The sequence below is a fragment of the Micrasema longulum genome, unplaced genomic scaffold (assembly GCF_059751315.1).
Source record: "Micrasema longulum isolate JH-2025_06_02 unplaced genomic scaffold, ASM5975131v1 h1tg001665l, whole genome shotgun sequence".
Lineage (NCBI taxonomy): Eukaryota > Metazoa > Arthropoda > Insecta > Trichoptera > Brachycentridae > Micrasema > Micrasema longulum.
Genome location: NW_028278844.1, coordinates 1 through 121,191, shown reverse-complemented (window position 1 = coordinate 121,191; position 121,191 = coordinate 1). Strand labels below are relative to the sequence as shown.

At 34.6% G+C, this 121,191-nt stretch overlaps 3 protein-coding genes across 6 annotated transcripts; 1 reads left to right on the top strand and 2 right to left on the bottom strand.

Moving 5' to 3' along the window:
• Positions 1-507: 507 nt before the first annotated feature.
• Positions 508-5,476, bottom strand: LOC148274378 (uncharacterized). Its single transcript, XM_088237174.1, has 2 exons — positions 5,103-5,476; positions 508-2,083 (listed from the first exon to the last, which is right to left on the bottom strand). Exons 1-2 carry the CDS (start codon positions 5,276-5,278, stop codon positions 805-807), a joined length of 1,455 nt encoding a protein of 484 aa, XP_088093300.1. The 5' UTR covers positions 5,279-5,476; the 3' UTR covers positions 508-804.
• A 1,448-nt stretch (positions 5,477-6,924) lies between these two features.
• Pi4KIIIalpha (phosphatidylinositol 4-kinase III alpha) lies at positions 6,925-87,977 on the top strand. 4 transcript variants are annotated; one of them, XR_015824305.1, is made up of 39 exons: positions 6,925-7,213; positions 7,366-7,576; positions 19,977-20,701; positions 20,792-20,905; positions 21,565-21,742; positions 27,124-27,224; positions 29,468-29,618; positions 32,619-32,826; positions 33,939-34,049; positions 37,502-37,681; positions 39,009-39,216; positions 40,835-40,946; positions 43,298-43,571; positions 45,975-46,076; positions 47,732-47,933; positions 48,320-48,457; positions 48,670-48,774; positions 49,851-50,042; positions 51,273-51,459; positions 52,665-52,761; positions 53,679-53,782; positions 55,781-55,913; positions 56,993-57,067; positions 59,129-59,358; positions 61,379-61,509; positions 65,156-65,305; positions 66,905-67,086; positions 69,855-69,984; positions 70,952-71,200; positions 73,059-73,179; positions 73,517-73,707; positions 74,224-74,290; positions 75,652-75,776; positions 76,569-76,757; positions 78,712-78,834; positions 78,971-79,094; positions 82,311-82,470; positions 84,003-87,065; positions 87,173-87,977. XR_015824305.1 is itself a non-coding variant. In XM_088237172.1 (38 exons), the coding sequence occupies exons 1-38, from the start codon at positions 7,124-7,126 to the stop codon at positions 84,226-84,228; spliced, it is 6,327 nt and encodes a 2,108-aa protein (XP_088093298.1). In that variant the 5' UTR covers positions 6,925-7,123; the 3' UTR covers positions 84,229-87,977. The 4 variants fall into 4 exon arrangements, 3 of the variants coding, with proteins under 3 accessions (XP_088093298.1, XP_088093297.1, XP_088093296.1); XM_088237172.1 differs by having other exon boundaries at positions 32,688-32,826; positions 84,003-87,977; XM_088237171.1 differs by having other exon boundaries at positions 71,021-71,200; positions 84,003-87,977.
• A 944-nt stretch (positions 87,978-88,921) lies between these two features.
• LOC148274376 (alpha-tocopherol transfer protein-like) lies at positions 88,922-109,868 on the bottom strand. The gene is made up of 7 exons (XM_088237173.1): positions 109,665-109,868; positions 105,614-105,738; positions 101,964-102,120; positions 94,934-95,078; positions 92,387-92,494; positions 90,993-91,209; positions 88,922-89,205 (listed from the first exon to the last, which is right to left on the bottom strand). Exons 2-7 carry the CDS (start codon positions 105,732-105,734, stop codon positions 89,054-89,056), a joined length of 900 nt encoding a protein of 299 aa, XP_088093299.1. The 5' UTR covers positions 105,735-105,738; positions 109,665-109,868; the 3' UTR covers positions 88,922-89,053.
• Positions 109,869-121,191: the final 11,323 nt, after the last annotated feature.

The window sequence follows — 121,191 nt, the reverse complement described above, 5'->3', positions numbered from 1 at the left end:
ATCAATCTTGTAATTCAAAAGTCCCCGTGAATAGGTAAAAATAGAAAAACATTATATGTATTTATACAGTCCTAGCTTCATCTGTTACATATATTTAGAAAACATACCTGTGTTCAGTTTTTTTTAAAATAACATATCAAATTTTCACAGCATCCTCGATAAACCTAGTTTTTTAGAGGCACAAAAAAACCAATATTTTAACTTTGATAAATTAACTAATATATATTTGCTCTTTTTATATAAAAATACTCTCTTAATAAATAAAATATATTATACGAGTTTTACAATAACCTAAAAATACATTAAAATTAAAGGAATCTCTTTAGATTTTAGAAGTATTAAAGACAGAAAATAAATAATTGATTGAATTCCAAAGGCGATTTCACTAAACATTGCAAGATGTCACAAATATAGATGGCTGGGGTCTCATCTATCTATTGTCAGCCATTTTGACTATTCTTTTAGTGACAAAATTGTGTGTTATGATTCAAGGTTCTTCTTCTTATCTTTCTTCTACCTGAAAACATCGCAGCAATTCTTACTTTGTCGGCAGCTGCCCTGAACAAGGACCGAGTGCTGCGATGGAACCAGTCACGCAAGTTCTTTAGCCAGAGCGCGCCTTCTATCTGCACTGTGTTTTCCTTCAATTCTTCCTTCCTTCTTCCATGTAGAATGACTTGCAAAATGATATTCTCACCACATGCCTAAAGTACTAAAGTTTCATTTTCCTTATGGTCTTCAGTATAGGTCTCCGACGGATGAAAAAAGAAAAAGAAGTACTGAAGATTCAAGATTAATAAATAATCAATAATTGCTATCTAACTTAAGATCAAAGTTGTTTTGTTTAATGTAATTCTGAAGAGATCCGTCAAAATCAACGTAATTAACTACAAAATTGTTCAACAATTGACAGCGATCGATGATATGCTTGATCACATTATTTGAAACCATCAGCGTACAGTCCAGCCACAGGAAGACGAGATGCTGCAACAATCCTCGATTCACAAGACGCATCAGAGTGTCATTGACCGAGATCTTCGTTTGGTACTTGACCGAGAGTCTGGATATGCAGTGGGCGTGAGTCAAAAAGAACATGAGTATATTTTCGATCACAAAATGGTCGCACCCGAGCGTCAGGCTCTTCAGTTCACTGAACATCGGTCCGGAGCTGCTTCTGAAGTTCACAGGCACGATCAAACAGTTGGACTGCGTTATTATCCGTAATTTCGCAATGTTCGGACAGCATTTTCCGACGATTAGTATCGATTCGAACGTGAGCGAAGTGTCTATTTCTAGGATTGAAAAGTTTGTGATATGAGCACCTTTGAGCCGTAGGAGTTCTTGCATGTTGTTGGAGAATCCGAAAAATGATAAATCGAGCCTATTTAAACGAATGTCACTATGAGCTAATTGTTCTAAGATTTCTTCTTTGTTGTATCCGGATAAATGTGTTAGACTGAGATCTCTCAAGCAGGGGCAGAGCGTTAGAAGCTTCTGCACGCTGTCTAAATATACAAAATGACAGTTTATTTTCTTAAGGGGTAACGGTCCATACTCATCGTCGCCCGATACGAGCGTAGAACCGATATCGCACGACTCCACTCGGAGTTCTTCAAGCGACGGAAGTTGGCTCACAACTCTTCTTATCCCAGCCTGTGAGATACATCTGCCGACGCGCACGCTCAGCCGTTCGTTTCGCGGGGGATCTATTGCGAGGATCCTGAGGTGTTTCAGACTCAGCAGATGCGTCAGCCCAGCGTCAGATACATTTCTGATCAGCACCGAGGCGTTGAAGGGTGATTTCCTCAAATCGACTCGCGATACGGCGTTGATTTCTTCCAGGTTCAAGCAGTTTTGGCCGATGACTTGGAGGATCTCGTCTGTGCATATCAGTTTGAGGTCGAGGACGACCAGCTTGGTGAGGGTCGGGAGGAGGTCTATCCAGAAGTAGTGGGGGATGCTGTTGTCCATGTCGGACTTGAGGAAGCAGGTGATGTTGGGGTGTGTCATGACGGACAGTTGTATGCGCGGGTCGGAGCGGAGAGAATGGAATCTACGCTGCGCACATAACACATCGAATATTCTAGAAAAAACAAGTTCAGTAATTAGAAAATTATTATATTTAATAGTATCATTATTTAACCGTAAAAAGCAATCTAGCCTTCACATATATTATTCTTATCTATTTTAAATCCAACGTAAGCTATTTTTTCTTAATGCGGAGACATTTCTAGCTTCTCTAAGACTTTCTGACAACTCATTGAAAAAGTATTTTGCGTTAGAGTTGCTTCTCGGTGAAAACCAAATGCCGCCTATATAACGCCTGCATAACACCTATTCTAGATGTTTCTTTTTAAAAACAAATTTAAAGGAGTAACCTGCTAAGTCTCTATTTTGGAGCTTGTCACCCGGTGGGATAGAGGGGATATGGAAGGAGGCAATGAAAAATACACCACAACACCCAGACCAATTGAGAAAAAAATATTTCTTGGATTTTTTCCTTGCAACTGGCGGGAATCGAACCCGCGACGCCAGTTTCACAGTTAGCCGTCTAACCAACTCCGCTAAAGCGCTTGTCTATTTGTAAATAGAACCAGCGATATGTGTAATTATCAATTCGCTGTCCCAGTTCCACACGGAAACAAGTCCGAAATTGCCATATTTGAGTTGGACATTGATTCAAGTCGAAAAGCCGATATTCTTTCAATCCCACTCGGAAAAAACTAAATAAAGGCTATATTCTCTTTATAAAGACTATATATTTGTTTGTGGAATTTTCCTTTCGTTTAAACTTACACATTCCACACAGAAACAATTCGACATGTTTCTGTGTGGAAATTAAAATGGTGAGTGATAAATGTATCTTTGTTCTATTCCATAGAGCAACAAGTCCGAAATAATAATATTCACTTCTTCTTCGACGTTGACGATCACTTGGCAGAAAGCTTCCCTATCCTGAGCAGTGCGAAACAGCTCCTCCACAGTTCTAATCCTGGTCCATGCTCGGATATTTCGAAGCCAGGAAAGCTGATTTCTTCCGACCCCTCTACGTCCCCCGATCTTCCCCTTCGTGACAAGCTGAAGTATGGCATATTTATCACCTCTCAACACATGGCCAAAATATGAAATCTTATGGAGCTTAATAGTGGTGAATAGTTCTCTATTAGTATTGGCTCTACGTAATACTTCATTGTTGGTTATCATATCAGTCCAAGATATTCTTAACATTCTACGGTGGATCCACATTTCAAATGCTTCAAGGCGGTTTATAATATTTACTTTTAGAGTCCACGCCTCTACACCATACAGTAAGATAGACCATATATAACATTTGACCATTCGTTGTCTCAGCTTAAGGTTTATATTATCGTCACAAAGAAGATTTTTTATTTTGTTAAATCCTGTTCGGGCTGCTTCTATTCTGCATTTTATCTCAATGTCGGGGTCTAGATTTTCTGTGATGATACTGCCTAAGTACCTAAACTGTTTCACTCTCTCAATATTGATAATTTTAAGTTGCAGATTTACATTTAGATGACTCTCTCGGCTAAAAACCATACGTTTAGTTTTGTTTCCATTAATATTTAAACCAAAACGTTCACAAAATATTAACTTATTTTATTTAAATGTTTTTAATGAATTTGATCATTATTTTTAATGGTATTTGTTACAAGTACGTTCATTGACAATTTGACATTAATTTATTAATATTTAATTTTTTTACAATGGGAGGTGCTCTCTTATTATTTGAATGTGTACAAATTAATACTTGGAGACAAGTTAATTACTGGATTATACTCATGCTGGTCTAATAACAACATAATTAAATTTAAAATGTAGCGTCAAATTTCAAAAATGTATTTACTGTGAAACAATTGTACTGCTCATTAGTAAGGAGTAGACTTGAATACAACTCTTCGGTCTGGTCTCCCTACTATGAAATTCATTCACACGCTATCGAAAGGGTGCAAAATAAATTCTTGCGTTTTATAAATTATAAATTAAAAATACCTGTAGAATCCTTAAATTATGATTTCCTTAGAAATGAAATTACTTGAATTATCTGATCGTAGAGTTATGGCTGATTTGTTATTCTTATTTAAAATAATGAAATCGATAACGTACAGCCCTGCTCTGCTTGAACTTATTCAAATTCGAATACCTGGTAGGTGCTCTAGAAGTAAGGAATTATTTTTTTGCAACAATTCACCGACCAGCTCCGAAATGCTCTCACCTATACCCAGTACCCAGGATACATAGGTATGGAAATTAATTAGAACAAATATTCGATATTTTCAATACAAATTCTGTTCAAGAATTAAAACGAATTCTCACTCGTTATTTATTATAAAAATAACGGATTTATTTTTAAATATATTATTAATTTAACTTTGTTTCCTGGAATACATGATTTTCTATTTCTTTATTTAACATGTTAGACATAATTTAAATTGTACATTGGTGGATTTATTGCCAAATGGCAACTTCTTCTACTTCTTCTTCTTCTTCTTCGTCGCGCGTCGAGGAAAACATTGTTATATTAAAGTTCATTTGAGATCCAGTGCCAGAAATTGAAGAACATTCAGATTATACTAAAGATAGGTATCCACTCCATGTACCTATTCCTTTCTCAAATATTTCCCAATTCACAAAACTAAATGAAATTCGATTTTCATTTACAGTCCGCCTTTCCGTTTTGATGATGATTTCACTAAATAATGATGATGATGATTTCACTAAATAAAGGTATTATTTAGTTAATTTAAGTTTTTATTTTATTTTTTATTTTATTGCTCAAAAAACTTGAATTTAAAAAAAAATCTAATGTATTTTTTTTAAAAATTATTATCTAGTTATTCTCAAGTTTACTGTGTTATATTTATATTTAAATATTTAATAGTTAAAAGAAGCCTCTAATTGGACTTTATGATATGTATTTATAATATAATTGTATCTTATAAATTTATAAATGTCTATTGGCTTTCCAATTAAATAAAATAAATGAAAAAAACGTTTAATTTGTAGAACGTATCTAAGGAGAGTGAAAGGAGGGAGGTTCTAGAATAAATAACATGATTATTGAAATATTGTTTTTGATTTACCTGGCTGGAAGCATAGAAAACAAATAACTCCTAAGGTTAAGTATTTTCTCTTGACAAAGAGGCAGTTCAAACTCGAGACACTCATCGAAAATATTATGACAGGCAGTGTTTATAGTGACGATGGTGGCTTTGACAGCTATGTCGAACAATAAACTCGGCTGTTTTCTCGGAGGCATTGTCGAAACTGGGTCAGTTTGTGCAAGTAACAACGTAATGTCTCATAATTATCTGCAATTACACGTCCGTTGTTAGTTTTAAGCTGCTATTAATTATAAATCTTTGTAACACGTAACTGATTTACAAACACGAATGACATTTGGGAATATTATTATTTTCGATTGTTATTTTTAATGTCACGACAGTATTGCCACACTACAAAATTAGACACATGATCGATAGAGGTGGCTCGGACAGGGCATATCAAACATAAAAATTAAATGGGCATTTTGAGATACGGATAACTTGCACGTCGGCATTTTCGTATAAATACGTATAGCTTATATAGTTCTATTTTAGTAATATTATTCATCAAAAGCACTCTATAAAGTGATTCTGTTTATGTTTTATTTATTTATTTATTCAAATCTAAATTTTTGCAACAGAGAGGGAAAACATTTTTGAGAAGAGAATGTGGAACTCTAGGCATTAACATGTCTTATGACCTATCGTTGGCTGGTTTTAGTGGCCACTTATCATACTGCGTAAAATTTTGCCTATGCTTAAAGTTTAAACATCATTTCCTCCGAAATGAAAGAGCTGAAACCTTTATCACGTTTCTCAAAAACGTTTTCCCTCTTAGGAAAAAAATCCAGAACTAGATAAACATACTTGAATACAGGCGTGGTGAGTGAGGAGGTGACGGGGCGAGTGTATTTTTTTCATTTGCGAGTAGATCATATGGCGCGACGTGCGTTATTTGTTCACTTTCACACCACTCCATGTTACTAATAGTCATTATTAGTAATTATTTGTTCATTATACATCATGGCACCATATGATATAAAATTTGGGAATATTATGAGATTCGTGATTTGTGGTGGATATAATAAACTGGCTGTGTGTTTGCTGTGATAACAAGATCTTACGATTTATTATTTATGAGGAAAAACGCAAAAGTTTTTTACCAAAAATGCTGAAAAAAATATTTAATTCATCACAACCTACCACTGATAGATTTTAAGTATCTTACTAACTATTTCTGACTAACAGATACACTTTTGACAGATATGTGTGATTTTTTTCATGAGTTGATATTCGGCCGAATACCGAATATTTTAAAAAAGCAGCTAAATGGGCCGAATACCGAATAATAGCTTAACATTCGTGGTATCTCTATTCTGAATACCTTTTAATCTTATATTAGCATTACGTACTTTTTTGATTTTAATATGTTCAATCGTTTTTCCTTTTCACATCTCTGAAATAAATATATTTAAAAAAAATAAAATATTTATTCATTTAATAAAGCCGTTATTTTATAATAATAAAAAATGAGTACCTAAACATGAAAAGTCTTTTGCACAAATCCTTTTTTTCAAATTACCAGAGTACATAACGATAAATTAATAATCTTAAAAATACATTTTTGGCATTATTGAGTTTTTCATTTTTAGAATGCTTGAGAACATCTGAGATATATATGATTTTTTTACCTGGCAACAGAACAGCTGACTTTTCATTAAAGGCTACATCCATCGGCAAATATCAATTGAAATACAAATTACGCAAAATAAACCCTTATTCTGAAGGCTTAAGAGCTTATATCGGTGTTTGGATTTAAAGTATTAAATAATAATTATTATAACATCAGCTCGTAATTCGCTATAACTTTTGCGAATATCTAATGAACGGAGTTAAACATTCGATAACATAACAAATGTTTTCGTAGTTTTATAAGATAGCATATAATATTTTTGTCTTCTCGTTTTGAAACTCTGTTGTGGTTGTGTTTATAGCCGTGAGTAATATATTTCGCCTGCCAAAAGAATAGACAGAGAGCCGAACTGAAATGGAATAAAATCATGGCCGGTGATCAAACGTCATTTTTTAAAAAAACAGTTCAACATTTAGCCAGATCATTGGCCAATATCAAACCGACACCATGGGAAAAGGTAACAAGATTGAAATTCGTTGTTTTCTTTGATAACATAGGCTAATTTTGACTCTGTAAACGACTGTTCACGCATCGTTTTCTCCCGTCAAAAATGAATCATCAATGTATTTAGCGGAGATTTGAGGTTTTAAGTGGTTCGTTTTGGTTTAGATAAATACGCTGTTTTTGCTGTGTCCCGACGTGAAGGGGAATGTCGTGGTGACTCCGAGGTCCCAGGAAGCGACGTTCGCCCTCGGCATATATTTTCTTCAGAGTGGACTGCAGCACAGAGACCGCCTCCTTCCTTACTTCCTAAAGCTCCTGGGCAGCCTTCCCACAGCACACTGGGAAGAGCCGACGTGCGCCATCATCACAACTGACCGTGAGTATTAAAAAAATATTGTTTTTATTTATTTTTTTTTTTAAATTTAATTGGAAAGCCAACAGACATTTATAAGATACAATTATATTATAAATACATATCATAAAGTCCAATTAGAAGCTTCCATATAATTTTGTTATTGTAAATGTTGTCACATAAAAATTATACATTTATCAACCTCTTTAATTAAATGTTGCTTTTTAACATTTAAATTATATTTAAGTTTTTTATTTAAAAATTAAGAAAATATGTTTTTTTTCAATGTATTTTCTACAGTACTTAAAGTTCTTTTGTTAAGTAACTTGAAAACCTTATTTTATAATTTTCTTCACCATGTTATAGTACTGTTGGTTTAACTTAAGCTGCCTCGTTCAGAAAACTCAATTATTAATGAATTAATTATTTTGTATAAAAATATTAAGTCTGTTATTGTCCTGCGATCCTACATACAGAAGTTTGGGAAAGGTTCATTCTAGCAAAGTGTTTGTTCAATCTGTAGTGCCCTGGGCAGGCTCTAGTGATAACCATCAACTTTTTAAGTAGGTTCTACTAATTTTTCTGTTTTTTTTTCTGCGTATCTCTTGTATTTCTTGTCAAAGTACAGTTTTTCGTAATGTTTGATTAATAAACTCAATAAACTATCCGTTTTTATACTCGTATCTAAGGTGAATTATAATTAAATATGTACATATTAAATTAGAATTTTTTGTGCATCTTTGAAAAAAATTTAATATTTTAGTTACAGATTAGTGCGCTGTAAAATTAGCGTACAAAAACCAACAGCAATTTACAAAACACTCACATCAAGGCCATGGAGCAAATTAAATTTAGAAAATTTTAACTTTGAACTTTTGACATCGTTGGTCGGTCCAAATATTGACCGCCGCTCAAACGACGTTGATCAATTGGTTAGGTTGTATAATGAGGTACTATCTAACCTGATAGACAAACATGCACCACTTACTACGAAAACTATTCGAAAAAGGAAATCTGATGCATGGTTTGACGAAAATTGTCGACGCAAAAAAAAATAGTTAAGAAGACGTCTTGAACGTAAATACAGAAATACACTGTCAACTTCAGACCGATCAATATGGTTAGAAATGCAAGCCTCTTACAGGACATTTATAAAAGGAACAAAATCAAGTTTCTGGGGCACGAAAATCACTAAACAGAGAAAGTCTCCAAAACATGATATGACTGAACTTAGAGATTACAAAAATATGTCTCGCTGTGGCATTCAAAATAGGCTGTATGCGAGTCATTTTATTCATTGGTAGACCTGCGTAGATACCATTACAATAATCGACTCTAGACACTACAAACGCATTTATTAATTGACGGGCGGCATCAACTGGCAAATTTTTGCGTATGCATTTAATCTGTCTCAGCTGGTAAAAGCATGAACTTATCGTTCTACTAATTTGAGCGTCAAGAGAAAGGTCAGAATGAAGGAAGACTCCCAGTAGTTTAACGGTGGGTAAAGCGGTACTCCTTGCATCGGGTAGTGCCGTATCCTGAATCAAATTCTGTCGTCTGGTTGAAGCCATCCATAGTTGTTCCGTTTTAGATGGGTTAAGTGTTAGTCTATTTTCAGTCATCCAGTTTCCTATTTTCTCGATGCATCTATTAATCAAATTAACAAGCATATTTCTCTCGCTCGGCTTACGATAAAAATAAATCTGTGAACCATCCGCATAGCAGTAAGACCACAATCCACATTCTTTGATAATATTCTCTATATCTTTAGTGTACAGGAGAGAGAGGAGTGGTCCGAGTACTGATCCTTGGGGTACTCCAGTAGACACCTATCATACCAATCTCTATCATAATATTGTCCTTATGAAATGCATTGAACAGTTTTGAAGCTATTTAATTGAATTAATTTTTATCGTGTAAAAGAAAAGTTTTATTGTAACCAATTTCCTATAGCACTGAACATCCTCATTTGGGAGTTATTTCCTCCCGTGGCGCCTTTTTAAAATTAAGATTTTTCTACGGCGCCCTGCCTCAAGTAATAATATAAATAATCATGTGAGAAATTAACAAATTACAACAGAGATGGAGAACATTAGAGAAGGGAATATAGACGTCTAAGCATTTACAGGGCTTATGACCTGTTGTTGGCTGGTTTAAGTGGCCACTTAACACACTGTAACATTCACCATTTTTTAATATATTGAGATTTTCTATTGACATTTCTTGGTGGAACTGCATTTTAATTATAATAATAAAAATACATATATATTATATAAAATCATGATTTACAACCCCTGCTTGCACTTGTATATAACATAGATTTTTTTTTAGTCTATTACCAGTCTGATAATGTCGGTCACAACGAAACCTGGTCACTGGTAAAAATTTATAAATAAAAGTGGAATAAAACCATAACCATATTTTTAATTATTATAATTCACCATTTTGCCTACGTTTGAACATCCATATTTCTTCAATTCTACCATCTGTTGATTTTAGTGGAGTTAAAGAGCTGAAACCTTTATTGTTGCCAAGAGATTCATCTGATTGAATTATTTCACATACTAGGCAACGCCTGAAAACAATTTAAAAAATTTTAAACTTCTTCTTGGGCCAGTTAGTTTTATTACAATATTTTGAGATTGTCCAAATGTCTGAAGACAAAAGACTGGATTTCAGCCTCTAGGGATTGACAAATTACAACAGAGATGGATTTTGGAGATGGGAATATAGAAGTTTAGGCATTTACAGGGCTTATGACCTGTCGCTGGCTGGTTTAAGAAATTAATTGAAAATATGCGCCATTGAACAAATTCGTATATTTATTTGTTATTCAGAAAAGATATTAAATAGTTTTTGTCATATGTGCTCTATTTTAACAATTTAAAATAAATAATATTGTTTAAAAAAATATTTTGGTGTGCTGATTGTTGATCCAAAGTATGTAATTAATCTCCTTATTTTCACATACATAGCATTGAGTAATTTCCTCTACAGGCATCTTCAATGTCCGTTCCAGCATCCAAACCTGAAACATAAAAGTATTTACCTCGTTCACAAATGCGGTCGCTTAGAGGAATGTGTAGGAAATCAATGTGTGACAGGGTTACGAATGATGAAATCGGGCAATAGTGCAAATCTGGGATAGGTGTAATTGATAAGATTAAGAAAGGGTCGCTAATGTGGTTTAGTCATGTAGAATTTATGGATGATGAAAGAATGGTAAAGCAGATATATATATATGGCGAGAATGAATGGTAACGTAGGACTTGGACGACCAAGAAAGACGTGGCACGATCAGATAAATCAAAATCTCAAGTCTGGTCATGTCAAAAGCAGACACGAGCGAAGGGCATGTATGACGAGATGTATGAATGAAGAAGCTAGGAATGTTGTCGCGATAGATGCGTGTGGCGGTCCATCCTCTTTGCGTACCCCTACGGGGAAACGATACAATGGTAGTAGTAGTAAAAATACTTTGTAGAAAAAAGCAAATAATGGCATTCTTATGATTTACTAAAATATTTACATTTTGGAACTGTTTTCTGTTAGTCTTTACCTTTCAAGACCTGAATCAATGAGTAAGTTCTCGAGCCCTTATAGGGCACTGCAAATCGACCCCCAATAGGCCCTGAACGCTACTGTGGGTTGCCTAAATGTGCTCTCCGTAATGAGCTTAGCTCATGGGCCAGGAAGCAGAGTGTAATGCTCTAGCAAAAGGTACCTGGACAGCACCATGCGAAGAAACTGATAAAAGGGTACTCGCAAAGTTTTGCTTGAATGAACCTTTCCCAAACTTCTAGATGTAGGTTCTGCAGTGCAGATGAGGAAATGCCTATACACATTCTATGTGAATGTGATGCTTTACATCATAAAAGGAGCCTCATCCTCCCGGGACTACCGGTTAAACCCGAGGATGTTAAAGACCTTGCCCCTACCTAATAGCCTGATACTCTACAGATCTGGGCTTAGAGGGGGAGATTTAGCGAAATGTAAACTCTCGCCTTCTACACAGTAGCCAGGCTGTTTATAGAGCCGGGCTCGGAGGGCGAGAAGTATTCATGGGGGCCCGTCACAATATACCTTTACAGGTCGCAGTGACGTCAGGAGCTTGCGTAGCACTGACCCCCACCACTAAGATTAAGAGAAAGTTACGGGAAATTGGATATAAAAAATGTTTTCTTACTCGCAATAAAAATTAGAGCATTTAATTGTACGGCCAAGCTTTTTTTATGTACCACAAAAACATATTTTAATATTTGAGTTCTCATCACAAAATCTCAAAAAAACAGGTTACGCGGTATTGCAGTATCACCGACTATTTGTCCTGCCAGGAATACGGGCATTATCCAAGAGTTGAATAATCTGCATTTCATTTTGACGGAGTTTGCTGTAATATTTATTATTTTTGTCTCCGCTCACCGTGAGTTCTCACGAGCCTCCCCCCGCCATTGCGTCTGCGCCCCCGCCCGCCCCGCCGCCAATACCAAAGCTCATTCCGCCCGTGACTGCAGAAGCTGCACCAGCGTCCCCTGGAAATGGAAACAGTATAAAAAATTAATCATAAACAGTCGGATACAACAAATTCAAACTACAGTAAAACCCCGTATTTACGTTTTCCTAGGGAGCAACAAAAAATTTGCAAAAATTGAAATTACATAAAAATATATTTATTGTACTAGACAATACTAAATATACTGCAGAAAAAATTAAAAAGTGCCATAATTGGGGATTATTAATATTTACCCAAGATTTAATTAAAAATATTTTGTATTTTTTCAATCAATACTATGTGCTTTTTTTATTAATTAAAAAAAACATGTTTAAATAATTTTACGTAGGTACTTAACCTTAAGAACACGAAATTCAAAATTTGAATTTGCATAAAATACAAACAATGGTTTTTCCCCTAAATATTGCGAAATTTTATTTACATGGTATCACTTTTTTTAGTATGGTAACACATAATTTCAACTGTCATTTACATCGTGGCAAAAGTGTTTCACACTTTTATGATAACTGTTTAAATATCTTCTTTTCACATTATATTTATACCTTCAAATAATATTTCTATTACCAAATTTTTAAACTTTCCGCATCGTAATTTATTGATGCAATGATTTAATTCTTCCCTTACATGCGTCAGCTGCATGACACAATTTAGTAAAATGTCAAAATTAGACACTTTAACAAAATGGTCAATTACATTACAATTACTGCACCTACTTTGAATTTAGTCTGAGACAATAATTTACACATTTCGTTATTTGTCTCGATTTTATTCTCCATTCACGCGGTGGCGTGCGGCGCGCGGCTCGACGTCTTTTGACAGATTGAATGAGTTTCGAAAAAAATTCAACGTAAAACTGGGGTTATGAAAAACACAAAAACATTATTTGGGGGGATATTTGAATAAGAATGTTTGGTAAAATTGAGGAACGTAAAAACAAGGTTCTACTATATATTTTGTTGAAACAAAAGTGTGTATAATCTTATTGAGAAATCAAAGATACATTAAGAAATAAATATTAGGTATCTCGATATTATTTGCACAAAAATACAAAAGTTCCAAACATTTCAATGTCACTATATTCGAGTCAGCGGCTTAATTGATTAAAATTTACCATTTTTTGTGGGAAGAGTCAGACTTTATCGCAATATTTCGAATGTCAAAAAAGTGAAGAACTATTAATTATTTGAATTTTTAATTGTTAATTATTTTTCAAAACACGGGACTTGATCATCAGCGGGCGTGGTGTAAAATAAATCTAAATCATCACTGTATTGAAATGCTGTTTATTTATTTTTAAATAGAGCTAGATTGAGCACAGCTAACTCTTTCTGTGCATTTAAGGCTGCCATAGTTGCCCGAAAAATGTCATTTTTTTGCTCTATTTCTAGAGTAAAAAGTTCTTCATTTTGTTTTAGCTTTTGCTCTTTTAATTTTTTATCCAGTTCAAAAAGGACGATGTCCCTTTTGTTCTTTTCTTCTCCGAATGCGCAGTGTTGCTTCGCCCTTTCGCACACACTGAAAATTGGAACGAAATTAAAACGTTTGTGCCCAAAGACGCGTCGCGGGGCATGTGTATTGCTACATGTAAATAAACAAGTACGTGCTTGGGCAAAAATCCCAACAGTTTTTAGGGTGAAACTTGAACCTTTACAGTGGCAACATTCTTAACTTTAACTTAACTAAAATAATGTTGGTGCAACGGAATTTTTCAGTTACCAGATTTCGAGCCTTAACTAAGTTTAAATATTTAACTTTAAACTAAATTTATACCAACTTTGATGCAACCGGCCCTTAGCAGACTAGCTAAAAGCTTGCTTAATATGCAGGTTATGTGCAGTTCTGTATGTAGACACATAATAAATGTACTGTGTATGGTCAACTATAGTTGTATTATATATTATAACTAGCTGACCCGACAGACATTGTCCTGCCCGAACGTTGGCTTGCCTTGGAAAAATACTTTTTATTGATAAGTAGGTACCTAGGTACTTGTTTGTGATTAAATTCCAAAACTAAAAATTTTTAATATTCAAATATTAAATTCAAGTAGGTACTTGTTTATGGTTGAATTACAAAACATAAAATAAATAATTTTTCAAATATGGTATTCTTTTTGCAAACGTCAAACTCCAGTCTTCTCACCAACAGAGGGGTGTACTTATGTGAGAATACGATTTTTAAAAATGTATTGAATTTAATATTATTTTAGTATTACCAAAAATCCAGTAAAAATAAATGAATGGATAGAAATTATAATGAATTTAAGGGAAGAATCTGATTGAGATCCACAAAAAACAAATGCTGTTTGTAAACATTTAAAAACAAACTTTTTTTATACACAAAAAAAACAAAATCTTTCCATTTTTTTGTTAACGCATTTTCCTCGAATGCAACCCTGGTAGATCGATGAATAAAACATTTATGCTCCTAACTTCTTTTTTCCATATTCAATTGAAGATTTTAATATATACGAACATGCACAGCGCAAAGATCTATATTTCTCTGAAAACCGTACGTAAATCGGTTAAGCCGCTTAGAAGGAGTACGGTGACATCACACGCACAGAGGAATTATATATATATATATAAAGATTGTATCTTATAAATTTATAAATGTCTGTTGGCTTTCCAATGAAATAAAATAAAATAAATAAAAATAAGTAAGGGGGTTAAATTATGAAGATAGCGATGCGCCCTGAATAAGCAAATGAAAGCTAATACAGATAGATTTGCATTATTTGTGTGTGACAGATGGGTCCTATAGGCCTCTGATAAGAATAATTATATTGATTACCTTGTCCTCCTGATTTTCCCTTTCCCCCTCCCCCCGCCCCTGCTCCGGCGCCCAAGTTCATACCAGCTGTAAAATAAATAATTAAAACCTAAGTAAAAAGACGGGATGTTTGTGGAAGCAGTCAGATGATTTATATAGCATCATTTTTGTGAAAATCACCCCAAGTGTGCTGCAGCCACAGAGTGCATGGATGATAAAAATTCTAGTTCCGCAATTATGATCAATTTCAACAGTAGAAAGGAGCTATGTCACAACACGTCTTGCAGTTGCAGAGCGTATAGACAATAAGAAATCTAGCCCCTATTTACAAAATAAAAAAAATCAAACCATTATTATATATTCTCCGTAGGGGTAGGTATAGAGGATAGAACGCCGTATCACTCTGTCTTTGCATACAGACCTCATATGCATCTCATTTCTAGCAGCGACTACTATTCTAACTTTTGGCATGTCCATCTTCAAGCATTTGTTGGATTTGGTCTTGCCATGTCTTTCTCGGTCTTCCTCGTTTTCTGCATCCATCGACATTCACATTCTCACAGCAAAAATATAATGTTGCAATTTTCGTTCATAAAATAATTAAGGGATTTATTTTATCTAATGATAAATATACAGACTTTATTTTGGACGTTATATGTATATATGGTTGGATAATTTATATAGCGCCATTTTTGTGAAAATCACCTCAAGGGCGCTGTACAATTAATAAATATCCCAGCACGTCTTGCAGCTACAGAGCGCATGGACAGTTGGGAGTCTAGTTCCTCGTTTTTAATTAAGATCAATTAAAAATTATGACAGATAGGAGCTAGATTACAGGACGTCTTTCAGCTACAGAGCGCATAGACAGTTAAAAAATTGACAAATAAATTTAGTGTGTTATTAATATATAAAAATAATATGAATAGTAAAAAGGAGTATGATTACAACACGTCTTGCTGCTCCTAAGCGCATAAACGATTGGAATTCTAGACCCCATTTACAAAATTTTGGTATTTTAAAAAATATATGAAAGCTAGATAACCAATCATTGTGTAGCTAATCAAATATTGCACAGAAATGGAATCACTTTTGTAAAACGCCTTTGCGGTATTATATTAGAAAAATTACGCTTTTTAAGTTATCCATAATAATAAGTTGTATACGTTTACCTCCAGCTCCAGCCCCTGCGTTACCATTTCCGTTCCCTCCTTGAGCACTGCTCTGTAAAGATAAAATTAAATATTTACAAAAATAAATAGTAAAATTAAATGTTTTCGTCGATTATGCTAAATTAAATATGCACTTTACAAGCACAAAGCTTTCTCAGAGTAGTGGAAATAAGAACCCTGGCTTCATCGCAAGCAGAACTCTTAGAGATCAGATCGAAAATGAGACAGTAAGGTCTGTGTCTGCGGTGTTGAAGACACAGTGAGGTGGGGAAGAGCGAAGACCCTTAAGCCCGCCAGACACCCGCAGCTGTTATAGAGTCCCGGAAGACTGTCAGCAGCGCATAGAGAAAAGTTATTATAAATATTCCTAAGGAACACAGACTCTATACAGATTAAGGAGGGGGGAGGAGGTTGTATGGACAGAGGCCAACACGTCGTCCCCACCCCTCAGGATCCCCTCAATGCCTCTGTTTTTTTTATTATTCAAAAATATATATTTACACAAACAATCTACATAAATAAACGTATACAAATAGACAAAAAACGATGACTTAAAATTAAAGTAACACAGCAAACATAACTCACACAACAAACAAAATTAAAAACATGAATATTTACAATGGGAGAACAGCCTCGAATAAAGAAAGACTCCCTGGGTGATCAGAGGCAGAGGATCCGAATACCACCCAATTTACCAATTTACGTGCGTATTTTTGCAAAATTATGAGCTTTTCCTTGGGTATGTTATAGCTCTTAAAATGTCAAGTTTTATCTAATGTCTTAGGCGTAGTATTTAGATGGGTAGGTTCAGAATTATTACATATATATTTTGCTCAACTGTTCCCCCTTTTCTAGAATATGCCTCCTAGAATAGTGGTCTGGTCTCCATTCTATGTCAATCGCATAAATCACATTGAATCAGTCCAACATCGCTTGCTTCGAAAAATAGCGTGGATGCTCAGACTAGAGAGAGATAATTATTCTTATGCTGAAATAGAGTCAATGTTAAATATTTCTAGTCTACAAAAACGTAGAACTAATATTGACTCCATATATATGTTCGGCATACTAAATGGTATAATCGATGTTCCATCATTACTGGGACAAGTAAAATTCAATATTCCGACTCGTAGATTGAGAAACAATGAAGTACTGTTCATCGATCAGCATAGAACAAACTATGGCCTAAATTCTCCAATGACCCGTCTTTGTCGTATTGTTAGCTCAAGACAAGATCTGGACTTCTTTGGTTTAAGTTTACAACGATTTAAACGAGCACTAAATAAATAGTCCAGATCTTGTCTCGATGTCCCTTATGTTTGTCAATGCTTCATTCTTTTTTTTAAAAATGTTTTAAACTATTCTTTTATTGTAATATTTAAACCTTATAAATTGTATACATGGACAATGCCCGTTAATAAATAAATAAATAATAATGTGTTCTTACCTCACAGAGAAGAGAAATAGCTAAAATAGCAAAAAATAGCACTTTATACATTCCACTTGAATTTTTTTGGATTAAAATGTTACAAACACTCTGTTCGTTTTTTCATTTGGTTTTTATACAAGTATAGTCTCTTTGTACTGCAGCTCAAAACTGTAATGTTACAAGTCCAACATTTAATTTAATTTTAATTTATTTCAACAGAGAGGGAAAACATTTTCGAGAAGGGAATATAGAAGTCTAGGCATCTACATCTACTTATGACCTGTCATTGGCTGGTTTTTTAAATTTATTATTTTTATTTTTTTTATTTTTTTTACAATAAATATAATAATAAAACAGAGTATTAAAAAAATAAAGCATAATTACATATCAATGAAGTACATATTAATAGAAAAATAGTAAACAAAAAATCCCACAAGGGCATGGCCTGTTCGTGGGTATACAAGAAAATGTTAATGAATTTTTGCTCCTATAATAAATAATGGACAGTTATAATATTTTTGTATAACATAAGAAAGAAAAAATAAAATATTCTGTAAAAGATAATATGGTATTTTTTATATTTTTTGTAGTAATTAAAAAAGGAAATAAAAAATATTTTAAAAAATCACAAAAATATTCCTTATTATTAAAGGGCAGCAAAATAAATCATAGAAAAAAAGAGTTCATATCTTTAGTTTGAATCGGGATAGTGCATGTTTTTTAAAAGAAGGAAAATTTTGAAAGTTTGGAATCGATGAAATATTATCAGTAAAAAAAGAATTAAACATTTTTGGGCCTATAAAATATGCATGTCTCTGTGCGAGCCTCGTTTTACAATGTGGTATTCCTAACACACAATTCCTTCTTTGACTTGATCTATTTGAATTACTTGTAAATAAATTTTGGTTGTTAAACATATGTTTTAAACATTGAAAACAATATATTTGTCTTAGATCTAAAAGTTAAGCTTCTTGGAACAATTGGAAAGAGGGAAAAGTGCGATTTTTGTGAAGCATTATTTTTAGTATAAATTTATGAACACTTCGTTTGGTTCCTAACAGTCATCATCATCATCATCAGCCGTCTCTTGTCCAATGTTGAACATAGGCCTCCCCCTTTAGTCTCCATATTTCCCTATCCTGAGCCAACCGCATCCAACCACTTCCTGCAACTCGTCTTATGTCATCAGACCGACTTGTCTGAGGCCTGCCGACACTTCTTCTACCCGTTCTGGGTCGCCATTCCAGGACTTTTTTGGTCCATCTAGAGTCTGTGATTCTGGCTATATGACCAGCCCAGCTCCATTTCTGGTTGGCAGCCCTATGGACCACATCGGCGATCTTTGTTCTCGCTCTAATCCATGTATTGGTTTTTCTGTCTCTCAGCGAAATACCCAGCATTCTCCTTTCCATGGCTCTCTGTGTCACTGATAATTTGTGTAAATTTTTTTTCGTGAACACAAAAGTTTCACAGCCATATGTCAGTACAGGGAGAACAGTAATTCTAAGTAAGTCCTAACAGTATTCGATCCTAACTGGACGTAGAACACTTACATTAGAGCCCAGAAAATAATGATTATTATTTCATAGTGCACGGAGTAATTAATGCCTTAATTTTCTCTGATGATCGTTAACAGCATCAGTTGAATGATTACATTTCCTGCACTTAATTTCCCGTGTATTGTAATTCTTTCTATGTATTCCATGATTATGCGTTTATTTAATTAGTTCATGTCATGAAATGATGTAAAATTGTTAATGAGTTGTATGACTAAAGTGCACACCAAATGTTGCAACTATAGAAAATTGTAATTCATGAAAAAACAATATTATTCTCTCGTATTTTATTATTTATTATATTTATTTATTATGTATACGGCTCAAGCCAATTAACAGTTACACAAAGAAACATAAATACAAGAAACTGAACAAAAAGAACAAAACTATGTAGCAAAGACAAACAAGGGCAATACAATATATTCATTGACCTACTACTCGGTTAAAGTGTACAATCTTCTTCCATTATCCATAAGGACAATTAGTAAGTTCTCAAAATATAAAATTGCTATTAAGAAATGGATAGTGGAGGTGGGTTGCGCACGGATCGATGAGTGGATCAAGCCAAATATGTAAAATGTATGCATTGTTTATGAATTTTGAAAAATTGGTTATGTTTTTTTATGAATATTTTTGTTTTTTATGCGAATATGTCTTCTTGTCCATACTGATCATCGTGATTCCGGATGTGACAGGGTTTAGAAAACATCCTGTATATGCATGAAAAACAATATGTTTATAAAAAAAAAGTGATTGGCATATTAAAATTAAATAATAACTTTAAAAATCATCTTTTTCATCTGTATTCCGGTTCCTCACGACTGAGGATCATGGTCTCCAAAGGTCGAAAGATGCACCAAACTTCTATATAAAATTATATTTCAAATAATTGTTATTGATTTAGTACACTGTTACTTCCTCCACCCTGCTGATGGTTGAGGATTATACGCCATATTTAATCTCGGTAAAATTTTTCCAGGTATTCCGGCTGCCGAGAAGTTCAGCTTCTGTCTCAACACTCTTCTGTCGGACATCGCAACCCGCCATGCGGATCTCCGCGACGAGATAATCACCGCGCAGGTCGACCTCATGAACAACCTGACCAAGCACATCACCGAGTGCCACGACAGCAAGGAGAACGCCCTCTCCAAACTGCAACTCTGCAAATGCACCATTCCCGTCCTCGTCGGGCTGGCGCGCTCCATGGGGAGGTTCTGCACCAACAACCCTCCGCTGCTCTGCAGAATATTCCCGGAGCCCGATCCGCCGGTCCGAGTGAAGACGAATCAACCGATCCAAGATCCCCTCAACAAGAAGCGGAGCTTCAGTCAGTTCAGATCGATCATCCCGCGTTCACTTTCCGGCAATTTGAACCCAGCCGCGATAGAAACGCTCAGCGTTACCTCTCAAGACGTCACCGACGGACTGACGAACACGAATTCGCTCAAGCGCGGATACTTGCAGAACCACAATTCCGTCCCGTATGATCCCACCGTTTATTTCTTCACGAAGTACGGGTCCAGTTTTAACCAGTTTCCGAATATGCGGTTCGCGATGGAGTCTCCCGAGAAGAGAGCCAATCTGCAGTTTCCACTCGGCCATCTTCAAACGATTCTGGCCATCGCCAAAAAGCTGCTAGTTAAAGATTTGTTGAACTATCTAGACGAAGAAGCTGAAGATATTTTTGCATCAGGACAGATTCAGGTATGCTTTATTCACTTTTTAAAAAAATATTTATTTGTAAGTAGCGTCCCAGCCCAATGTTTAAACATACTGATTTTAAATCTTTTCCAGATTTTCCCATACAGATCATTTTCCGAGACTATGAACTTGGCCATGGTAACCCTCATGAGAGAGCTGCTGCAGAGCCAGAAGGATCTACCTGTTCCATTTACTAAAGACGTTCAGGTAACTAACTTTTTCATCAGTAAGATTTTGAGTCTTCCCAAATTTTATAATTTTATTTTTAAGCGAGCAGTGTAAACCTGACACTTTTCCCAAACAATCTAGCCCATTTTATTTTATTTTGTTAATATAAACGGCAAATCTGCCTTATACAAACATTTATAATAATTATTATTCTTATGCTGAAATAGAGTCAATGTTAAATATTTCTAGTCTACAAAAACGTAGAACTAATATTGACTCCATATATATGTTCGGCATACTAAATGGTATAATCGATGTTCCATCATTACTGGGACAAGTAAAATTCAATATTCCGACTTGTAGATTGAGAAACAATGAAGTACTGTTCATCGATCAGCTCCACAAGTGTATAGCAGTTGATTCAATATTAGTTTGGGTAAATGAGACAATCCATTTTACTTCTACCTGGCTCCACTATCCATTTTGTTATAGCCTTTTTGAACATTTTCTCGTAACTAATTGTTTTAATATATAGTGGAAGTAGGTTATAGATTTTAATTGAATAATACTCAAAATCCCTTTGTCCGAAAGTGGTATTAGTTTGTATTTGTTCTCACCGTTCCTGCAGCATTGTGAGACTGGGAGTTTCGGGAATCGTCCTAAATCAGTCTGTTTACGTTTCGAACGTGTTTTCGCAGGAGTTCGTCAAGTGTCTGTTTCTCAACGGGCAGACGGAGCTTCAGAGCCGCCACCACGACGCCTCGGAGAGGGAGGACAGAGAGAGCAACTACGCCACCGTGAACAAGTTTAAAGTCAACGTAATGGCCAATTCCGCCTGTGTCGACCTTCTCGTGTGGGCCATCGGGGACGAGACAGGTACTGTCTTGAAGTATTATAATAAAATGAATATTTTACTAGTTAGGAGTGAATAAGGTTCGAATCGCTTTTTCTACAGGTTGCATATAGACGGTTCTTGAAAGGGATGAAAATATAACTAAATGCGAGATCAGTGTGAACGGAGATATTCTGAATCAGGTAGAAGAATTTGTGTATCTGGAAAGTATGTTTACTAGGGATGGAAAGGAGGGAGAGTGCCGGGAACAGGGTGAACGGTGCACTGAAATCTACTTTGGCAAACAAATGTTTACCGCGGGAGGCTAAACTAGCAGTTCACAACGGAGTTCTAGTGCCAACTCTAATGTATGGGAGCGAAGTATGGAATTGGAAAAATGATGATGAAAGTAGGTTGAATGCTGTCGAAATGCGATCCCTCAGGCGAATGTGTGGTAAAACGATGTATGATAGGTGCACAAATGTGAGATACTAGATCCGTGAAGTGTGTAAGGCTGAGACATGCACTATCGACAGAATCAAGAAAGGGGTGCTGCGTTGGTTTGGACACGTAGAGCGAATGGACAGCGAAAGAACGGCTAAAAGGATCTATGATGCGAATGTTGATGGATGCAGAAAACGAGGAAACCGAGAAAGACATGGCACGATCAAGTCCATCAAATACTTGAAGATGGACATGTCAAAAGTAGGAATAATCAGCGTGCGTGCGTGAAAAGATGTATGAATGTAGAGGAAGCAGGTCTTTATGCCAAGATAGAGTCATATGGCGTTCTATCCTTTCTGCCTACACCTACAGGGAAACGGCGTGATGGTTTGTTGTTTTTGTTGTTGCATATAGATTCGGGTTTTCTCCTTGCGCAGTCGTTGATGTCACCGGTGTTGAATTTTATTCATATTTATTGTTATATCACGTCAAAAAGGTTCAAATTCAATGTAGTTATGCGGAAAGCACAGACCACAATTTTGAAAATAACGAGATGTTGATGTTATCGGGTGCAGTATGCCCTGTAAATGCCTAGACTTCCATATTCCCTTCTCGAAAATGTTTTCCCTCTCTGTTGCAACAAATTTAGAGTTAAATACAGTAAAACCTCGTTTTTACGTTCCTCGATTCTACGTTTTCCCGCTTTTTACACCGAAATATTTAGGTCTTATTTTGTTTCCATACATTCTCATTCAAATATTCCCCCCAATTAACGTTTTTCATAACCCCGGTTTTACTTTGAATTTTTTTAAAAACTCATTTTTTCTGTCAAAAGACACCGAGCCGCGCTCCGCCGCGTGAATGGAGAATAAAATCGAGGTAAATAAAAAAATGTGTAAATTATTGTCTCAAATTAAATTCAAAGTAGGTGAAGTGTAATTGACTATTTTGTTTAAGTGTCTAATTTTGACATTTTACTAAATAGTGACATGCAGTTGACGCATGTTTAGGAAGAATAAAGTCTTCACATCAATAAATTACGATGCAGACAGTTTATAAATTCGGCGATAGAAATATTATTTGAAGTTATAAACATAATGTGAAAAGAATATAGTTTAAACAGTTATTATAAAAGTGTGAAACTGTTTTGCCGCGATGTAAATGACAGTTGAAATTTTGTGGTGCCATACTAAAAAAGGTGATGCCATATAAATATAATTTCCCAATATTTAGGGAAAAAATCGTTGTATGCATTTTGTGCAAATTCAAATGTTTATTTTTGTGTTTTTATGGTTGATTACCTACGTAAAATTATTTTGAATTGTTTTTTTTTTAATTCAATAAAAAATAACACATTTATTTATTTCGACGGCTTACGCCTTTGACAAAGTAGATAATAATATTGAAAAAACAATTATAATGAAACAAAACACCTGAACACAGTATAGAAAATATAGATACATGAAATTAAATGGAACTGGAGTGTGGAGTGGGTAAGGGGGGGCTTAAGATAATATGCATAGACAACTCTCCTTATATTTCTATCTGTGGCCTGTGGCATTATCAACATTAAAATTAATGCATTACTCGTGAACTTCTGTGACAATATTTATTACCAACTTACGAAACGATCGTTTTCAAAAGACCTTATTTTCCAAATGAAAATATTCATTATAAGGGCTTATATAAACACTAGGAGAATCTTTAAAAAATATTTTATTTGTAGAGTAGGTTAAATCTGATTTTCCTCCCGAGCGATAATACCCTATTAGGTGATTCTCTGAAACAGAAATTCCCGGCAGTTAATTCTTATGGAATGTTTATATTTTAATGGAGAATAAACGTGTGTTGCCTGATCGTTTTGCCTATTGATAAAAATATTAATTTGGTTTTATTTTCCAGTGGACGAGAGTTATGATGTTTTGGATTTGGCCCAAGTGCTAATGTACGAAATAGGTGAACTTCTCTTCTGTCACTTGTGTGGCCCCGAATATTGTTCACTTCTACAGACACTGCATCATCACACAATTTAAGGCCGCGTAGAGTCAAACTATCTCTCTCAATGAGTTTTTTTCTGGGCTATTATTCTGCGTCGTTTGCACTGTTTTCCGACGTTTCGGCTCGCATCAATTAATTATTATAAATCCATTTAATATATTTTTATCGGTATTCGTAGTATGTGACGTTTCCCTATTTGCCAAATGTTTAAAAGCATTAGGAGTGGTTCAAAAGCGAGACATTGGGTGCCGTACGAATTGAAGCCGAGAGACAACAAAAATATGGAGAATTTAAGTCCTTATTAGTTATTTTTTTAGATAGTTTGGCTCTATTTTAACAAACTGTTTTAATCCTTTATTTTAATTCCATGCCTGCGATTTGCCCTCATTTTATCGATTGCAATATCGTGGCCGTTCGGGCAAAAAACACTAACCCTGAAAATGTCAATTTTGAGTTAAATATGCCATTCGAAGCGTAAAATATGTTCTTTAAAAGTCAAAGGTCACCAAGGCAGCTTAGTTTGAAAAAAGTTGCGTTAATTCAAATTATTTGTTTTTTTACCATACGTGTCTTAATATGGAGGGTATTAGAAGCAAACTTAGTTGCTGAGATATTTGCAAAAAACTTTGAAAAAGGAATTGTGAGATTTGTAATTATGCTTCACCAACTCAAAGGAGAATGCTAAGTTTGCGGTGTCAAGTAGTATAATTGAAATCTGTTTCTCTGTTTTTCGCAAGATTTAGAGACGGTTTTGAATTACGCTATTATTTAGGTAGGTAGGTTTTTATGTATACTTTATTTTCCGTTTATGGTGAAGATTCCTAAGTTTGTCTCTAATATATCAAAACATAAACAAAGAAAAAACATGCTCAAAAATATTTTTTTACATAAAAAATATTTTTTAATACGGTTTGTAATCATTATTTATAATATTTTCTTCTTTATAGCTTGCATTGTCCAGTTTTTTTTTTTTTTTTATCAGTATGGGCAAGAAGACATATTAGCATATTTAAACAAATGTTTAGAACAAAGAAAATTTTTAAATATAAATATTTTTTTAAAAAGGTTGCATACTTCTGCAGGGGAGAAGCGAAAGGGAGCGCGGCTGTCGGCGTATGAGACTCCCGCCCCCCCCTCTCCTGCAGAAATAAGTAACCATTTGCTTTTTTCATTCTAAAAATGTATTTTGATGTGCCAATATGTCTTCTTGCTCATACTGATCATCGTGGTTTCGGATGTGACAGGGTTTTATGAACATCCAGTATATACGGCCTAAGCCAATTACAATAGTTACATGAGGAAACATATGCCCAAGAAACGGAACAAAAATAATATTAAACTATGTAGCAAAAACAAACAACGACAGTAAAATAATGGTATAAAATATATTCATCTTCCTGCCAATCCATCTTCATCCCGCACTGTGTTAATGGCGAAGAGATCTACGAAAAGCCGGAAGATCTACCCCAGAGAATTCCAAGTTATGTGACGAATTGACTAATTACACATTCTGGACATTGGGGCATAAAAACCAATGTTGCTCTTAGAAGATTTGATAAATAGCAGATTTGGACTTCCGGTGACACGGTTGGGAACATGAAAAGAAATTGTTGCAACAGAGATGGGAGATCATTTATTACCATAAACAAGCAAGTCACTTAACCAAATCTGCACCTCCTTGCCTCATTAAAAACCACACAGATATTTTTTAATGTATTTATTGTGTATGCAGATAATTGGTAGAATTCCATATTTAATTTGGTAATGTATCCAAAATAAAACAAGTTTATTGGATTGTAATTCTACTTTATTTTTTATAAAATATACAAAGGGTATATTGTGATGCGTTTCGTCTTGTTAGGACATTTTCAAACAAACTAACTTAAATATTTACAAAGTTTCCTTATATACTAAAAATAATTGCTATTTTATGTTTGTGGATTTCTATACAAGCCAAAATAAGTGGAGTAATTAAAATTCAATTAGGGTATACTGAGTATATTAGAGGAATATTTTGGTTATATTGGGGAAAAACCTTCCATTATTTAGAAACATTTGTAAGGGTATGACTTTAAAATTAATGTAATAATTATAAAAATATTGATTTCATTTATACAGGTTTATTTTGAAAATTATTGTTGAAATTCTACATTGGTGTTGAAAATGTCCTAACAAGACGAAACGCGTCACAATATACCCTTTGTATATTTTATAAAAAATAAAGTAGAATTACAATCCAATAAACTTGTTTTATTTTGGATACATTACCAAATTTTTTAATGTATCAGACCGACCAATGGAATTTACTAAAGAGACAGGAATGAATTATGTTGTGTATGTATTCTCCGTTTTCCTATATATTTCTGAGACGTAGACAATGCGTGCCTACGAGAGGAAGAGGATCGATGCATTCGAGATGTGGTGTTGGAGAAGGCTGCTGCGTGTGCCTCGAACAGCCAGAAGGACGAATGCATCGATACTGGAAGAGCTCCATATTACAACTCGTCTGTCAGTGGTGTGTCTGAGGAAGATATTATCTTTCTTTGGACATATTGCTAGGCGAGAGCCAGACAATCTAGAAAAAGCAATAATGCCTGGCCGAGTTGAAGGCAGGAGAAGCCGGGGTAGAACCCTGTATAGATGGACTCACTAAATTAAAGAGGCTACGGGGCTACAATTTGATGCGTCAGTTCGTCGGCTGAGGACAGACTGGACTGGAACAGACTGATCAGAAGTGTTCACGGTGGTCACGATCCTCAGCATTGACGGATCGACTTGGAAGAAGACATAAAACACAAAAATCAGATTTTTTCTCAGTCTCCAAACTTTCGAATTGCGATTTCTCAAAATTGTGTTTTTTTGGGTTAGTGATCTTTGCCTGAACGGCGACGAGCATATCGCATTTATCCCCGCATTTGTCGAGTGTCAAATATCAGCCTGTCGACGTGCGCTGCTGTGTTATTGATTGTTTTTTGTTTTTCAGGAGCGGATTCCCTCTGCGGACGGCTTAATGAGAAGTTGACTTCTACTCACAATCATAAGCTAGTTTTGGCTCATATGCCATTGCTTATGGTCTGCCTGGAGGTACGATCTTGTTTTATGATTTTTTTTAACGCAATGCACACATGCTTGTAGAACACAAACAAAAACAAACAGCAAGATCGGGCAAAAAGCACATTAAAGTACAATTCTTAAGCTTCAAAATCATGTATTTATTTTTCAACATAGTCACCGTTCAGTCCAACACATTTCTCCTGACAAGGAATTAACTAGTGTTATCAGCTTAAAAGTACCTGTTCGGAATACTTGGCAGCTAATGTTATTTTTTGAATCTCCTGGCAGTCATAATTATTATTACAATTCACCAATACCTAGACTACACCGACCAGCGGCCAGCGGCTAGGTAACGAGTATGGTGAAGTTGATATATTTCGTCTGTCTTTATATAAATATAGGTTAAGTATTCAAAAGGTTATACATTAATTTGTATAAAATTTCTTAATATTGTTCTTTATATACTTTTTTTTTTTCTCATGTATCTCTATAATAATGTATAAACTTATGTGTATGTATATGTATGTGCATGTATGTGTATGTATATATATGTACATGCATGTATGTATATGTGTGTGTGTGTATGTATGCATATGTATGTGTATGTATGGGTGTATGTTTTCACATGTAAATTTTTTATGTACCCACATACCTATGTTGGTACATTTCCTTATTTTTACTTATTATTGTATCTTTTAGTTTTTCTTATGTTATCTTAATTTTAACTAAATTTACATGTTTCACTGCTGCACTTGAATGTAATTTCTAATATATGTAAAAGCCCGTAGGGCATGTAAATTAATAAATAAATAAGTATCAAGTATTTTTCATTCGGTCACTGAAAAATTCTTCCTACTTTTCTCGAATCCCGGACTTGACAGCTGCCTTCGCCTCATCCTCCGAAGTGTAATGATTACCCTCGAGGTTTCTCTCGAGTAGAAGAAAACAATAAAAATCGCAAGGCGCAAGATAAGGAAGTAAGGGGGATGTTTCAAGCTTCAGGTTTCGCAGAGCCTCTTTTTTTGCGCGTGAGGTGTGTGGACGAGCGTTGTCATGTTGCAAGGTTGGTGCCGGTTTAGGATTCTCCGGTTCAGCCGACACCAGACGATAGTAATCGCCGCGATTCTAATAGCAGACACATTTTTACACATTCTTTTATTATATTTCCGTGTATGCGAGCAGCCTATTGTGTGTGCGAAATTGTTTCCGAGTTAGTTTTCGTTTTGTTTTAAGAAAAACAAAAAGGTTTGATTATATTTTTTATTTTACTATCATTTAAATTGAAAGAATATTAAAATATTTGTAGTTTATGCTATTATTCCGCAAGAAAGGAAGCAACAATCAAAGCAAATGAAATTGGTTGCTTTTTTTAAAAAAAGTGTGAGAATTTAATTTAGTACTGACGAACTAGTGAGTTAGTATTTATTATAAAAAAATCATTATTTATATCAAGAGATTATTATTTATTTTGTAAACTAATTTAAACTGTATTTATTAAATATATATAACTGTATTTATTAAGATAAAGATATTGAAAGGAGGGTGAGTGCCGGGAACAGGGTGAACGGTGCACTAAAGTCTACTTTGGTAAACAAATGTTTATCGCAGGAGGCTAAACTAGCAGTTCACAACGGAGTTCTAGTTCCAACTCTAATGTATGGGAGCGAAGTATGGAATTGGAAAAATAATTATGAAAGTAGGTTGAATGCTGTCGAAATGCGATCCCTCAGGCGAATGTGTGGTAAAACGATGTATGATAGGTGCACAAATGTGAGATACTAGATCCGTGAAGTGTGTAAGGCTGAGACATGCACTATCGACAGAATCAAGAAAGGGGTGCTGCGTTGGTTTGGACATGTAGAGCGAATGGACAGCGAAAGAATGACTAAAAGGATCTACGACGCGAACGTTGATGGATGCAGAAAACGAGGAAGACCGAGAAAGACATGGCACGATCAAGTCCATCAAATACTTGAAGATGGACATGTCAAAAGTAGGAATAATCGGCGTGCGTGCATAAGAAGATGTATGAATGTAGAGGAAGCGAGGTCTGTATGCCAAGATAGAGTGTTATGGCGTTCTATCCTCTCTGCCTACCCCTACGGGGAAACGGCGTGATGGTTTGTTGTTGTTGTTGTATTAAATAAACATGGTAGATTGTTCTTAGAATTTTGACACGGAACCTAATCTTCCATTATATTTGAGTCCATTTTACGCCGATTTATTTGAAACGACGTTTACCTGTATAATAAATACAATATCTACTGTCGCAGGGTCTCGGAAAGCTGGCGGTGAAGTTCCCCAACATAGCGGGCACGTCCATCAACTGCCTCCGGGAGTTCCTGGTCAAGCCGTCCCCCATCCTCGTGAAGCTGCACAAGCTCGCCACGGATCGCGGGCCCAAGGACAAGATCAAAGTCACACGTCAGTCCGTCCTTGCTAACGACCTAACCCGAGGGTGGCGGAATCCTAGCGATCGATTGCCTAACCACATTAACACTTTGCCATTCTGACGTATAATAAATAGTGACCGTAACTGAAAATGAATTTTGGCTTCTGTTCTAGTTTTGGCCGCAACCGAAACCTGAACTTATTTAAATAATTTTAAAGTCATTTCAAAACTCCCAAAATTAGGCGTTTTTATTTTTAGACCTTTTGAGGTCATCAAAATAAAATACGCAGTGAAATAAAAGGCATATATTTCATCATCATCATTCTCTTTCCGCACCTAATGGTGCATAGGGCACTGAATTGGTACACCAATCGCGAATTTCTCAATCATTTTTTTTACGTGAAGATAAGATGATCAGTCTTACGCTTCAGGTGCCAGTGCAGCTACTATGAAATATTCTAGTGTGAAAACACTTTTTTCAAATTAATGTTTCGTATCAACCATGTTGGGAATCGAAACCAAGACCTCTTGGACGGCAGGCAAATGCGCTGATCACTACACCACAGGCCGAAAAGGGAGTCTGTTGTCAAACAAAACAAAATGGCCACCAGCAGAGGGAAGTTGTCGCTAACCATCAACGCTTCCGTTCTATGAAACATAGCGATAGGGCTTTTCTATAGCTTGGCGCATTATTCGCATAATATTAGTCTCAAGTTCTCTTCCCTCTTTTCTCGGTTAGTTCTGCCGATTGGTCCAGTGACGTCGTCCAAAGTAATTGATTTATTAAAATATTTTTAAATATTTCTTTTCTGCACTTTCAAGAAACTTTGACGTATAATTTAATGTAATTTTTCCGTCCGATTTCACGTAGGGCGTAAGTTCCTCATAGATTATAAAGTATTTGTGACATATCGATCGTCCAGTTCATTGGTCAGGCGAGTCCAAGAACATGAGATTTGTAGGATTTTGCTGGATGTTGTTTGATGAAGGAGCTCCTAGACCAGTTGGAGGTGATGAAACAAAGGAATGTTTGGATGAATATGGGGGAGACTTATGCCCAGCAGCTGCCGGAATGGCTGCTCGAATTTTTTAAAATTTCAGATCAAGTCGAATTACACTGTGAACAAATATTTGAGCTATCATTTCTCATTATCACTCATGTCTCTAAGCTTGTAATTTGAAGATTTCGGACCAATGAACTGGACGGTCGATATGCATCAAGTGTGAAGTGAGTTCCTGTCTGTTTGCTCGTTGCACTGCCTAAAAATGCTCCACGACCACTGGGAATCTCTATCAATTGTAAAAATATCTATTTTGACTAACACGTTTCTTGTAGTTCTGGTTATGGGCTAATCATAAATCGAGTTCTGCTCTAATAATTCAAATTGATCTAAGCTTTGACGAAAGAAATCATATTTGACTAAACCTTACCTAACCACTTCAATCGGTGCTGGCTTGTACTTAATGGAAACACTAATTATTGTTAATTCAATTTATTTTATTACAATTGATATCTATTTGCAGTGTTGCCACCATGATCGGTTCTCCGTGAGTTATGCAGTAATAATCAAAAAAAAAAAAAAAAACAAGTTTGAAATTAAACTTTCTGGAACCTGCCTATTAGTTAGCCAATCGTAAACGCCCGCAGTCACTATATAGTGCAACTTAATGTTATTTGATAATTGAAACTATATAATAATAATAATATTTGGCTGATTTATATAGCGCCATTTTTGTAAAAAATCGCCTCAAGGGCGCTTTACAATTGTATACCTAAACTTACATTCTAACTAAACTAAAGTGATATATTATATTTCCAGATTTGAAATTGAGGGTATGATAGTCTAAAGAAGGGGGATTTTAGTTGGGATCTGAACTGACTGGGACTGTCGATGATTCGTAAGTTTGAAGGCAATCGGTTCCGGGCAGAGGGGCCGGCGGCGGCTAAAGCACGATCTCCAAATCTAGTGTTTGGGGAGTGCCGGATTTCGACAAGTTTTCCTCTTCCTGAATCAAATGCTGACCTAAGAGTAGATTTTCTTTGACGTGTATTTTCCCTAATACAAAAGTACGATAGGTATTTTGGAGCCATTTCATGAAGGGATTTGAACACTGTCCAGCAAAGCTTGTATTTTATTCTCTCTGGGCTTTTTAACCAGTGCAAATCTCGAAGATGTTGTGAGATGTGAGAATATTTTTTTACTCCCGTAATAAGCCTCGCCGCTGCATTGAAAACAGATTGAAGTTTATTTGTTTGATATTTTGGGAGATTTGCGTATATTCCATTACAGTAATCTAGACGCAAAACGATATAAGCATTTACAAGAGCTTTAATACTTAACCTCAATATCAAATACATAGATGGCGCTCCAAACGCGCTAGCGAAAGCTTTCCTTGTTTCATGACATATATACAAAAACCAAAAATGTCACCGATATGGATATTCGCTAATAAGCGGAATGGGGAATGTTGTAGTATCTACATAAAAGTGGCCACTTGAACCCAACCTATGACAGGTCATAAGCCCTGTAAACGCTCGAATATCCATAATCTTGAAACAAAAATTCTACCCATCTCTGTAGTGATATAAATAAAACATTTACAAGAGCTTTATATTAGGTCTATAACTTAAAAACTCGTAAAACGTAAAATACTCATCGATCACAGTAAATAAATTGTGCTAAAGTACATGCCGTGTTGATAAACCAAGTATCTCAGTGCTCGGACTGAGGCGGGCGAGGGGGGCGCGCGGCGTATCAGACTTTTTTGATTTTTTTGTTCTTATTTTATTTTCAAAAATTGTATTCGTTCTAAAAATTTATTTTAATGTGCCAATATGTCTTCTTGCTCATACTGATCATCGTGGTTTCGGACGTGACAGGGTTTAGTGAACACCCTGTACAGTCATTCGTTTGTGAATTATGACAGCAATACTTAATTTTGGAATAGATTTTCTGTACTATTGAATATTACGTGCATAACTCGCGGGTCCTCTGACACGGGGGGTGTTTGACCAGTGCTTTACTCGGCAGTGCAAGGCAGAGAGCTGGATTTAGAGAGCGATATTGGCTCGGTAGACATAGCGTCTTGTGGTTGTTCAGCATTCGAGAAGCTGCGGGACGCGGCCATCGAGAACCTCTGCACGGCGCTGGAGGCCGCGCAGTCCCTCGACCCCCTGCCCGTGGTGGAGCTCGTCTCTTCCGTCAGCAACCGGCTCTTCACGGCCGAGACCAGCGACAGGTATGCATCTTCCTCTCTTCCTCGATTGGACCCGGTTGATCTTATTTGTCTGGGATATTTTTGTCGCCGACAATATCTCCTACCATATAAATGCTGTCTTCTCTACCAATGGCTGTAACCGTCATTTCCTAAATGAGAGACCCGATTTTGAAGGCAATAGCCGGCTTTATCGCAATAGAAAACGCTGAGTTCCTTTAGCAGTTGTTGCTCTATATTTCTAGTGGACCTTGACTCCCACAGGTTTAACTAAATGTGTCTCATGTTCGCTATAAACGGTTCTAATTGGAGCATGTGGATATCACCAGGCACCTCCGAAAAACCCTGTCGGTAGCCAACACTCGCCTCTTCCCACGTCCCTTAGTTCCCCGGAATGAAGCTGTATACAAACCTACAGTACATTCACGGAAGCTGGACCGCTATGCCCGTGCAAACCACGAGCCCACTGCGTGATATCGCATGATTGGCCCATTTCAAACCACGGCAAAAAACTACACAGCCTGATAACAATTATTTATTTATTTAATGGCTGGCAAACGCAATAACCAGTACATCATGAGACCGACTGATCTCCAGTCGATTTTCTTTTGCAGGATTTTTACCTGAGAGTACTCGCTAAATTTCAATAGTGATTTTGATAGAATTATCTTTAAAACATCTTTTGTTAAGTTTTACCATAATTTTTTAATCGGATTGTTGTCTCGTGGCTAGTGTTGCGGACTCACGGATCAGAGGTCCAAAGTTCGAACTCCACTCTACAACAAATTGATTTCCATTTTCTAATGGTGAGTTATTTACTTGTTGAAAATGGTCACTAAAATTGAAATATTTGAGTAAATTATAAGAACGCTTATATTTCTTCTTTTAAAAAAAAAAAAAAATATTAACCGAGGCGTTTTTATTGATATTTTTACTAAAATCTTAACTATGGAGTTTTATAAAAAAAAAATAAAAATAAAAATACTATCAACTTACTGTTCCCTTTAGATTAAGATGATATGTTTGAAATAGGCTATTCTGTCGGGTATCACGCGGTTGGGTTGTTTATTTGGAAAATCTCGTAATAATGAACAGACTACCAGATTTCTTGTCATTGATTTCTCATCTGCTTTCAGTTCGTCTAGCCTCATCAGCACCAATATTGTGATAATGTTGGGACATGTGGCCGTCGCCCTGAAGGACATTCCAAAGGCTACGGACACTATTCTCCTCTTCTTTCAACAGAGGTAATTCTAATACTAAATATTAATATATCATCACTAACCCACTTTTTAGTGTCTATGGATTTCGAGATGTACACGTCTTGAAACACCCACTAGAGTTTTTTTTAATTTTTATATGGCAGTTACCGTATTTTACGAACCGTAAGACACACTATTTTACTCTGAAAATTCAACCAAAAATAGAGGTGTGCCTCTTATGGTCCGATGCGTCTTATCGTCTGCAAAATAAGGTATTTATTTTTTGCCTTGCTTTTTATGAATTACTTGACGTTGTCCTGCCCGAATGTTGGCTAGCTTGCTATTAGCTGGTTTGACAAACGTTTTTTCATAAATGAGGACACACATTATTTATTTTGGACTTTTTTAAGATTTTTATATATTCGAAATAAGGGTTACTTTTTCGTTTTATCTCCTCATGTTATTGGTTAAGAGTTCTCTTCATGCTCAAATCTAAATTGTGCAAAAATCACTGCTCTAGTTCCATCGTCCAGGGAGAAAATACGGGAATACGTGTTAATGAAGAAAATTCATTGCGTGATTTACCCTGGGCCCTCTAAAATTATGACACTCAACCCATGCCCAACGCGAATTTAGTCATTCTTTAATCGCCAGTCGTGTATTGACGTGAGCTTTACATTTAATTCGAAACCAAAATAAATGAAAAGTTAAACGCCTGATGTTCGGATAAAAGGAAAAAGACTTTAGTGTAAGAATCCGTTTTTCAAAAATGTGTAGGGTCCATAGTCCATAGTCGATGACACACACATGTTAAATTAGTTCACCTGAAGTAGACTAATGACCGACGATGCAATGTCATCATTTTCAATCGAATCCTATACATTCGTAAAATACAACTCTGAGTATTTCACATGAAATCGGAGGGCATCGCCCTGCAGTACATTCACATCATCCCTACTATGAAGAAATGAACTACAAAGGAATATGGTCTATAAAGAGACCACAGGGCGCAGCTAACATCAGTCACCTCGTTCAGCCTGCCCAACAAAGTCAGTCAGTCAGTCAGTTCAGTTCACGTCATACCAGCTCGACGACATCACTCAGTTCCAGCATGTAGTTCAAGTGCAGTTTCTTCAACTCCTTGTCGACGTTACACTTGTCCGACATAATTCATTATTTATTCACCGTGTAATAAATAAACATCAAACAGCAACCTCGTGTCTTCTCTGTCAATCTCTAACTGGGGTAGGAACTCCAACCAAACACCCAACTACTAAATCCTACGAATGTATCAAATGTCAGTTAAAATCATTTAAGCAATACTAAAAATCCATTAAAAATAAGTTAATATGTAGAAATGAATCAATTCAGTATCCATTAAAAGTAATTTATGTTTGTAAATGTTAAAATACAAACTTTTTTAAGATACAAAAAAAACAACATTCTCCGAATTTTTTGGAATATGCATTTTAATCGAATACAGCCCCGCAAGTTTGATGAAAAACACATATTAGCTCCTAACTTATTTTCTGATGAACATATTGAAGATATTCATATTTGCAAACCTAATTCACATAAATTAAATTATTTTGTGAAAAATCGCATGAAAATTGGTCCAGTAGTTATTGAGTCTGTAAAGGACAAACATACATACATTCATTTATATATATTTTTTATTTATTTTATTTATTGGGGATATCAACAGTAATGCATGTAACAAAAATACAACAAGTAAAATATACAGAGAATAAAACCAATGACAGATATCCACAGAAATACATCAAATACACGTACAATACATACTAGTGTGTTTGTGTGAGTGTAAGTGAGTGAGAGGGTGGGTGTTATATTGGAATAAGGGTGGACATGTGTGTAAATATTCCACAAGTGTCAAGTGTCGAAAATATAAATATATTTAAAATATTAAGAATTAGAGATTAAATATAGTAAAATAAAATAAAATAAGACTTCATTATTGAAACTAAGTATAAGACAAAAAAGTATGTTTTAAGACGCGCATTTTAAATGTTATTTTTTTACAATCAAATGGACCAATAAGGGGAAAGTTCGAATTATATTCACTAGCAAAACGTATAAGTGGAGAGTTCTGGGCATAGTTCGTACGAACTGCTGGCAGATGAAATAGAGAGCTCGACGTGTGACGGGTGCGGTAGCCGGGGACATTTAATGATAACTCCGACAAAAGAGCCGGACTATCAAGGCGTCCACTGAGTATGTCATGAAGCACCCCCATGTCCAACAGTAGACGGCGATCTTCTAAAGTAAGCAAGTGGTGTTTTTTGCAGGAAGACATATAATTGAGACTAATTTTTCTTTATGTGTGACATATTGTGGAGACCAAACAGAAGAGGCACACTCGAGCAAACTGCGAACATGAGCAAAGTAGACCATTTTAATACACGCGATATCTTTAAATACCTGACATGTACGAAGTACAAACCAAAGGTTTCTATGTGCACGGGTCAGTATGTCATCGAAATGATTCTCAAATGTAAGTTTGCTATCAAGAATAACACCCAGGTCGCGTACGGTATCAACTCTCTGAACAGGTTGGTTTTCTAATATATAATGATATGGGATGGGATGTCGACCTCGCGAAAAAGAAATAAGCAAACACTTTGATACGTTGACGTTAACGTTAATACGATTTATATATATATATAGATTCTTATTTTTATTTATTCATATTACATTAAAATATTAACGTATCCCTACTACGACGCCAAGAGCCCTGTGTTGAGTTGGGATACAACATAATGGAAAGTGGAAGCATGCATATTGTTAAAGAATAACAAAAATAACCATTATTATATAAACATCTGGACAATACACTTAATAGTATATAAATCTTGCAATACCTCGCAGCAGTCTCCTGCAATGGTCTCTTCCCTTAAGCCTTGTTTACACGTGGACAATACAATATTGTTTTGTCCCAAGACTCGACCATTGTCCACGTGTAAACAGCAATTTGAAGGACAAGACTTTGTCTCTGGACATCGCCTCCGAGATAGACGGGTAGGCCGGGAGCAAATTTTCCTCCGCGGAACAATGATTACCCCCACCACCGCGCGCAGGACTCGACCATTGTCCACGTGTAAATTGTAGGACAAAATCATGTCTTGGGACATCGCCACCGAGATAGAAAGACGAGCTATTAGACAAAATCTAAACTTGTGCACTTCTCCTGAAAATGGCTTTCGTTTTGGAGAACTTGATATGTTGATCCGGGACATTGATCACTTTTGGGGCCACAAAAGAGTAATTTCTCTGAGCGAAAGTCGTACGTGTTTTTGGTATTAAATAATTTAAGAAACAGGAAAACCTTGTATGAGAATTGTGCAAGGATCTGTTCGAGTAACCGCATGTTTTCCTATGTTTGGGCTCCTCTCTAGGTTACGCATTATTACTCTGAGATTTTGACTAATAAATAAAATATAGTCAAAACCACGTGTGATGTAAAATGTCTGTTTTTCTAGATTCTGTCGAGTGCCCGCTTTGGACACGCTCATAGTGGACCAGCTGGGCTGCATGATAATCTCGCAGTGCGACGGAACGGTGTACGATGAGATCATGAAGATGTTTACCGTCATAACTGTGGAGGCTGGTAGCGCTGCCTACGGGACCGGTGGGGCCATAGATGACAGGAAACAGTACAGGTTTGTTCTCAGTCATAAAGAGAAACGACCGATAAAGCGAGTTATCATTTTATTTTGGATCCAGTACAACATATTCTACAAGTTTAGCAATATTTTATATATTTATGTATGCGCCCGATGCGTATTTTTAAGGACATATTTATACATAGAAAATTATTATAAAGAAAGTAGAAAGACACAATGGTATATAGTAGACTCGGTGGGAGTGGAAGCGGGAGAGAGGTGTTAATAATTGAATTTGATTCAGTGATCGTTTGAAAGAAGACAACTTGTTATCAAAGAAATCAAGACTGGTATGTTTGTTGGCAGACCTAAGAATTCTGGGCATAGGGAAATGAAAACCATTGTTAGTTCTATGGTTATCAGTATGAAAGCGTAAGTATATTGCCCATAACGACGAGAGCAACGTCCTGCAGTACATTAACCTCGTTCTTACCATGGAGATATGAAGAACAAAGGAACGTAAGCCCCGTAAATGCCTAAACTTCTATATAATGTAAAAATATTTTTTAAAAGTATTATGTTAAGTGTCCTCGGCACTAGTAACCCCAGTGAGGTCACTTTATTTTTATTATTAATCATAGTTTGTAATGGAAAAAATATGAATAAATGAAAGGAAATACCCTTCTCAAAATGTCTTCCTTCTCTGTTGCAACAAATTTAAATTTAAATAACTGTAGGGAGGAAATCCAGCCTGTCTGCAAACACTTGGACACACTCAAAACATTGTCTACATTAATATTATATCTTTTTTTTTTAAAGCCAATCAAAAGGCTTAAGTAAGCCCTAATAGATTGGCATTAATGAGTAATACTTAATCTAAAGTGTCTTAAAATCAACTTAAATTTACAAAATGTATAATTAACAAAAGGTATAAATATGGCATAATCTAGGCGGAAATGCCAAGTGTGACATCGCGAGTCAGGAGAGACAACACCGCTTGCTTCTTAAATGCCTGCCCTTGCTGTAGGAACACATCGACAGTACCGTTTAGTGAGATTTCGTACACTGTTCTGAGGATCCTTGGCAGAAGGAAAAAGAATCCGATGTTAGTTTTATAATTTCCCACAGCAAAGACAGGATTGCTATGCAAGTTACGGCGAGATACATTAAGGTTTATCCGAGCAAGGATATCATGGGCATCTATACAGTTGGATATTAATTTGTGCAAGAATAACAAATCATGATCATACTACGGGCTCGTGCCAGAGTATAGACCTGTGTATATTTATTATATAATCATATCTTGTTCCCTCACCATCTGTACGCCAGGATTTGTTCCGGTCTCTGATCGCTGCATTTTGTCTAATAGCCTCCTTCATTCCAGGCACGTGGCGGGCGCTGTCATCAACGCGCTGGCCAACATCGCGGCCAACGTCCCCGGGGAGCTGGGCATGACGGAGCTGCTGGGCCGCCTCCTGGAGCTGTTCGTCCAGCTCGGGCTGGAGGGGAAGCGCGCCTCGGAGCGCGCGCCCAACGCCCTCAAGGCCTCCAGCAGCGCCGGCAATCTGGGCGTGCTCATCCCGGTCATAGCCGTGAGTGGAGACATTGCTTATGGTATCATTATCAACGTTCGCGCATTGTCAAACCTTGTTTTATTGTTGACATTATATCGTATTCACTGCATTTTGTGGTTACCTACCGCACTCGTATTGTATGGGACTCGTCGCACATTATTCATTCAGTGTGTATCAGTTAAATTTTTTAAAAAAAGCTTTTTTTTAGAATACGGTTTTGAAATTTAACATACTTTTAAATAATACAATTTATAACATTTCTTGATTTAAATTTTAACAAAAAGGTTTTAAACTTTTTACCAAGCTCTTGTACCATTTTTAATGTAATTACAAGTTTTAAACAATAATTTTTTCATACTTACGCACCCACACACACGCACCCTCTCCCTCATTCATTTCCACACGCAAATGTACCCTCTCCCTCATTCATTCACACATACACACATTCACATACACATAAATACAAACGTCATACACATACAATTACGTAAACTCTAACTAGTTTTTGTAGACTAGAAATATTAAACATTGACTCTATTTCAGCATAAGAATAATTATCTCTCTCTAGTCCGAGCATCCACGCTACTTTTCGAAGCGAGCGATGTTGGACTGATTCAATGTGATTTATGCAATTGACATAGAATGGAGACTAGACCACTATTCTAGGAGGCATATTCTAGAAGAGGGCGAACAGTTGAGCAATAAAGAGTTTTGATTGTACTGACATTAGTAAAATCAGAGGATATTCTGTTAATGAAGCCAAGTAATTTTAGTGATTTATTTACTGTATGTCGTCATAATAGTGCCGCGGTCCGCGCGCCACCGCGTGTGTCACGCGAAAGTAGAATAAAAACAGGTAAACAACTAATAAAGGATAAATTATTTTCTTAACCTAAATTCAAAGCAGGTGCAGTGTAATTGACCTTTTTGGTTAAGTGTCTTCCTTTAGGGTTAGTTTTAGTTTTCATTTGAACAAAAACGTCATATTGACTTATAAAAATCATGATACGCAGTTGACAAACGTTTAGGAACAATAAAGTTTTAATATCAATAAATTCCGATGTCTAAAATGTAACAATAGAAATATTTAAAAATTATAAAAAAGATGGTTTGAAAAGTTGTCATAAAAGTGTGAAACAATTTTGCAGCGATCTATATGACAGTTGTTTTTAGTGATACCATAGAAAAAAAAGTGATACCGTATGAATAAAATTTCCCAACATTTAGGGCAAAAAATATTGTACGTTATTTTATGCAATTATTTTTTTTTATTTGTTATTTTTTTATTCACACATAAAATAATTTTAACATGCTGTTTTAAAATAAAATAAAAAAACAGATGACGTAATATTGTTTAAAAACATACAAAATATAAAAATATTTTTAGTGAAATCATTGAAAATAGTGAAAAAAATATGAACAATCTTCGATTATTACCGTTTTTAAAACTTTTCTGGAAGTATATGTACACTATAATGAGTGTAGAAAATTAATTTTATTTTTATGTAAATCCTATTTTTTCCATGCATTTTTCATTTCCTCACTTTAGCGTTTTCCTCAGTTTTCTTGCTCCCTTGAAAAACGTTAAAAGGTCGTACTATAATTCTAATTATTTATATGTGAAATTATATTTCAGGTCCTAGTGAGGCGTCTGCCGGCTATCCGGAACCCCAAACCCCGCCTTCACAAGCTCTTCAAAGATTTCTGGCTCTACTGCGTTGTTATGGGCTTTACTGCAGCAGAATCAGGTAAGGCTACTACTACTACTATCACGTCATTTCTCCGTAGGGGTAGGCAGAGAGAATGGACCGCCGCACACGTCTATTCTGGCATACATTCCTAGCTTCTTCCACATTCATACATCTTGTCATACATGCCCTTCGGTTCTGTCTGCTTTCGACATGACCAGACTTAAGATTTTGGTTTATCTGATCATGCCGCGTCTTCCTCGGTCGTCCTCGTCTCACGTTGCCGTTCATTTTCGCCATATATACATGTTTTACCATTCTTTAGTCGTCCATTCGTTCTACGTGACCGAACCGTCTCAGAGACCCTTCCTTAATCTTATCAATTATACTTGACTCAGATTTACACTCTCGCCTGATTTCATCATTCTATATTCTATTCATCTATCAGCTATTTATATATTCGAAATAAGGGTTACTTTTTCGTTTTATCTCCTCATGTGATTGGTTAAAAGTCCTCTTCGTGCTCAAATCAAAATTGTGCAAAAATCACTGCTCTAGTGCCATAATCCAGGGAGAAAATACGGGAATACGTGTTAATGAAGAAAATTCATAGCGTGATTTACCTTGGGCCCTCTAAAATTATGACACTCAACCCATGCCCAACGCGAATTTAGTCATTCTTTAATCGCCAGTCGTGTTTTGACGTGAGCTTGACATTTGATGCGAAACCAAATAATAATTAATAGTCAGTATGGTATTTAAAAAGTAATTGAAAAATAATAATTATTATTTTATATCAATATAGTTCGCTAGAGTAGAACATGTTTCGGAAGAATCACGGTATTCAAATTCCCCCTCCACTGCCGAGTTGACGTTTGCTCATTCTGATCGTTGTTGCGTTTTGAAGTCTACATATCATTACAAATTACGACGTAAAGGTTTACAAACATGGTAGTAGAATTGTCATCATTGGCATATTTCAGATTGAATTTGTTGCAACAAAGAGGGAAAACATTTTTGAGAAGGGAATATGGAAGTCTAGACATTTACAGGGCTTATGACCTGTGATTTTACTATTTATTTATTCGTACAAATACGTATTTATTACAAAAAAGAATATTGTGTCATTAACTCTATGGGGCCATGAGCCCTACGTTCATTTTTTTTATTTTTTATTTATTTACAATTTTAAAAGCCCTGTAAATGCCTAGACTTCCATATTCACTTCTCGAAAATGTTTTCCCTCTCTGTTGAAATAAATTTAAATATGAATAACTCCCCAGGGAGGAAATCCAGCCAGTCTGCAGGCATTATTTTTATGATTTATTTGGTTCACAAACAATGAAAAATGATATTTAAAATACAGAAATATTCAAAAAATTAAAAAAGACACTCAACTTCCTGATCTGGAAATCTGATGGCGCCAGGTCAGGGCTGTATGGAGGATGAGGCAAGGCCACCCATCCAATTGCCATAATTATTGTGCATAATAAACTCATTGTGGGTCTGAACAGCTGTAAAAATCTAAGAAGTTGGCAGTTTAAAAATATTTCCAGTGTTTATTTTTATTATTTTTTTTTATTTATTTTATTTATTTTTGCACCACAACAGGCCAGGAGGCCCAATTACAGTGGTGAATTACATCACAGAACACCCAGGCTTGAGAAAATACACATTTTAATTTTTGTGTTCTCACCGGGAATCGAACCCGGAACCTTTCGTGTGTGAGTCAAGCGTCTTGACCACTACACCACGGAGGCCGCCATTTTACACTTTTATGATAACTGTTTAAACTATCTTCTCTCCATACTATTTTATTTATTTTATTTTATTTTATTAACATAAACGGCAAATCTGCCTTTTACAAACATTTATAATACTAACATATTTGGCTTAAATTTTTTTTTTTTTTTTTAAAAGATGAATTTCCTTATACCCAAGATTTAAAAAAAAAAATTAAATAAAAAATTATACAAGATTTATTTAAAAAAATTAACCTAAAAATTATACAGCATATTCAGTAGAAAGTTTAAATAATAAAACATTCTACAGTAAAACAACAAGAAAATCATAAGTACTGATTCACACAGCTAGGCAAAGTGAACAAAAAACTGTATATATTATGAAATGCATGAATAAATCAATATAATTACAATAATTACAATAAAACAATACAATAACAGTTTTGCCGAGTAAACTCTTAGTATAAAGATATTGGCCGTCAAGTCGACACACCTTTTGTTAATGGAACATGTGTTGGAGTCTGGTGGTCCAATCCTTGTGGGTAGACGACAGTTTATCAGGGACAGTAATATGTCCTGTAAATCTTTAATCGATTGGAGTCGACTCCGGCAAAATTCACTACACGGTGCCTCTGTCCTCATCCTTTTCACCGTCGACGCGTTTCGCAGGACTATGGCCCGCAGAGTGGTACGGGGGCGTGAAGGAGATCGCCGTCAAGTCGCCGTACCTCGTGTCGCAGACGCCGTCGCGCTCGGAGATGCGCGAGCTGCAGTACACGTCGGCCGTGCGCAACGACTCGGTCTCGCTCACCGAGCTGCAGGAGCTGAAGACGCAGATCCTCAACCTGCTGGAGCACCCGCCGGACGTGGTCGCGTACGTGGGCAAGCTGAGCTTCGCGCAGTGCACCTACCTGCTCAGCGTCTACTGGCTGGAGACCTTGAGGTGAGACTCTGCCTCTATTATTTAATTTTTTGAAGTATTAATGTTACGAATGTGAAATGCTGTGCTAATGGTAATATCTTCTATGTAAGTTCAATACTGCGGACCAACTACTGCTTTACAAAATTATTTTATTTTATTTATTTATTTAAATCTTAAAGTAGGGCACACATATCATACATATTGTTATGTGTGTTCTAATAATAACATTGCAAATATATTTAATTTATAAATTGTTTATCACATATGTCTTGACCATTATTTTAAATTTTGATATGTTTTTTTCTTCACAAATATTTTTTTCCATTTCGTAATACTTTTTAATTGCTTTAAATAAAATTGAATTTTGTGACTTTGCCTTTTTCCTAAATGGAAGTCTAATTTTGTTCTTTCCTCTAGTATTGTGATCGTGTTCATGCTGGTTCCGATCAATTTTTTCCAAAATTCTGTTTTTTTATTAGAGTTTATAATTTTATGAACAAATATCATTGTATTGTAAAATATTCTTTGTTTATATGTTAATAATTTCATTTCATTTACCATCGACTTTACCCTCGTATATCTGTTTTTTTCAAAATGATTCTAAAGGCTTTATTTTCTAATACAGTTAGTTTATCTATGTTTTCTTTGTTTGATAAAAATAAAATGCTACTACAGTAGTTAACGTGTGGTTCAATAATTGCTTTGTAAATAGTTTTGCAGGAGTCCTTATCAATAAATCTTCTGATCCTTCCCAAAATTGATATTTTTTTTGCAATCTTATTTATTACCATCTAATGACAGGAATGGTCGACTGTACAGAGCTGCTTGGTTTAATAACAATACATGTGCCAGCCAGGATTTGTAGACGGTACCACCTGTTTCATGTACCAATAAGTAAAACACCGTATGTTAAAAATGCTTTCTTTCGTAGGACTTTTTCAATGTACAATACAAAATTTAAAAATATAGATTATACAAACATCACTCTGTCAGATTTAAAATTTACACTAAAAATGTATTATGTAACTTAGTAGACATTATAATAATAAATATGTACATCTCCCCTCCCCTCCTTATCCTCTCTTCAAGCATTTTTATCCTTATCCCGCCCAATTTACAGTAACTTAATTTTCTTAAAATTAATATTTAAAAAATCTTTGATTAATGAGTACATGAAAATAACATTTTTATATGTATAAATTGTATGTATTTATTTGATATGTAATATATTTTCTTTACTAACTTTGTATACTATGTGGAAATCTGTTATTAGTTCTGAGTTTATACACTATATCTGTTTGTTTACTAAAAATATGTATGTAGAACTGTTGATTTCCCTAATAAAATAAAATAAAAATAACCATTTGTCAAAATGTTTAGGAGAGTTTAAAACCTCGCAATTCTGAAAAAGTCAATTTAAATGCAGTTTATTTATATTAAAAAATCTTTTTTTACTATCGTATGCGAAAATCGTATAAGAAAAGCGATTTATTTATGAATGTTGATAAATCGAAAATGCTGGTTTTTGAAAGGGATGAAAATATAACTAAATGTGAGATCAGTGTGAACGGACATATTCTGAATCATGTAGAAGAATTTTTGTATCTGGGAAGTATGTTTACTAAGGATCGAAAGACCGCGAAAGATATTGAAAGGAGGGTGAGTGCCGGAAACAGGGTGAACGGTGCACTGAAATCTACTTTGGCAAACAAATGTTTATTATCCCAGGAGGCTAAACTAGCAGTTCACAATGTAGTTCTAGTGCCAACTCTAATGTATGGGAGCGAAGTATGGAATTGGAAAAATGACGATGAAAGTAGGTTAAATGCTGCCGAAATGCGATCCCTCAGGCAAATGTGTGGTAAAACGATGTATGATAGATGCACAAATGTCGAGATCCGTGACCTGTGTAAGGCTGAGACATGCATTATTGACAGAATCAAGAAAGGGGTGCTGCGTTGGTTTGGACATGTAGAGCGAATGGACAGCGAAAGAACGGCTAAAAGGATCTACGATGCGAATGTTGATGGATGCAAAAAACGAGGAAGACCGAGAAAGGCATGACATGATCAAGTCCATCAAATACTCGAAGATGGACATGTCAAGAGTAGGAAACGGCGTGATCGGGTTGCCGACCGCTGATCCAGAAGAACCCAAATACTTAACTTCATTGACGAATTTTCTGTAAGATTAACATATTACAACAGAGATGTTCAAATATGGGCAGAACGGTGAATGTTACACAGTGTGTAAAGTGGCAACTTAAACCAGCCAATTACAGGTCATAAGCCCTGTAGATGCCTAGACTTCTATATTACCTTCTCTTAAATGTTCTTCATCTCTGTTGTTAATGTTTTCTGCAAGAGTTGAATGTAAAGTTGAAGTCAAAATGTTCTAGAAGTGTATTATAATTTCCGTTTGCAGGGTGTCCAACTCTCCCGAGCCGAGTTTGCAGCCGATACTGGAATACTTGAGCGATTCTGCTCTTCAGAAAGACAAATTGGGAATGTGGCAGTGCATTTGCAGGTAATCTCACCATATAAATGCTTGAGCAATATTTTCCTTTACTGTCCGAAATGAAGCCCCAAATCATAGAATTAAGAATAGTCCAGACATCGAACAGAAGGCGACTAAACTACTCTTAAAGGAGAAGTTTTACATTTTGACCATTAGTTTTTTAGTAGACGTCGCTCAGTACGCAGCTCCCAATTTGAATTCAACCATGCCGTGTTGTGTCGTTTTAAAGTGTAGATATACTGCAGGGATAAAAAAAAAGCCGGATGGGATCACATTTCATGTGTAGGTAGCAAATGCATATGTAAGTAGCAAATGCATGTGTAAGTAGCAAATGCATTACTTAAAAATGTAATTATTTTATCAAAGTCAGATTATCAAAGAAAACAAAATGGACAATTTTTTAGTGTTGCCAGGGTAGTCAATTTTCTCATCATAAAAATATCCGCTCTATGTTAAATAAAATTTGTTTTATTTTTAAGTTCAATGTTCATTAATTCAATTGCTCTTATGAAATGACCCTTTCCTTATCTACTCTGTTGTGTCGATCAATGTTTCCGCGTGTACAATAAAATTTTAGAGAACCTAAAAAATATATATAGCTATCTTACATTTGTGTTATGATTGTATTTTTTGCGATCTGGCAACATTACGCGGCGGCTTCACGCATGCGCGCGGCGAGAGTGGGCAAAGTGGGGGGGTTTTTGGACATAATCTGATGTATTTGAATATGATTCTACGCACCTTCCGGACTATTCTTAATTCTATGCCTCAAACAAAGCTTTATAATTAATAAATATTAGTATTTAACCACTTACCGACTTCTTACGTCTACCGGTTTCGTCAGGACACTCACTACACCAACATGTTAATACTAAAATGCACTTTCACTTTGACCGTCACCGTAGTATACATAGTATTTACGAAAAAATATATAAATAAATAATCTTTTCAATATAGCCCACTTTTTTTATTTAAAAATTAATCAATCGTGTAACGTTCAACCACGTAGCCCTCCCCTTCATAACCCCCCCCCCCCCACACATTCTGCGACATATCACTAAATATTATTAACCTATTTTTAGTACATGTTCGGACATGGTGGTGTCTGCATTCACTTTAACTCTGCATGTAATAATATTTGGGTAAATAATAAGAACACAAATATATAATTTAAAAATAAAAAGGGTGTATTCACACTAGAATATTTCGTAGCCCCTGGACTGGGACCTGAAGCGTAAGACTGATCATCTTATCTTCATGCAACAAAAATGATCAAGATGCGCTGCGATTGGTGTACTAATGCAGTGCCCTATGCACCATCAGGTGCGGAAGAGAATGATGATGAATATTGTGTTGTGTAATTCACAAATTAGATGAATTCTGTGGTCAAATTTAGAAAAATTAGAACATGTTTTATTTTTTAACAAATATTTAGACCAAGATTTGCGCGCGCATCCCCACTTGTGATACTGTTAACTGTCAACTTCGACTGTCAATGTGTATTTGCTATTGCTTTTGTCACTTTATTTATCCTCTGTCTTGTTTGTTTCACGGCACTTTTTTCAAAGACGATATAGGATTTTGAACCGTTTGCGGGGGGTATATTTTAGCACAGTCTTGTAAAAGTAATTATATACTGTTAACATTATACATTTTCATTCCAGCGTCGGAGACCGGGTGTTCCAGAAGTTTCTGGACGTGATGTCCAACAAGCCAAAGGACGAGGCTCGCGAGAGGGAGCTCGAGGCGCACGCGCAACTCCTGCTGGTCAGCTTCAACCACATCCACAAGCAGATACGCCGAGTGGCCGACAAGTACCTGGCGGGCCTCGTAGACCGCTTCCCGCACTTGCTATGGAACTGTCGGGTGAGTCATTTTCGTGAAATTCACCTCAGCCGAGCTATACAAGGTTGTCTCTCTCCCCTGGCAGCTACTCTCTGTAACTCCCTGACGCTACCCACTAGCCCTGATTTCTGATGACACACTTGGCAATCCTCTCTGTGGCCGCCCAGCTACGGATCCTTGCCTCTTGACGATGTTTGCCAACTCTTCCCTGTCAGTATTTTGGCCTTTCTCTAATCTTTGAAAAAATTGGATGTTTCTACAACCAATAAATGTCCAAGGTTTGTAGATTTGTTCAAACATACATCGTAGTATTACAGTGATACTAAATTAAATGGCAATTTTCGCAAAAGTGTTTCCTTTTCTAGTATTTCAAGATGTCCCTGGCATGTAATCCTCTGTTCTTTCAGGTCCTGTGGGCGATGCTGGATATCCTCCAGGTGCTCTCCTTCAGCCTGCAGCTGGACGCCAACCAGGAGACTCCGGTGCTGCGGGTCCCCTCCACCGACCTGACGCTGCAGCTTCACGACACCCTGGAAGCCAGAGAGGTAACTATCCACAAGTGTTTGGCCAGTATTGTAACAACACTCACCGGCCAAAAGCCGTAACATGCTAATGAAAGAATTCGAAGACTTCTTTATTACCGTCTCTAAAATGTCTTCATCTCTGTTGTAATACGTTTATATTAACAGCTTTCGATTGACTATGTTTCAAAAGGGTTTTATGTCCAAAAATGAAATGTAACATGGCATTTTTTCAGAGTATTGTGAAAGATTTTGCCGACCGGTGCCAAGGCATAGTACAGGAAGCCATGAAGTGGGCGCCCCAGTCGACTCGCTCGCATCTACAGGAGTATCTCAATCAGGTGAATTCTAGGTTCATTCGTATTGTTGTCGGACTGTCAACTCGAGACAAGATCTGGACTTTTGTGGTGTAAGTCTTTCTAGATTTAAACAATCACCAAGATAGACCAGATCTTGTCTCGAGGTAGTAAATAATAATATTTCATTTTTTGTCCTAGCTTTTTTAATTTTAATTTTATTTTAATTGTGCCGTATGTATTATAAGGATATTTGTTTGCTATTTTTTTTTAACCTTAAATAAATATCAATCTAGAATACAGTTCTGTGTGAACGGAGTTAGTGTTCCACCACAGGGTTGGAATTCTAAACTGTAACGTACGCGTTACCACGATTTGCACTGGTCTGCCGCAGTCGGACTTTTATATTACAAAAAATGGCACTATATATTTTATCCATAATAATATAACATTTGAAATAACTGTTCTTGAATGAGCTGAAAAAATCCGTAAATAAATAAATAAAATAAAATAAATAAAACAAATAAAATAAATTATATACATAATATCAATGAAAGAAATAAAAATAAATAATATAAATAAATAAATAACAAAATAAACAAAATAAATTAAATAAACTAAATAAACAAAACACATAAAATAAACAAAATACCTTAATGGAAAAAAACAAAATAAACTAAATAAACAAAAAAAACTAAAAAAACAAAACAAAATAATCGAAAAAAAACTAAAACAAAATAAAGTCAATAAATGAAAGAAATTAAATGAACTAAATAAACTAAATAAAAAAAGTTATTAATATAAATATACTAAATAAAATAAAATTAATGGAATTAATAAACTTAAATAAATAAAATAAACAAAATGAAATAAATTTATTAAATAAATAAGGTGAATGTTACTGTTTGAAATGGCTACTCAAACCAGTCAATTAGACGGGTTGTGGAGGTCCCATGCGTAGTGTTGTGTATTCCGGATCAAAAGGTCTAAGGTTCGAATCCCACAGAGGCCCTGTAGATACCTAGGCTTCTGTATTCCCATCTCAAAAAAGTTTTCCCTCTCTGTTGCAATAAATTTAAACATTTTATGAATTAGTTTGTTTATTGGCCATGCGTTTCCAGGTGCCGAACTCCACCCTCTGGCACCACGCCGGGCTGGCCCTCGCCACGGACTCCCTCCTGCAGGCGGCGGGCCTGAACCAGCTCAGCGCGCCCCTGTCCGTGACGGCCCTGGACAAGCGGCCGCGCTGCGTGAAGAGCGACAGCTCCCGGTTCGTCAGCGTACTCAGCGTGAGGAGCCGATACGCCGGAGAGGTTGGTCCACTGTTCTCCCTTGTGTCACTTAGACTGATCACCAAAACTGAATATTTAGCATATGTTCAAACCTTTGTAGACTAATAATTTTTAACCCCAGCAAAGTTTCTAAGGAGACCAATGTCTCAACAGACACGAAATGATTATTTACGAATGTGAAAATCCATAGTCCTTAAAATTTAGCTTGATTAAAATGATGAACTGAATGTCAATAGTGATGGGAAATTACTGATCACTAATCATGTACCGATCAAATCGATTTTATCAGTTTTTTCATGCAAACATGAAACTCTGTTTCCGAAAATTGATATAAAAACGCAAAAACAAGCCTATTATAGTGTGTTTAAGACAATTATTCACCAAAAAATAAGACATTTATACTTTTTTCGTGAACATTATCAAACAAACTATTTTTTTATTCGATCAAATTACATCGATCAATTTGTCCCATCTCTAACGTTTTTCAAAATGATATAACTTTGTAAGAATGTCGTTAATAATTAGGTTTATTTTATATTCAAATTCGTTGCAACAGAGGGAAAACATTTTTGAGAAGGGAATATGTGAGTCTAGACATTTACAGGGCTTATGACCTGTCATTATGGTTAAGTGGCCACTTTACACACTGTGTAACATTCACCATTCTGTCTATGTTTAAGCATCCACATTTCCTCAACTCTTCCATCTGTTGACTTTTATGAAGTAAAGGAGCTGAAACCTTTATTATGTGGGTGAGATTCATCAGGCTGAACCAAATCACCCACTAGGCGATGCCTGAAAACAATTTTTAAATTTTTGTACTTTTTATTTTACCAGGTAGTTAATTAAACAATGTTTGAGTATGTCCAAATGCTTGTAGACTGGCTGGATATCCTCCCTAGGGAGTTGTTCATATTTGTTAAAAAGCTTTTTTTTTTTAGTTTTAAAGCTGATTTTATATATTTTTGTTGATTTATATGTCAAGCATTGTATTAAAAAAAATAATTAACATACCAAATACGAATGATATTTCGTGTGTCAATATAAATCACTCCTTAGACGTTACTACAAAGTTATGTCATCAGTTTTTCTGACAACTGTCATTCTAATCATGCTATATTTTAAGGACTATAGGCTGTGCTTATGAGCTGGCATTGGCTGAATATTTATTGTCTTTTGTATTCATTACATGTAGAAAATTTGACTCTAAAGTAAGCAAGCTATGTTTCTCTCATTGATCGACGGTCACAGGTTGCGGGCATGATCGACGACACCCCGGAGGGGGACCGCGGCCGCGTGGCGGAGCGCGTGGCGAGCGGCGTGTGGGCGGCGTGCCGGCGCGGGGGCGGTGAGGCGGCGCACCGGCGCGCGCTGTGGCGCGCCACGGCGCTGCTCATCACCACGCCGGGCCTGCACCGCAACCTGCTGCACGCCGTCGGTGAGTACATGCGGAACACAAAAATTTAAATTAGATTTTTCTCAAGCCCGGGTGTTCTGTGATGTAATTCACCACTGTAATTGGGCCTCCTGGCCTGTTGTGGTGCGAAAATAAATAAATAAAATAAAGTAAGAAATAGTAATTATTTGTGTTAATTAACATATTTCAACAGAGATAAAGAACATTTAAGAGAACGTAATATACCCCCACATTACATCACATACAAATAATATAATCACTAGATCCTCAACACATAAACAACTTAAACAAATACAAACTAATACCACTTTCGGACAAAGAAATTTTGAGTATTATTCAATTAAAATCTATAACCTACTTCCACTATCTATTAAAGCTATTAGTATTGAGAAAATGTTTAAAAAGGCTATAAAAAAATGGATAGTGGAGCTAGGTAGAAGTAAAATGGATTGTCTCATTCGCCCATACCAATGCTGAATCAACTGCTCCACAACTGTATAGCTTATGTTAGGTTTTTGTTGTTTTCATTGTGTGTTTTGTAATATAAATAATATAGATGTACACAAATACCTTGTTTTTAAAACTGTCTGAATATTTGTTAATTATGTTTGTTTTTTAAGTTAGTCTTCTTTGTTTATTCTCAAATGTAATTTAAAAAAACTAAATTTTTAAGTGTCCTCGGCACGGGAAACCCCAGTGAGGTCACATTATTTTTATTATTAATTATAGTTTGTAAGCAAAAAATATGAATAAATAAAGGTCTAGGCATCTACAGGGCTTATGACCTGTCAATGGCTGGTTTAAGTGACCACTTTAGACTTTTATATTACCTTCTCTTAAATGTTCTTTATCTCTGTTGTAATATGTTAATATAAACAGTTCCCCAGGGAGTTGAATCCAGTCCTTGTCTACAAAAATTTGGACAAACTCATAATATTGTTGAATTATTTGTTTGTTTTTCTGTAAATATAATTACTGTAAAACATTATTATGGATAGTCAAATATAATGGTAAGCTACATATAATTGCTTCTGTACACGGTTCGTCCCTGGTGTACAGTGATGTTGGCTTGCGCACGGGTTTTGTCTTTTAATAAAAAAATTAATAATAACCTCTGAACTTCCTCATAGACAGTTAAACCACCCATTTTTGCTCCCATTCTCAACCTTTCACTCTCTGTCTCCATTGTGATATATTTACCTGCAATGGTTCGGTTTACCTTTCAGCTTGGTCCCAAGTGGAGTTGTTCACAGAAGTGGCAATGAACACGACCCTGGACTGCTGGCAATGGCTCATCACGGGGAGACCAGACCTTGAACTGAGGTAATACCACTTCAATGAAAACATGTGCAACTGTCTATCTTGTTTATTTATGTGAAATGTACATTCAAAATGTCTACCTTAAAACAGGTTGTACCTAGTCAGGCAGACTAGACATAACCCAGAGAAATCTATTGCCTAAGTATGTATGTAGTAGATAAAGTAATTGAAACTGGTCGTTAGAAAATAAAGATTATGTGATTAAAATAAGTAAGTAGCAAATGCATTACTTAAAAATTTAATTATTTTTCCATCTGTCAGATTATCAAAGAAAACAAAATTGACATTTTGTTAGTGTTACTAGGGTAGTCTAATTTTTTGCGCTACTTTGCTCCTCTAATGAGAGAACTAATGAAAATTGGACCTCTCGGATTAAACAACACCGTGGTGGACATTTGACCGACATTTTCTTTATTTAACATGGCATATCCGTTTTCTGTAAAATTAAAATAGTTTATTTTTTAAGTTCAAAGCTCATTAATTAAATTACTCTTATTAAATGACCCTTTAATTATCTACTCTGTTGTGTCAATCAATGTTTCCGCGTGCACAATAACATTTTAGAGAAATTAACAAATCGCTCTTTTTAAAAAAATATAATTATCTTACATTCGTGTGATGATTATATCTTTTGCGATCTGGCAACATTACGCGGCGACTTCAAGCACGCGCGCGGCGAAAGTGGGGCAAAGTGGGGGGATTTTTGGACGCAGTCCGATGTATTCAAATATGATTCTACGCTCCTTCTGGACTATTCTTAATTCTATGGTGATTAAGAACAATATTGTTTTATATTTATTTTATTACATAAACCGAGGCTGTAAACCCATTCAATAAAATGGTGGCCAAAGTTGTGTACCTGTAAAAAAATGCAAAAGAAAGCGGAAGCCATTATTATAAAAGTAATAATGAAATTTCAGATTTCTGCACGAGATGTTCGCCGCTTGGCAGTACACTGTGGACAAGAAGATGGGTCTATTTTCCGTACAGCCGGAGGAAACCAGTCCTCTCGCCGCTTACGAAGGTACTGCATCGGCCTGTAAATGCCCAGACCTCCGTATTCCCTTCTCAAAATGTTTCCCTCTCCGTTGCAACAAATTTAGGGCTTTTAACTTATTTGAATGGGCGTTCAAGCTATAACAGATACTCGGTCGGTAAATCCATTCATTGCAGATATTCAGAGTAAAATAAGGCATCTAAAAATAAGAGGGAGGAATGAGCAAGAGCCGCAACTTGTAAAAGAACGGCACCTTTCTTCTCAGAATTTCCCCTTAGCTTTGCTAAACGCTGTATCAAACAAAATACGCAGCAGCGTTGGGAGGATCATTACCGCGCTTCTTCTGCAGGTAAAATCACTAAAATGTTTTTCCCAACGCTGGCTGATGCGGCAAACTTCCGTCATCATCACCAAAGTACTTTCGAAACGACCCAAATTTTTACCGGATACGGAGCTATGGGAAGTTTTCCATATAGATTTAAATTAAGGAATGATGACTATTGTCCATGCGATGATATTTCTTCACAGAGTATCGAACATCTGTTATTTCAGTGCCAATTTTTCAGTTTACAATGCCAATTATTGAACCACACGTTAACTACTGTAGTAGCATTTTATTTTTATCAAAAAAAGAAAACATAGATAAACTAACTGTATTACAAAATAAAGCCTTTAGAATCATTTTGAAAAAAAACAGATATACGAGGGTAAAGTCGATGGTAAATGAAATGAAATTATTAACATATAAACAAAGAATATTTTACAATACAATGATATTTGTTCATAAAATTATAAACTCTAATAAAAAAACAGAATTTTGGAAAAAAATTGATCGGAACCAGCATGAACACAATCACAATACTAGAGAAAAGAACAAAATTAGACTTCCATTTAGGAAAAAGGCAAAGTCACAAAATTCAATTTTATTTAAAGCAATTAAAAAGTATTACGAAATGAAAAAAAATATTTATGAAGAAAAAAACATATCAAAATTTAAAATAATGGTCAAGACATATGTGATAAACAATTTATAAATTAAATATATTTGTAATGTTATTATTAGAACACACATAACAATATGTATGATATGTGTGCCCTATTTTAAGATTTAAATAAATAAATAAATAATCTTGAACCAGAATGCAGGAAAGATGGAATATCCTTAACAGATATCCACACTGTAGTTAAAAGTAGTTAACTTTGCAACAATGGTGATTGGACTCATAAAGGTAATAAACCAAAATCAGTGATCAAACATCCCATTTCCAAAACAATGGGCCGTACTCAGGTCGAGAATTGCCAAATGGATATTAATTTGCATTGTAAATATTTTTATATTTGTACCTGTGTATTTATTATTGCAGGGTTATTCCAATTAATTTTTTTATAATTTGCCTATAATTTTTTTATAAAACTAAATATACATGTTTGTTAATATATTACAACAGAGATGAAGAACATTTAAGAGAAGGTAATATGGAAGTCTAGGCATCTGCAGGGCTTATGACATGTCAATGGCTGGTTTAAGTGGCCACTTTACACACTGTGTAACATTCACCATTCTGCCTATATTTGAACATTTATATTCCTTCAATTCTTTCATCTGTTGATGTTTGTGAAGTTAAAGAGCTGAAACCTTTATTTATGCTGTTGAGATTCATCTAATTGAATTATTTCACCTACATACTAGGCAACGCCTGAAAATATTATTTTTTCAATTTCTATACTTCTTCATGGACCAGGTAATTTATCAACAATATTTTGAGTTTGTCCAAATTTTTGTAGATAAGGACTGAATTCAACTCCCTGGGGAGCTATTTATATTAACATACTACAACAGAGATGAACAACAGAGTTCGTAATTAATGAGTATCTTATAAGTTTCTATCAAGTCCCCTCTCTTCTGTCGTTCTTCCAATGATTTAAGTCCTAGGACTTTTATTTTACCGTGAATAACTGTAGTGAAAAATCTTTGTCAGACCTGCGTAGATGCCGTTACAATAATGGTCTTATCATTTTTTGAAGGTTGCAAGTTGGAGCCTATGTCTCCGTTCGTGGCTCCCCACGGAGTGTGGGTGGGCTTCCTGTGCCAGTTGGCGGACACCGCCAAGTATAGCAGCCAGGAGAAGGTGGACATGCTGGCCACGCTCATCCACAGGTGAGCCACTTTAATCCTCATATTTGTATCAAAGTAACCGACTTCATATCGTACCGGATTACCGTCTCTTTAGATATTTTTTTTAAATTTATTTTCTTAAGTTAGTTAATATTACATTGTATATTAACTAATATATTTACAATTATAACAAATACTTATTAAATATTTCTTACATAACTACATTATTACAATAAACATAACATTTTTTTTTTAAATCCGTAAGTTTTCTTTCATTCTTCATACTTTCAGGCATCTCATCATACAGTTTTAACCCTTTATACATTAAGCTATTTTGTGATTTTGTTTTTTTCTTAAGTGGTAGTCTTATCCTATTTCTATTTCTTGTCCTATATTTATGTACATTTCTATTTAATATAATTTCACTTATAAAATACTTTGGCATGAGATTATTAAACACTTTATATATAAATACAAATACATTATACAATAGTCTTTTCTTTATTCCTATCCAGTTCAATTGTTTTCTCATTTTTTCAACACTATTATATTTGCTTTTTTTCAGTATAATTCTCATTGCTCTATTTTGTAGTATTTCAAACTTGTTTATGTCTCCCTCGTTAGCTAAATATAATATAGTAGAGCAATAGTCCCAATGAGGGGCAATTATTGTTTTGTATATAAGTTCTGCACTCTTTTTATTTATTTTTTTTCGAATTCTTCCTAGGAAGAAAATCTTTTTTGAAATTTTCTTATGTATATATTCAAAGTGTGATGTTAAATTTAATCTGGAGTCAAGAATAATTCCTAAGTATTTCATTTCATCAACCCTTTCAATAATTTTACCATCAATATTTACATTCATTGTTATGCCATGTGCTTTATTACCTATTTCCATATATTTTGTATATGCTCGAAACTATTATGAAAAGCCAGTTATTTGGTAGTTATTTTGCGAATCACAGTACGTTTCTGTCTTAATTTTTTTTTCTTAAATTTTAAATGCGATTTGGCCAATCAGAGATTTAAATAATCGGAGTTTGGATATTTGGTGTTCTACTGTACTTAAATTTAAACCTAATATTTAGAGTAAAATGATATATTCGTAATATTTATTTCAGGTCCTTGCCAATGTCTGTGGGCTCCAGAGATAGTCCTCAAAATCGCCATGTAGATGCTGTCGGAGTAAGATTCAGGTGCGTCCCGCCTATTTATTTTTATTTTTTTATTTATTTATTCATATTTTTCGCTTACAAACTATAAATTAATAATAAAAATAATGTGACCTCACTGGGGTTTCCCGTGCCGAGGACACTTAACAATTTAGTTTTTTTTTATTACATTTGAGAATAAACAAACTCACTTAAAAAACAAACATAATTAACAAATATTCAGACAGTTTTAAAAACAAGGTATTTATGTACATCTATATTATTTATATTACAAAACACACAATGAAAACAACAAAAACCTAACATAAGCCATACAGTTGTGGAGCAGTTGATTCAACCAATGTATGGGCGAATGAGACAATCCATTTTACTTCTACCTAGCTCCACTATCCATTTTTTTATAGCCTTTTTAAACATTTTCTCATTACTAATTGCTTTAATAGATAGTGGAAGTAGGTTATAGATTTTAATTGAATAATACTCAAAATCCCTTTGTCTGAAAGTGGTATTAGTTTGTATTTGTTTAAGTTGTTTATGTGTTGAGGATCTAGTGATTATACTATTTGTATGTGATGTATTGTGGGGGTTATGTCTTTCATTTGAGTAAGAGTAGTGTTTGAATCTATAAGTGAGTATTGTTCGAATTGGGCGAATGCTCCTTATAATTGATTACATGCAGCTTACCATATTTTTTTGACACCGTAAGTAATGTTTTATAATACTGTAGTATTATTAGGAAAAAACACATCACCAAAAAAATATATTACTTTTCTTGGGTAAGTAAATTTATATATTCCTTTATTCCATACAGCGACCAGTTGCTCCTCTATTGGCCAAAATTATTACTACTGGATTACACAAGATTACTCTGCTCACTTTAAAATCACTAATTCAAATACGTCTTTAACCTAAAACTTTAGAATCTCGTTTGAAAAATTACACTTGCGTTTACAGTAAAATCTTGCAGCTTTCATTAATGCAGTTTAGTCTTTCAATACTTTTTCATAAGGGCTAGTATTCTTTAAAATACATCAATTTGACTTACGACAGTCTAAGGGAGGTGACAATATACGCACTCGTTATGTGCGAGAAAGAGATAACGAATATATTTTGTATGTCTTAACACGAAAGTTACAATAATAAGTAAGTAATTGACAGTAATTGATCATACTTATGTTTCGGTGGTTTGAAAGTAAATTTGCTTTAAAATAAATTAATATATTGATATTTTAATCGAAACGAATTGATATTTTAATCCATAATATAGTATAAATCCTTAAGTGGGTTTTAAAAAAACAAAGATTCGCTAATTTTTTTTTGATTGTAATTCGTTTTTGTGCATACGATGACAGTTGAATATTGTAGGTTATTCTTCAGTATCCATTTAAATGTAAACATAATTATTCTAACATATTACAACAGAGATGAAGAACATTTAAGAAAAGGTAATATAGAAGTCTAGGCATCTACAGGGCTTATGACCTGTCAATGGCTGGTTTAAGTGGCCACTTTACACACTGTGTAACATTCACCATTCTGCCTATATTTGAACATCTATATTCCTTCAATTCTCTCATGTTGATGTTTGTGAAGTTAAAGAGCTGAAACCTTTATTTATGCGGGTGAGATTCATCTAATTGAATTATTTCACCTACATACTAGGCTTACCACTTGCCACTTAAACCAGCCATTGACAGGTCATAAGCCCTGTAGATGCCTAGACTTCTATATTACCTTTTCTTAAATGTTCTTCATCTCTGTTGTAATATGTTAATATAAACAGCTCCCCAAGGAGTTGAATCTAGTCCTTGTCTACAAAAATTTGGACAAACTCAAAATATTGTTGATAATTATTCTAGATATATATAATTGCCTTACATCTAATATATCAAATTCCTCGAACAACTTGACGCTGGGTACCTGAAGGGCTTTTTAAAAAATATTTTAGTAATCGATTTTTGAGCAGATTGGAGAGGTTTTAATATTGATTTATTAGTGCCTCCCCATCCTATTACGCCATAAGTTATAATTGAGCTACGGTATTATAGTGTTATTATTCGAGTTATATTGATGTTCCTCTCCCAGGTTACTCTCGTGCGGGCTGTCCCTCCTGCAGGGGGACATGGTGGCGCGCTCGCTCGCGCGCAACGTTCTGCGCGAGCGCGTGTACAGCGCGTGCCTCGACTACTTCTGCCGCGAGCCGCGCTGCCCGTCCAAGCACGGCGCGCCGCTGCGGGAGGACATCATCGTGCTGGTCAAGTTCTGGCAGGTCATGCACTCCGACAAGAAGTATCTCAAGGCCAGCGCCATCGGAGGTAAGGTTACAATTAGTGATGGAAATTGCCGATTTAAATAAAATAACATTAGTATCATTGCACATAGGCTTCCCTCTTAGACTTCCCTCTTCCCTCTTCCTACAACTTCTTGATCCCGTCTTGTATCATTTATTTATATTTAAATTATTTATATATTTGATACGTTTATTTACATGACTGAATACAGTAAAACCTCTGTTTACGTTTTTCAATGGAGCAGTAAAAAATAGTGTCAAACTGAGGAAAACGCTAAAGTGAGGAAATGAAAAACTGCAGAAAAATTGTAAAAATGGTCATAATTGGGGATTATTCATATTTACCTGGGATTTTATTAAAAACATTTTGTATTTTTTCAATCAACACCACAATGTGTTTTTTTTTTTTTTTTTTTTTTTTTTAATTGAATAAAAAAAAAATCACGTTTAAATAATTTTATGTAGGTACTTAACCTTAAAATCCCAAAAAAAAAAAAAGATAATGCATGAAATGCACACAAAATTACATGTGATTACATACCCTGAGGTATTATATTACGAAAATGGCGCTATATAAGTTATCCATAATAATAATAATAGTTGTGAGTTTATTTTCTATGATATTTTATATGTACTTTTAACTGTTTATTGTAAGAGCCCTCTGGGCGTTTATAATTAAATAAATACGATGATTTTTTTCCTTAAATATTGGAAAACTTTATTTATATGACATCACTTTTTTTAGTATGGCACCACAGAATTTCAACTGTCATTTACATCGCGGCAAAACTGTTTCACACTTTTATGATAACTGTTTAAACAATCTTCTTTCCACATTATGTTTATAACTTCCAATAATATTTCTATAGCCAAACGTTTTAAGCTTTCTGCATCGCAATTTATTGCCATAAAGACTTTATTCTTCCTTAACAAGCGTCAATCGCATGTCACAATTTAGTAAAATGACTAAATTAGACACCTAAACAAAATGGTCAGTTACTCTGAACCTACTTTAAGTTTGGTTTGAGACAACAATTTACGCATTTTTTTATTTGCCTTGATTTTATTCACCATTTTGGGCAAACACGGCGGCGCGCGGCTCGGCGTCTTTTGACAGATCAAATGAGTTTTGAAAAAATTTCAACGTAAAACTGGGGTTACGAAAAACGTAAAAAAACGTTAATTGGGGGAATATGTGGACCTAAACATTTCAACATAAAAAGCGGGAAAATGTAAAATTGAGGAATGTAAAAACAAGGTTTTACATTCGTAATTCATAAAATTAGAAAAATTACACTAGGCCACAAAAAAGTTATTTGTGTAATTTTTTTTGCGAACTTAAGAGTTTTACAGCCATATGTGAGAGTACAGGCAGAATACAAGCATCAAAAACAAGCAAAACTCTGCCTGTTCGAGGACTACTGTGGCTTTGCATCATTTTGGAACAATTTTCAAGTTTCCTCTCAAACATAACCATAATACACGCTTCACATCTAATGATGGCTTGGTAGTACCAAAAGTATGTAATAAATATGGAAATAGAACTCTCAAATATTTAGTACCTAGAATTTTTAATTTATTACCAAAAGAACTTAAATTTAACTCACATTGTAACAAGAGCAAAATAAGAGAGTGGCTACTCGATCAAGAGTTTATATATGAATAGTAGCTTAGGTGTAAATATTTTATTTTTTCATATATTTTCTTGTATTTAAAAAATATATTTATATTTTATTATTTGTATAAACATGTTTATTCTGATCTTTCCGGCTGTTAATTTTTATATGTTATTCATTGTTTTAATAAATGTAAATAATATTATTAAGTCAGTATAAATATAATCTTCACCAACAAGCTACAAAAAGTGGCTTGGTGGGATTTTAGTTTTAGTAAAAATATAACAAGTGAAATTTTTTTAAATTGAAAAATGTATAATTATGCTATTAAATCAAATAAAAAAATAAAAAAAAAGTTTTTTTGAATTGTGATTCCTTTGACCGATGTCCTATGTATTTTTTGTGGATAAATAATAATAAATGTTGCAGATTTTGACATATACAACCCGAGTACTGTGGCGCTCTCTCCCAGCAGCTTCACCCTCAACACTCCCGAGAACCGTTCTTCCGTCAATGGCAGTGATTTCGGTCGCCAACCTGCCACCGGCTGGATCAACACTGTAAGTCCTCCCCCAATATAAAAAAAAGGACAGCTCCCGATTTTGCAGAGTTAGTTTTGCTAAAAGAGATTATAAAAAGCAGGACTCTGCAACTCTGGAAAGAACATTATTTGAACGAAACCACAGGATAGTTAACTATAGTCCTTAAAATGTAACATGATTAGAATGACAGTTGTCAGAAAAAGTGACGACATAACTTTGTAGTAACGTCAAAGGAGTTATTTATATTTATATTGACACACAAAAAATCATTTGTATCTGGCGTGTTAATTAATTTTTTTAATACAATGCTTGAAACATAAATCAATATTAATTTATAAAATCAGCTTTAAAACTAAAATAAACCTAATTATTAACAACGTTCTTACAAGGTTACATCATTTTGCAAAAACGTTAGAGATGGGACAAATTTATCAATGTAAATTGATTGAATAAAAAATAATTTATTTGATGTTGTTGTTCATGAAAAAAGCATAAATGTTTAATTTTTTGGTGAATAATTGTGTTAAACACACTATAATAGGCTTGTTTTCGCGTTTTTTATATCAATTTTCGGAAACAGAGTTTCATGATTGCATGAAATAACTGATAAAATCGATTTGATTAGTGATCAGTAATTTCCCATCACTAATGAAATTAGTTTGACAGCTGTCATTCTACTAATCAAGCTATATTTTAAGGACTATTAAATATTCTTTCATTCTATTTTTGATGCCTTTGATTTCAGGAAAAAGCAACGTATTAGCTTTGAACTCTTGTTTATGAGCTAACTGCACCGTTTTAAATTTTCCGAGATCAACTGCAGTGCATGCGTGGCTGATGCAATTGCCCTCTTTTCAGAGTCGAAAGACATAAGCTGGAGGCGTGATGCAGAAGCGTCGGTGAGGATCTAAGGCACATCCATTCAGTAATAAGTCACAGTGACTTATCACAGGAGGTAGTATCTTTTATGGTTAGAAGAGTACGGGTAATAAGGACGATAAATAATAACAGGGCACAAAATGGTGTGATCTCTTCAAGCGAAACGGAAGGCCTGCTGACGTCTTTCAATAGTCCGGCGTCTCTTGAATGAGTTTTCTGTGGTTTTCTCTCCATCAAGCAAAATGCGGAGAAGTTCCTATAAAGGCCCGCAGCCGAAATTCCCTTCCTTTAGATAGCCAGGAAATAAAATCCACCAAAATATAAATTTTGTACATTATAGGCAAGGTCAATAGATCTTGATTCGTAGCATATATACAAAAACCAAAAATGTTACCTGGTGTGGATATTCGCTAAATAAGCGTAATGGGGAATGTTGCAGTACCTACATAAAGTGGCCACTTAACCCAGCCAATGACAGGTCATAAGCCCTGTAAACGCTCGAATATCCATAATCCTGAACCTTGAATTTGAAAAAATTCTACCTCATCTCTGTAGGGATATAAATAAAAAAAGGTCAATAGAGTTGATAAATATCAAACGCCAGTATTTTAATTTTTTATTTTATTTTATTAACATAAACGGCAAATCTGCCTTTTACAAAAATTTATAATACTAACATATTTGGCTAAATATTTTTTTATTTTTTTTTTAAAAACATAAATTTCCTCATACCCAAGATTTATAAAAAAAAAAATTAAACCTAAAAATTATACAAGATATATATTAAAAAAATTATACAGCATATTCAGTAGAAAGTTTAAATAATTCAAGAATAAATGTAAAAAACAAAATTAAATAATAAAACATTCTACTTCATTTGTCCACAACAATCCACTGCAATGTCCATGTGAACCTACTAGCTCCTGAATTGAAACAGAGGTAATTTTTTTAAATTTTTTATTTTATTTTTGCACCACAACAGGCCAAGAGGCCCAATTACAGCGGTGAATTACATCACAGAAGACCCAGGCTTGAGAAAAATCACATTTAATTTTTGCGTTCTCACCGGGAATCGAACCCGGAACCTTCCGTCTGTGAGTCAAGCGTCTTGACCACTACGCCACGGAGGCCGCCAATGAGAACGTGTTTTAATTTCAATATTTGTGAAATGATCATATTTTTTTTCACTTCACTTTGTAGAACAAGTATTTTTTTTAAATTGGGTGGACATACTGGCGTTTGATATTTATCAATTCAATAATACTGCAACTCTCAAATATAAAAAAAATACATATAAATACGACAATTGTTTGTAAAGCTTAATTAAAGCCGTGGTGAGCAGTCGTAGCAAATAAGTGTCTATCGCAAGAGGCTAAATTAGCAGTTCATAATGGAGTTCTGGTACCAACCCTAATGTATGGAAGCGAAGCATGGAGTTGGAAAAAAAGGGACGAAAGTAGACTGAATGCTGTTGAAATGCGATCCCTCAGGCGAATGTGCGGAAAAACAATGTATGATAGGTGCCCTAATGTCGAAATTAGAGCAGAATGCAAGGCTGAGTTAAGCATTATCGACAAAATTAAGAAAGGTCTTTTGCGATGGTTCGGTCATGTGGAGCGAATGAATGATGAAAGAACGGCTAAAAAGATTTATGATGCGAATGTGTCTGGTTGTAGAAGTCGAGGAAGGCCGAGAAAGACATGGCATGATCAAGTACAACAAATTCTTGAAAGTGGTCATGTGAAAAGTCGGAATAATCGACGTGCGTGCATGAGAAGATGTATGAATGTGAAGGAAGCAAAGGAAGTGTGCCAGGACAGAGTGGTGTGGCGTTCTATCCTCTCTGCCTACCCCTCCGGGGAAATGGCGTGATGGTTAGTTAGTTAGTTAGTTAGGTGAGCAGTGTTTTTTTTTACTCTAAAGTTTATTGAAAAATGTCACAATGACATTCAGCAGACATTTCCATTATGATTGAAATGTCAACACTGCCAAATAATGTCAAAAGCGGCCACTTTGAACTCCACATGTCCTATGTGATACATAACATGTCGACGATATTCTATCAAATAAAAATAGTCCTTTAGAAATAATAATAAATATTCATAATTTTTTTATTTTTTTTAATGTAATAATAATGACTTCGCGTATCTCTTCGTATGCTTTCAGAGCCCACAGCTCTAGACTTTCATATTGCCTACTCCATCTATTATATTGAGAGTAAAATTAACTATTATCTCTCATCAACTTCAGGGTGCCTGGAAGAATGACTAGACAGGTGCCACCGTTTTGTAGCAACAATTCACGGACAGTGTATACTTGTAATGCTGTATTAAATAGACTTCATGAACTCGGCAATAGTTATTCCCACGCATCTGATATATTTAGTGTAGGGTATTGTTCCTATAGAACCAACCTTTTGAACTTTTTCGAAGATGGTGAATGGTAATTATCATGCATTTCATAATATATACAGTTTTTTGTTCACTTTGCCTAGCTGTATGAAACCGTACTTATGATTTTCTTGTTGTATTACTGTAGAATGTTTTATTATTTAATATTTCTACTGAATATGCTGTATAATTTTTAGGTTATTTTTTTAAATATAAATCTTGTATAATTTTTGGTTTAATTTTTTTTTTTTTATATATCTTGTTTTTAAAATTCATGTTTTTAAAAAAAATAAAAAATATTAAGCCAAATATGTTAGTATTATAAATGTTTGTAAAAGGCAGATTTGCCGTTTATGTTAATAAAATAAAATAAATAAATAAACATACTTTTTCAGGTGCCATTATCGTCCGCCCCGTCAGGCAGCACGGCGGGAAGTGTTGTGGGGAAGAGATCGGCGCGCTCCGTGAAGCTGAGCGCCAAGAACCCGGCCGATGTCTTCGTCAAGGACTACATGAAGAAGAGAAACCTCATCCTGGAGCTGCTGGTAATTCAATATTGATGGATATTAATTGGCGTCTTTTAACAAGTTTGTGGTTATTTATTTATTTTACAGGAACATACAGTCAACAATGATTAAATGGCATAATAAAGATGAAGTTCAAAGACAGACCAGCGAAGTTTCTAAATAAAAATCATACATATTAAATTATGGTACAACAAAAGGGTGTGTTTATGTGTATTTGTATGAGAGGTGTGTCTGTGTGTATTTGTGTGGGAGTATGCCGGCAATAGCTGTCAAAATCATGTCTCTCATTAGGAAATGATGGCTATAGTCGTCAAAATCGTGTCTCTCATTAGGAAATGACGGCTATAGTCGTCAAAATCGTGTATCTTATTAAGAAATGACGGCTATAGTCGTCAAAATCGTGTCTCTCATTAGGAAATGACGGCTATAGTCGTCAAAATCGTGTCTCTCATTAGGAAATGACGGCTATAGTCGTCAAAATCGTGTATCTTATTAAGAAATGACGGCTATAGTCGTCAAAATCGTGTCTCTCATTAGGAAATGACGGCTATAGTCGTCAAAATCGTGTATCTTATTAGGAAATGACGGCTATAGTCGTCAAAATCGTGTCTCTCATTAGGAAATGACAGCTATAGTCGTTAAAATCGTGTCTCTAACTAACTAATTAGTATTATTAATATTTAAAGCATTAAATTTGTGTTAACATTAATATGTTAACACAAATTTAATGTTGTAATTGTTGTAATCAACAGAGATGAAGAACATTTGAGAGAAGGTAATATGGAAGTCTAGGCATCTACAGGGCTTATTACCTGTCAATGGCTGGTTTAAGTGGCCACTTTACACACTGTGTAATTCACCATTCTGCCTATATTTGAACATTTATATTCCTTCAATTCTTTCATCTGTTGATGTTTGTGAAGTTAAAGAGCTGAAACCTTTATTTATGCGGATGAGATTCATCTAATTGCATTATTTCACCTACATACTAGGCAACGCCTGAAAATATTATTTTTTCAATTTCTATACTTCTTCATGGACCAGGTAATTTATCAACAATATTTTGAGTTTGTCCAAATTTTTATAGACAAGGACTGGATTTAACTCCCTGGGGAGCTGTTTATATTAACATATTACAACAGAGATGAAGAACATTTAAGAGAAGGTAATATGGAATATGTTGCCTAGTATGTAGGTGAAATAATTCAATTAGATGAATCTCACCCGCATAAATAAAGGTTTCAGCTCTTTAACTTCACAAACATCAACAGACGAAAGAATTGAAGGAATATAGATGTTCAAATATAGGCAGAATGGTGAATGTTACACAGTGTGTAAAGTGGCCACTTAAACCAGCCATTGACAGGTCATAAGCCCTGTAGATGCCTAGACTTCCATATTGCCTTCTCTTAAATGTTCTTCATCTCTGTTGTAATATGTAAATATAAACAGCTCCCCAGGGAGTTGAATCCAGTCCTTGTCTACAAAAATTTGGACAAACTCAAAATACTGTTGATTAACTTTGTGGTCAAACGTTTTATTTACAAACATGTTATTAACTAGTAAACTGTGTAGGTACATTATTTACTTCATTGTTCTTTGTTTTCATGTTGGCAGGCTGTGGAGATAGAGTTCCTGATAATCTGGCACAATCCCGGCACGCGCGCTGAGTTGGCAGTGCCCGGGGAGGACAACATCGCAGCCTGGAGGTCCAAGCCCAGCACCGAGCGGGCCTGGAAGGACTACCTTCGCCTGGCCTGGGACATCAGCCCAGCGCTGGCTGTCTTCCTGCCCGAGAGGTAGGGACACCCGTACTGGCTCTTCCAACCTCCATCGCAATATGGGCCGTCTCTTTGTTCTAGTTTTACTGGAAAAGTCCAAAAAAGCACTAGGGCTTACATCATTGGAAGAACAACTTGGAACAATTGGAAGGAGAAGAAAGGAGACTTGATAGAAACTTGTAATGATAACTATGACTGCCCCCTGCACAAAATGTATAAATTAAATCTAATATAATTTATATTAATATAAAGGTGTTTTAAAATATAAGGTGAATGGAGTTTGAAGTTTGAAGTTTGAAGAATGGAGTTTGAAGTTGTGTTAAAAAGACAGTCATCGTTTTTAGCAAGTTGCAGGGAAATATGTGAGAAAAATACGTTAGTTATTAGCATTTGTAATCAAGGACTTGTAACTGGTGACTAAAATCTGAGATTTATTTATTAACGGACACTGTCCATGTATACAATTTATAAGGTTTAAATATTACAATAAAATAATAGATTGAAACATTTAAAAAAAAGAAAAGAAGCATTGACAAACATAAGGGACATCGAGACAAGATCTGGACTATTTATTTAGTGCTCGTTTAAATCCTTGTAAACTTAAACCAAAAAAGTCCAGATCTTGTCTTGAGTTAACAATACGACAAAGACGGGTCACTGGAGAATTAAGGCCATAGTGAGTTCTATGCTGATCGATGAACAGTACTTCATTGTTTTTCAATCTACGAGTCGGAATATTGAATTTTACTTGTCCCAGTAACGATGGAACATCGATTATACCATTTAGTATGCCGAACATATATATGGAGTCAATATTAGTTCTACGTTTTTGTAGACTAGAAATATTTAAAATTGACTCTATTTCAGCATAAGAATGATTATCTCTCTCTAGTCCGAGCTTCCACGCTGTTTTTCGAAGCAAGCGATGTTGGACTGATTCAGTGTGATTTATGCGATTGACATAGAATGGAGACCAGACCACTATTCTAGGAGGCATATTCTAGAAGAGGGCGAACAGTTGAGCAATAAAGAGTTTTGATTGTACGGAGATTAGTAAAATCAGAGGATATTCTGTTAATGAAGCCAAGTAATTTCAGTGATTTATTTACTGTATTATCTATATGCTCGTTGTATGTCAGTTTATAGTCCAAAACAACTCCTAAATCTCTGATGGACTTAATTACATCAATTTTGGAGTTTTCTAAGAGATGTTTGTTTGTTGCGAAATTTTAATGCATAACGGGAAGTTTTTAAAGAAAACTTTTGTACTGGTTTCAACGGATTTAAGCCATACTAAGGTGGTTCAGATAGTATGTCACTTTATAAAACCACCAAGACACCAAGTCGTTGGAACAATTGGCATAATCCCCCAGTCTACACACGTGCGTTTCCAGAAATTCTCCAGCAGCCTAGTGGACCACATGGTGACGATATCTACCTACTGTCTACAAAAGATTCTCTTCGGACATCTATCTCCCTTTGTTAACCATGGAGTTGATACAGGGCTTTATTTATTTAGTTTTTTATTGCTTACTTCTTGGCATGAACACTTGACAAACTTACTACTATGCTCTATTTTTTATAAATTTATTGATATCATTCTAACTTTGCTAGAATTCCACTCGTCCATGCGCTTTGTAGCTGCACGATGATTGGTTATCTAGCTTTCATATACCAACTTAAAAATACCTAAATTTTATAAATGGGGTCTAGAGTTCCAATCGTCTATGCGCTTAGTAGCTGCAAGACGTGTTGTAATCTTACTCCTTTTTATTATTCATATCATTTTTATTTTTTTTTAGTATCATTAATACACTAAATTTATTTGTCAATTTTTAAAATGTGTAAATGGGAGCTAAATTTCTAACTGTCTATGCGCTCTGTAGCTGCAAGACGTCCTGTAATCTAGCTCCTATCTGTTATAATTTTTTATTGATCTTAATTGAAAACGAGGAACTAGAATCCTAACCGTCCATGCGCTCTGTAGCTGCAAGACGAGGACGAGTCTAAATGAGGATTTACACGATGTGCATGTAGTGATTAGTCACAGGGACTTGTCAAGAGAGGTATCATTATACATGACAGATATAGTGAAGGCAATAAAAGGTATCAATGATAGCAGGACACCAAATGCCGAACACTGTTCAGGTGGATCGGAAGATCTGTTGACGAATAACAACGGTCCGCCTTCTTCTGACAAGTTTTCTGTCCTTACCTCTTGAAACAGGTCACAGCCGAAACATCTTACTGATCCTTACATAAAATAACGAAATAAAGTTTTTCATTAAAGTAAATATTTTTAAGTAAACAAATTAATAACTATCGCTTTGAAGTATATATTAACCATGTACATTACAAGCAAGGTATTGAATAATGCAACTACATATAAAAATTTTTAAAAAAAGCTGCAAGACGTACTGAGATATTTATTAATTGTACAGCGCCCTTGAGGTGATTTTCACAAAAATGGCGCTATATAAATTATCCAACTATATATATATATATAAAAGTAGGGAGGTTCAGGATAATAAAATATAGTTACAAATAATTTCGTAACACATAACTGGAAGCTCCATCGTCCCCGATTCTACTTCAAACCCAAGAAAAACTTCCTTTGCAGCAGGTTGGCTTCAGACTGGAACGAATTGCCAAGCGTAGTATTTGTCCATTCTGTTTCGGTCAACTGGTTCATACCTCAATCCTCCTCAGAGTTTTTTTGAACTTTTTAAAATGGTTTTATCCTTTACTCGATTTTAAATCATGATTCTCCCGATCCTGCCTTTCAGAATAAAGAACGAAGCCATTATTCAGGAGTTGAGATGGAAAGTGAGAGTGGACCCCCTTGCCGTGGCCCACATTCCTCAAGCCCTGCAGTACCTAGTAACCACCGACGCCTTGCTCAACGATTCTATAGAGGTAAGATCAACACTATTTGCAGACTACAATAGTGACTTATTTATGGTTCTCCACAAAAATTATGAAAGTTCTTGAATGTTTGCCTATAATGTTTGATAGCGGAGATAAGATATGTTGATTTTAAGGGTGGTTATGAGAAGAAGTAACTCTGGTTAAGGCTCTCCTGAGGCATTCATAATCTATTATTTACTACATGTCTACAAAATTTGGACAAACTCAAAATATTGTTGATAAATCCACCTAGTCCATGAAGAAGTATAGAAATTGAAAAAATAACATTTTCAGGCGTTGCCCAGTATGCAGGTGAAATCATTCAATTAGATGAATCTCACCCGCATAAATAAAGGTTTCAGCTCTTTAACTTCACAAACATCAACAGATGAAAGAATTGAAGGAATATAGACGTTCAAATATGGGCAGAATGGTGAATGTTACACAGTGTGTAATGTGGCCACTTAAACCAGCCAATCACAGGTCGTAAGCCCCGTAGATGCCTAGACTTCTATATTACCTTCTCTTAAATGTTCTTCATCTCTGTTGTAATATGTTAATTGCAAATAAAGTGTTTAAATAAGTAAATAACAAACCAAGAAGCAAACCAGATGATTTGCCAACACTTCAAATGTATAGATGTTCAAATATGGGCAGAATGGTGAATGTTACACAGTGTGTAAAGTGGCCACTTAAACCAGCCAACGACAGGTCATAAGCCCCGTAGATGCCTAGACTTCTATATTACCTTCTCTTAAATGTTCTTCATCTCTGTTGTAATATGTTAATTGCAAATAAAGTGTTTAAATAAGTAAATAACAAACCAAGAAGCAAACCAAATGATTTGCCAACACTTCATCATCGTCATCATTCTATAAAATAAATAAATAAAATACACATTTTTATGAAAGTTGGATGTTGGTGGATTGAATATTCTCTTGTCCAAAAATAGCAAAAATCTATGCCATCTTTCAAGTTATTAGACGAACTTGACCGATTCCACCTCACGAGCGCCTCTCGAGGCTGCCCCTCTTCTCCCTTCCAGTTGGTGCACATGCTGACGTGGGCCCGCGTCTCTCCCGTCGAGGCGCTGTCGTTCTTCTCGCGCAAGTACCCCCCGCACCCCACCTCCGCGCAGTACGCGGTGCGCGTGCTCGGCAGCTACCCGGCCGACGCCGTGCTGTTCTACATCCCGCAGCTGGTGCAGGCCCTGCGCCACGACACGGTGAGAGACTGCTCGCTCGACATGCCGCGAGTCTTGGCTATTATTAATCGTATCGATACCGACCATTTGGGTGCCGATATATTTTTTAATATACAGAAGGACTCCAACTATCCGGATCAATGAGTGCCAGATGTTATCCGGATATGCAGACATTCGTTTTTACATTCCTCAATTTTACGTTTTCCCCTCTTTTTACACTTTTACGCCAAAATGTTTAGGTCCCATTTTTTTTCACACATTCTCATTCAAATATTTAATGTTTTTTACATTTTTCATAACCCCGGTTTTACGTTGAAATTTTTTCGAAACTCACTCGATTTGCCAGCCACACCGAGCCGCAAGGTAAATAAAAAAATGTGTAAATTATTGTCTCAAACTAAATTCAAAGTAGGTGCAGTGTAATCGACCATTTCGTTCAAGTGTCTAATTTTGACATTTTACTAAATCGTGACATGCGGTTGACGCATGGTTAGAAAGAATAAAGTCTTTACATCAATGAATTACGATGCAAAATTTTTAAAAATTTGGCAATAGATATATTATTTGAAGTTATAAACATAATGTGGAAAGAAGATTGTGTAAACAGTTATTATAAAAGTGTGAAACAGTTTTGCTGCGATGTAAATGACAGTTGAAATTCTGTGGTGCCATACTTAAAAAAGTGATGCCATATAAATAAAATTTCCCAATATTTAGGGAAAAAATCATTGTATGCATAAAATGCACGCATAAGTATGTATGTTATAAAATTATTCAAATTCAAATTTAAATTTTCATGATTTTAAGGTTAATAAGTACCCACATAAAATTATTAAAACATGTTTTTTTTTTATTCAATAAAAATAAACACACTGTGGTATTGATTGAAAAAATACAAAATATTTAAAAAAAATATATATATTAATATTTTTTTATTTTTTTTAAATTTATTTTATTTTTTATTTATTTTTTAAATTTTATTTTTATTTTTAAATATTTAATGAAATCATATGAATAATCCCCAATTATGACAGTTTTTACAATTTTTCTGCGGTTTTTCATTTCCTCACTTTAGCGTTTTCCTCAGTTTAACACTTTTTTTGCTGCTCCCTTGAAAAAAGTAAAACAGGGGTTTGACTGTACATTGAATATTGGTTTCTCGTATATCCGAAATATAAAATCATCTTTCGAGGAATTCGATATATTAGATATAAGGCAATTATATATATATATCTAGAATAATTATATTTGTGTAAGCAAATTATTCTTCCAAATCCCAAAAGGAACACTCCCACACTACCAGAAGTCAAACTAGAGGATGGGTCATGGGGTCTACCGCAAACTCTGAATTCGGGCAAAGAAATTTCAGGTTTCTGGGCCCAAAATATTAAATATGTTACCCGAACATTACAAAACCCTTACCCGAATTCAATTAAATAAATTTGTAATAAAATGGTTATTGGATTTAGGTAGAGAAAAATCGGAAAACTTACTAAAAAACATTCTAAAAAAATAAATGGTATATATATTGTATAACTTAATAATAAATTAACTAGTAGGTAGTCATGTTATTGTTTATTTTTGCATAAAAATGTCTGCCTTAAAACAGGTTGTACGTAGTTAGGCAGACTAGACATAATCCAGAGAAATCTATTACCTAAGTGTGTATGTAGTACATAAAGAAATTGTAATTTTGTTAATAAACCATTATTATTATTATCTCTGCTGTAAAATTATGAAAATGGTTACTGTCCCACTTGATGCTAAGGTCCTCATATAGGCGCACCAGCTAAGGTTGCCTGCCCATAGCAAAATGACACTCCGGAGTGGACGAACATCCATTATATATGTGAAGATTAATGTTTCTTTTTGTCTCAAGATGGGGTACGTGACGGAGTTCATAAAGGTGATCGCGTGCAAGTCTCAGCTCGTAGCCCATCAGCTGATCTGGAATATGCGCACCAACATGTATACTGACGAGGAGATGCAAATCAGAGATCGTAAGTATCCCCGAACAATTTGTCTTCATAGTAAAATAAATAAATACATCTTTGTTTTTAACCACTTATTTTTTATATTTCTCTCTACCGACCGGTTTCAAAGCTATACAAGCTTCTTTGTCAAGGTATACTATAGATTATGGAATAATTGCATGGGGTGGAGCCAGCAAAAGTGCTATGTATACCTTGGAAATAGCACAAAAGTATGTACTCAAGGCTTTGACTTTGTCTTTGTGATTTTATTAAAAATATTCCTATATTATTGTGTGGAATGCAGGTTTGATGTTTGATGGCAGGGAAGGATTAACATGGTTTTACAGCCAGTCACATGTTTCAGCCGTGCTATTCGACACCCTGGACTCTCTCATCAAGAGCATAATCTCCTCCCTATCGGGGCCGGCCAAGAGCTTCTACGAGAGGGAGTTCGACTTCTTCAGCAAGATCACCAACATCAGCGGGGAGATCAGACCGTACCCCAAAGGGGCCGAGAGGAAGAAGGCTTGCCTGGAAGCGCTCAAAACCATCAAGGTCTGATTATTGTTTTTTTTTTTAAATGTTTCGAGTATGTCCGAAATGTTTGTAGATAGGCTGAATTCCTAGCTGGCTTAAATTTATTGCAACTTGATGAGGCTTCTTTTACGATGTAAATCATCGCATTCACATACTTCTCGAAGAATTATTAAAAAAAAATAGTGATATAAAAGTCTTATATTTTATGTATTCAATTCTTTTATTTAAATATAACATATACATTACAAACATATATTAAATACGTACATATAAAAATGAAAAAAATACATGAAAGAGATGCATGTCAAAGTAGTAGGAGAATCCTGCTCCGAAAACCCCTTCGGACACATGGAACAGATCCAGAGCGATGTTGTTCAGCATAGCGGTAGCCCTTCCAACGGCGGGGTGCTCCTGTATATCGGAATATGAAACGATCTGTGCTGACTCGTGTGACATCACAGCCACACAAGGATAAACAATCAAATTACATTCTGCTCTTCCAGTAGGGACTGAATTCGCTATTATTTTTTTTAGGTTCAACCGGGATGCTATCTTCCCTCCAACCCGGACTCTATGGTGATAGACATAGACTACAAAAGCGGTAAGAGACTAAAATTTGTAGACACAATAAACAACAATGATTATATACAGTAAAACCCCATTTTTACGTTCCTCGATGAAAACGTTCAGGTTCCATTTTTTTCCCCATACATTCTCATTAAAATATTCCCCCAAATAATGTTTCTTACGTTTTTCATTACCTGGATTTTACGTTAAAAATTTTTCCAAACTCTTTCAATGTGTCAAAAAACGCAGCCGCGCGCTGCCGCCTCTCTCCAAACTGGAGAATAAAAGCAGGGGCAATAAAAAAAACTATATGTTATTATCTCAAACGAAATTCAAAGTGGGTGCAGTGTAATTGACCTTTTTTTTAGGTGTCTACTTTTCTTTGAGGCTGTATTTTGCATTGCATTTTGATACATTTTTCAGCAAGCAAATACAGTCTTATACCCGTATGCAGAGACAAACCTTAAGGTGAAGAGAGTACATTCTATTGTCTTCACCTTCGGGTTATTCTCTGCATTTGAAATTAGAATGTACTTTCCTCACCTTAAGTTTTGTCTCTGCATACGGGTATTAGTGATGTTCGGTCTTCTCCATTTTCCAAGGGCGCTTTATAATAAGTGTCCCAACATGTCTTGCAGCTACAGAACTTGTAGTCGGTAAATGTGAAGCAGCGTAAAAAGGCGCAACATACAGCTTTGAATTCCCAGTAAACTGGCATAGACGGTTAGTTTTTTTTACTCTAGTAGGCGTTTTGCAGCAATGTTTACATTACAACGCTAATTTTTCAGAACATGTTTCTTTTTTGGGTGATACCGTGTGTGTTGGATTTGTTCCGACGTTTCAGCTACCATTGCAGGAGCCATCTTCAGTATAAACTGAGTGTTTCGTAGAAAAAATATGTGTTTAAGTACTAGTAATTTGTACCGTGTCGCAGTCGACAGTGGGCACATTTCTATTCATTTTTGTAGTATGTAGTGCTGGGAACCATGTTGAGTTTAATTTCAGCCCTTCGTCTTTGTTTATGTTATTAAGGAGGAGGAGGAGGAAATGTAGATGTTTAAACATCGGAATAATAGCAAATTTTACACAGTTTGTAAAGTGGCCATTTTTTTTTTGCACCACAACAGGCCAGGAGGCCTAATTACAGTGTTATTTGAGTGTCTGTGTATTTCAATTGCCTCTTTTATTATTCGTGCACTGTAATTACTGGTGAAAAAATGTCCGGTGTCTATAAAGTGTTCCGCTATTGCAGATTTGTCAGGGTGCCCAAGTTTACACGCTTTTTTGTGTTCGTCCAACACACACGTTATCACCCAAAAAAGAAACACATTGACTATTTATCATATTTGTATACCGTCCGTACCGTCCAATCGATATTTGTTCTCTGCCCTGTAGGTACACCGATGCAGAGTGCGGCCAAGGCTCCCTACCTCGCTCGGTTTAGGGTGATGAGGCACGGGATCAACGAGTTGGAGAACTTGGCGCTCACCATGTCACCCAGCGGGGAGTTCACTCCTCCGGTAAATATTAAAAAAAATCTTTCAAATTGCCGGCTATTCTTAATTTCATTTTGCTACAACATGCCGTTAAAAAGTCTGATTTTACAGAGAAAAATTTGGCTCGAAAATAGCGCAGTTGATCTTGAAATGCCATTTCAAATGTTGTTTATAAATTTTACATCGTTACTGCTTACTGTTGAAAAGATAAATTTTACCAAGTCCAAGAAAAGTTGATTTGAAAGCAGTGCGGTTGATTTACAAATGGCATTTTAAATGTTGAATATATGTTTCACATCGCTACGACTTACCGTTGAAAATATTGTTTTTACTAAGAAAATTTTGTCTCAAAAATCATAATCATTCCCTTTCCGAACCCAATGGTGCATAGGGCACTGCATTGGTACACCAATCGCAGCATATCTTGATCATTTTTGTTACATGAAGATAAGATGATCAGTCTTACGATTCAGGTACCAGTCCAGGGACTATGAAATCTTCCAGTGTGAAAACACCCTTTTTTCTAAAATATTTCAACCAACAAATATTATTATCAACCATATCGGGAGTCAAACCCGAGACCTCTTGCATGGTAGGCAAACGCTCTCACCATTACACTACGAAGCCGAATGGCTCAAAAATAGCACAGTTGATTCACAAATAGTATTATAATGTTGATTTTAATTTTCACGTCGCTACGACTTACCGTTTTGGAGGAGTTCCTCTGACAGAAACATGTTTTCAGTTTTATAATATAGATGTATTAATTTTTCGCGCAGCTCGCTAGACTCATTTCTTTCCGATGGTTGTCTGTAGGAGGACGGCAAGGACCACTTCACCAGCATGGGGGCCGAGCAGTGGCAGGCGGCCATCTTCAAGGTGGGCGACGACGTCCGTCAGGACATGCTGGCGCTGCAGGTCATCTCCATCTTCCGAAACGTGTTCCAGCAGGTCGGCCTGGACCTCTACCTCTTCCCGTACCGCGTGGTGGCCACCGCTCCAGGGGTGAGTACGATTACTTATATCATCTCTAAACCCACACCAGACACATTGAATGGATTCAACTAAAATTGTCCAGACTACAGATTTTCAGAAAAGTAAAATGGATTGAGGGACGTTTATTATAATACAAATATTTTATTGTGCAGAAAATGTATTTAAAACATCATCACTCTTCTAAGAACATACCTACATAACAGTGGCGAGCCGTGCTTTATTTTAAAGGTAATCTATTAAAAATGTTAATTAATTTATACTACATATAAGTACTTACATAACACGTAAGTAATGTAATTATAAATGACTATTTTTTTGTAATTCTGGGAAAATCAACTCAAACAACAATTATTATTATTAACCACGCGATAAACGTAGTTTTATTCTACACTATTTTAATACCATACTTGCACAAAAGTTTATTAACAAATACCACAATGACATTCCGCGTATTTCCATTATGATCTGTCATTGACAGTACTGTCAAGACTTGAGCACTGGCCGATTTCTTTTAAAATGAATAATGCCTAAAACGGCCACTGCGAACGCCACCTGTCCTATGTGATACATAATATGTCAACGGTATCCCATCACAGAAAAATAGTCCTTCGGAAATAATGTTCGAAATACTAGTTTCCAAATAGAGAATCTTCTAAAATTATTTGTAATCTGCAAGTTTGTTTTAGTACTAAAAAAGCCGACTTGGGTTAAAGACGAAAAATACAGTGTAATTTTTTGTATGGAAGAATAAGCTGAGGTAATCGGCTAGTTTCATTGTTCAGTAAGAATGGGCTGGGCGCACTTCATAGATATTTTTTTGTAGAAAGATATAAACGGTGATTTATAATAAATGACAATTACTTAATTTTTTTCCCATAAACATGGTTACTATAATTTATTATTATTTAAAGTCAAATATAATGGTAAGCTGTGCATAATCGCTTACTTTGACGATTCGCCCCTGCTACATAATGACACACTGATCAAACAAATAATAATCGCACAAAACGCTTTAATAAAAATTATCTTAAGAGTCCCAATCAGAACTAGCTCCCTCGGTATATTCGTAAACCTTAATGTATCATCTGTAAAACAACTTTATGTAAACGCTCTGTTACCGTACGCACACAAACATTATTCTCTACCTTCCATAACTCAGTACACAAATACAAGAGTCACTAGATACTCCACCCCGATGCTGCAAAAAATAAAATAAATTAATACAACCTTCGGTCAAAAAAGATTGGCCTACTACTCGGTTAAAGTGTACAATCTACTTCCATTATCCATAAGGACAATTAGTAAGTTCTCAAAATATAAAATTGCTATTAAGAAATGGATAGTGGAGGTGGGTTGCACACGGATCGATGAGTGGATCAAGCCAAACGGGAATTTGGAAGAAGGAAATAATTTTCTTACATCTCATGTGGCGTTTCTTGCGGAAGAAGTACTTACTGACTATACTTCGATGATTTTACTTTGAGCAGTTCTTTTATGTACCTGTAGAAATCCGCGCAAGTCGTCTACCTGCCAACATTTACCCGATGCTGCAATATTGATTCTGCTGTCCTTGGCATCAGTCGACTTCAGCGGGATTATTCAAAATATTGTGAAGAAGTCATAGAATGTAAATGTCTTTTCTATGCCTGGTACTGAGCCAGCGTAGTTCCAACTTATCACGCAGTTCAGAATTAGCATCTGGGTAGCAAGGAGTGGAAGATTGGAAAGAAAATCTGCAATCTTTTAAGTGAGTGTAAACTGCTATAAAGTTTACAACTAACTTCGCTAACCTGATCATGCCGCCCTTAATGCTTATGTATGATAATACCTATGTTTTTAACGAAACGTGTGTCTAAAAGGAAATGCAAAAAGGCGGGCTGGGCTGTCTTTGTGTATTTTGCTAGTTTAAATGCACTCTCATTATTTTCGGTTAGCGAGTGATTGATATATTTTTTGTTTCTAGTGCGGTGTGATCGAGTGCGTCCCCAACGCTAAGTCCCGCGACCAGCTGGGACGGCAGACGGACATCGGGATGTACGAATACTTCATCAAGAAGTACGGAGACGAGAGCACCAGGGAATTCCAGGTAAGCACTTTATTACTGCGACTCGTACAGCTCATCAGAGTTCGTAGCTTCGTACGGTCCTTCAGAAGCTCGTGATGTTTCTCTTATTGATATCTGCTGACCAACATCTTTACTAAGTTCAGTTCTTACGCTTCAGGCCGCTCGAAGATGCTTCATTAAGTCCATGGCGGCGTACAGCGTCATCGGCTTCCTGCTGCAAATCAAGGACAGGCACAACGGAAACATCATGCTGGATACTGACGGCCATATCATACACATTGGTGAGTAATAATTCTTATCATTTAACAATGTTTTGAGTATGTACAAATGTTTGCAGACAGGCTGGATTTCCTCCCTAGGCACTTATTCAGATCTAAATTTGTTGCAACAGAGAGGGAAAACATTTTTGAGAAGATAATATAATATAAGTCATCGGGTGGTTTAAGTAGCCACTTTACACATTGTGTAACATTCACCATTCTGCCTATGTTTAAACATCTACATTTCCTCAACTCTCCCATCTGTTGACTTTTGTGATGTAAAAGAGCTGAAACCTTTATCATGCGGGTGAGATTCATCCGGCTGAACCGATTCACCTACTAGGCAACGCCCGAAAACAGTTTTCCAATTTGTTTACTTCTTCTTTTACCAATTAATTGATTCAACAATGTTTGGAGACAGGCTGGAGTTTTTCAGACCTGAAAAGTCAACAGGTGGAAGAGTTGGGGAAATGTGGATGTATAAACATAGGCAGAATGGTGAATGTCACACGGTGTGTAAAGTGGCCATTTAAACCAGCCAATGACAGGTCATAAGCTCAGTAAATGCCTAGACTTCCGTATTCCTTTCTCAAAAATTTCTTCCTTCTCTGTTGCAACAAATTTAGATTCTTATCATTGTTCATTTATTATTTTATTTTTTTTTATTTATTTTATTCAGAAAACATACAGTCATACAAATTAAGTACTAAAAACAACAATTTTTTAACATAAAAAGACCAATTAAGTTTTCATAAATTAAAAAGATATAAACATTAAATGTGACAAAAAATAAAAAATAAATTAGAATTTCAAATGAGAAAAGAATAATTGTTGACATTTGCGTTTTCCATGGAGGTAATAAATTAAAATAAATAAAAATACCGAATGTACACTCCGAGCCATCCACGCACACACACGAACGCACATATAAAACATACACAAATGTATACATTACATGCGGCACATATACACAGGACAAACCACTCAAGATGTACATTCAGCAACTATCCCAAATAATCGACCCCATGAAGAAATTTTCTGTACAAATGCAACGTGCAGTTAAAAATGTCTACATCAATACTGAGTCTGTTATAATTACTCGTATGATAGGACTGTATTCCTAAATTGCTTAAATGATTTCTAATAATATCTAAATTATTTTTTTAAATTCTATCCTTGGCCGGGAGACTTGAGATAAATTCTCGTCGAACACAACGAAACCCCGTCACTGGTGAACGATTTTAAATAAGGTGGTCTAAACTAGCGTTTCCTAGAGCGTCTCGGTGCGTATCAAGTTGCTTAGATTAAGATGGGCCGGACATGTACAGCGAATGCCCGATTCACGCATCCCTAAAAGATTGACGAGCGGACGCCCGGGCGGAAGGATATCAGGGAGAAGACCCGGCCGAATTGAGAGGATGAAATGAGAAAGGACGCAGCGTGGTTTCCCCAGGTGGCAAAGTGGAAGACAGCGGCTGAAGGCAGAGTCGGGGCAGGCCAAAGCTCGATATGGGCTGTAGCGTCATCTGAGAGAGAAACCGTCATTTCTCAACCTTTTAAAACCTATATTATGTATCTTTTTTGGGTGATACCGTGTATGTTGGATTTGATCCGACGTTTCGGCTACCATTGCAGGAGCCATCTTCAGGAAAAACTGTGTGTTTTATAGAGAAATGTATGTGTTTATGTACTAGTAATTTTTGTTTGGGACTGTGGGAAAAATAAAAGACCATTTAGTAAACCCAAAAGATAAAAATCCTCTCGAAACTGAAGCCGTGTACAAACTAAGTTGCCAAGGATGTGATAAAGTGTATATTGGACAAACGGGGCGCACAGCAAAGAAGAGAATTGATGAACACAAAAGAGCGTGTAAACTTGGGCGCCCAGACAAATCCGCAATAGCGGAACACTTTATAGACACAGGACATTTTTTCGCCTTTGAACCAAAAATTCTACATAAACCTAGTAATTATAGTGCACGAATAATAAAAGAGGCAATTGAAATACACAGACATCCAAATAATATAAACAAAGACGACGGGCTTAAATTAAATTCAACATGGTTCCCAGCACTACATATGACAAAAACGAATAGAAATGTGCCTACTGCTGACTGTGACACGGTACAAATTACTAGTACATAAACACATACATTTCTCTATAAAACACACAGTTTTTCCTGAAGATGGCTCCTGCAATGGTAGCCGAAACGTCGGATCAAATCCAACATACACGGTATCACCCAAAAAAGATACATAATATTGTTAACAGTGACCGTGAAAACCTTCGCACCTATCTTTTAAAACCTGTTGTGGCCAGCGGTTCAATTTACACGATGATTGTCCCCGTCAAGAAAGGATAAATTTAATCGACTCGTGCATATTAATTGCATTTGTTAATTGATGTGTAGTTGAATGTCTCGCTGAGAGATGGCGGGATCGTTTTCGCTCTGTCGGCAATGTCGCGTGATTCGCGGCCGACGAGATCCAGTGATTTCGAAACGGGACTAGACAGTTTGGGTGCTCTCTGACTTGTGCTTGAAGACAGACTTCTTCTTGAAGATTTATAATCGCTGCATTATGCCCACAAAACTACGCAAAAACCCATTGAAGGGTTCAACCAAATACAGATCATAGTGGATGCCATTGGATTCAAAGCTCAGTTTTTCTATATCTTTTGCTGGGGATAATTTGTCGTGGTGAACTGCTGGCAATAATTATTGTATGCCATTTTTTTTTATTGAATCTGAACAGTTTTTTTCAAATCTTTTGTTAAATAAAATGGTTGGTTTGACTTACCGCAGTTTCGTTGCAAGGTAGTGTGAAATTAAATGAAAGATTTACTTACATTGTTCTGAGATTTAAAAGATAATATGATGAATACAAGATATACAAAGATGTGATTAAATTAAGTACAACACTGAATGAATTAACCGCGACACGAATTTACATGATGTGGGTATTTGTAAGTTTTAAAGAGAGAGAGAGCAAAAGCCAACTGAACCGTAGCAGACCGGGGACACGCGGACACGCGGTGCCGACGTCGTGCAGTTCCAGTGTGTCTTGTGTCTTGTGCGGTGTTAGTGGTAAAAATACGGCGAAAGTGCATGCCCACAAGTATAATAAAATTAAACGCTGGTCTTAACCAATATTTTTACTTTCAATTCAAGAGCTATTGGACAGCTTTAATTTTATTCTTTTCCGATTCCGAACAGCACTGAATTTAGCGTGTGTTTAGATTTCGGGTTCATGTTCGAGTCGTCCCCGGGAGGGAATCTGGGCTTCGAGCCGGACATCAAGCTGACGGACGAGATGGTCATGGTTATGGGCGGGAAGATGGAGGCCGAACCCTTCCGCTGGTTCTGCGAGCTGTGCGTGCAGGCCTTCCTGGCCGTCAGGTAAAATTATACCCATTGAACTTCATTTATCTATATGAGGTTACTGGTAGCAAACTTAGAAATCTCCATTGAAGGAGGCTGAGATATTTGCGAAAAACTTTGAAAAAAGAATTGTGAGATTTGTTATGCTTAATTATGCTTCACCAACTCAATGGAGAATGCTAAGTTTGCGGTGTCAAGTAGTATAATTGAAATCTGTTTTTGCAAGATTTAGAGACGGTTTTGAATTACGCTATTATTTAAGCAGGTAGGTTTTTATGTATAGTTTATATTGGCATCAGAGATATGGGAGTTCCAACTCACTTAATATCGCTGATGAATAATTTATATGTGAACAACACAGATAAAGTGAAAGTGGACAACTCCCTGTTGACAAGTTTCAGCACAGATAAGAGAGTCCGTCAAGAATGTATTCTATCTCCATCTTTATTCAACTTGTACCGGGAACACATAATGAGACGAGCACTGGAAGGCTGGAAAGGAGGTTTTAAAATTGGTGGTTGCGTAGTCAACAACTTCAGATTTGCAGATGATCCCACGTTACTTGCTAAAGACGAGCTGGAAATGGCAGATATATTGGCTCGGGTAGCAGCAGAAAGTCGCAAATTTGGGTTTGAAATAAACAGAACTAAAACGAAGCTCATGATTGTTGACAGAGCCAATATGTTATAACCATCAACTAGACTCCAAGACCTTGAAAAAGTTCAAGATTTTGTTTACTTAGGCTCATCCATCTCTGCGGGCGGTGCATGCACTTTAGAAATTAAAAGACGTATCCTAATAGCAAAAAATGCCATGACTCGACTGACCAAAATTTGGCAAGATCGGGGCATCTCGAAAAAAACTAAAATATTCATAGTGCGTACGCTTGTGTTCCCAATATTCTTGTATGGCGTAGAAACGTGGACAATTAAAGCACGTGAGCAGGAAATGTGATGTGGTGTCGGCGTCAAATGCTGAGAATACCATGGACAGCCAGAAGAACAAATGTCTCTATACAGGAAGAACTCAACATAAAAGTTCGCCTATCGGCCATATGCTGCCAACGTATGCTGCAGTTCTTCGGTCACATAGCTAGACGTGACCCAGAAAATCTGGAGAAAATAATAATCACGGGCAGTGTGCCAGGACGAAGAAGCAGAGCCAGAGCTGCAGCTCGATGGATCGACCGGGTGAAAACAACCTCACGGGCGACCCTATATGGAGCTGCGGAAAGGGCGCAGAGCCGTGAAGAGTGGAGACGCTTTGTCAATGGAATGGCTGGTGAGAGTACCAATGATCACGACCCTCAGAACTGAGGAACAGCATAGAAGATATTGGCATCAATAACTAATTTTCCGTTTTTGGTGGAGATTTCTAAGTTGCCTCTAATACCCCCATGTAAATTATATGGAACGTATATTCTTATTTGAATTGTAATTATATATTTATATTTTTTTATTGATTGAATTTTTCAAGATCCTCATGACTTTGTACTCTGTTTTTACTATGTTTTTTTCTATGCATAAATATGTTCACGTTGTTCTGTCCAGGCCGTACCAAGAAGCCATCATCACTCTCGTCTCTCTGATGCTGGACACGGGGCTGCCGTGCTTCCGCGGACAGACCATCCGCCTGCTGCGCGCGCGCTTCGCCCCCAACTCGACGGACAAGGAGGCGGCCGCCTTCATGCTCAGCGTCATCCGCAGCTCCTTCCTCAACTTCCGCACCCGGACGTACGACATGATACAGTACTACCAGAACCAGATCCCCTACTGAGGAGGCGCGTCCCTCATCCGCTCAGTCCTCGAAGAGTCATCTTATTGTATTTTGATTTTAAAAAAAGCAAGCAAGGCTCAAAGTGTGTCCAAATCTTTGAAAACAGATTCTGGGTTTTTCTCTATCGGGATGGATATCAATATTTAGATATTTCTGACCTCAACGTTGTTGAGAATATGGAAGTCTGGGCATTTACAGCTGTCATTGGCTGAGTTAAGTGATCACTTTACACACTGTGTTAACATTCACCAGTCCTCCTATAGATGGTTGACTTCTAAATTCATTTTTGGAATTTTGGTTTTGGCATATATGCTGGGTTTTAGATATTACTTTCACAAGCGTGTTGGTTTTACATAGAGAACGGAAGTCAATATAAGAATTGTAACAATTTCATTTTAAATGTGCTTTCAACAGAGAAAATACCTCTAGTCAACTTCAGCAATGATTTAAATGAGATTTACAATTTTTTTCGCTATAATTGGAGATTGTGAAATCGATTTTTAAACTTAAATGCTATTTAAATTTGTTGCAACACAAAGGGAGGACATTTTTGAGAAGGAAATATGGTAGTCTAGGCATTTACCCTGCGTATGACCTGTCATTGGCTGCTTTAAGTGGCCAATTTACACACTGTGTAACATTCACCATTCTGCCTATGTTTGAACATCCACATTTCCTGTTCTGTTGACTTTTATGCTTCTTCTTTTACGGGTAGTTAATTCAACAATGTTTTTAGTATTTCCAAATGCTTGCAGACTGGCTGGATTTTCTCCCTAGAGAGTTATTCGTATTTAAATTTCATCTCTGTTGCAACAAATTTAATAAATATAAATAACTCCCTAGGGAGAAAATCCAGCCAGTCTGCAAACATTTGGACATACTCAAAACATTGTTGACTTTTAACTTATTCAAACAATGTTTGATCTTTTCCAGTCGGTCACTGGGATTTAAGTATCATTTGTCTTTTATTTCTATAATATGATACTAACTTTAGTTTACGTTTATAGTAATTTAATAATGTATGTAAAAATAGGTTGTTCGCTTGATGCATTCCACAATAAAGTAACATGGTGCCCTATTTATTGCTGTTGTGAACTCGTAAATAAGTTTTATATATTTAATTACAGTTGAACTTGGTTATTACGAGGAAGACAGGACCCAATGAATTTGCTTGTTACGAGCATTACTCGTTATACCAGAGAAAGGTTTTTGTAAATCCACCAATCCAATGTCACTAAGCAAACAAATAAATATACAGTAAAACCTCGTTTTAATGTTCCTTAATTTTACGTTTTCTCGCTTTTTACGCCCAAATGTTTAGGTCCCACTTTTTCCAAACATTCTCATTCAAATATCCCCCCAATTAACGTTTTTCATAACCCCGGTTTTACGTTTAAAATTTTTCGAAACTCGTTCGATTCGTCGAAAGACGCCGAGCCGCGCGGCGCCGCGTTCGCCCAAAATGGTTCATAAAATCAAGGTAAATAAAAAATGTGTGAATCGCTGTCTCAAACTAAATTCAAAGTAGGTGCAGTGTAATTGACCATTTTGTTCAAGTGTCTAATTTTGTCATTTTACTAAATTGTGACATGCGGTTGACGCATGAAGAATAATGTCTTTACATCAATAAATTGATGCAGAAAGTTTAAAAATTTGGTAATAGAATATATTATTTGAAGTTATAAACATAATTTGGAAAGAAGATTGTTTAAACAGTTATCATAAAAATGTGAAACAGTTTTGCCGCTATGTAAATGACAGTTGAAACTCTGTGGTGCCATACTTAAAAAAGTGATGCCATATAAATAAAATTTCCAAAATTTGGGGAAAAAATCATTGTATGCATTTTATGCAAATTCAAAATTTTATTAATGTTTTTAATTTGTTTATAAAATTATTTTAAACATGTTTTTTTTTAAATTTAATAAAAAAAAACACATTGTGGTATTATTGATTAAAAAAATACAAAATATTTTTAAAGGAATTAGTGGTAAATACAAAAAATCCTTAATTTTGACGGTTTTTACAACTTTTCTGCAGTTTTTTATTTTCTCACTTTAGCGTTTTCCTCTGTTTAACACTTTTTTGTTGCTCCCTTGAAAAACGTAAAACTGGGGTTTTACTGTACTTTGACTTTGAAAATGAATGCTTACAATAATGTAGATTTTATTACTCAAAAATAATTACAACAGTTTTAAAAAATCACACACGTTTTTACTTCACCTTGTCTAGACACCAAGAAAAAATCGTAAATGTAAAGTAGCCAAGTGTGGTTAAGGTTTATTTAAAAAAATATTTGTTGCAAATGTCTTTCATTTTACAGTATTAAAATTAGTAATTTATTTGTACGCTACATTCCAACATGTATTTTATTTACATGAATGCATAATTATTTCTCCTGATTTTAAATATTTTCATGTAATACGAAAAAAAATCTAAAAAACATTAATTTAACACTTTCAGCTTAATCGTTCCAAAAATACCCACTCATAAGCTGAGTTGACATCTCTGGTCACTGTTAAGACGACCATCATCACGCCGTGGCCGCTGGATAATGGCACCGCTTTCTGCGGAAACCATAGCTTTATGGTATCCTGCAGCATTTGTGTTGCATCTCTATGCACAGATAAATTATAAATAAATAGTATTTTTTATGCAAGTATTTATTTAAAAAATAAATTAGTTCTTTATTTATTATGTTTGGGATATTGTAGTTATTAAAAAATAATATTAAGTATTATAAAATTGTTACTATTTTGTCTTATTTATTATATTGGTGTCTGTAATCGTGGAATTTTAATGTTACCAGGGAACGTTTTTATCTGTGGAATTTTAATGTTACCAGGGAACGTTTTATCTGTGGAATTTTAATGTTACCAGGGAACGTTTTTATCTGTGGAATTTTAATGTTACCAGGGAACGTTTTTATCTGTGGAATTTTAAGATTCATTATTCTCTGCTTTGTTTTAACTCTTATTCTTAAAGCTAAAGGTTCAATGCTGTATAAGCTCCTGACGTCACTGCGACCTGTGAAGATCCATTGTGACGCATCCTCGTGAATAGTTCTCGCCCCCCAAGCCCAGGTCTTCATTGTGTGGACGGCGAGAGTTCTCACGTGCTAAATCTCCCCTTCCAAGCCCAGATCCATAAAGTATCGGGCTATTACGTAGGGGGCGAGCTTTTTAACATCCTCAGGTTTAACCGGTGGTCCCCCGAGGATGAGGCTCCTTTTATGATATAAAGCATCACATCACATATATTATGTATAGGCGTTTCCTCATCTGCACTGCAGAACCTACATCTAGAAGTTTGGGAAAGGTTCATTCTAGAAAGGTGTTTGTTCAATCTGCAGTGCCCTGGGCGGGCTCTAGTGATAACCCTCACTTGATGAGGCTGAGCTTTATTAGGTCGAAGGCAAACCTTTGCAGAGTACCCTTTTATCAGTTTCTTCGTATGGTTCTGACCAGATGCTTATTTTATATTATATATATTTATTTTTTTGTGTATATTTGGACCCCTGTATTTAGTAGCCTTACGTGTCATGTACAAGGCTAAAGTATTCGGAAAAATCGTTTTTGTTTGTCTTGGAAATAGGATGTTCGATCACTGATTTTGGTTTATTACCTTTATGAGTCCAATCACCATTGTTGCAAAGTCCAAGAACAATGGCGCGTGATAACTACTTTTTACTACAGTGTGGATATCTGTTAAGGATATTTAATCTTTCCTGCATTCTGCTTCAAGATTATGGCATTGTAAACTGAAAAATGGGTACTGAAATAACAAATGTTCGATACTCTGTGAAGAAATATCGTCGCATGGACAATAGTCATCATTCCTTCATTTAAACCTATATAGGTAACTTCTCATAGCTCCATGTCCGGTAAAAATTCGGGTCGTTTTGAAAGTATGTACTTTTATTATATTAGGTAGGTAAACACGTCTTTTTTCTACAAAACACACAGTTTACCCTGAAGATGGCTCCTGCAATATTAGCCGGAACGCCGGAAGGAATCAAACTTACACGGGATCACCCAAAAAAGATACATATTGATTTTTATGATTGTAAACATATTGTCAATTTTTAAATTACATAGTTGGATTGTGAAACTAAATTGAATTAATCTAATATTCCACTCATGGAAACCTACCCTAATATTGACTGTTATTTATTATATTTAAATATGTTTATGGTAAATTATCAAGTTAATAAAGTTTATTGAAAAATAATCACGTTTTATTTATTTTTTAAACATTAGTGTAAATATTTGTAGACGATTTTGCTGTTGTAAGATTCTTTGAAAGATTATCCCAATTTTATATTAATTAATTACAGTTATTTAGAATTATGTAGGTCATAATTATTCAATGGTACGTGATGAAAATCACTTATATGCAATTTATTTTTCCCCCGAGTTTAATTAAATGTCAAAATCACTTCAAAACCTGGCTGGAGGTCAAAAAACGACTAAATATGCATCAGGCATGACTGACCGTTTGGGCATGAGCTAAGTGTCATAATTTTAGAGGGCTCAAAGTGCATTAATAGGCAGATGGTTTTATTTAAGAATACCGAACTTGTTTCTAAGGTTACGTAAAAGCCATTATAAAGTGACGTTTAGAGCATTAAATTATCTAAAGAACACATTTATTTTATAAGTTGATTAGAAGAAATTGCCAATTGAAAATAGAATTTATGAAAATGATGTATTCATACTTCATAATTTGAGGTGTACATTTTCATTACAGAAAAAAGATTAATGTATTTGCGTAACTACCAATTAACAGATTCAATTACGTAATTATTATAAATATTTCTCAATATTCAGTCTATATCTAGTTTCTTAAAAGACCCTTCAACTCCAAACACGTCACTGGCATCCTTGGGCTTTCCGGGCCTCAGACCTTCCACGACCCTCGACTTCTCCTCTTGTAGGAAGTATTCCGAGTTGGCGTTTATTTTAGCATTGGTTATTTCTGAAATAAACAATGTTTTTTTACTGTGAATAATGCAATTAAAAAGTACATGTTTTCTTATTTATTTATCATAAAAACGGCCTAAGCCATTTACAACAGTTACACGAAGAAACGTATACACAAGAAACTGAACAAAAAGAACATAAAACTACGTAGCAAAGACAAACATGGGCAATCAAATAATGGTTTTTAATATATTTGTAGGGTCCTTAGTCCATAGTCGATGACACACACGTGTTAAATTAGTTCACCTAAAATAGACTAATGACTGACGATGCAATGTCATCATTTTCAATCGAATCCAATACATTTGTAAAATGCAACTTTGAGTTTTTCACATGAAATCGGAGGGCATCGTTCTACAGTACATTCACATCGTCCCTACCATGAAGAAATGAACTACTTAATTAAGTAGTTTTAGTTTTTCTTTTTTATGTTATTGTTTTATTAGTATAGGACTACTTCCGCTCTAAAGATAAAAAATCTCCATCTTAGAACAGGCTGTGCCATGTTAAATGGAGACTATCATAAACAGAGAACACTCTGTTTTCATTTTACATTAATTGGTTTTATATAGATTCCCTGTTATTAAGTATGTATATTATTTTTTTGCAATAAATTTATAAATATTTTTTTTTTTTAAAACAAAGAAACGTCGTCTATAAAGAGACCAGAGGACGCAGCCAACGTCAGTTAGTCAGTTCAGTTCACGTCAGACCAGCTCGACGACATCACACAGTTCCAGCATGTAGTTCAAGTGCAGTTACTTCAACCCATCATCGCCGCTACGCTCGTGCTACATAACCAAGTGCTGTATCTTATTCGCCATGTAATAAATACGCATTAAACACCAACCTCTTGTCTTCTCTGTCAATCTCTAACTGGGGTAGGAACTCCAACCAAACACCCAACATCTTTATCCTACATATTCATAAACACGATCAACAAATAAGACTCCGAGCTAACCTATGCCAATCCGTCTTCATCCCGCACTGTGTTAATGGCGAAGATATCTACAAAAAGCCGGAAGATCTATCCCAAAGAATTTCAAGTCATGTGACGAATTGACTAATCTACACATTCTGGACATTGGGGCATAAAAACAAAAGTTGCTCTTAGAAGATTGGTTTGGATTGGTACAAGTTGGTACAGCTTGCCCACCACATACCGCACACCGCATCTGAGGACATAAGTCTCCTTGGCGGCGCCCACATACACGGCACAGTTGCTCGTCGCCGAACAAGAAAAGCTGCCCGAAGGAGCTCTCTGTAATCTTATTGCAAGAAGGTCACCCACGAGTCCATAATATGCACTTCAGTGGATTGAGAAAAGAGGGAAGTGAATTCTTCAATAACTGGGATTAAATTGATTGGACATGATGCCAACAGGACCTATAACCGGGCCACTGATAGTAGTGAGAAGCTCCATTCGGTAATCATGGAAAGGGGGAAAGGGACAAGACCACAGGATGTGTTCAGAAGATTGATTAGGATATCCGCAGCACCACGAAGGGGAATCAACAATATTGAAAACAAATAATTTGTTATTAAATTTACCATGACCTGATAAAAACTGCGTAGTCCAGTGATCGGGGATAACCTAAGAAGCGCTGAAAAAGAAAGGTGACCCTCCTAGAAGGGGAAGATTCCCATCGCGATTGCCAAGCATCAACAAGAGCATTTAAAGACATTTTTTTATATCCGATTGTGTCTACCAAATGATTACCAAGTTGATAGCGGTTATTTGTTTGATTATTATGATAATGAATTGATGTTTTCTTAAATTACCTCTCAATTTCAAGGAATGCGGCGCGGTTCCTCCCATATCTTCGCAGACTACTTTCTTCTGCACGTGCTGGAAGAAAGAGTCCATGCCTTGCGCGTGCACAAACAGCGTGTCCATCAGCTCCTTTTTCATGAATGGTTTCATCAAAGCGAGAATCTTGTCCATAAAGGGAACGGGGTTAATGAAATGAATGGCGCTCAACCGGACCGGCATTGCATCCTGAAAGAAAGATCAAAGTTTAAAAAATAACAGTAACATATATTCGAATTCGTGAAACTGTTTGTGCAGGTGAATTTAAATTTTAAAATCTCTTTATTATTGTAAAAAAAATTGTTCAGCCAATTTTTTTTTATGCACCCTTTTTATTTGTTATAAAAATATGCCGTAAAACAATTTTAAGAAAAGTTTTCACCATACTGTGAGGTAATTACTACAACTAGATAACTTCAAAAACAGCATTTTTCAGTTAACCACTGAAAACACTTTTTAACCACTAAAAACACATTTTTGAGTTAATCACTAAAAAAATATTTTTGAGTTTACCACCAAAAACACATAATTGAGTTAATCGCTAAAACACATTTTTGAAATAACCATCTAAAACACATTTTTGATTTAACCACAAAAAAAAACAAATTTTTGAGTTGACCACTAAAAACACATTTTTTAGTTAACCACTAAAACACACCTTTGAGTTAATAACCACCTAAAACACATTTTTGTGTTAACCACTAAAAACACATTTTTGAGTTAACCACTGAAGACACAATTTTGAGTTAACAACTTAAAACACATTTTTTAGTTAACCACTAAAACACACTTTTGAGTTAATCACCTAAAACACATTTTTGTGTTAACCACTAAAAACACATTTTTGAGTTAACCACTGAAGACACATTTTTGAAATAAAACCACTAAAAACACATTTTTGAGTTAACCACTGAAGACACATTTTTTAGTTAACATGCTTTAAGCATTTGAGAGATCACAATGAACAAAAATAAACATTTAAATTTGTTGCAACAGAGAGGAAAAACATTTTTGAGAAGGAAATATGGGAGTCTAGGCGTTTACATGGCTTATGACCTGTCATTGGCTGGTTTAAGTGGCCACTTCACACACGGTGTAACATTCACCATGCTGCCTATGTTTGAACATTCACATTTCCTCAACTCTTCCATCTGTTGTTTGTGAAGTAAAAGAGCTGAAACCTTTAATTTGTGGGTGAGATTCATCCGGCTGAACCAATTTTTATGCTTCTTTTACCAGCTTCTTCTTGTGCCTAGACTCTCATATTCCCCTCTCAAAAATGTTTTCCTTATCTGTTGTAACAAATTTAAACTTTATTTTGTTTTATTTTCTTCAATAAAATACAAATTACAGCCGTTTAACTCACTTGTAGATACATCAGAGATTTCTTGACTGTCAAAATGCCCAGTCTGGCCACGTGGGCCAATGTGACGCCTTCCAGGTCCAACACTATGATTAAACCATTTGAGGTACCCTGGAATGATAAATAACCTCTTATTTACTGAGTAACATTCACCATTCTGCCACATTTGAACATCTTTATTCCTTCAATTCTTTCATCTGTTGATGTTTGTGAAGTTACAGAGCTGAAACCTTTATTTATGCCGGTGAGATTCATCTAATTGAATTATTTCACGTAGATAATTCAAATAAAGGTTTCAGCTCTTTAGTACATACGTCAAATTTGTGCCTACTACTACAGCTAGCTCTTCTTAGGAGAGAACACCTTCCATTCCTCGACATAGCACATCATTTTTCAGCTATTCCTTTTCCGTCCAAGCTGCCAGACTTTGGAATTAGCTACCTCTTCATATAAAAAATGCTCCTAATCTAGCCACCTTCAAGAAACGCCTGACACACTATTATATATCCCCAGAAGCTTGAACTCCCTGAGTTTTGCGGATTTTTTCTTTTCTTTTTCTTAAATATGTATTTTTATCCCTTTTTTATTTCCTCGGTTCTTCTTTCTCTCTCCTTCCAAACACACTATCTGATCCCACATCCCTCATCATTTAACATGCATAACATAATGTACTTTTTTTTATTAAGCTTAATATATACGTATCCAAAAATATCTCCTTAAGTCTCTTCAAACAATTCGAAATAACAACAAACGTATTTATTGCCGATAACTGGCAAAAGTCCAAACATGTGTCCCCCCTAACCCCCCCCCACTTCACCATAGTGGTAGCAGTGAGCTCTGGTACTTTTTTTATTTAGGACTACACCACTGTCTATCTCGGCATAAGACAGCGGTTATTTTGAATTAATCAGGCTTTTTTGTATGCATGTACCTATCTTTTGGTATATATTGATGTTTTTTTGGAACAAAATTTGGGCCAATCTGTTTTTTGGTCGGCTGGAAGATATTGCTTTTAGCAATAAGTCCGCCAATGTACTTATTATTTGTACTTGAAGTTTTAAATAAATAAAATAGATAAACACAGAAATTTAAATGAAGTGCTTTGAAATACAACACTGTTTTCAGTATGTCCAAATGCTTGCAGACTGGCTGGATTTTCATATTTAAAATTGTTGCAACAGAGAGGGAAAACGTTTTAGAGAAGGGAATATAAGAGTCTAGGCATCTACAGGGCCTATGACCTGTCGTTGGCTGGTTTGGGTGTCCACTTTACACACTGTAACATTCACCATTCTGCCCATGTTTAAATATCAAAATTTCCTCAACTCTTCCACCTGTTGACTTTTGTGAAGTAAAAGAGCTGAAATCTTTATCATGCGGGTGAGATTCATCCGGCTGAACCAATTCACCTACTAGGCAACGCCTGAAAACAATTTACCAATTAACTATATAGCAATTTTATCCCATCATTTCAGCATAAAAGAGTTACATATCATAGTTTAATATTATAATGCCATCGTGTCAATCGATTTAAGTGCTAAATTTGTTATAAAACCGTCACAATACATGGAAAATGAACCTGGATGTGTTTGTTAGGATTGGTTCCACAGATATTAAAGATCTCTATTTGCGCATGCGCGGACTTGTAAAATTCTGGACGGAGGGTCCGCCTTAAAGGAACTAAAGCAGTCCCTCAGTTTCATAATAATAATTAGACAAAGCACCGTTTTAGTAGGTACTTTTAATTAAATTAATTAAAAGCTCCTTTTCTTTAAAAATAATTTTTTCACCAATTTTCAAAATAAATTCAGTAACTAATTAAAATAGACTGTTTTCATTGAAGAATTCCACTGTTTTCTTTTTTTTTTTCTATTAGCGTACTATTTAACTAAGCAAATATATATATATATATATTACAAAGATATGATTTTTTAAAGTTACATTTATCAAATACCACGCCAAATTACTGTAATCAGTGTGTCACTTTTCAGTAGTGACGTCATGAAACGGTTGGCGTTCTTACTTTCACTGACCTGACAAGAATCTATGGAATATTGCTTTGATTACTTCATTTAGTTGATCGTAATTTGCACATTTCTATGTTATGGTTATTTTTACGAACGTTTCAATTTAAAAAAACCTAGAAAGTTGACATAATCTCTGGTTGAAATGTCAAATTATCCAAATTATACTCTTTTTTTTTCTATGATCAAAACGTTCCTTACAAGGTGCGGGGCTTTAAAGCGGAAACCGGAAATACTACACGTAGATATAAGAAGTGACGTCATCATTTACGATTTTAAAATGAATACTATTTTTATCATTTTTTAATTATTTTTGCGTGCGTTTTTGAGATATTTCATCCTACTCCAAATTTTTAAATATTCACGTGTACACGAAAAAAAATTTAAAAATTTTATTCCGGGTTGGGCTGGAATTCCTCATTGTACGAATTTTTTATTATGCTAATGGGGTCCGGTCACAATTGATTCGGATAGTTGAAGTTCTACTGCTTGTCATTTTCTTATATTTTATTGCATGGCTACTTACTCGCTCCTGCAAAGCCAGGTCCGAAACCGATATGAAGTATTTGATCATTGAGGCGAATATGAATTCTGTCGGATCCTGGTTGTGTAGCTTCGTAATCATGACAGTTCTTCCATCATCAGTCATTCCTGGTAGAAAGTAAAAACAGCTGAAAAATAATTTAATACATTCACTCTATGGCCTTTAACATTATCCGTAATAATAATAAAACAATATGTATTATTTAGAATACTTTCATATGTTTTCAATGTTCACAGAAATTATTTATTTATTATCATTATATTACATACACAAAATTATTATTTATGTAAAGTTGCTTTGACTGTCTAACTAGGGTTATTTACCCCGTTCTAAAACAGTCAAAAAATATAAAAAAAACAGAAATCAATTTATAGAAACAGTTATAAAGATACAGGACAAAGTGAAAAACAAAGTTAAAAATGGAGTAAAAACATGGTAAAAAATGTAGTAAAAACATAGTAAAAAAGTAATAAATGCAGTGAAAACATAGTAAAAAAAAAAAAAAACCATGAAAATATATAAATATGTCTTTAAAAATGTTTTGAAACTCAGTAAAATGCGAAATAAAAACAAAATACATAGTAAGAACATATTTAAAGTCATAATAAAAAAAATAATGTATGTTGTATAGCAAAAAGCATATTTAAAGAAAGAGAAAAAAAAAGCATATTAAAAAATAAAGTAAAAGATGTAATAAAAAAAATTAAAATAAATACATAGTTAAAACAAGTTAAAAAGTCATGAGGATCTTAAAAATTAAATCAGTAAAAAACTAAAATATATATTAACAATTTAAATTAAAACATGTGTTGGCCATCTAACAGCCACCATTAACCCCTCAGACTCCCTGCGACCAATTTCTCCAAGGAAAGTAGTCAGCAACCTCTTTAGCTTGTGGTTCTTGCAACATTTCCATGACTCTGGCATTATATTATTAAGGATACTATTCTGTAGCCCTCTACGTACCCGTCAGTAGCTCAATCACAACGTGCTTGAAAACATGCTAAGCATTTGAGCTATCACAGTGAACAATAATGAACACGCTTAAGTTATCGAGTCAACGCAACTGTAATCTCTAAGTGAACGCTCGTGTCGGTTTGTTTTTTGTTTTCCTTGTAAATAAATACAGTTCATTGGCGAAAAATCGGCGTTTACTATAAAAAATAATACAGTATACTGCATTTTCAAAATAGTAAGGAGTGTCTAATACAAAAAAGTGAAAATAAAATTACAATTACTATGGCGAATGCTTTTCTTGACATTTAGCTCGCCAACCGCCGGCTAAATGCAATGAATAGCATGATAAATAATAAATAAATAAATAAAAATAGCAGTTTTTGAAAAATTTTATACTTACACCGGTGAAATTCTTTTTCATCATTATCATTATCATCATTATTTTACATTACTTTTTCACTAACACATTCGTAAAAACTCTTTGCGATGTTCTTATGAATATTATTTAACCTGTTGATATAATCGAATATTTTATATCCGATTTTTTTGAAAAAAAATGGTATTGATTTAAGAACAATAGTTTCCGAAGAATTAATAATTTACATTAAAACTAAAAACTGCACTAATAAGTGCATATTATTTATTTTATACCCTTTCTAATTTATATTATAAAATAGTGGGTTATATTGTTCATTTTGTTAAATGTATTTTATTAGTGTTTATATGTAATCGATGAAAAATAAGTAGTGCATTTTTTTATTTGAATGTTTCTGTATATTATTTTTCATTGTTTGTAAACCAAATAAATAAATAAATGTCAGGCGGGATGGGATCTCTATAAAGACAATAGATATTATTTAATAATACGCTAATTAGCAGCGTGGTTCATTTAAATTTCTGTGCGTTTGACTTAACGGTTCCTAATTTATCATTTCATTTGTGAATAAAAAATAGCAGATTTAAGATATACACGAATTAAAACATATAAACAAAATTTAAATAATAATAAGTTGTAAATAAAAATACTCATTTAATCATGTTTCTTACATTAAAAGGAACATTATGAAAATTTCATCGTATTTAATACGTTCGGTATTTTTTTACTTGTCTAAATCACTCTACAGCTAGCAATATATTTGAACACTTAAAAATAATACAGCTTTTTTTATTTAGCTAATGAAATAGCAGCAGGATTATACGTCGCGAAACGTAAATACTTTGACATTTAATATTAGGTGTTCACGGATGTTCCATTGTGATCGCGAATACGATAAGCAACCACCGTGAGAAATTGTTATCACGTCTCTTATTAGCACGTCTATAGTTATTTGTGATTGAGCTACTGAACAGTTGTTCCAATACATGAAGGTGCTGGATATGAGACAACTGCACCTACAATAAGCACTTCAGGGCCTCGATTATGATGGGAAGATACGGGCGTCAAACCTTCACCTTAACGGTATAGTTAAATATAAATTCTCTCGAGCGATTGCGAAGATACACTACATTTTTATTTTTTGCACCACAACAGGCCAGGAGGCCTAATTACAGTGGTGAATTACATCACAGAGCACCCAGGCTTGAGAAAAATCACATTTAATTTTTGTGTTCTCACCGGGAATCGAACCCGGAACCTTCCGTGCGTGAGTCAAGCGTCTTGACCACTACACCACGGAGGCCGCCTAAATACACTACCGACCCCCACATTCAAGTTTTAGGTAAATACATCGATATGAAATAAGGGGAAGCGTACGTCGCGAAATCAACGGGTCTAGAACCCCTCGATACGTTTATCTACGCATTAAAAGTGCCAAAAATTTAGTTCCACTGAGCAATTTTTCCTTTAATTACGATTTATTTAAGTTTTTAATCGTTCTGAGGTGGGCACTTTTTTCTTTAAAGCCTATTAAAAATATGAGAGAGAAATAAATAAATTTTGAAAAATTAATAAATTCCGACATAACTGTCAACTTGGGAAACCAACGGCTAGATGCAAAAATAATATCGCTAAATTCTGATCTATTAATATAAAAGAGTATCATCACTATAAAAGAGTAAAGAGTATCAATGTCACTATCTTAATATGTAAGTTGTTCCTTTATCCTTCTTCTTTCCTTCCTATCCCCTCTCCTCTCTTCATAGTATAGTGTTAATTTTTTATATATTTTTATTTTGTTAATCTTTGTTGTTAATTTTGTATAAAATTGTAAGTTTTAATATGTTCATGTACTTGTAATTTTCTCAAACTGAACGGTTTTGGTAGGTAGGAAGAAATAGCCTCAAGGCAATATACCCGCCCTTTTATGTATATAAAGCGTTAAATAAATAAATAAATATATAGGCGTAAGAAAGTTGCCACTTAATAAATAAATAGTTGTTTTTTTTTTTTTAATCTGTTACACTATATTTCTGAGTGTACATATCTCGACGTGAAAGGAGCCGGCATTGTAATCGCTCAGTAGATACATATAGACGATCATTAAGCATACCGTCTTAATAATTGTCAAAGGCATATAAAAATCATGTTCAAGCTAGCATTTTTTGCTTGAATTGAGATTTATTGGAGTTTATAATCGCTTTCAAGTGGGCACTTTTTATCGCAGAAGCCTATTTGGAAAAATATAAATAAAAACGATCATTTTAATGAAGTAAGGAACGCAGACTAAATTTTCGGGGTCATTCATTGGTTGGATTTGATCATATGACGTCGATATGACGAGTCGGTAGAACATACCGAGGTAGATTGAGATAGTACAGAAGTTAAATGTACCGTCTCGATATGTACAGACGAAGATAACGTTCATAATCGCGGCGCAGTTGTATTTTTGTCTATTACAAAAAAATATATTGTGATATTTTTTATTAGCGGTTTTTCATAAATATTTTTTGTCAACTCATCTATTATTCAACATAAGTTCTTAATTAACATTATTTATAAGTTTTTTGTTGGTGAAATTTGATATGTTTATGAAATTTTATGAATAATAATTCATTTAATTAAATTAGTCTTGAATTTTGAATGTGGTAAAAAATAATGAACTTTGAAACTGTGATACTATATAATATTTTTCTAGTACAATATGTATATATATATATAATGCTTGTCTCAGCCTAACATAAAGTATAGATCTCGACATTTGTACACCTACTGGTGGTTTAATTTAAGCTGGCGCGTTCAGATAACTCACACTAACGCATTTAAAATCTACAGGATGTTGATTTTAAAAAACGTTGTATTCAATTTTAACCAAATGTGATATCTTTTTTTAAAAATTCGGTGTTGGATTAGAGGGTTGTGTATATGAAAAAAAATACAATGATCTAAGAAAATGTTATATTAATTTACTAAAATACTTTGTTTAATTATTTTATATTTTTCAAATCATTTTTCAAAATGTTGCATTTTACTAATTTATTTATATACGGCATTTCTGCCATTTACATATATGTGGTATAAAGAGTGCTTAGAAATAAAAATATTAAAAAAAAAAAAATCGAGTGTGAAATATTAATATACTCGTACTGTACACATTATTAATTATCTGAAATACATACCATATTTTAAAGAAATTATACAATAACAAAATACATTAATCAATCAAATTATAACTATTCCAACCCAATCTTCTGAAGATGATTTGCTCTTTTTGATAAAAATATGTTGGTCACTTTATTTTTTAAGTTAGGCAGAGATAAACTAAATATATCAAAATGTGATGCATATTCATTCCCGGTATTCTGTAATCCAACAATAGGTGAGTTATATTGAGCTACCGTTCGAGAATTTTGACAATAAAATATTGTAGATGTTCTGCTTAATCTAGGTGGTACATAGAATGAAATCAATTTCAGTAGATCAGGGGTATCAAACATTGGTTTTATTATTTTATATAAAGTCATAAGACCGTTCGATGTTCTTCGTTCTTGCAATTTAGTTAATTTAAGAGAGTCTAAAATTTTGTTATAATTCAATTGATAAGTAGAAAAACCCATCTTAAAATTAATATATCTAAGAAATTTATTCTGAATTCTCTCAATAGAATCTGAGAAAGTGATTTGATAATTATAGTCCTTCCAAGAACAAGGGGCAATTTAAATTTGAAAAAATGTATTTTTTTAGTCAATTACTCTAAAACTAGAATGCAAAGTTGTGTAGATTGTTTTAAGTATATAAATAACAAGATTTATTGTTTATCAATACAATACATATTTTTTCCGATATAATTTGTACTGTGCATTTTAATTATACTCTATTAATTATAATTATGACGAACACAAAATATTAATAAAAAACATGCTTGTATAAAAATAAATTCTCGTAAATATATGACATTTTCTTAAGTAATTGTTTTTTTTTCGATCTAATCCAGAGATTTTCAAAAACATATAATATTACAATATATAACATCAAGATTTTTTAAATCAGTGTTCTGTACATTAAAAATGTTTTTGTGTAAGTTTTGCGAAAGCGCCATCACTCCATAATCGACCTATTCATAATTTGATTAAATAAAAATAACTACATATTTATAATCCATAACTTGATACTCGTAGATATTTTTATATTTTTACTATTAAGAATCGCAGCGAAATTCAGACGAACGCAGAAGCATCCTGTGTATAATGTATTACCATATCATTAGCAACTAATAAAGCATTAGTTGTATATGTCACGCTCATAAGCGCGTCTGAGCGCGAGAGAGACAGATATTATTTTCATAATGCGTATGCCGTGCGATGTCATACCATGGGCTTATTCACGGATACTACACAATGCGTATGTGTAAGTATTGCGCACGCGCCAGCGTATAAAAATCCACCAGTACAGTACATAGCAGTGGCGAGTCGTGATTTATTTTATCGGTAATCTACAAAAATGTTTATTAATTTGTACCTTCATATAAGTACATTATACACAAGTAATGTAATATTAACATACTGTTTTCCTCTGTGTTTCTGTTAAAATCAACTCAAATAACAATTATTATTAACTACGCGATATACGTAGCTTTATTCTACACTATTTTAATATAATACTTGTACAAAAATTATTAAAAAATACCACAATGACATTCCGCAGATATATATGATTTAAATGTCAACACTGAACACTGGCCGAATCCTTTTAAAATTAATAGTGCCAAAAACGGCCACTTCGAACGCCACATGTCCTATGTGAATGTGAGACATAATATTATGTCAACGGTATCCTTTTAAAGAAATATAGTCCTTAGGAATTAATGTTCGAAATACTAGTTTCCAAAGAGAGAATATTCAATTAATATTTGTAATCTGCAAGCTTGTTTTAGTACAAAAAACCCCGACTGGATTAAAGATGTAAAATAGCGTGTATTTTTTTAGAAATCCAACCGCAGTGTGTTTTGGACATTTTTATAACATGAAGATAAGACGATTAGTCTTACGCTCGTCATAATGTCATCCTCGTGGTGTAGTGGTCACTGCGTTGTCTAACATGCAAGAGGTCTCGGACTCGATTCCCGACATAATTGACGTGAAATATTTAATTTGAAAAGGTGTTTTTACACTAGAACATTTCATGCGCCCTGTGTCTCGATTATGAACGCTATCTTCATCTGTATATATCGAGACGGTATACTTAACTTCTGTACTATCTATATCTTACCTCGGTATGTTCTTCCTACTTGCTAATCGACATCATATGATCAAAACGAACCAATGAATGACCGCGAAAATTAGTCCGCGTTCCTTACTTCATTAACATTAAAAATAGTTCTCATTTATATTTTAAATAGGCTTCTGTGATAGAAAGTGCCCACTTTAAAACGATTATAAACTCCAACAAATCCCAATTCAAGCAAAAAATGCTCGCTTGAACATGATTTTTAAAAGACTTTTGACACTTCCTAAGACGATGTGCTTAACGATCGTCTGTATTTACAGGTGCCAGTCCAGTGACTGTAAAAATATATTTTTAATCATTTCGACCATGTCGGAAATCGGACTCGAGACGGAACGGCTTATCATTAGACCACGAGGCAGTTAAAAAATTAAATAATAGGATTAAAACACGTACGCTCTCTCCATGGCGAATTGTATGGTGGAGTGAGACGGATTCCTATCAGCAAAGAACTCGGGAGTGTGGGTCCTCATTGTGTAGTAGCAGTCAATTGTTTGTTTGGTCAACTCCGAACTGTAATGGCAGCTGTGTAAGAAGAGTATCAGGTCCAAATCTGAAAATTAAGGAAAAGAAAATCACCAACTAAATTCAAGTAAACACGTGTATACACGGCTCCAGGATACAAAGGCTCTCCCTAAAGGCCAATGTTGGCAAAACTATTATACAACTTTTATTTGTTTAATTGTTTTAAATAATTATGACACTTTTAAGAAACCCTTCACAAATCATGAAATTTCACAAAAATGGGTCGGGCACAGGGTAGGTTCAATGTTCAAATGTTTTCAGCCGGTACTCAAAGTGTTAATTAAAAATAAAATGTGAAATCATGTGGGATTTTTTTTTTGTGTCAATGTAATAGTTTTTTATTAATATTTGTAACTTATTTAAAATGCAAAGAAAAATGTATGGTCAATTTAACAAAAAATATATAAAAATACAGCATTCTATTACTAATTTATTATATAAATAATTTAGTTAGTATTTATACATTTAACTCTTTAATAAAGATACCAGTCTCGAAGCTGTCGCGAAAGCGATGAAACCGGTCACTGGATATTCCAATTTTGTGGATTAAAGTATCACTCGTGTTTTATTGATATAATAAATTACAATGAACTTCCATCAAGAATTTTCACTTACAAACTTAAATGTTTTCCATTAATAATTATTTTTACAAAACCGAAAATGTTTTTTATTTTAAAATTAAGGAAATAAGTATGTTTTTTTTCTACATTACTTGAAGCCTTATTTTATTATTTTCTTCACCATGTAGTATGTATGTGGGTGAATGTGTATGTGCGTGTGAGTGAGTGTGCGTGTGCGCGTAACGCGTGCGCACGAATTTCCAGTACTAGACATAAGACACATATACATAAAGACAATTTCAAGACATTCCATTAAAATCCTGACAGACATAATGACGGACAACAAATTTACGACACTAGGTAAAGACAAAAGACAATACTTCTGCTCCCAAAGATAAAAACAAATTACGTACAAAGGCATTATACTTTTCCGGGCCCTAAGCTATACAACTTTTTAAGCAAGGACATATTGGCGAACAAAATGAAAAACAATATTTTCAAAGCTAGAGTCCATAAATGGATTGCTAAAAAGACTAGGCAGGAAGCTGAGGAATATGTTTCATATATCAGAATATAATTTTAGTTTCTTGAAAATCATTTTTCGTTTTATTGATGTAGGTATGTTTTATTTTTTACACAATTGATGTGAAAGTATGTACAATTATGTATAAAATAAATAATACACTGACACTCCGGAACGTAGGTACGTTCAGGTGTGGGCCAGTGGAGTGGCTACATCCATAAATAAATAAAAAATTATATTGAATGTACCGTACCTATTGTCGGGGCCGGTTTTAGCACTACCAGCGCCCTGGGTGGGATTTCTACGGCGCCCCCTATCTTCCACCCCTTTAAACCCATACGAAAAAAGGCAAGGTTTATAATGAAATAACCATTTATTTAAAAAATACTAATAAAATTTTACTTTTCTAGCCTTTCTCTATCAACGATCTCTTTTATTTAAATATTTAAGGTTGTGTTTTCCGCAATTTCGTTTTCAATTGACAAAGATGCTAATTTTGTCAATCTAGATTGAAATATTGTCGATCGTAGACAAGTTTTGATCAGTTTAAGCTTAGAAAAACTCCTTTCCCAACTAGCAACGCCATCCATACATTTGGATACAGCTCTTGTAAGTTACGATCTTTGATAAAATTCAAAACAATGACACGATTAAGCACATTCAAAAATGATTTCAGACTTACGAGTTCATTACACAACATACAACCATCCATATCGGATTTAGAATCTACTCTTAATTTCATTTGGAAATTACTACAGAGTTTGAGGAGGTCTGGTTTTTCCGGAATCTTTTTTTATATTGAACGGAAAAGACCAAGATTTCGAGTACTTATTTAACTTTTCAAATCTTTCATTGTAAAAAAATAAAATAGTGTCCAAAAAGCTGTAGAAAAATTCAACATCAAATTTCTTTTTTAGAGTTATAGGCTCATCGTGGGCCACTATAACGAGTTTGTCGCTAGATTAAGGAAATTTGCGAGTAAGATGGACTCGCTCGATGAGCGAGAGGATAAAATGGGGCGCCTGCAGCGCCCCTTTATATCTGGCGCCCTAGGCGGTCGCCCAACCGCGCCCTACCCTAACGCCGCTACTGCCTATTATATAAACATTTTTGTAAACTATGTATTTGTATTTTATGTTGGATTAAATAAAAATAAATAAATACATAAATACATTCAAACAAAAATTAAATTCATACAATTGTTATTACCTGATACTTAAATTATTTTAATTTGAACTCTTTTATTTCCATAATTATATAAAATCATGATTACACAACCCCTGCTTGCACTTGTATATAACATAGAAATTTGTTTAGTCTGCCACCAGTCTGACGATGTCGGTCACGACGAAACCCGGTCACTGGTAAAAAAATTATAAATAAAAGTGGAATAAAACCATATACCTATTTTTATTATTATAATTTAGATACGTAATAATGAGGGGAGACCATTTTATTTAATATTACTTTTATTATTTAGATATAGGCGCATATCATGGGATCTCATTGCGCAATATGCCACTTTGTAATAATGATAGGAAAGATATTGTGATAAATACATGTCCGATGGCGATCCAATAATAATTAGCAATGCAGTTGTTAAAATATGTATTAAATACAAATGTATACACCAGGAAATACCATTAGAAATAATATGGCAAAAACAAATTATTTCATTAAAATGTAATATTAACATTTTACAACAGAGATGAAGAACATTTAAGATAAGGTAATATAGAAGTCTAGGCATCTACAGGGCTTAAGCTAGGGTTTCCTAGGACAGCGGTGCCCGTATCTTAACGGCCGTAGTGAACGGTGATGCGGTAGGCAGCCGTCGTAGCGGTGAATAGAGAGTGGTTTTATTTTTTAACGGTGTTATCAACACCATTTTTATAGGAAACCACTCTCTAGTCACCGTTACGACGGCTGTCAACCGCATCACTGTTCACTACGGCCGTTAAAATACGGGCGCCGCTGTCCTAGGAAACCCTAGCTTTATGACCTGTCAATGGCTGGTTTAAGTGGCCACTTTACACACTGTGTAACATTCACCATTCTGCCTATATTTGAACATCTATATTCCTTCAATTCTTTCATCTGTTGATGTTTGTGAAGTTATGATAAATAACCTGGTCCATGAAGAAGTATAGAAATTGAAAAAATAATATTTTCAGGCGTTGCCTGGTATGAAGTGAAATAATTCAATTAGATGAATCTCACCCGCATAAATGAAGGTTTCAGCTCTTTAACTTCACAAACATCAACAGGCAGCTCGAAACTACAGGACGCAAACCTGACTTAGGAGACAGGAACCTGACAGGAGCTGGCATCCGATAGAGATGCGTGGAGGCTCTTAGTGGACACCATGTGCTCCAACTTGGGAGCGGAAATGGAATGATGATGCTGTAAGTTTTATGATATAATATTTTCTAAATAACCTGAAATTTTGGGAAGGTGAGGTTGTGTCTCCAGCCATTCTTTTAAGCGGTCGAGGTCGTCTGTCTTTATTTGAGGATTCTTTTTTAATTCCTCTTCAACGGAGACAGTGGTAATCTTCATATTCCTGAAAAAAAAGCTATGGCATTACTGGAAAACTTTAAAAAAATAAAAAACGTATTTCAATAGACGACGAAAATATTTTCGAGTGTGGAATATTTTTAATTTTCAATTGCATTTATTCATATACCTATACAGGGTGTTCTTTAAACCCTGTCACATCCGAATCCACGATGATCAGTTTGGGCAAGAAGACATATTGGCATATTTAAAAAAAATATTTAGAACGAAGAAAATTTGTAAAAATAAAATATTTAAAAAAACAAATGGTTGCTTACTTCTGCAAGGGAGAAGTGAGGGGGGCGCGGCTGCTTGGTTAACGGTGTGTCAGACTCCCCCCTCCTCGTTTCTCTCCTGCAGAAGTTGGCAACCATTTGTTTTTTAAATACTTTATTTTTTTAATTTTATTCGTTCTAAAAAAATATTTTAATGTGCCAATATGTCTTCTTGCTCATACTGATCATCGTGGTTTCGGATGTGACAGGGTTAAATGAACCCCCTGTATATGTACATTACAAAATAAAGTATCTTAGCCTGAATTAAGAATAGTCCAGAAACCGCATACGCGCATCAAACAGAAGGCGACTAAACTACTCAAAAAAGAAGTAGTTTTACGTTTTGACCCATTAGTTTCTTCGTAGACGTCGCTTAGTACGCAACTCCCGATTTAAATTCAACTATGACGTGTTGTGCCGTTTTAAAGCGTAGAAATACTGCTGGGATCTTTAAGAAACAGGATAAGATCACATATCACCATCAAAAACTGAACAACTGTGGGTGGCTTCAGCCAGACGACAGAATTTGATCCAGGATACGGCTCTACCCAATGTAGGGAGTGCCGTTTTACCCACCGTTAAACTACTGGGAGTTTTACTCAATTCTGACCTATCTCTTGACGCTCAAATTAGTAGAACGATAAGTTCATGCTTCTACCAGCTGAGACAAATTAAATGCATACGCAAAAATTTGCCGGTTGATGCCGCCCGTCAATTAATAAATGCGTTTGTAGTGTCTAGAGTCGATTATTGTAATGGTATCTATGCAGGTCTACCAATGAACAAAATGACTCGCCTACAATCTGTATTGAATGCCGCAGCGAGACTTATTTTCGAAATCTCTAAGTTCAGTCATATCACTCCACTACTTCGGGAACTACACTGGCTACGTTTTCCACAGAGGGTCGAATACAAACTCTGTTGGCTTATGTATAAGTCACTGCACAACTCGGCTCCGGAATATCTAAGGGAACTATGCATTCCAGATTAACTAGCTGACAGGCGTCTCACGCTTAGATCAGCTACGTCTACGGCGAGAGGAAAAGTTATTATACCTCTACGCAAACAGCGCACTAAATTTGGTGAGCGCGCATTTGCGGTCGCAGGCCCTATGGCATGGAATGCTCTCCCAGCAGAGGTGCGAGGCTGTGAAAGTAAAGTGATGTTTCGGAAAAAACTTAAAACCCACTTGTTCTCTAAATCATTTGAATAAATCCGTAGCACGTGACAACAAAATAAATTATTTTAATTAAATTACAAAATTAAAAGCTTCAATTAAATTAACTTAACAATAGAATCACCATGTAAAGCGCCCTTGAGGTATTTTATTACGAAAATGGCGCTATATAAGTTATCCACAATAAATGAAATTAGCAAATGAATGTGTAAGTAGCAAATACATTACTTAAAAATTGAATTATTTTTCTATCTATCAGATCGTCGAAGAAAACAAAATGAACGTTTCGTTAGTGTTGCAAGGGTAGTAATTTTTTTTACCCTACTTAATCAAATATGATTCTACGCTCCTTCTGGACTATTCTTAATTCTATGATCTTAGAATTAGTAATGATAAAAATATCCAATGATTTATTATTTTTATTTAAATAACCATCTTAGGAATTTTCCGACTTAGTATCTTTGAAGGCTGATTTCAGCAAATAATAGCCTTTTAAGTTAAACTTTTATTGTGTTATTATGAAAGCTGAGAGTCTATAGAAGTTTTCAAAGTTTAAATTTGTTGCAACAGAGATGGAAAATATTTTTTGAGAAGGAAATATGGGAGTTTAGGCATTTACAGGGCTTATGTCCTGTCATTGGCTGGTTTAAGTGGCCACTACACACACGGCGTAACATTCACCATACTGCCTCTTTTCCATCTGTTGACTTTAATGAAGTAAAAGAGCTGAAACCTTTATCATGCGGGTGAGATTCATCCGGCTGAACCAATTCACCTACTAGGCGAAGCCTGAAAACAATTTCCCATTTTTTTATACTTCTTCTTAACATGTAGTTAATTCAACAATGTTTTGAGTATGTCCAAATGCTTGCAGAATAGCTGGATTTTCTCTATAGGGAGTTGTTCATATTTAAATTTGTTGCAACCAAAAGGGAAAACGTTTTAGAGAAGGGAATATGGGAGTATAGGCATTTACAGGGCTTATGACCTGTCATTGGCTAGCCACAACCCTGGCCAGACATACTCAAAACATTGTTTTTAAAGTTATTCAAAAGCTAAGAAATTTCCCTTTTAGATTTTTTATTTAAATTTAAAAATTCAAAACTTTTATAGGTTCCATTAATCTTACGAAGCTGATTATTTTATGCGTAAAAGCACAATTCAAATAAAAGAAGACACAATTCTATTTTTTTTAAATTCCACAAATTAAAAAATAAAAATAAACGAGGTCCGGTCGAAGATTTCCAAAAACCAATTAAAAAAATCATAACTCGAAAACTATGCAATATCGCGGAAGATACTGGAGGTGATTCGAAGACATTATCATTTCCTTTCCGCACCTAATGGTGCATAGGGCACTGCATTGGTACACCGGTCTCAGCGTATCTTGATCATTTTTGTTACATAAAGGTAAGATGATCAGTCTTACGTTTCGGGTACTAGTCCAGGGACTATGAAATATTCTAGTGTAAAAACAACCTTTCGAATAAATATTTTATGTCAACCATGCCGGGAATCGAACCCGAGACCTCTTGCGTGGTAGGCAAACGCGCTAACTATTACACCACGAGGCCGACTAAAATGTCTTGGATTTGTCGCACGTCGTTCTATAGTTATCATAAATGGTTACATAATTCATAGTGCATTTCATCATCCAATGCCCGAAATTGAAGAATATTCTCATCGTTTCAAAGGTGGATCCATATTCCGGGTTCCTGTCCTTTTTTCAAATATGCACCTTTTACAATACTGAATGAAATTAGTTTTTTTGCTACAGTTCGCTTTATGTTTACATTTGGTTTGGTAGACGCGCATACCATTACACCACGAGGCCGACATAAAATGAATAAAACGAATAAAACGAATAAAACGAATAAAACGAATAAAACGAATAAAACGAATAAAACGAATAAAAAGAATAAAACGAATAAAACGAATAAAACGAATAAAACAAATAAAACGAATAAAACGTATAAAACGAATAAAATGAATAAAACGAATTAAACGAATAAAATGAATAAAACGAATAAAACGAATGAAAAAAATAAAACAAATAAAACGAATAAAAAGAATGAAACGAATAAATTGAATAAAACAAATAAAACTTATAAAACGAATAAAACGAATAAAACGTATAAAACGAATAAAACGTATAAAACGAACAAAACTAATAAAACGAATAAAACGAATAAAATTAATAAAACGAATAAAACGAATAAAACAAATAAAACGAATAAAACAAATGAAAATGAATAAAACGAATAAAACGAATCAAATTAAGATAAATAAAATAAAATTGTAAATATTATACAGCTGTAAAGTGGCCATTTATAAGCCGGTATACCGACCAGTAAATGCCTAGACTTGCATATTATGTTTTCAAAAATGTTTTTCCCTCAGTTGGAACAAATTTCAAACAAATCAACGCCAAAAATATCCAAAACGAATGAAAAAAAATATTGCTCAGTCAATACGACTTACCTGCGAAAAAAGTTAATTTGTGTTTCTTTGATTAGATTGGTATTCAGAATAATTATTCTGTTATTATATTACGCCTCACAAGCACTGGTTATTTTGAAAGTGACAGCAGCATCCTCGTCGGCGAGTTGTAGATTCATACTGATTTATAAATATTACTATGTAAGCATAATTATGTTGCGTGTCGTACGTCTTACCTATTTATAGGAATATCTACGAGGAAATTATTAATAATTAGCATTGAGATGATACGCGATGTCAGACAATTTCGATGAACAAGTACTTGAACATTGATTTCTGGCACTCTCGCGTCTTGTGTGCCAATGTAGTGGCACACAGAGAAGGATTATTCGTCCACCAGTAGCCCAATCATAAATAACTATCGACGTGCTAATAAAAAACGTGATAACAATATCTCACCATGGTTGTTTATCGTATTCGCGGTCACAATGGAACCTCCGTGAACACCTAATAGTAAATGTCAAAATATTTACGTTTCGCGACGTATAATCCTGCTGCGCAATCACATATTTGAATGTCACCGGTGTAAATATGGAAAATATTCCAAAACTGCTATTTTTATTCATTTATTTATTATTTATCACGCCATTTATTGCATTTAGCTAGCGGTTGGCAAGCCAAACGTCAAGAAAAGCAGTAGCCATAGTAATTGTAATTTAATTTTTCACTTTTTGGTATTTATTGGTATATTTTGGTATATTATTCCTACTATTTTGCAAATGCAATATATTATATTATTAGTTACAGTAAACGCCATTTTTTCGCCAGTGAACTGTATTTATTTGCAAGGAAAACAAAAAACAAACCGACACGAGCGTTGACTTAGAGATTACACACGCGTTGACTTTACGACTGCGATACTTAAGTATGTTCATTATTGTTCATTGTGATCGCTCAAATGCTTGGCATGTTTTTAACCACGTCGATAGTTATTTGTGATAGATACTGGCGTATACCAATTAAATTGTAATGATTGTGATTGAATCTACACTTTGAAAAAACTAAAAGAAACTTTAATATTAGAGTAAAAGAACACTTAAAGTGCTTAAATAATGATAATTTTTCTGAATTCACAAACCATCCGATAGATAATAAACATAATTTCACTAAAGACACTGTATTAAAATATCAAAATTAGATAACTTGAAAGTCCTAGAAAATAAAAAAGCGAAAGAAAAAAAAAAAAAAACAATATTTCCTTTAGACAGGAATATGTCTTGTTTTAGATCGTATCCATCTCACTTCACAACTCCCATCTTTAGAAGAACAACATGAAAAAAAGACTTGACTTATTGACTCCATATGTTTCGATGTAATATTTGGTAAACACCAAAAATAAAATAGGATAAGATTCATTTGTTAATTATACCTTGATAAAGAAGTTTGTGTAGCTTTTAAACTAAAAAGTGGTAAAATTTAATTTATCATATGTAATACCAACACCAATTCAATATCAACAACAACAACAAACCATCACGCCGTTTCCCCTTAAGGATAGGCAGAGAGGATAGAACGCCACGTCACTCTATCGTTGCATACAGATCTCGCTTCCTCTACATTCATGCATCTTCTCATGCACGCGCGCCGATTATTCCGACTTTTGAGATGTCCATCTTCAAGTATTTGTTGGATTTGGTCATGCCATGTCTTCCTCGGTCTTCCTCTATTTCTGCATCCATCAACATTCGCATCGTAAATATTCCTAGCCGTTCTTTCGCTGTCCATTCGCTCTACATGTCCAAACCAGCGCAGAGCTCCTTTCTTGATTTTGTCGATAGTGTTTATCTCAGCCTTACATAATGTACGGATCTCAACATTTGTGCATCTCGCACATAGTTTTACCACACATTCGCCTGAGAGATCGCATTTCAACAGCATTCAGCCTACTTTCATCCCCGTTTTTCCAAGTCCATACTTTGCACCCATAGATCAGGGTCAGGACCGGGACTCCAATGTGAACTGCTAATTTTGCCTCTTGCGACAAACACATATTTGCCAAGGTGGATTTAAGTGCACAGTTCACTCTGTTCTCGGCACTCACCCTCCTTTCAATATCTTTCTCAGTCATTCCATCCCTATTAAACATACTTTCCAGATTCTTCACAACTTCCTCTACTTGTTTTAGTATAACTTCATTCACAGTGATTTCACATTTGGCCATGCTTTTATTTCTTTTAAAAACCACGTTTGATTTATCAACACTCATCAGCAAATCGCTTCCCTCGCATACATCGTAGACCTTTGTTACAAACTCAGCCTCCGAGCGGGCTGGGTATGAAATATAGTTCCTCTCTGCAACTTTAGTTTAAAATACACAAATGTGTGTTAAATTGTTGTAAACATTGAGTTAAGTCGCTAAGGTGTGAACATGCTATAAACAAAGAGTGAGATAATTAATTTAAAGCATTGTTTTATAAACGTTATTATATTCAACGCTTTGTTCTAACATAACCTAACCAAAATATATTCAAACGCCACAAACTCTCGTGATTACTGTGCTTCTGTTAAAACTGTTTAAAAAAGTGTTTATTTGTGAAGATCAAGTGCCGAAATTAAACTATTTATTATAAAACAATTTCTGTATGATATAGCGCTACCTATCTATGTTCATTTAAAAATACAAATGATACCTTTTTCATGTATTACGTAAAATTACTCGAATATCAAAAGTAATACACAAGTTTATCTGACATCTTAATCAAAGTAAAATAATAATAATCAGAAATTTTAGGCGGGAAACATGCGTTTAGTAATAACAAACAAAATTAAAAAGAAGCGGATATATTCCTTGGTACCTACACTCTACACTACGCACACGGATGCGTTTCTACTATCATCTCCCAGGGAACAGCCAAATGTGAACCAAGTGTTTTTACAGTTATTTACTAGGAAAAAGACAATAGATTCTGTTTACTGCACACCAAAATAAAACAGGGACGAGTTTGAGTATCGTCTAATGTCTTGTTAACCTTAATAATAAGTTAAGGAATGCTATCTTTGTTTAGTTTTTTATATTTTACTTTTTGTGCTGTTACATGTTCACTAAATTGCCATTCTTACTAGTTCTTTGCTCGATGTATTATTATTGCGTTTCTTAAAATTATTTTTTATTATTAACTTTTTAAAATCATTCTTATGTTGTTGAAATTCCATTTGTCGATGCGTTTTGAAGCTGCAAGACTTTTTATGATGTTAGCTATCATATTATTTTTATCATATTATGTAAATGTTATCAACTATCAAATATCTAAATTTAGTAAATGGGGTCTAGAATTTCAACCGTCCATGCGCTCAGTAGCTGCAAGACTTGTTGTTATCTAAATTCTAATTTTATAAATTTGCTTTTTATTTCGTTTTTAAAATATCACTTAAACTCTAAACTTCATTGTCAAATAAAAAAATTGAAAATAAAAATGTAAATAGGGGCTAGATTTCTTATTGTCCACGCGCTCCGTAGCTGCAAGACGTTCTGTTATCTAGCTCATATATATCATAATTGTAATAAATCATAATTGGAGACGAGTAATTAGAATCTCAACCGTCCATGCGCTCTGTAGCAGCAAGACGTGTTGGGATATTTATTTATTGTACAGCGCCCTTGAGGTGATTTTCACAAAAAATGGTGCTATTTAAATTATCCAAACATTATTATTATTATTAATATTACCAAGAATTGCAGTTCCTCTTTGTTGTAAGCAAGAACCACGGGATCATCAGCATACAAAAGACAATTGACATTTAAATCACCCATTTTAGCTCCCATTTTTAAGCCTTTCAGTTCTTTCATGCAGTTATCGATATACACGTTGAACAGCCATGATCACACACCCCTGCTTAACTGCTTTATGAATATCAAACCACGATGTGTATAATCCATTTACCTAAGTTATTAATTAACAGCAATTAATGATAATCCGAATCATTTCTATCAAACTTATATGTTATTCTTATTTATATATTATGTAGGTGCATATAATATGCATTTGTGTGTTCGTTTTGAATCAACGTTCGCGTATTGTCAAACCTTATTTTATTGTTGTCATTATTTCGTATTTACTGCATTTTGTGGTTACCTACCGTATTGTATAGGACTCGTCGCACATTATTCATTCGATGTGTATCAGTGAAATTTTAAAATAAAATGCTTTTTTTTTCAGAATACGGTTTTGAAATTTAACATACTTAAAAAAAAAATACAATTTATATCATTTCGTCATTTGAATTTTAACAAAAAGGTTTCTAACTTTTTACTAAGCTCTTTATTGTACCATTTTTAATACAATTTACAAGTTTTAAACATTTTTTTTCACACTTACGCACCCACACACACGGACCCTCTCCCTCATTCATTCCCACACGCACATGTATCATTTCCCTCATTCATTCACGCATACACACATTCACATACACATGAATACAAACGTCACACAAATACAATTATTAAACTTCTTTTCTTATATATTATGTGTCATTATATTTACAGTGGATTTTTAAATTGGCTTTAGTATTGTTTAGATTTTTCTAATTATTTTGTTTATGTAATAGCTGTAAAAATCCCAAATAAAATAAAATAAAATAAATAACATCACAAAACAGAAAAACAGTATGTAAATAAAACAAGATGTTTTTTATTTTAGTTTTATTAACGCAAGCAATACGCTTATTATTAGCGTCACATTTCGTAAATATAAATAGTTTTATGTCCGATAGGAAGACGCGCTGGAAACATGGCTTTGCATATTTTCAGTGAGTTTAAGCCTTTGAGATGTGGTGCCATAGAATACTATTAGAAATGTCCTGGAAAGACCACATCACCTAATCAAAAATGAATGACAAATCACGGAGGGCGCCTCCGATGGGAGTATTTAGAATAAGTGAGCGAGGATTAGAATTGCGCCTCCTATGTTGAGCTGAAGAAGGCTGCAGAGAATATAGAGCAGTGGAGGACGAGATGCAGGACTTCGCTGCAAACCAATCCCCAGGACTGCGAAGAAGAAGCTACTTCTAGCTGTTCGTAAACTTGCTGCCAAATGATCATCTGTCAAACGGGAATGATGTTTTATTCTGATCGCATTCTACAGAAAATTCACGGACAGTGTATACTTGTAATGCCGTATTAAACAGACTTCATGAACTCGGCAATAGTTATTCCCACGGATACGATATATTTAGTGTAGCGTATTGTTCCTATAGAACAAACCTTTTGAACTTTTTCAATGGTAATTATATTTATTTATTCATGCATTTCATAATATACACATTTTATTGTTCGCTTGGCCCAGCTGTATGAAACAGTACTTATGATTTTCTAGTTGTATTACTGTAGACAGTTTTATTATTTAAACTTTCTACTGTATTCAGTATGCTGTATAATTTTTAGGTTAATTTTATAAATATAAATCTTGTATAATTTTTAGGTTTTTAATTTTTATTTTTTTTATATAAATCTTGAGTTCAAAGAAATTTATGTTTAAAAAATATATATATATTAAGCCATATGGTACGTAGTATTATAAATGTTTGTAAAAGGCAGATTTGCCGTTTATTTTAATAAAATAAAATAAAACGTAGATTCGCAGAGGAAAGTGGATACAATGAAAGCATCCACCCCTTTCCCGAAACTGTTCATAAAGACTCGAGTCTTTCTTCAGTTTTGCATATCAATATATTTTTTTTGGAAGGAAAGTTGATAGAAAAACAGTTGTCAAACACGCCGCACATCTCTGCAAACATGGATATTTTTCTTCAGATAGTAAATCTCTATAACAAAAAGACAGGCGGGCGACTAAGGATGACTACGCGGCAGGGACGAATGCTCCTTATAATCGATTACATGCAGCTTACCATATTTTTTTGACATCGTAAGTAATGTTTTATAATACTGTAGTATTATTAGGAAAAAACACATCACCAAAAAAATATATTACTTTTCTTGGGTAAGTAAATTTATATATTCCTTTATTCCATACAGCGACCAGTTGCTCCTCTATTGGCCAAAATTATTACTACTGGATTACACGAGATTACTCTGCTCACTTTAAAATCACTAATTCAAATACGTCTTTAACCTAAAACTTTAGAATCTCGTTCGAAAAATTACACTTGCGATTACAGTAAAATTTTGCAGCTTTCATTAATGCAGTTTAGTCTTTCAATACTTTTTCATAAGGGCTAGTATTCTTTAAAATACATCAATTTGACTTACGACAGTCTAAGGGAGGTGATAATATACACACTCGTTATGTGTAAGAAAGAGATAACGAATATATTTTGTATGTCGTAAGTAATTTAGCATACTTATGTTTCGGTGGTTTGAAAGTAAATTTGCTTTAAAATAAATAAATATTTTGACATTTTAATCGAAACTAATTGATATTTTAATCCATAATATAGTATAAATCCTTTAGAGGGTTTTAAAAAACAAAGATTCGCTAATTGTTTTTTAATTGTAATTCGTTTTTGTGCATACGATGACAGTTGAATATTGTAGGTTATTCTTCAGTATCCATTGAAACTTTTAAAATTTAGTTAGAGTTATGATAAAAACGTTACTAGTGTATAGTGTTAAGAATAAATATATATGAAGAATTATAATATGTATAACTTGTGTCGTTTTGTGAATAATAATGTGATATAAAAGTCGATGAAACAATGATTCTTAAAACGTAATTTATGTTTTGTTTGGTGAACTATCGTACTCGGTAAGGAATACTTTTAAATTATTATCATTTATTAAGAAATAGTGTTTTATTTCAAGACAAGTTATAATAGTCTGACTTAACCAAAGATGAACCGGTGCGCTAATGAATTATACAGTTTATTAATAACTTTTTTGACGCTTAGCCTAAAACGCGAAATAGCTGCGCGGATGGGTCGTTGCTTTCTAATGACGTAGGCGGGGGTTCGAATCCATAGGGGTTCCGATTTTCTTTTGCAATTATGTTTTTTCAAATTGTATTTTTTAAATCAAATGTTTGTGCTACATTAGAAAATATTTTTACTGAAACTATTAGCCGCTGGAGCCATTTGTTAGGAATTATTTATTAAATATAAAATAGACTTGTTTTTTATATGCCATACTACCGCCATGGACATTTTATCAGAATTTTCATAGCTTACCAATTTAATAACTCACCGCTCGCCACTGCTACGCGGTCCATGCTTTGGTCATCTATGCCATATGTTAATGTTTTAGTGTCTAACGCCGAAACTACTAAACGTTAAAATTTGTTTGTGTTGTAGGCATACCATTTAATTATACACACATTTCATATTAGACAAAATGGCACAAAAAACACGGACAAATTTTCCTTGTACTGGGAGTAGGCGAAATATATGAACGGTTGGGCAAGCCAGAAATATTAGTATGCCTAATGTTGCAATCGGTTCCCAGAAGGGCAAAAGCCTGTTATAAGAAACCGATTTGTTGCGGCGAATATGTTTATCGAATATGTTTTCTGTAAATAAAAATAGTATGAAAGAAAGCGAATAACGGTTATAGCTTATAACACAAAAGAGAAAAAAAAACAGTTTACGTTAGTAAAAAAAAAAAAGATTTATAATTGTGCCGTGGGGGACATTTGAACGACATTATCTTTAAAACATCAAATATTATTTAGCATAAAAATAAAAATAAAAATATCATAAAATATCAATTTTGCGAAGGATCAGAAGATTTATTGATAAGGACTCCTGCAAAACTATTTACAAAGCAATTATTGAACCACACGTTAACTACTGTAGTAGCATTTTATTTTTATCAAACAAAGAAAACATAGATAAACTAACTGTATTACAAAATAAAGCCTTTAGAATCATTTTGAAAAAAACAGATATACGAGGGTAAAGTCGATGAAATGAAATTATTAACATATAAACAAAGAATATTTTACAATACAATGATATTTGTTCATAAAATTATAAACTCTAATAAAAAAACAGAATTTTGGAAAAAAATTGATCGGAACCAGCATGAACACGATCTCAATACTCGAGAAAAGAACAAAATTAGACTTCCATTTAGGAAAAAGGCAAAGTCACAAAATTCAATTTTATTTAAAGCAATTAAAAAGTATTACGAAATGGAAAAAATATTTATGAAGAAAAAAACATATCAACATTTAAAATAATGGTCAAGACATATGTGATAAACAACTTATAAATTAAATATATTTGCAATGTTATTATTAGAACACACATAACAATATGTATGATATGTGTGCCCTACTTTAAGATTTAAAATAATAAAATAATAATAATAATATAAAAATATCAGTTTTGTGTCAAATAAAATTTGTTTTATATTTAAGTTCAAAGTTCATAAATTCAATTTCTATTATTAAGTGACCCTTTATTTATCTAATCGGTTATGTCAACCAATGTTTCCGCGTGCACAATAAAATTTTAGAGAAATTAACAGATAGCTTTTTTTTACCTACATTTGTGTTATGATTTATTTTTTTTCCCATCAAGCAACATTATCTGGCGACTTAACGTATGCGCGCGGCGAAAGTCAGACAGCGTTTTACCCTGAGCCTTCTAAAATTATAAAACACAACTTATGCCCAACGCGAATTTAGGCATTCTTTAATCACCAGCCGTGTTTTGATGTGAGCTTGACATTATTTAATTCGAAGCCAAAATAAATTACGAAAATGACAAAATACATCGTTTTAACTTTACACATTTCACTACATTACATTTTTTTTTTTTTCGAAACATGGGCTGTAAGAACTGTTTTGTTAAGTGTTTTTTTAAGTACGTATATGTTTTGTATATTTTTTTGGGTCATTAGAAAGTAAATTGTAGAACTTAATTGTTGAACCTATTACTGTATATACAAAACTATTTATTTTTCTGTTAGCCCTAGGTTGTTCGCAAGTTAAATTATTTTACGCTCTTGTATTAAATTCTTGTTTGTTTATTGCAGTTAAAATTGAATTTAATATTTGTCTTAAAACAAAAAGAAAAATGCTTGATTGTGTCGTTAAAGCGTGCAAAAATTATTCGAACTAAAGGAAAGAGACTTTTAATTGAAACTGAGGTACTGAGGTACTTGTTCATGATTGAATTCCAAAACTAAAAGCGATTGATATTCAAATATTAAATTTAAGTAGGCACTTGGTTGAATTCCAAAACTAAAAATGATTTTTATTCCCGAACGTTGGCTTGCCTGCTATAAGCCGGTTCAGCAAACGTTATTTCTTAAATAAGGACACACGTTATTTATTATTACTTTTTTTGAGCTATACATTTGTAATATAAGTAAGTTTTTCGTTCTTTCTCTCCATGTGATTGGCTAAGAGGCCTCGTTGTGCTCAAATCAAAATTGAGCAAAAATCACTGCTCTAGTGCCATAATCCAGGGAGAAAATATGGGAATACATGCTAATGATAAACAGAAGAAGAAAAATATATATACAGTTTACGTTAGTCAAAAAAAAGATTTATAATTATGCCGTGGGGGACATTTGGCCGACATTATCTTTAAAACATAAAATATTATTTAACATGATATAAAAATATCCGTATTATGTAAAATAAAATTTGTTTTGTATTTTAAGTTCAAAGTTCACAATTCAATTACTCTTATTAAATGACCCTTTACTTATCTACTCTGTTGTGTCAATCAATGTTTCCGAGTGCACAATAAAATTTTAGACAAATTAACAAATTCTTTTTTTTTACCTTACATTTGTGTTATGGTTATATTCTTCGCGATTTGGCAATATTACTCGGTGACTTCAAGTATTTTATTTTTTATTTAAATCTTAAAGTAGGGCACACATATCATACATATTGTTATGTGTGTTCTAATAATAACATTGCAAATATATTTAATTTATAAATTGTTTATCACATATGTCTTGACCATTATTTTAAATTTTGATATGTTTTTTTCTTCATAAATATTTTTTTCCATTTCGTAATACTTTTTAATTGCTTTAAATAAAATTGAATTTTGTGACTTTGCCTTTTTCCTAAATGGAAGTCTAATTTTGTTCTTTTCTCTAGTATTGTGATCGTGTTCATGCTGGTTCCGATCAATTTTTTTCCAAAATTATGTTTTTTTATTAGAGTTTATAATTTTATGAACAAATATCATTGTATTGTAAAATATTCTTTGTTTATATGTTAATAATTTCATTTCATTTACCATCGACTTTACCCTCGTGTATCTGTTTTTTTTCAAAATGATTCCAAAGGCTTTATTTTGTAATACAGTTAGTTTATCTATGTTTTCTTTGTTTGATAAAAATAAAATGCTACTACAGTAGTTAACGTGTGGTTCAATAATTGCTTTGTAAATAGTTTTGCAAGAGTCCTTATCAATAAATCTTCTGATCCTTCCCAAAATTGATATTTTTTTTGCAATCTTATTTATTACCATCTTAGCGTTTTGGTGAAATGTAAGTTTTGAATCCAACATTACACCTAAATATTTAATTTCAGTGACTTCATTAAGTTTTTCATTTTCTATTACAATTGATGGTGTAATTTTTATTCTTTTGTTTCCTATATTCATATATTTAGTTTTGTTAACATTTAATTTTAATTTATTAATTTTTAGCCACAGTGATACATTATTAAGATAAGTATGCGCGCGGCGAAAGTGTGGGAAAGTGGGGGAATTATTGGACACAGTCCGATGTATTCAAATATGATTATACGCTCCTTCTGGACTATTCTTAATTATATGTGTTTACCATTGTATACTTTTCTCGATGTTTTTGATCTTTTTTAAATATAATGCTATTTTTTGTTGTATATTTTTTCACCGGTTTTATTGTAATTATGTAAAAGGTTCATGGATACGTAAATAAATAAATGAATAATTAATATATGACAGGTCATTAGCCCTGCAAATGCGTAGACTTCCATGTTCCCTTCTCAAAAATGTTTTCCCTCTCTGTTGCAACATATTTAGAAACTTAAACTCTTTTATAATTTAATCCGACGAGGACCATTGGATTGTCAATCTATGTTCAGTTAGTTGAAGAAGCCTTTGACACCGAACACTCTCCTTACGTCCTTAGATTTCACTGGTCTCAAGGATTCAACCACTCGTAATTTTTCTTCTTCAATGAAAAAGTCTGCATTGGCTTTCACCTTTTCCCGAATGAGACCTAAAAATCATTTTTTTTATTTACATGTTATAAGCCACCGTGAATCAAGAGTCTGTGAACATTAAAAAAAAAGACATGCACTCATAATAATAGGATATTATCACTCGGGAGGAATATTGGATTTACCCTACTCTACAATAAAAGATTTTTTAAAGATTCTCCTAGTGTTTATATAAGCCCTTATAATGAATATTTTCATTCATTATTTTCGTTTGGAAAATAAGGTCTTTCGAAAACGATCGTTTCGTAAGTTGGTAATAAATTTGTCACAGAAGTTTGCATTCATTTTAATGTTGGTAATGCCACAGGCCACAGATAGAAATATTAGGAGAGTTGTCTTTGCATATTATCTTAAGCCCCCTCTTACCCACTCCACACTCCAGA

Bases quoted from the DNA above. Each gene is read 5' to 3' on its own strand.
- LOC148274376 (XM_088237173.1), bottom strand. From the start codon at position 105,734: ATGAAGATTACCACTGTCTCCGTTGAAGAGGAATTAAAAAAGAATCCT. The intron at 92,495-94,933 runs GTAAGTAGCCAT...TTATCATTCCAG, and splicing joins ACCTGGCTTTGCAGGAGCGA to GGTACCTCAAATGGTTTAAT. The intron at 89,206-90,992 runs GTAATTTAAGAA...TGTTTATTTCAG, and splicing joins GCATTCCTTGAAATTGAGAG to AAATAACCAATGCTAAAATA.
- LOC148274378 (XM_088237174.1), bottom strand. From the start codon at position 5,278: ATGCCTCCGAGAAAACAGCCGAGTTTATTGTTCGACATAGCTGTCAAA. The intron at 2,084-5,102 runs GTAAATCAAAAA...TGTTTTTTCTAG, and splicing joins TTTTCTATGCTTCCAGCCAG to AATATTCGATGTGTTATGTG.
- Pi4KIIIalpha (XM_088237170.1), top strand. From the start codon at position 7,124: ATGGCCGGTGATCAAACGTCATTTTTTAAAAAAACAGTTCAACATTTA. The intron at 21,743-27,123 runs GTACTGTCTTGA...TTTGTTTTTCAG, and splicing joins GGCCATCGGGGACGAGACAG to GAGCGGATTCCCTCTGCGGA. The intron at 47,934-48,319 runs GTGAGTCATTTT...CTGTTCTTTCAG, and splicing joins ACTTGCTATGGAACTGTCGG to GTCCTGTGGGCGATGCTGGA.